Genomic DNA, 144,179 nt, shown 5'->3' with positions numbered 1-144,179 from the left:
GGGCACTATGGCTCATGCCTGTAATCCCAGCACTTTGGGAGGCTGAGGCAGGCGGATCACTTGAGGTCAGGAGTTTGAGACCAGCCTGGCCAACATGGTGAAATCCCGTCTCTACTAAAAATATAAAATCAGCCAGGCGTGATGGTGGGTGCTTGTAATTCCAGTTACTTGGGAGGCTGAGGCAGGAGAATCGATTGAAACTGGGAGACAGAGGTTGCACTGAGCCAAGGTCGCGCCATTGCACTCCAGCCTGGGCAAAAAGACCGAAACTCTGTCTCAAAATAAAAAATAAAAAAAAAAGATTAGTAACAATACCTACATGCTAAACTTTTGGTTTAGTAGCAATTTGAATTTACTATTTAAGGTAAACTAATTTTTGTTCCTGTCATTCTTGACCTAATTGTTTAATATCAAGGTAGAATGCCATGGTCTTGCATTTCTATCAAACTACTTCTTACAGGGTCCTAAATTTCCATTAAACTTAAGTTGAAGGAAATTGTAGGAAAAAAAATTAGGCTAAAGGAATTTTAAATTTTTTAACATTTACACCTCTTTAAGAGGATCTGTCTCACAAATTCTTATCCTCTAAGTCTAGGGCAAATAAACAACACTAACCAACATACTTTCAATGGACTAATTACAAGTTACCATTCCATGGAAAGGAAAACATTTTGATTTTTCATTTTCTAGGTGTAAAAATTGCTTAGGCTGCATTATCTTTAAAGGAGTATTTATATTGTAACCCCCAGTACTATTGCATAACTCTTCAATTTTTTGTACAACAGAGAATGAGACACAATTCGAATTCTATATTCCCCATTTAAAAGACTACCTTGCCGGGCGTGGTGGCTCATGCCTGTAATCCCAGAACTTTGGGAGGCCGAGGCAGGCAGATCACGAGGTCAGGAGATCAAGACCATCCTGGCTAACACGGTGAAACCCTGTCTCTACTCAAAATACAAAAATTAGCTGAGCGTGGTAGCAGGCACCTGTAGTCCCAGCTACCCGGGAGGCTGAGGCAGGAAAATCCCTTGAACCCAGGAGGCGGAAGTTGTAGTGAGCCGAGATTGCATCACTGCACCCCAGCCTGAGCGACAGAGTGAGACTCCATTCAAAAAGAAAAAAACAAAAACAAAAAAACAACTAGCTTAGGCCCAGAAGAGTGGCTCATGCCTGTAATCCCAGCACTCTGGGAGGCTGAGGTGGGCAGATCACCTGCGGTCAGGAGTTCGAGACCAGTCTGGCCTTGTCAGGCTTGGTGAAATAGGGCGAAACCACATCTCTACTAAAAATACAAAAAATTAGCTGGGCGTGGTGGCAGGTGCCTGTACTCCCAGCTACTTGGGAGGCTGAGGCAGGAGAATTGTTTGAACCCAGGAGACAGAGGTTACAGTGAGCCGAGATCACACCACTACACTCCAGGCTGGGTGAGAGAGTGAGACTCTGTCTCAAAAAGAAAAAAAAAAGAACAGTGCAAGATTGGAAAGTTTGAGTAATAATTACAATTATTATTTAATATGATACAATTATTTTAAAGAAATTTAGCCTAATGAATGTTAGGGTTGGCTGGAACTTGAATTGATTTTTAACCACTGACAAGGTCACATAATGTGATATGTTTTACGGACAATACTTATGCTTCGTTGAATATTTCTTCCCTTATCCACAATAAAGCCTGTTTCATAGCATGTCACACCATTTGTTAGCTTATCTCCAGAATTTAAAACCTATTTGGATAATAAGGAGCATTACAGTCATTCAAAACTTAACTAAAATGAAACACTCAAATATATCAAGAGATTTTCTCAATGCCAGCTCACTTCTTTTTTCTTTTTGAGACGGAGTCTTGCTTTGTCGCCCAGGCTGGAGTGCAGTGGCGCGATCTTGGCTCACTGCAATCTCTGCCTCCCGGGTTCATGCCATTCTCCTGCCTCAGCCTCCCGAGCAGCTGGGACTATAGGCGCCCGCCACCAGGACCGGCTAATGTTTTGTATTTTTAGTGGAGACGGGGTGTCACCGTATTAGCCAGGATGGTCTCGATCTCCTGACCTCGTGATCCACCCACCTCGGCCTCCCAAAGTACTGGGCTGCCAGCTCACTTCTTTTCTGAGCCTCTAAAGCATTTTATAGATCTGTTTATGAATTTTGAATTTTCAGTATGATAGATGTTTGACTGTGTTTAAATCATATATAGCCAGAAATGTACAATTCTCTAAAGTACATCACAGGCTGGTGGTGTTGAAGATGTGCTAGGTTAACATTGTGACAACATGAAAGGCTGCTGTGAACTTATTCTGGTCATAGCACAAGAGTAGTGCATACAAGCACAACCATAGGAGATTGTGTGGGTCAAGGATACTTTTGCTGAATTCATAGAAAATAGAGGAAACATCTAGGTGTTCTGGGTTATGCTAATGGTTGAAAACAGCAGCAGGGGGCTTTGTAACCCCCGCGCTTAACAGAGCTGGGCCTGAGATTCCTCACAACTGAATGAGGTTGAACTAAATGGTTGATTCTCACCTAGCTACCCTGCCCTTCTCTCTTGTCCTCACGAGGCTATCGTAAAAATTTGATAAGATCAAGGACTTCGCATGGTAGCTGGCATCTACTTACTGCTGAACAGGTAACAGGAATCACTACTATAATTATTAACCCTGTTTATAAAACCAAATTATTCTACCTTAGGTGTCAGTCAGGTCCCTACACTAGGGCTGTTTAGCAACAAGCTGGATGATCCTTTGCTGACAAGGATTTAGTAACTGGTTAGAACTAGGACTAGGATCCAGGGAGCAGAGGAGATGAGTCTAGATACCTCTGTTAGTTCTATTCATGTGAAACAAATTGCCGGAAACCTCAAATTACCAATTGATTTATGTTGAATGTTAGGAACGTCTCTCAGACTTCCTTCATTTCTCACCCATAGACTCTCTTCAAAAGGACTCTTCTAATTAGATAAAACTAGCTCTTGATTATATCACTGTGAGAATACTATGCACCTTAAATACATCTGCAAACCCTGCCCCCCAGCATTGCCATGTAAGGTTATCTAATTAGGGAAATGGCATCCCAATATATTCAGAAGTCCAGGCCCCCCTCAAAGGGAGGAGATTATACAGGGTGGACTCCAGGAGACAGAATCTCAGGAGCCATCTTAGAATTGTGTCTACCAAAATAGCCTTTCAGTCGGCTACCAACTTGGAAAGTTGGAAGTTCTAATTTACAAGGAGGAGCAGCTCAAGGTTTATCAGAAAGAACTGGGAGAGATGAGAGTGAAACAACAGGAACTGAGCTCCCCCTGTTCAGCAGAGAGAGTGCTCTGTGTGCTTCAGCTGATCTGATTCTCGGAAGAACTGGTAGCACCCTCATGAGGAAGCGTGAGCTTCCCAGGACAACGCACCCACATCTTCATTGCATTTCCTCTCCTTTGTGGCTGTGATGCTCTAGATACTAAACCTCACCGCCTCATTTACCCCATCAGTGCCTTGCCTGTCCAGCCCTCTTCCTTCCTTCTGCTCCTACTGCCCTTCATCCCCCGCCACCAGTCCATCCTTGCCCCAATACAGCCGGGAACACTAACCCGCATACTGCATGCTCCTGTGGCGTCTCCGGCCTGTTTCCTCCCTCCCAGCCTCCTCTCCCTGCCCTCTCCTCCTGCCTGTCAAGGTGAGGAATAACCATGGCAGTGTAGGTGGGAAAATATGGACAGATTTGACATTTTAAAGGGAGAATTATATTAACATCAGACTTCAGTCATAAATTATGTGTTATTTATTCATGTTCATATAAATATTTGCCATGTGTATGTACACGTAATACTAATATAATGGTTAAGATGCATAATTTTGTGTCCTGTTTCTCAGCTCATATTCAAAGTTATTTTCTGATGGAGCCAAATTTCTACTAATAAAATTATGTTAAGAGCTGCATAAAAAGCTAGAAACTGACCAACATATGGTATTTTTTCAGCAACTTTGGCTGTGTGTGTATTGAAAAGTATTAATCTATTGGAAAGTATTTAACCTTTAACCTCATCACTTATTACTTGTCACAAAATTTTGTATTCAACAACCCAAATCATATCACAGTCGTATTTTTATCTTACTTTTAAAAATTGAGTCACATGGCAAAATTCTGAGTTCTTAAATGAATTGTGGGCTAAAGGGTTCTTTTTATAATTTTTTTATTTTGATTTTTGTGGGTACACAGTAGGTACATATTCATGGAGTACATGAGATGTTTTGATTCAGGCATGCAATGCATAATAATCACATCAGAGTAAATGGGGTATCCGTCCCCTCAAGCATTTATACTTTATTTACATTACAAACAACCCAATTACACTTTTTTAGTTATTTTAAAATGTACAATAAATCATTGTTGACTGTAGTCACCCTGTTGTGCTATCAAATGTTAGATATTATTCATTCTACCTAAGTATATTTTTGTACCATTAATCATCCCTACTTTCCCTCACCCTCCACTACCCTTCCCAGCCTCTGGTCACCATCCTTCTTTCTCCATGAATTCAATTGTTTTGATTTTTAGCTCCCACAAATAAGTGAGAACATGGGAAATTAGTTTTTTTGTGCCTGGCTTATTTAACTTAACACTATGGCCTCCAGTTCCATCCATGTTGTTACAAATGACAGGATCCTATTCTTTTTTTACAGCTGAATAGTATTCCATTGGGTATATGCACCACATTTTCTTGATGCATTTGTCTGTTGATGGACACTTGGGTTGCTTCCAAATCTTGGCGATTGTGAATAGTGCTGCAGTAAACATGGGAGTGCAGATATCCCTTCAATACACTGATTTTCTTTCTTTTAGGTATATACATACCTAGCAGTGGGGTTGCTGGATCATTCGGTAGTTCTATTTTTCATTTTCTGAGAAACCCCCAAACTGTTCTCCATAGTGGTTGAACTAATTTACATTCCCACCAACGGTGAACATGGGTTCTCTTTTCTCCATATTGTTGCCAGTATTTGTTATTGCTTGTCTTTCGCATAAAAGCCATTCCAACTAAGGTGGGATGATATCTCATTGTAGTTTTGATTTGCATTTCTCTGCTGACTGATGATGTTGAGCACCTTTTTATATGCCTGTTTGCCATTTATATGTCTTCTTTGGAGAAATGTCTACTCAGAATTTTTGCCCATTTTTTAATCACATTATTCAATTTTTTTCCTATAGAGTTGTTTGAGCTCCTTATATATTCTAGTTATTAATCCATTGTCAGATGAGCAGTTTGCAAATATTTTCTCCCATTCTGTGGGTTGTCTCTTTACTTTGTTGATTGTTTCCTTTGCTGTGTATAAGCTTTTTAACAAGTGACCCATTTGTCCATTTTTGCTTTGGTTGCCCATGCCTGTCGGGTATTACTCAAAAAATCTTTATCTAGGTCAATGTCCTGGAGAGTTTCCCCAATGTTTTTGTGGAGTAGTTTCATAGTTTGAGGACTTGGATTTAAGTCTTTAACCCATTTTGATTTGATTTTTGTATGTGGCAAGAGACAGGGGTCTAGTTTCATTCTTCTGCCTTTGCATACCCAGTTTTCCCACCACCATTTATTGAAGAGCCCATCCTTTCCCCAATGTCTGTTCTCGGCACTTTGTTAAAACTGAGTTCACTGCAGGAGTATGGGTTTGTTTCTGGATCCTCTGTTCTGTTCCGTTGGTCTATGTGTCTGTTTTTATGTCAGTACAATGCTGTTTTGATTACTATAGCTCTGTAGTATAATTTGAAGTCAGGTAATGTGATTCTTCCAGTTTTGTTCTTTTTGTTTAGGATAGCTTTGGCTATTCTGGGTCTTGTGTGGTTCCATGAAAATTTTAGGATTTTTTTTCTATTTCTGTGAAGAATGTCTTTGGTATTTTGATAGGGATTGCATTGAACCTGTAGATTGCTTTGAGTAGTATGGACATTTTAACAATATTGATTCTTCCAATCCATGAACACGGAATACCTTTTCATTTTTTTGTGTCCTCTTCAATTCTTTCATCAGTGTTTCACAGTTTTCATTGTAGAGATCATTCATTTCTTTGGTTAAGTTTATTTCTAGGTATTTTATTTTATTTGTAGCTATATTGTAAATGGGATTACTTCCTTGATTTCTTTTTCAGATTGTTTACTGTTGGCATATAGAAATGCTAGTGATTTTTGTGTTGATTTTGTATTCTGCAACTTTACTGAATTTATCAGTTCTAATAGTTTTTTGTTGGAGTCTTTAGTTTTTTCCAAATTTAAGATCATGTCAAGTATAAGAATAATTTGACTTCTTCTTTTCCAATTTGGATGACCTTTATTTCTTTCTCTTGTCTGATTGCTATAGCTAGGACTTCCTAAAGGGTTCTGGATAGAGTTTTTTCCTGGTTTGAGTTTTCTGATGAATTCCTGCAGATGGTTTTTCTACTCTGACTTTAGGATTAGTATCGCCCTGCTGTGAGAACTGTAATACTGACTGAGGAATGAGTGATCACTGGGCCCGTCCCTCATTGGTTACACTGAAATTATTCTATACCATGTGAATCCTTGCATGTCCTACAAGAGTTGCTGTGTGAATAAAGGGTTTCCTACGTTTATTTCACTTCCTTCTCCAGCATAAATTTTCTGATATTCCCCTATTCCATTTGAACTACACTAGGGGTATATGGATATTCAATTCTGACACTATCCAGAGTTAGCATCAGACTTCACATGTTTAAAGCCTCATTCCCATCGAGCTTCTCTTAAGATTTCAAATACCAGGCACACTTTGGGGGGGCCCCAAGCCACTTGCACTTCTACACAACTGGCTATAAAATCAGAGGTTTTCATTTCCCCTCAGATTCAATAATTCACTAAAATGACTCACAGAGCTCAAAAGTAAGCAATAATTATGTTTACAGGTTTATTATAAAACATACAACTTGGTAACAACTAAATGAAGGGATGTATAGGGTGAGGTCTGGAGGGAATGTAGAGCTGTGTGCCCTCTCCCCATGGAGTCGCTGCTGGTTACCCTCCCGATCAGCAAGGTGTTCACCAACCTAGAAGCTCCCCTGAGCATCAGTGTCTAGAGATCTTACTGCGGTTTCATTATGTAGGCTTGGTTGATTAAATTTTTGAAGCTCTGTGCTAAGAACTAAAGACAATGTCAGATGTATTCTTTACTATACCACGTCCTCCAGTACTCCCCTAAAACACACAGGAAGCTTCCTCTTCCTGATTCAAAATTCTATCCAATTTCTTGTGTTTTTTTTTTGTTTTTTTTGTTTTGTTTTTGCAGTTGCAAGATTTAATAGAGTGAAAACAGAGCTCCCATAAAATGGGAGGGGACCCAAAGGGGGTTGCTGTTGCCAGCTTGAATACCTGGGTTTATATCCCGATCATTGTCCCTCCCCCTGTGCGATAGATGATTGGCTATTTCTTTACCTCCTGTTTTAGCCTAATTAGCATTTTAGTGAGCTCTCTTTACTACCTGATTGGTCGGGTGTGAGCTAAGTTGCAAGCCCCGTGTTTAAAGGTGGATGCGGTCACCTTCCAGCTAGGCTTAGGGATTCTTAGTCAGCCTAAAATCCAGATAGTCCTGTCTCTCAGTCCCCCTCTCAACAGCAAAACCGAAGTGCTGTTGGGGAGCTTGGCTGACAACCGCTCTGTTTCCTGCTGAATTGGGCATAGTAGGGGTCGTGCAGTTGAGATTTCCTCAGGAGGGGTGCCTTCGATGTCATTAACATCAGAGCATGGGCTAGCAGGCAGGTCCAGGGGTCTGCAGTAGATCTTAGGCATGGACTGCCTCTGGGGCTCCATTTGAAGAATGATTTGTAGTTTTACAGCTTCGATTCTGGAAGAGACAAACTTAACAAGGAGGTTAAAGATACAGGAATTGAAATGTATGGCCTGCAGTGCAGGGGATTATTTCTTTGACACACTCCACAGGCTCTGACTATCTGCTTGATAGTTTTGAAAAGGCCTGGTCCAGTAAATAATAATTTGGCCATCTGATGGTTGCTATCAATGACTAAGTGAAAGGTTTGGTGAAGGGTTTTAAGTAATTTCCATTGGTTAGCTGCAGGTAAAAGTATTTTTCCTTCTTCAGTGGCTAGCCATCCTGAGGGGAGGAAACTATGTCCCTGTGAGTTTCCTCGTTCTATTTCTCCTGCTGAGTACTGGGGCTTGGTTTCCTGGAGGGGATTACCCCATACTAGGGGTCCTTCTATAAGCATTTATTTTTGTTGTTGTTGTTGTTTTGAGATGGAGTCTCACACTGTCCCCCAGGCTGGAGTGCAGTGGCACGATCTCAGCTCACTGCAAGCTCTACCTCCCGGGTTCACACCATTCTCCTGCCTCAGCCTCCCAAGTAGTTGGGACTACAGGCGCCCGCCACCATGCCCAGCTAAATTTTTTGTATTTTTAGTAGAGACGGGGTTTCATCGTGTTAGCCAGGATGGTCTTGATCTCCTGATCTCACGATCCACCTCTTGGCCTCCCAAAGTGCTGGGATTACAGGTATGAGCCACCACACCCGGCCTCTATAAGCATTTCTAGTGAAGGGTCCTGCCTTGCAGCTCTTTTGTCTTCAATATCCGCTTGGCAGTTCCTTTCTATTTCCCTTTCCTTTCCTTTCTGATGACCCCAGCAGTGTAAGACTGCCACCTCTTTAGATTTCTGTATAGCCAATAATAATCTCCTAATGGCTTCCTGATGTTTGATAGGTGTTTCCTTGGAAGTTAGGAATTCCCTTTCTCTCCATATTGCTGTGTGGGCATGGAGGACTAGGTAAGCATACATAGAGTCTGTATATATATTTACCCTTTTTTCTTTTCCTAACTCTAGTCCCCAAGTGAGGGCTATTAGTTCTGCCAGCTGAGCACTAGTTCCTGGAGTGAGGGGATTGCTTTCAAGTATTCCATTATCACTGACCACTGCATACCCTGCTTTTCGAAGTCCTTTTTCTACAAAGGAACTTCCATCAGTATACAAGTTGAGGTCGGGATCAGTCAAGGGAACCTCTAGAAGGTCCCCTTGAGCGGTGTAGGTTTGAGCAATTACTTGTTGACAGTTATGTTCTATTTTTTCTTCATTGTCTGGAAGAAATGTGGCGGGATTGAGTTGCACAAGTGCACAGTCGCAGCACTGGCCCTTCAAGTAATAGAGCCTGATATTTAAGCAAACGGTTGTCTGACAGCCACAAGTCTCCTTTAGCAATAAGTATGATGTTCACATCATGAGATGTCCACACAGTAAGATCTCTTCCCTATATCATTTTAACTGCTTCAGGTACTAAGACTGCTACTGCTGCCACTACCCATAAACAATGAGGCCAACCCTTTGCCACTACATCAATTTCCTTACTCAGGTATGCCACAGTTGCAAGCTGGTCCCTTGGACCTGTGTAAGGACTCCTAGAGCTATTCCTGTTTTTTCTGTGACATATAAAGAAAAGTCTTGCACCATTGGCAAGCTTAACACTGGAGCTTGGGTTAGGGCCTTCTTTAGGGCCTGGAAAGCCTCTTCTGCTTCAGGTGTCCATCTTATTAAATGGGTATTGGCTTCTGAGTTTCCTTAATTAGTGTATATAACGGCCTGGCTATTTCACCGTACCTGGGAATCCACATTTGGCAGAAGCCTGTTATGCCAAGAACCCTCTTAGTTGCTTTAGGGTTTTGGGATGAGGATAAGCCAGTATAGGCTGGATGTGTTCCTCACTGAGGGCTCTGGTGCCTTTGGATAATTTTAGTCCTAAGTATTTAACCTGCTGTGAGCAGAGCTGAGCCTTTGGTTTGGAAACCTTTAGCCACAGGTGGCGAGGAAATTTAAGAGTGCCTGGGTGGCTTGATGGCACAAGGTTTCTGAACGGGCGGCTAAAAGTAAATCTCCATGTACCGAAGGACAAGAGTGTCCAGGTATGAGAACTGGCTCAAGTCTTGGGCTAATGCCTGGCCAAATAGACGGGGGCTATCCCTGAACCCTTAGGGTAAAACAGTCCAGGTGAGTTGAGACGCTGGGTTCGAAGGATCTTCAAAGGCAAACAAGAATTGAGAGTCAGGATGTACAGGGATGCAGAAAAAGGCATCCTTAAGGTCCAGGACTTTAAACCACTCTGTTTCCTCTGGTATTTGGGAAAGCAGATCATAAGGGTTAGGTACAGCTGGGTATAGAGGGACAATGGCCTCATTGATAATCCTGAGATCTTGCACTAACCTCCACTGTCCGTTGGGTTTCTGTACTCCTAAAGTTGGAGTATTGCAGGGGATATTGCATGGTTTTACTAGGCCTTGGGCTTTTAGGTCCTTAATCTTTTGGAGTCCTTGTTGGGCCTTGGGTCTAAGGGGGTACTGCCTCTGGTAGGGAAAGAAGGCGGAATCCTTCAGTTTAACTTGAACAGGACGGGCATTCTTTGCTCATCCATACTGTCCTTCTGTTGTCCAGACTTCAGGATTAATTTCTTCCTCAAGCAGGGGACAACAAACAGGTATTCCTTCTTCTATGTTCACGTGTATAATCACCCCTGCTTTTGCTAGAATGTCTCTCCCTAACAAGGGAGTGGGGCTTTCAGGCGTAATTGGAAAAGCATGTGAAAAGAGTAAAGTTCCCCAGTCACAACTTAGTGGCTGGGAGAAGTATCTAGTGACTGGCTGTTCTAGGACCCCTCGGATAGTGACAGATCTGGAGGACAGTTGTCTGGGACAGGAGAGTAAGACTAAGAAGGCCAAGTGAGTGTCCAGGAGACAGTTAACCTCCTGGCCCTCAATGGTCAAGCATACCCGGGGCTCTGTGAGGGTGATGGCATGGGCTGGCACTTGCCCTGGGCACCCTCAGTCCTGCTGCTGGATCATCTGGTTAGTGGCTTCTGACTCAGAGGACCTTCATTCCCTGGGCCAGTGGGCCTCCAGTGATTCCCTTGACATAAGGGGCATGGACGAGGGGGTGGCTTATTTCTATATGGACAATCTTTTTTAAAGTGTCCTTGTAGACCACACTGGAAGCAAGCCCTTATTAGGCATTTCATTTGCCCAGCCTTTCCGTGTTCCAGAGTCTCCAAAGTCCGCTTGCCTAAGGGCCATGACTAAAGTGGTGGCCTTTTACTTATCTCATTTGTCCCGTTCCGCCTGCTCCTCCTGATCTTTATTATAAAAAACCAAGGTTGCCAAGTTCAATAGGGTATCTAAGTTTTGTTCCAGGCCTAAGGCAGACTTTTGAAGTTTTTTTTCTAATGTCTGCAGCTGACGGAGTGATAAACTTATCCTTTAAGATTTGTTGGCCTTCAATAGAGTCAGGTGACAGAGAAGTATGCTTCCTCAATGCCTCCCTTAGTCTCTCCAGAAAGGCAGTAGGATTTTCTTCCTTTTCCTGTGTTATAGTGGACATCATTGAATAATTTATAGGCTTCTTCCTAGTTTTCCTTAGTCCTTCTAGCATGCAAGTTAGCAAATGTCTGCAGCACTAATCTCCATTCTGATTCTGTGTCCCAGTGTGAGTCTACACTGGGAACTGCCTGCTGGCCTGTGGGGAATTGTTCTCTTTCCTTTGTTGTCATCCTATCATTGACCTGACTGAGATACCAGAGACTGCCAAACTCTCAGGCTGCAGTTACGGAGCACTTCTCTCATTTGGGGTTAGTGTCTGATCTAGCAGTAACATTATATCTCTCCATGTCAGATCAAAGGATTGTCCTAACCCTTGTAAAACATGAATATAGCCATCAGGGTTATCTGAGAATTTACCTAGGTCTATCTTCTACAAGAGTTTCCCTCAGTTATTCACTCCCCATTGTGTTTTTTTCTCAATCACCTGGGAGGAACCATCTACTGTCCTGTCCTGGAGGGAGTTCCTCCTAGGTCTGGTCGGACTTTTGTATGGTAATTAAGATTTAAATTGCCTGTTAGGAAATCTGCTGGGTTAAGGGAATTTAATGTTAAATTATCTTTTTCTAACAGAATAGCCCCATACTTTAAGATTTTTGAGTTAGTAAGCTACCCTTTTTGCTTTTTTGACTTGGGATAGTTCTGAACTGGAGAGGTGTGCTCACAATGAGGTTTCCTCTAAAGGCTAATTTTCTACTTTCTTCTGTTAGCAAAGCAGTTGCCACTACAGATTGAATGCACTTGGGCCATCTGCAGGTTCCTGGGTTAAGGATTTTTTATAGGAAGGCTACTGGTTGTCAGTGGCCTCAGTGCTTTCGGGCTACGCCCTTGTTTACACTGACAACAAAGGGGTACTGGAGTGTTACAGAGTCATGGAGAAAAGCTTCAATTATCAATTATAGGTTTTAAATTTACCCTGGCTTTTAAAGAAATAGGGCACACTTTTTTCTTTACTACTTCTTTCTCTTTCTTTTTCTTTTTCCTTGCTGTCTTTGTAGATGGATTTTGGAAACACAGTGGAAGGATGTTCACTTGTTGCCCCCATTTGCCACTATAGGAATATGTGCCTCCCTTTTGTTTACTCAATTTGCTTTCATCCTGATCTATTATGTTGTTGTAGACCCAGTTCCTGTTGTTAAAGTACTGGGTTATCAGTTCTAAGGCCCTGGTAAGGGTGGTGGGGAATGGGTCCCACATAACTGCTCATGTCGAGAGCTGTATGCTTAAATTGGGAGGGACACCAGGGAAAAGACTCCGTGGGTTCATAGCCTAGGGGCCTAAGGAGGCAGCATAGAGCTTCCTTCAATCCCTTTGGAGATACAACCTGTTCTAATACTTGGGAGAGGAAGTGAAAGTCTGAAGCATTAGAATCTAGGAGGCACGGATTGGAGGACGTAGATTCAGAGGCAAGGAGAATTTTAGGGCTACACTTTCAAGAAAGTCATGGTCAGGACCCAGGAGGTATGGGTCAGAAGGAAAGGTAGGGGCGCACGCATGGGCAACTGTTGAGTAGAGACTTCTGGCTGTGCCATGATCTCAACCAGCTAATGCCGTAGTTTGGGACAACAGCTCTCTGCCTCTAGTCGGCCCTCGGCTTCCCCAGGAAAATTGAAAGCGGAAGCTGGTTCCAGGCAGACTAACGCTCCCAACCCAGAAGGGTTGGGGTTGTTAGCCCTTTCCCAGAGAGTCTCACACCTGAGTCTTAAGTCCAACGGCCACACTAATGGTTTTTAACCGGCCGACAGGTGCCCAGTATTTTCCTCCAATTCTAAGGAAGGATAGGATAGAATAGCAAGCGAAAGTGGTCCAGTATTACTCACCACTTTGGGGGTCCCTTCGTGGTTGCCAAAATGTTACTGGGGGGGGGGTCCTTGTTCTTAGAGTTCCCAAGATGGTGGCAGGCTGCTTCCAAGATGGCAGCAAGACTCTTGTTCTCTGACCTGGGGTTCTTGGCCTCATGGATTCCAAGGAATGGAATCTTGGGCCATGCAGTGAGTGTTATAGCTCTATTAGAAGCCATGAGTAATGGAAGAGAACCGTGGAACCCAGCGACTAGTGTTCAGCTCGATTAGGATGAACCCGGGCACTTAGCCATGCAGGAACAATGGCAAGCCTTTAGCCTGATCGGGAGCAGCAATGGGCACCTCACTGAATCAGGATTGCAACGGACACCCTGCTGGATCCGGAGGGGTGGAAGTCAGTAGCAGGTCTGCGATGGCAGCAAACAGCAGTGGTGGATGGCAAGTGAAAGCTCAGCTAGAGCCATAACAAACATGGACCAGAAGAGTGTGCACTTGCAAGATTTAATAGAGTGAAAACAGAGCTCCCATAAAATGGACCCAAAGGGGGTTGCCCCCAATTTCTTGTTAAGAGGCTATTCCTCCTCTGGGTTTTCTTGTGCACACTGGAGCTGGACCTCTGCCGAATGCTTGTTAAAGGTGATTACAGACCAAGGGCTTATCTACAGTATAGTTCACTCTTGTTGTTTAAAGGATAAGTTAGATATGAAGGCATTTCCACATTGATGACAGGCATAAAGTTTCTCCTCCATGTAAGTTCTCTGGTGTTTATAAAGTTTACAGCTACTGCTGAAGGCTCTTATGCATTTATTACATTTCTAATGCAGGTTCTCCCAGGTTGTCCATAGTCAGAGAATTGACTGAAGGCTTTCCCACATATCTGACATTCATACGATTTTTCTCCCCTATAATTCTTATTTTTGGTGTGTGTGTAAATCAAGTGAGAGCTCTTGATACAGGAGATAGAAAGAAATTATTTAGGCAGATAGTGAGGGCAAAAGAGTCCTCCACAGAACTTCCCTTCTAACAAAAAGCAGCCCAAGAAATCATTTCTTTTTTAACAAAGAGAAGCCTGAAAAATTGAGCTGCAAGCATTGATAAGGAAGCTGGAAGCTTGCACTGGGGGAGGCCTATAGCTACACCCATAGAAAAGGGCTACCTGGGGCCAGGCATGTCCACCATGGGGCTCCACCTTCCCTTTTTTGTTACCATGTATACAGTCCGAAAGAAATAAGCAACATGGAGTAGCTACCCACCCGCATAATAAAAGATTGGGGTGGGGGCTGCCAGACATTCATGCCCTGTGCAAATGGCACAATTGGTCCTAACCAGATTTTCATGCCCTATGTAGATCAGACACCATCTTTCCATTAGCTCATCTGTAAAAACCCCCTGCATTTCACCACAGATTGGCAACCCATTTTCCTGGGACCCCTCTCTGTAGGAGAGAGCTATCCTCTTTCTTTCACCTATTACAGTTCTGCTCTAGACCTCACCCTCGTGTGTGTCCGGGTCCTTAATCTCCGTGGCCATGAGACCAAGAAGCTCCCCCCAGACAACAAGGCCACTTCACTGTGATCTAAAATCCTGGTCACAGTTACTTTATTTCTTTAGTGCAAATTCTCTTATGTTTACTAACCAGAAATTTGACCACACTCTTCCACATAAATGACATTCATATCATTTCTCTCCAGTGTGAATTTGCTTGTGTTGACTGAGGGATAAAGGATAACTGATGGCTCTTCCACCGTCATTACACTTACAGGATTTCTCTGCAGTGTGAATTATGTGGTGTGAATAAAGCTGAATGCTCAGGTGGAATTCTTTCCCACATTTACTATATTTACAGAGTTTCTCTGTCATGCAAGTTCTTTGGTGTGAATAAAGGTTACACTTTGTCTGAGATGCTTCCCAAATTTATTGCATTTATAAGGTTTCTCTCCTGTGTGAGTTCCATGGTGTGAATAAATTTGGTGTTCTGACCAAAGTGTTTCTCACAGTAATTCCATTTAGATGGTTTATCTCCAGTGTGGATCTTCTTGTGTTGTCTAAGGCCAGAGTATGTACTAAAGACTTTTCTACATAGATGACATTCATATAATTTCTCTCCAGTGCGAGTGGGCTCCTGTTGTCTAATGTGAGATCAATGATTAAAGACTTTCCTGCATAGATGACATTTATAAGGTTTAACTCCAATGTGAGTTGATTTATGTCAACGAAAGGACTAGCAGTCACTGAGAATCTTTCCACGTTGATTGCAGGCATGGGGTTTTTCCATGTGGGTTATCACATGCTGAGTCAATGTGGAGCTGGGATGGAGATTTTCCCACACTCACTGTATTCAAGGGCTCCTCTCCAGTGTGAGTTCTCTGTTGTTGGGAAGGTGACAGGCTTCTGAAGGACTGATTACCCTCATACTTTCATTAATTTCTCTACAGATAGATTCTGGAATGATCATTTCGTGATAGTCTCCAGTCAAAATCACTTCCATATTGCTATACGCAAATGTATGTTAGTTACACACAGACTCCCTTGCTTGCACAGAGATTTTTTCTTCTGTAGCATCTCAACGGTATAACTATCTGATGTATTTTCAAGGCTTCATTATGTTTCAAAGATGAGGTATGAGCCATGTCTATGCAATTGTCCTTTTATAAAGAATTCAGGTTATAATTTTGAGCTCAGGTTAATTTCTTTCCTAAATTCAAATATCCAAAACTATATGAAGGGACACACTCCCAGCTCTAATTAAAGCCATGTGACTGTGCTGTGTTCCTAACTCAGCCCATCCCCAGGTCTCTAATCTGGAGGAACAGGGTTCACCCCCATGAAGCTTATCATTGACAAGAAGGTAGAGGGACTCCTTCCTCCAGAGAAAGTGTATGGATACCATTTCTTGTTTTTAAAGGCCACCCTGCCTGCCTAAAATAATTGAAAAAATTAAATTGCTAGACTGGCATTAGGAGAATGAACACACTGAAAAGGATACAAGGCTCACGTGGGTAGGTTTCAAATACTGGCTCTCACATGGGAGAGACGTGAAATGGAGGAATACACCAGTGACTAGGAAGACATTTGGGGAAATTAAAAATTTTAAAGTATTTTCAAGAATGAAGAGAAAAAATAAAGATGTAATATTGGAGAGGTCATGAAAAGGAAAATCATCAAAGGGAAAGGACCAGGGCAAAAGTCACAATGTGAAAATTTACCTCTAAAGAAGACATGAATATATGTGAATGAAACTGGTACATATATGAGAAATAATAACATTATATATGGAATTTTTCTCCCAATGGCTTCTCATAGTTTTCTAAAAATATTATTCATTCAAGGTAATCTGCATTCGACATTATCAAAGTTCTGTCCCTCACTGACCAGTCACCTCCTGCACTGAGCTTATCTGTCTGCAGCTCACCTGGATTTGGGCTCTGGGGAAATCCTTCCTTCCCTCCACAGCACTGCTCCTTGCTTCAACTGGGAAATCATGAATGATGTGCAGAGCTGAATGAAGCTCTGTGGGCAAAGTTGCATGGATTTTGAATTCTGTGTGAGAACTGTGTGTGATCTTCAGATCTAAGGCAGGCTCCCAACAAGACAAGGCAAGCATGGAAGGGCACCTGGGGAAGAGCACCTTGAACACCAAGGACATTGAGGGCCCTTCCCTGGAGCAGGAAGGAAAACCCCTGACACCAAGCCCCTGAGTCTCAGCAGCAGTGAAGATTTAAATGTTTCCACAGTGGGTTGTGGAATTTATTCTCATAATTAATCCAATAAAATTAAGATCCATTGAAACAATCTAGGTTCTATTTGGAAAAGAAAATGGCTATATTTTTATTACTATGGTCTCAAACCCTAGCTTAGTGCTTAAAACAGTATTGTCACTTAGTAAAAAATTTAATCCATTTATTTATTCAAAAAAATAGTCATTGAGTTCCCAGCACTGTTCTCAATGTTGGAGATGGAGTAGTAATAAAGACACAAAACTGTGGTCAGGAAGACGTGTTCTAGTGGTTGATAAACTAGATTTAAGTAAACAATGTTCAGGCAGTTGTAAGTGCTGTGAAAGAAAACAGATGAGGATAGAGACAAAGTAGCGTATGTGGAAGCTGCCTGGCCTGACAGGCTGAGCACCTGATGAAACCCTACCTCCATACCCGACCTTCAGCACCTGCTGTCACACATCCCTGTCCCCTGTGGTCACCACACACCTAAGACCCCTGCAGCCACTGACATGGTTAACTGAGTGAGTCATTTCCCTATCACGGCATTGGATGGATGAGAAAATGACAACCCTTCACTTATGTTCCCTGAAAGGACATCCTCAATGGAGAATGAAAAAATTAATATACATGTTGGGAAGGACATGCTCTCATGATCAGTTCTTGACCTGCTATGAGCATTCCAGAGTTCTGGAGAAAGAGAACTTGCATGAACACTTCCCGGATGCACTTACTAATAGAAGATCCAGGCCAAGAGGAGAAATGTGCCTGTCTGCTGGCAAAGGGTAATCAACTCAGGAGAAAGAGCAAGTCCCCACGCACCCGTGGGTTCCTTGTCAGGAACTCGGCTGCCACCTGTCTTCCTCCACATTCTCCCTCAGGATAGTCTGAAAACTAGGCAGACAAAGCTGAAGAAGGATAAAGAAACCATGAGACCCTGGTCTTATTCACCCCTTCGTGGACCTCCAAGCCTTCATTTGGGAGTGAGTGGCACCAGCTCCAACCCACATGTACCTGCAGGGTGATCTAAGACAAACAGGAAGAACCCTTTTTTCCCAGATCACAAGGAAGAAGGCTTTGGCTACAGCAACTCATAAGGAACATGTGAATATCCTCATTTTATAGAAAAATAAGAGGACAATTATAGTGTTGTATGCTTTGCTTAGACCTGGTTTTCAGGGATATCATATAATTCCCTCCCTGATGGCAACTCCTAGGAGGACCTGACTCATGTCACATGGTGATTCTTCTTTGCACAACCAAGAACAAAACTTTGTGACTTAATACTTCTTGGTTAGGTGCATTAGCATTCTTTCCCTAACACTCACCCAGCCCTGCAGAACAACAACCTCCCTGCTGTGCCCTGCCCTCACCCTCCCTGTCCTGTCCCACCCTACCCCCTTCCTCTCCATCCTGCGCTGTCCCCCACCCCCATGCTCCCCCTGCCCCCACCCTCCAATGCACTTGCCCTCAATCATCTTGACTCTGCAATGTGTGGGTTCAGGCAGCACCAGAGCCTCAATCCTAGCTCCATGCCCCAAGGCCTGAACGTGCAGCCAAGCACCTTTGGAATCTGTTTAACAGTGGACAAAACTCATCCCCTGTTCAAAGCCTCGTCGCCTGTTGGAGGGTTCAGTGGCTCACTATGTTAGTTTAGCAACAAAATCTCTTTTACCAAAAAGAAGCGGGAGTGAGCCCTTTCTAATGCTACTGCTGTGTCTCACAGTCACCCTAGGGCAGTGGATCTCATAGAACACAGAAGGAAGGAGCTTAGTTTTGGGGGACATTTGACTCCTTTGGAAATCTTAGTGAAATGGTAGCTGGAGTTTTGCCTTAGTAATTAGCATTGGCAGGAACATCTCAGCATTTCATAATTTATGTATTTGAAAGCATTTGTCAATAGTAGACTATTTTCTAGAACAATGTTAATAATTGGATGTATTGCATGGATGGATAGTGATAATGAGTCATGAACAGGGTAAGAAGACAACTCCTTGAGTGAGGTCCCCAAAAGAGAAAAAAATTCCCATAGCATTAGCTGAGAGTCTGAGAATCACTCACTTGCATTTGCTTATTTAATCCTCACAATAATTGTGCTATTTATGGATCAGCTGTCCATATAACAAATGATGTGAAGTTAAGTTCTAAAAGCTTAATGAATGTGACCAAGTCACATGCTACAAAATGACAGAGCTAGAATTTAAACCAAGCTCTGCCTATCTCTGTCTCAGATTTCTACATGTGTTTGTCTTGAGAGAGGTGGACACCAGAGCCAGGTTTTACTGGGACATGTCTCCTGTCTGACCAGTGAGGAGAGGCTTTTCCTTGTTATCACAGCCTTGTCTTTTCAGTGTGTACACACAGTCACTACCCTACCCCATGCCCAGGTTGTACTCCATGCCCCAAACATCAGCTCCCACGTCTTCTCATTTTTACTGTAAACCAAAAAGTGCCTGAGACAGATCTTCGTTGATTAGAGGTTTATTTTGCCCAGATTGAGGATGTACCCAGGAAAAAGAAATGCAAGTTACAATAGGATCTGTGACCTGTGCTTTTTCCAAATTGAAACACCATGCCCATTAAACAACAGCTCTCTATTTCCCCCTCTCCCCACCCCCTAAAAGCCACCATTCTACTTTCTGTTGCTATGAATTTGACAACTCCAGGTACCTCATATAAGTAGAATCACACAATATTTGTCATTTGGTGACTGGCTTATTTCACTTAGTATAATGTCCTCAAGGCTTATCCAATTGTACTATGTGCCAGAATTTTAAGGCCAAATAATATTCCATTGTATGTTTATACTACATTTTGTTTATCCACTCAACCATTGAATGGATACTTTATTTTATTTAGAAATCCACCTAGGGATATCTCTTTTGAAATTCTTTTTTTTTCCAGTGCAGATTTCCCTCTAGCAAATTCAGCATTGGGGACTAACTTCTTCTGGCTTGTGAAGGGAGAAAGGCCTTTGGCTTTTTGACCTGCTGTTTTATCAGTGTTTCTTGTCCCCTTGAACCTGTATGTTAAACTAGGCTTACCTGACTTTAAAATGAACAAATTGACATCCACTTAACACTGCATCTTCTGTCCTTTCTCTCCCCCCCACACTGTATGTTTTATTCTGATAAAATGCTTTAGTTTTGTCCTATTAACATTTAAAATTTTTTGCATCTCAGCCTTGACACCTGCACATTACCTTATGACGGAAATTTGCTACCATCACAAGAGCTCTGCTTTTCCCTTATATTGGTAATGTAAAAGCAATTATAAGGCTGCATATGAAGTATGATAGTAAAGGAACTGACTTTTGCACATATATCTAAATGAATGTTGTCCTTCAGAATGATCACTTTCTTATAATGTCAGTGGAATTGTCTTCCCATCTATTTTATGAGTTTTATTACTTTACAGTCTCAGGGTGCTTTCATGGTTGATTACCTCCTCTGCTTTTTGACTCAATTTGGGCACCTTCCACCTTCCCTGATGCTGTCCTTGACTGTAGGACCAGACAGTTAAGTGGAGGTGGAGGACATGAAGAAGAGGACTATTTCATGTCAGTTTTTTTCATGTACCAGCTGCTTGTCTGCTCAAAGTACCTTTGAGCAGTTAGAACTTTAAGTTAGAATTGGTTAAGTTAGAATTGATTGTGCACCAGAAATCCCAAATCTAATTGCTGTAACTCCATAGCCCCAGATGCATATAGGGAAGCCATTTCTTTCTATCTTTTCCCCTACCTTCTCATTGCATCACTACATCCTACCTTCACTGCTGACTACATATACCATGTTTAGTTGTACAGGTTGTGCACTGACTGAAGGCACAATATCACAGAAATATATATATATATACATATATATAAATATATGCACACACATACATGCATGTGTATGTATACAGATCTATATCATAACAATTTCCAGAAAGAAGTAAAGAAGGTACATTGAGGAAAGGGAGCCTTTTCCTGCTCCCTATCAAAATATCATAATGGCCTAGCAGTAGCTCTGCCTTTCAAGATCCCATGCTTGCATACCTTAAGATATCATAAGGTCTGAAAAGTATGACTTAGTAGTGGCTGATACCTAATTCACAATTAACTGGTTAATTCACTATTGCCTTATCATACAGTGGTTTGCGCAAAGCCCTAGGTCAGTTTTTAGGAACTCATTATGACTGGGCTCTCACACAGCTCATTGGTTATTTTAGTCTAGAATACAAAACCAGCCTTAGACTAGACAAGGAAGGAATTGCCTACATTATATGATATGGAGGCTTTTTTCAAAATTATCTCCTCCATTGGCAGTTTTAGTACATAAAAATTCATGATGAAATTATTGAACTGGAGGGAACTTGCCGATAGAACCATGAAAACCATGAATCATAGGTTCCCCCCAGTCCCTGTCCCACCCTGTCTAAACCACACAGGCATTACCAATATCACAGCACTTTCCTGTTGTGTCTGGATGCCCTTCCTAATCCAGAGCTTCAGGCAACCCCACGTTTCTACTGGAGTGGGCATGCATATAAGACCTATTTGTCAACTTTGAATTCTAGTCCAGGAGAATCATTAAAATACAAACACCTGGGAGGAAAAAAACTTTCAGTCTTCACTAACACCTCAGGAGGACTTGTCACCCCAGCATATGACATGAGAGTCTCATTTGATTACTCTTTCTCCCTGTTGATCTATACAATCAACCAGAATATCTGTCATTCAACTTCTAAAATAACCCTCAAAGTTATTCCTATGCCCTTTCCACCACAACTACTAGCTTTTCTTGCTCTTGTCCACTTGAATTGCTGCATCAGCCTTCTATGCATGAGCTTCTCCTGAGACTGCTCCCACTCCAGCCGATGCTGCTGGAAAACCTGCCTGGATGATGGGAGCTACTGCTTGAGACAGACAGTCACACCCCACTGTCTGTAGACAAAAGGCCAGACTCTTATCCTGGTCAGATTTAAGAAGATATTTCAAGGGTCTTTGGTACGTCTTAGGGAGGGAACTGGATTTTCTTAGAAAACACTTTTATTAGCAGGTATAGATGAGGAAGGTAAGTCCTTCATGGGTATGGACAAAACAAGGGAAGACAAACTGCACAGCACAGGAATGAATAGGAGTTCCAGAGTTGGGGTGGGATGCAAGGTTGTGGGGAGAGCAGAGGAGAGGAAAGGGGTGTGTGTGTGTGTGTGTGTGTGTGTGTGTAAAGGGAAAGGATAGAAATCTGCATAGATGCCATCCCGTGGTCAAAGAAACAAATGACACTGCTATACGTGTGTACTGGAATCGAATGATTTAGTAAATGGATGGCAGATGATGGGAGCCAGGTTTAGGGAGATGATCCTAAAATGATCCATGTGGCAATGTATTAGAGTTGGAGACCTCAGTAGGAACTCCTGTTTATAGATATAGATTATCTATAGATATATTTGTTGCTATGTGTATATAAAAAGGTTAGTGCACATACACATATTTCTTTGCTCTATGAGCTAAGAACACCTAGAAGCAACAACACTCCAGTAGCACTAGCACACCTAGTACCCAAATCTTGGTTTCCAATACTATTCTCCAATAAAAGAAAACAGGGATCTTGGAGAAATGGCCGATTCTAGGACTGGGGCAGGAAATATACAAGACGAGTCTGGAGTTTCTTGTGAGTGCCAGGAAGTAAGAAAATGCTAAGACAAAAACAATAACCTAGAAACTCCACAATGATGGGAGTATGTCAAAGGGGCACAGAAGCCAACCAAAAGAGCTCCCTATAACATACACTGGCAGAATTTGAGTGATAAAATTAATAAAGTAGTACTGTATTATAACTCCAAGTATAAAATAAATATCCATGAGTCTATACTGATATAAATGAATGACGGAATAAATTAACAAAGGGAGAGAAGAGACAAACTCCTGTGCGGTAGAATTCCAAAGAATTTATGCAGATTCTCCACCTTTAAGGAAGGAAAGCATGATGCCCCACTCCCTGAGTGTGGGCTGCATATAGTGACTTCCTTCCAAAGAGTACAGTATGGAAAGGGGTTAAAAAAAAAAGAATAATTTTCCAGTGGAGAAACTTGATAAATACTACCTCAGTTGGCATTGATCTGATCAAGGTCCACATCAGCAGTCACAAATCATGTTGATAGTGTGAACTGTTGGTATGAAGTGATAAAAATCCCATACAGATGCAAGATATTAATAATATGGGAAAAATGGTATGGGGTATGTGGGAACTCTTTGCACCATCTTCTCAATTTTTCTATAATCTAAAGCCTTCTAAAAAATGAAGTATATTTTTAAAAAAGACTCAAGAATGGGAATGTTAGATAAGCAATTTTAAGTTATTTATGATGGTATATTAAACCCATCTGTCTGCCTAAACCAGTAAGAAGATCTAGCATACTCACTCATCCTGGGGTGATGGTATGTTGGGAAATAAAGCAACAGGGCAGCAAGGCCTTGCATCTATCCTTCTCCTGAGACCCTAGGAAAGAGAAACATATGCTCCAGAAAGGGACTCCAATACACGCAGGGTTGTCACTACCAACAGGAAAACTTATGTGGCCATGGCACAGCTGGCATGGCAGGGAGGAGCAGCTTCATGGCAGGCACCTCAGGAGGAGGTCTGAGACCAAGCCTTCTTTCTCACCTTCATCAGAGGAGGATGTGAGGATGTATCAATTGAGATCTAGCCAGGAAAACTATTGTTAAGTATTTCAAACAGAAGAAATTTAATATAGGGGTTTGGTTCCAAAGATGTTGGCAGGGTTAAGAAGCACCAAAGGGAGAAGAGAGATTCTGAAGAAGCAAAAATGAAAGAAGTGATGCCCAGAGATCAGAAGCTGTCAGCTGCAGATCAGCTGAGAAGAGAGGCCTTGATAACAGGGGTCAACTTCTGAAAAGATGTTGCCTCCCTGGGGCTGCTGAGTCCAGAATCACCCCATCCTCACTGCAGCAAGTGCCAGCAACTATCAGCAGCCACTAGCCATGGCCACGCTAGAAGAACTGACACAGAAGCATCTCTCCTCTGCCCACTGATCTTCCTCCGGGGCCCTCTCTTGGCAGAGCATAATGGGAAGCCTGGAAGATGCAGTGAGCACACACTAGGCCCAGCAGTGTTCAGAGTAGAGTGCAAAGATGAAGATGGAGGCTGACACTGCTAGTGAGTAGCCAGGAAAGAAAGTAACCCTTGATGAGGGTGTGATTGATGCCCAGTTTATACTAACCCTTATGGCCTTCCTTTCCAACATTATTTACACCTTCACTTCTTTTTTTTTTTTTTTTGTGATGGAGTCTCACTCTACCAACAAGGCTGGAGTGCAGTGATGCGATCTCGGCTCACTGCAACCTCTGCCTCCCAGATTCAAGTGATTCTCCTGCCTCAGCCCCCCGAGCAACTGGGATTACAGGTGCCCACCACCATGCCCAGCTAATTTTTGTATTTTTAGTAGAGATGGGGTTTCACCATGTTGGCCAGGCTGGTCTCGAACTCCTGACCTCAGATGATCCACCTGCCTCAGCCTCCCAAAGTGTTGGGATTGCAGGTGTGAGCCACCACGCCTGGCCAATATACCTTCGCTTCTTGTTCTCTGCTCCTCCCGCCAGAGATCCCCACTATTTCCTATGGCAACCTTTCACTCCCCAGCATCCTTGACTTTGCTATTTCCTGAGGGATGCCCCTGCCCAAGATGTATGAGTCCAAATCCTATACTACATCCTTTCAAATTCAGCTCACGTAGGTCCTGCTCTGCAAAGCTTTCTCTCTCACACTGTTCTCATCTGCAAGCAGAAGTATGCTAGTTAAAAGAAAAAAAAAAAAAAGAATCCCTGGTATGTAGCAACTGCGTATTTCCATGGTGCAAATAATCCCAGAGGAACAGTTGCTAACTGTCAGCTCTTGTGAGCCTGTCAGCTGGTCCCGGCATGGCAAACCACAGTCCATGACCTGGAAGCATACCTTCCTGTTGTGAAATTCCTTAGCCATTCATGCGACCCTGTCCCACAGTGACCACTCACCACATTTTGCTATGAGTGATAGTCATTTCTGTGCAAGTCTGCACTCAACTCCAGAAAAGCATCCTCACACAGGGAAAATCATGGCTTAAAATTCCAGCCCTACACTCCCAGCTCTGTGACTGGTAACCCTGTTACTTACCAAGCCAAGTAACTGGTAACCCTGCCACCTACCAAGTGTTGGGACACTTATCAAATGTTCAAAGCCTCAGTTTCCTCATCTATTAATGACAGCAGCAATGTAAATCAGTACAGCCCTTAAGTAAGACAGCATAGAGGTTCCCAAAAAAATTAAACATACAACTACCTTATGAGCCAGCAATTCCACTTCTGGGTAATGTACCCAAAAGAACTGAAAGTGGGGTCTTAAAGAGATATTTGTACACCTGTGTTCACAGCAGCATTATTCACAATACCCAAAAGGTGGAAGCAAACTAGTTTTAGCTATTCCACCATCTATACATATATTAAAACATCATATGATACATCATAAATATATACAATTTTTGTTGATTTAAAAATTAATTAAAAAAAAATTTTTTTTTTTAAAGAGCAGCAACAGTGGCAACCCTGCCCCACAGGGCTGTTGCAAGAATTAAATGAGTGTGTTAGTAGTTTTCACACTGCTATAAAGAACTGCTGGAGACTAGCTAATTTATAAAGGAAAGAGGTTTAACGGACTCACAGTTCCGCATGGCTGGTGAGGCCTCAGGAAACTTACAATCATGGCAGAGGGTGAAGGGGAAGCAAGGACCTTCTTCATATGGTGGCAGGGGAGAGGGGAGAAATGCCGTGAAGGAGAAAATTCCAAACACTTTTAAAACCGGCCGGGTGTGGTGGCTCACACCTGTAATCCCAGCACATTGGGAGGCCAAGGCGGGTGGATTACCTGAGGTCAGGAGTTCAAGACCAGCCTGACCAACATGGTGAAACCCCATCTCTACTAAAAATACAAAAATCAGCCAGGCGTGGTGGCAGGCGCCTGTAATCCCAGCTACTTGGGAGGCTGAGGCAGGATGATCACTTGAACCCGGGAGGCAGAGGTTGCAGTAAGCTGAGATTGTGCCATTGCACTCCAGCCTGGGCAACAGAGTGAGACCCCGTCTCAAAAAAAAAACACCATTGGCTGTCATGAGAACTCCCTTACTATCACGAGAGCAGCATAGGGAAAACCACCTCCATGATCCAATCACCCCTCATCAGGTCCTTCCCTTGACATGTGGGGATTACAATTTGAGATGAGATTTGGGTGGGGACATAGAGCCAAACTGTATCAATGAGATAACAATGAAAGTGCATTGCATAACAGTTCCTGGCACGTTGTAGAGGTTTAATAAATGTTAATTTTCTCCACTCCTTAGGCTTTAAACACTTTAGAAGTCATATTACAATTCATTTTTTAATTACCCTGAGTATCAAAAACACTACCTTTGTAACTTGTTCAAAAATGTAATCGCTCAAAAATACTGTTGTTAACCTATCCACTGGAAATATGAGGGGGTTGACAGTAAGGGGAGGGGGCAGGGAAGGATGAGCCCAGAACCTGCGGGGGAAGTGGGGATGGGCTGGGAAGAAACAAGGGGGTCTGGGAAGAAACAAGGGAGGCAAGGAGCACAGGGAAATGGTGCTGCCTACGCCCAAGATCCCCGGAGAAGCTTGGAGGGTCTCTTTGGCATCTCCCTCCCTCAGGCCTTCTTACCTCCACTGGGTGCACACTTACTATTGCTTACTTTTTAATTTTGGCTGCGGCTGAGCTGGACACCAGCGTCCTGGGACACCAACCGCCTTCTGGGTGGCAATAATGACAGCAGCAGCTATTTCAACTGCAGCTGCTAATGGTATTTCCATATACTTAATCCCACAGGGCAGAAGTTGGCAATAGTGTCCAGCAGCAGAAAAAAATGCTAACTGGGAATGCTGGGCTTAAGGAGTTTAGTACAGAAATGGCAAATACCCCACAATTTCTGACCTTTATCGTCTAATAGGATACCTATCAACTAAACCCTACCTAAAACCTAAAATGCTTGAAATCCGCCTAGAAGCTTCAGTCTGATTTTGCCCATAGGTCAAATGTTAATTAACTATTATTTTCTTCCATTTCTGCTCCTCATCTTTAATCTAAAAACCACGGAGTCATGGAATGGGAAAGGCCTAGAGCTCCACTTGCTCTAGTTCTCTTTTCAAAAACCATAGATCTAAGGCAAACCCAGAAAGCCACGAGGAAATGCAGACTTACAAACAAAATCGATTTGTTCCAAACTGGTGTGCTCTGGGGGCCTGGCCCCTCTGGGAACCCAGGACTCAGGCTCCCATGCCAGGTGTTTTGTCACTTGGCAGCCTCCTTGGACACATCAGAGTCAGGGAGCTGGGCTTCTCGAAAGAAGTCCACTCCATCTATGGGCAGCATGCATAGCAGGGGCAATCCGCCTTAGCAAACCGCTCAGTGTTTCCTCCTAGTCAGGGATTCTCAATAGGTTTAGGGGAGGGGTAGGACGGAGGTAGGTTTTATCAGAATCACAGCATTTGCACTATAGTTTGAAAGATGTAACATAAAGCTGCTGCTTTAGTACCAGCTGCCATATTTCCTTTTCTTGGAGGTTTCTAATAAATCTAAAGGAGGGTGATCTATTAAGTTTTGCAAAATGGCCTGAGGTTCCAAGAGGTAGGAGAGCCGCTGCTGACTTCAATTTCTCCGTATAGCTGAAGATGACCTCTTGAAGCCTGCAGATCCCAAATCCGGGATCTCTCTTAATGTGGCATCACACACATCTGTGTGTACCTGTCTTTTTTTCCTCCATGGGACCAGCTCTCTCCAGATCCAACGACAAGCTTCCGAGTATCTGTGGGTCTTCTGATACATCTCCTCGCTTGTAATCATCATTCAATAAATGCTTTTTAAACACAGGTACCTCCTATGCAATCAGTACAGCACTCATAAAACAGATATACTCAACAAAAAGATTGAATGAAACACACACGACAACATGTTCAGGGTTTTTCTCTAGGCAGAGACAGCGCAATTTCATCTTTTCTTTTCCAAGTCTATCCTAAATTAATATACTTAGCACTGCTTTTTAAAATAATAATAAAAGACTATTATTAAAACAAAGGCACCCCAGTTGATCATAGCCAAGGAAAAAAAACGCAGCCAGTTTTTACTTCGGCAAGGTTTAGGGGATTTATCATTTTCGCTGCCGATATTCTAACTAAAAAAAGCCAACTCAACAGCCCAGAGAACGAGGCAACTTTCTGAGGCAGGCATTCAACTTCTAAGGCTCGGCCAAGTTTAGCAAATAAGTTTCGTTTCACTGCAACACCGGAATGCCCACCGCGTGCCCCCCGCCGGGCGGGGCTCAGAAACTGACCACTGCGGTCGTGCCCTCGGGTTGGGGACGCACCTCAGCGAAACAAACCCAACCGCACCTCCCGGCTCGCACCCGCGCGCTTTAACTCAGGGAAAACAGACCGGAACGCGCATGCGCCGCGGCGCGCCGCGCCGCCCACCAGCCCTCCAGGTCACATTCTTCGAAAACCAAGGCAAGAAAGGCGGCAACTGCGCCTGCGGGTAGAGAAGCCGGAGGGGCGGGGGCGGAGCCGGAGGAAGGGGGTGGAGGCGCGCGTGCGCCGTGATCCCGCCAGCAGGAAGCCGGCGCGCAGGGGCGGGGTCGCGGGGCGGCAGGAGGCGGGGCTCTCGGGGCCGCTGCCGCCGCCGCCGCCGCGCATTGTGCAGCAGGCGGGCCCCCGCGCGGCAGGGCCCTGGACCCGCGCGGCTCCCGGGGATGGTGAGCAAGGCGCTGCTGCGCCTCGTGTCTGCCGTCAACCGCAGGAGGATGAAGCTACTGCTGGGCATCGCCTTGCTGGCCTACGTCGCCTGTGAGTGCGCGCCCGCTGCCAGCTGGGGAGCCCCATTCATTCCCCGGCGCCGCGGTGGGCCGGGCGGCGGTGGTTCGGGGCCCCGAGGCGGCCCTGCAGCCCCGCGTTGCTCCCCGCCCCGGGCGGGGCCGGCGCTTTCTGCTCCCACCCCTTTCCACTCTTGCAGCAAAGCGGGCCAACTTGGGCGCACACCCCCTACCGCTTAGGCCCGGGCGCGGACCCCGGGCGGAGGGGCCCCTAGCAGTCCTCGGGCGGCCCCAGGTCTCTGCCTCCTGCCCGGGCGCGGGGGACTCGGCGGCGGCGCTGTCGTCCATGTCGCGCTGGGAGCCGGCGAGGGTCCCGGTCGGCGACTCCGGAGCGTGCCGCGTGGGGATACCCTTGGGGACACCCGAGGTCGCGCCGCGGTGTTGGTTAAGTCGGATAAAAATACTGTGGCCGTTGGCAGAGCCCCTGCTCCGACTGTTTGCTCCTCAGGAAAATTACTCAGCGTTTAACTCTTGGGGAGCCAAGTGTGGGCGGCTTCCCGGCCCGCGGCCGTGCCCAGGTGTCGGGGCGCACGGGCACCCCCATTCTAGGTTTTCCCCCGGGGTTCGGCGGCCGGGCGAAGCAGGCAGGCAGCTCGGTGGCCGGGCAGGGCGTGCCTGCAGCTTCTCTGTGCGCGGGTCTAGTTTCTGTCATCGCTCACAGCATGCTGCCTGGAGACAGGGCAGGAGGGGCACTTCGCAGGCAGGTGGTCGGCCCTCTGCTTGTTAGGGAAGTCAGAAACCGCCCTTTTAAAGATCTATTCGTTGGGAATGTTTTAATTGATGCTATTAATACGTTACCAAGTAGCAAAATTGGACTAGAAATAGCTCCCAGTGTGAGCTGCGTTTGAATGCTAGCCACCCAGACACACACTGAAATGAAATCACCTGCTAACCTGTTGCGTTACCAAGATCTAATTCCAGAGGTTAGTGGGTACTTCACTTGTCTGAAGTGACTTCAGTTGAGCCCTAGGAAGGCAAGTATGAGTAGATCCAGCCTGTGTGCTACAGCCCAGCTGTTCAGGAGGTGGAGCTGGAAAACCCCAGAAGGACTCCGGGTTGCTAGGGGAGGTTTCAGGCCTCGGATGGGTGTTAGATGTGTGTAGTTTTGCAAGGGAGGAAGAACTAGTCTGAAGTGTGTGTGTGGTCAATCTTGAGTAAGAAAGCTGAGACCCAAGAGGAAAGACCATTTAAAGTTGAATAACTATTATTATGGCAGTAATACTACCTACATATGTTGAGTGCTTAACTGTGTGAGTCATGATTCTTAGTGCCATTGTCTCAATCATTGAGCAACCCTGGGAAATCGGTACTATAATGATTCCTATTTTAGAGGTGAGGAAGTTAAGGCCAAGAGAGATTAGGAAATTTATGGATGATCACACAGATAGTAAGAGAAGGAGGGCCAAAATTTGAACCCAGAAAGGCCTGGGAGCAGGAGCGAGAACCCAGGTCTTCGAACAGCAGTTTCAATGTTTATTTTGGGGGTATTCTATAGTTGCTGCAAGGGTTTAGAATTAATAAAGTAGGGGATTTATGGAGCCATGGGAAGTTTTTTTTTTTTTTTTTTGAGACGGAGTCTCGCTCTGTTGCCCAGGCTGGAGTGCAGGGGCGCGATCTCGGCTCACTGCAAGCTCCGCCTCCCGGGTTCACGCCATTCTCCTGCCTCAGCCTCCCAAGTAACTGGGACTACAGGCACCCGCCACCACGCCCGGCTAATTTTTTGTATTTTTAGTAGAGACGGGGTTTCACCATGTTAGCCAGGATGGTCTCGATCTCCTGACCTCGTGATCCGCCTGCCTCGGCCTCCCAAAGTGCTGGGATTGCAGGCGTGAGCCACTGCGCCCAGCAGGAAAGTTTTTTAACCAATCATTCATCTGACCAGGAAATCTTACCAAGTCCTTACTGTTGTCGCTGAACTTGGCACCAGGAGACACCATGGGGTGCTAAAACTTACCTGGTCTGTGCTGTGATGGTACAGACCCTATACCACATAGTGTAGCACATTGATTCTCAGACTTAAGCATGCATCAGAATCAGTAGGGTTTTTTTTTTTTTTTAAAACACAGACTGCTTGTCTCCTACCTCAAGTTTCTGATTCAGTTGGTCTGGGATGTGGCCTGAGAATCTGCATCACTAATAGGTTGTTCTGTATGCTGTTGCTGTGACCTGACCCCACTTTGAGACCCACTGGCCAAGATGGTGAGGTGGGCATGAATTGGAAATGAAGGTTAAATTACAAACTGGTGTGAGGAAAAGGAATGCATGAGAACTATGGCAGGAACTCCTGAGTGAGAGCAATCAGGTACGTTTGTTTTCTTGAGGAATCAAAAGTGAGCTGAGAATGGACGGCTTATGTAGGAGTTAACAGGGAAGTCATAGGAGAGAGTGTGTTCTAGGAGGAGCAGTGTGTGTAGAGGTCCTGCGGCAGCCAAGAGCAGGTAGTATTCTAGGAATGCAAAGAAGGATGGTATTGTTGGAGTGTGAAAACAAAATTACAGCCATGAGGCTGCCCAGGCAGACAGGGGCCAGAGCAGGCAAGCAGGCAGGCAGGCCTGGGGTGCAGCCCACGACATGGGTGATTTTAGCTATGAGGGGTTTAACACAGGGTGGAGGCAGTGTTAATAAGGAGCAGGTATGCTAAGTCTGAGCCACTCTGCAGGGAAAAATGTTACAGGGCTTGTGATTGATAACACCCAAGGACACTGAAAATGTAGTCCCTCAACCGTGATGTCTGTGTTTTCTAATCTCTGCTTTTCCTAATTAGTAATCTTGCCCTCCCTGTTACAAGTAAAATCTCACCACTGTTTGAAAAAACTGTCCATACTTCCCAATTATATACACCCTCACTGTTAGCCAGCCTCCGTTGCAGAAATGCCCTCCCTGTTTCGGGAACAGAACTCAAGTTCTGTTAGCCTTTCTCCTTCTCCTCCTTACATCTTTCCCAAAGTCTTTGTTACCTACTCTGGCCCTGAGTTTCCTCCTTGATACCACATAACTCTTCTTCATGTCTTGGGGTTGACCACCTGCCAACTTGCATTGTACTTGAGTTCTTTCCCATTCATATGTTGGCTTTTTTTTCTCAATGAAATCCCGATTCTGAGGACAGGGATTGTGTCTTATGTGTTTCAGCCCTTGAAGCATTTGGGATTGTGTCTTATGTGTTTCAGCCCTTGAAGCATTTATAGCAGTGCTAATGGCTCATTGAAAGAACTCAGTTTCTGCCCTTTGTGCTGAATCAAAAATCAGGCCAACCTACTAGGTAGCTCCTGGGCAGACGGCTTGAATTACCTTTAACGTATTATTTTTTTAACAGGCATATAGTGTAAAAGGTTAAATAGCCTCTGCAGGGCCAAACAGTATCCCCTGCCACCATTTCCCTCTCCCCAGAAGCAGGCACTTCATTTCTTTTTTTTTTTTTTTTTGATACAGAGTTTCGCTTTTGTTGCCCAGGCTGGAGTGCAGTGGCGTGATTTCGGCTCACTGCAACCTTGGCCTCCTGGGTTCAAGCGATTCTCCTGCCTCAGCCTCCTGAGTAGCTGGGATTACAGGCATGCACCACCATGCCCGGCTAATTTTGTATTTTTAGTAGAGACGGTTTCTCCATGTTGGTCAGGCTGGTCTCAAACTCCTGACCTCAGGTGATCTGCCCATCTCAGCCTCCCAAAGTGCTAGGATTGCAGGCGTGAGCCACCGCGCCCAACCCCTAGGCATTTCACTTCTTTTAGTTGATTATTTTGGTATTTATCATTGTGCTATTGAATCACCTGGCTTCCTGATTTTTCAGTTGTAGATATTACCTAGTGACTTTGTTCTTTGGGGGATGATTTTTTTCTTCTCTTTGCCCCTGTACATGCTCTCCACCCTCCTATATAGATGTGGTATAATCTCATGGAGCTCATCGTGCAGTGTTTACAAGCATGACTATGTAAATGCTGTTCCTAGTGAGTCATGTTGTAGGTTACTTTTTGTTTTCTCCAGCGAATAATTGGCTGGTGTTCTAATTTGCTTGCTTTCTATGTAGTATGACAGATCCAACTCCAAACTCTTTGCCAGTTGTCTGTCGCGTCTTCCCCCATGATGTTCACGAGCATCAGGATGCCCCTTGGTCAGCACCCCTTCCTGAAGAAGGGCCCCGGGGCCTTCTACTGCAACTTGTGGATACATCTGAGGGTCAGCTGCCAGCCTCACCACCTGCACCCACATCAGCCTGGACCTGCCCCCTGCAGGACTTCTGTTTCCTGACTTCCTCTTCCTGACTCCCTCTTGTTTCACTCCCTGGTTTGGATGTGATGGGAAGTGAATTCTGAGACTTTACCCATAAGTATATTTTCTGCCTTCATGTCTGATAGATTGATAGTGTAGAATTATAGAAAAAAAGTTCCTTTAGAATTTTTGAAGCATTGGTCCAATCCTTTTTGGCCTCCAGTATTGTTGAAGAATTTCAAGCCAGTCCTTCTCTTTCTGAAGATTGTAGCATCTTCCTTTCGGGTCTAGTTGTCAGTGCTCGCCACACATGTCCAGCCCTCTGTCCCCCAGGCTCTTGGTAGGATTGCCCTCCCTTCCTCACTCCCTGAGCTTGATGGCCTCACATGGTTGTTGTGCCAGTGGCCTGCCCAGGAGCTGAGCGGAAGTGCTACTTCCACTTCTGGGCCTGCACTTCGCTGCGAGTGTAAGTTGCTGCCAGAGTTTTCCTTCCCTTTAGTTTGGTTCTGAACTCAGCTTGACAGTGATGATACTCAGCTTGCAGAACCCCCTCCCACCCATGCTATGACCCTGTTCGATTGAAATAAACTTGAAGAATAAATCTTGGTTGTTGTAGGCCTCTGAGGGCTTTTGGGCTGCTCATTGCTGTAGCTTAACAATGCCTGCCCTGACTGATAAATCCATGGTGTTCCAAGATCCACAGTGCTAGGCCTTGGTGTATTTTATCCAGCATGTTGGGCATTTTTTGTGCCCTGGCAATCCAGAAACACTTATTCTTCAGTTATGGGAATTTTCTTGAATTATTCTTTGGTGATTTTCTCCCCTCCCATTTTCTATTTCATCTCTTTCTGGGACTACTACTGTTCTGATATAGGATTGCCGGACCAGTCCTCTTATTTCCTATTTTCTACCATTTTAAGGTTGTTGCACTTTTGGGACGCCTCCTCATTTTTGTATTTAGACTCTTCTAGTGATTTTTTTACATTTTATTTTTGCCATACTTTTTCATGTATAAGAGTTCTTTTTCTGTGAACTTTTTTAAAAAACTAAAACATGGTCTTCATTTCATGGTATATTCTCTGGATTTTTAAAAAATTTGTTTTCTTTTCTCCTTACTGAAGGATCTCTTTCCTCTAGGCTGCCTTCCCGTTTCTGTGTGAGGCTCTCCTCAGATGGCCTGCCCATGTTTAAGAGTGGGGGACTCTGTAGGGATGGGCACTGCCTTCTGTGAGCTGAACCTTTCCTTGTTGGGGCCTTCTGACCTTAGTGCTGCGGGTTGGTCCTCCCGGGCTGTTGTCACAAGATTCTCCCTGGTCCCTGCGGGAAGGGGAGGCTTGGCTGCCTGCATTCTGGAGCCCAGTGAGCGAGGGCTATAGCCTAATCAGTAACCTGATTGTCCCAGGGGGATCCGGGCTCCTCTGTCAGAGACCCTGATTCCACCCTCTCCAGAGATGGAGCCACCTGTCTTCTGCCAGGGTGGGACAGGAGCTGGAACTTGTCCTGCTTCTTAGATGTCTTTGAAAATCAGACTTCCTGTCTCTGCTGCCTCCACACCCATTGCAGATGCTCCAGGCCTGGCCAGTTCTTGACCCTAAGTATAAATGGGCCATTCCACTGCCTGCCTACGTCCGTGCCCTCTCCATGTCCCCATATTCACCTATCTTCTTTTTCCCATCCAGTAGCATTTTGGTGCCTGTTCTCCCTTCCCCTTCTCCCTGTCCAAGTGGATTGATTCCTTAAACAAGAACAAAAAAGAAGTCAGGGAGGAGGGATATGGAGAGAGGGGCAGGGAGGAAAATAGATTGCCTATATTCAAAAAAAGAAAAGAAATCAAAGACAAAAGACATTTTCTGATATTTTAGTCGGGTTTAGGAGCCATTATCTTTTCACCTTTAGCCTTTGAAAGTTAGAGTTAAGGCTGGTCGCGGTGGCTCATGCCTGTAATCCCAGCATTTTGGGAGGCCAAGGCAGGTGGATCACCTGAGATCGGGAGTTTGAGACCAGCCTGGCCAACATGGTGAAACCCCGTCTCTACTAAAAATACAAAAAACTAGCTGGGCGTGTTGGCGGGCGCCTGTAATCCCAGCAACTCGGGAGGCTGAGGCAGGAGAATCTCATGAACCCGGAGGCGGAAGTTGCAGTGGGCCAAGATCGTGCCATTGCACTCCAGCCTGGGCAACAAAAGCAAAACTCCATCTCAAAAAAAAAAAAACAAAAAAACAAAAAAAAAAACGGAAATTACAGTTGTGACATCTAGTAACATTTATGTAATTTTTGGTGTATCGTGGATTTTGTTGTAGTGACATTTTAGTTGTGGTACCTTTCTTTCCTGTCAGTGTTACTTAACAAGAAAAGAGATAAAACCTGAAAACCATATGAAAGAGTGTTTTATGTGTCTTAGTTTTGTGTTTATGGTAACAGACTTCAAACTTCTCTGAGGTTGGGACTTCGGTTACGGTACAGTTTTGCCCTTAATATAATCAGCTCCCGCATGATCGGCAATTGCCCTCATAAATTCACTCGGGACACAATTGTTAGCCTCTGCCTTGGAGGATGTGCAGCAAGTTAGATATCGCTGTGACACCAGAGGACCCTGGGGGACAGCAGACGGCTAAAATCCAACAACCTAGTACCGGTGGCATTCCCAGGCTGACCCGAGCGTGAGATCAGCTTGGGCTTGTCAAATGCAGGTTCCTAGGATCCTCCTAGGCCTGTAGGAGCCTGAGGGTTGGAGGCACAAGCTGGAAATTGTGAATTTTCAACATTTTCAAAATTTCCTTTCAGATTTTCTATCTTTTCTACTAAAAGAATATTTTAGTGAACACCCAAATACTCTCTGCCCAGATTCACCAGATGCCTACATTTTTTTCCACATTTGTCTTTTTCTTACTTTTTTTGTATGTATTTTATATATACTTTTTTGTTGAAATATTTGAAAGGTGCAGACGTAACAGTACTTCACCTTCAAGTACTTTACATATATCTCCTAAGAATAAAGGTATTCTTCTATATAATCTCATTACCATTATCACACCCTAAAAATTAACAAAATAATATCTAAGATATAGTCTATATTTAAATTTCCCCCCATTGTACCATAAATGACTTTGATAGCCTTTCTGAGATTTTTTTTTTGCTTCTGTTTTTTTGAGACAGGGTTTCAATCTGTTGTCCATGCTGGAATGCAGTGGCACGATCTTAGCTCACTGCAGCCTCAAAATCCTGGACTCAGGTGATCCTCCTGCCTCAGGCTCCTGAGTAGCTGGGACTACAGGTGTGTGCCACCACAGCCAGCTAATTAAAAAAAATTTTTTTTGTTTAGTTTAAAATCTAGGACCCAGTCAAGATTTACATGTTGCATTTGGTTTTATGCCTCTAAATTTCTGGAGCCATAGTAGCCTGATTTTTTTTTGTTTGTTTGATTGTTTCTCATAACATTTACCTATATATGTGTGTGTGTGTATATATACATATTTATGTATATTCATGTATGTGTGTGTGTGTATATATGTATATATATAAAAGCCCAGAGCAGTTTTCCTATAAATGTCCCACATTCTGGATTTGTCTGATTGTTTCCTTATGATTAAGTTCAGTTAAACATTTTTATAACAATGCTTGCTAATTGGTGTCGTTGGGAACATGTAGTGTCTGGGCTGGTCCCACTTGACAGTGTTCAGTGTGACCCCTGGAAGGAATGGCCTCTATGCTGCTTCATTTTGAAGGTACATTTTTGCAGTATGCAATCTGTGGAGTGATTCTTGCCACCTGTGCGAATATCTTGTTCTCCAGCCAGTGCATTTCATGTCCATTGACGATCCTTGCCTGGACCGATTTTTCTGTTGGGGATTGCAGTTAGTGATTTTCTAATTTTGTAAATCTTTTGATAGTTATTAACTGGTGGTGTTTTGAAAAGAACTTTCCCTCCCTTTTTCTTCTCTCACTGTATTAGTTTCCCGTGGCTGCTGTAACAAATTACTCCAAATTAGGTGCCTTTGAAACAACAGATATTTATTATTTCTAAATCTGGTGGCCAGAAGTCTGAAATCAAGGTGTTGGCAGGGCTGAGCTCCCTCGGAAGGCTCCTCTGTGGCTCCAGGGTTTCTTGTCTTTTGCCTGCACTGCTCCAGCCTCTGCGGTGTCATGGCCTCCTCCTTTTCTGTCTGCTAAATCTCTCCTGGGTGTTTCTTATAAGAACATTTGTCACTAGATTTAGAGCCCAACTGGATAATCCGGGATGATCTTTTTGTCTTGATATCTTTAATTACAGCTGAAAAGACCTTTTTTCCAAGTAAGATAACAATCACAAATTCTAGGAATTGGAATGTGGACATATTTTAGGGGGCACCGTTAAACTCATGGTGATCTTTCTTTAATCACTGTGGACCCGTAGCTTCTTTTAGTCTTTGAGCACTTCCTTAATGTCTAGATGTTTCAGGCTCATTTGGTTCTTTTTCTGCCCCAAACCTGGAATCAGCCTTCTCTCCAAGGAGCCAGAATTGAATGGAATCATTGGCCACTTGCTTGGTGTCTAGAGAGTGGGAGAATTGGTTGGTAGTGTGGGAAAAGCACACACACGTGGTATCAGAAGTGTTCTGTAGGTAGAAACAGGGTTTAAGACTTGGGCATCTTTATTTTCAACAATTTTCCCATTTTCCACCATAGTTCCTAAGAAAACGGACAAGGTAAAGTAGTCAAGGTAAAGTGCTGAGTACCATGAGAGAAATGAGATCTGGGACTTGGAGAGAATGGGATGCCCTTAAGACCTGGGGCATTGAGTTGGCATTTAGCAGAAGGATACAATTTGGGCAGTGGAGTTGAAGGTGAAAGTGATGGAATGAGCAGAGGCTGGAGTGACACATGCCAGGAGCAGGAGTCTTTGTGGCCCATAAAGGCAGAACGTGGAAGTCTGACCTGACATAAACTTGATTTAATGAAATGAGTAAGCCCTCCATAAGAATTTGTGCAGCATGAGAGAGATTTTGATGAACATGCCTGAAGTGTTCAGACATTAGGGCAGGGCAAAGTATAATCAGTTTTGCATTTTGGGGTTGGCCAGTGTGGCCTGAAATGTGCTTTGTGGTGTGCATGTCTCCTGAGCTGCCTACCTTTTGTAGATATGTGACTGGATTCTAGTCCTGGTATATGATATGTATGGTACTTCTGTACAGGCCAGTGCTGTGATCTGAATGTTTGTGTCCCCTGGAATTCACATGTTGGAACCTAATCCATGAAGTGATGGCATTAAGAGGTGGGGTATTTGGGAGGTGATTAGGTCAGGAGGCAGAGCCCTCATGCATGGGATTAGTGTCTTTGTAACAGAGGCCCAAAGGAGTTCATTCCTCCCTTCCACCATGTGAGGATACAGCAAGAAGGCGCCGTCTGTGAATAGGAAGTGAGCCCTCACCGCCAGTGTCTTGATCTTGCATTTCCCAACCTTCAGAACTGTGAGAAACAAATTTCTGTTTATTAGCCACCCACTGTGTAGTATATTTGTGATAGCAGCCTGAACATGGACTAAGACAGCTGAGAAGTCAAGAACATGTCTGATGTGAAGTTGGAGAGCTTTCACAAATAGATATGTTGAATAGGTGAGGCCAGTTACCAGATTCTTCATGTGTACTGAACCCACATTAATGTCTACTGCAAATTTCTTTTCTTGCTTTTTGTCTTACAAATATGACAAGTCCTAGGAATTACCTGAAGGGTAAATGTGGGGAGGATTAATTCAGGGTCAGCCCTTTTCTTTTTCTTTTTATACTTTTTTTTTTTTCTGAGATGGAGTTTTGCTCTGTTGCCCAGGCTGGAATGCAGTGGTGCGATTTTGCCTCACTGCAACTTCTGCCTCCCAGGTTCCAGCGTTTCTCCTGCCTCAGCCTCCTGAGTAGCTGGGATCACAAGCGTGCGCCACCACGCCCGGCTAATTTTTGTATTTTTAGTAGAGATGAGGTTTCACCATGTTGGCCAGGCTGGTCTTGAACTCCCGACCTCAGGTGATCCACCCACCTCGGCCTCCCAAACTGCTGGGATTAGAGGCATGAGCCACTGTGCCTGGCCAGATCATCCCTTTTCTGAATAAAGCGGTCTCACCCTATCACGTGGTGCAAGCTTTCTAACCTTCTGTTTCAATTTTTTTTTTCCACTTGTAAAATGAAAATACTCTGGTCTCTTTTGCCTTGCAGGTAAAAATAATTTGTTTTAAATACTGTGAGGAATTGAAGGGATTTCTCTAAAGAGATGATAGCTTCACTTGATGAGCTTCAAGGGAAAAAAGGTGTGGGTGTGTGTGTGTTGTAAAGTAACCTGCAACATGGAGGGCAACATGGAGGGACTCCTTCCAGGCAGGAAGGGCAGTGACGGCCAGCAAGTGGGAACTTCTCCTCTGAGGGGGGCTGAGGGTTTCCTCATCGCCCTGCATTTAGAAGGGCCAAGAGTGAATTTGGAGTTAATCCATCAGTTTCTTTTTGGTTAAGCTTTTTAGAGTTGCTGTAACCAAAATAAATAAGTGAAGTAAAGCAACAGCAGAAAACGTTTGAACTTCAAAGCAGTCTTTTTCAGAGGGAGTCTGGATGTGCTAGAAAAGGAAAACAATTTTGTTAGGGTGGTGAGATCTTGGAATGTTATTCTTAGTATCTTTGAATATTTTTATAGTATTTTTAGAAATTGAAAGCAAAGCATGCTGGTTCTAAGTTAGAATTTGGTTGACATATATACTGGGGGTGACCTTGCTTTTTTTTTTTTTTTTAAAAAAAAAAAAAGACTTGAGCAGGCAGCTGGGTTTTATCAGCAACAGAACATTGGTGGTGTAGGATGGCTTGGTTGTAACCAAGGGAAAGAACCAAGTTATTCTGACACTCATCAAAGGGGCTAGTGATGGCTCTGGTGGAAATGGCCATTAGCTGTGAATCATAAACAGGGCTTCTCAGCAAAACTCATACATTGCCAAATCAGGATCTTTTTCTTTTTTTCTTTTGGTTTATTTTGCTGTTCTGTGGAATTTAATTCTGATTCCCTGCTCCCTTACCCCAGTGCATCCTAATTATTTAAAAAACAGAATTTCTATCCTAGGTTCTTAATTCAATGAGAGGACCCCACTATCCCAACGGAAGCGCTCTCTGCCCTCCTTAGGCTTCACCTTGCCTGCGTTCCCACCCCACCCCCACCCACCAGTGTAGATGCCGAAATGCAGCCCTCACTTTGGGCAGGAGAAGCAGCACCCGACTATCCTGCAGTGAGGCGTGCAGAGGGGAGATGTTCTCTCCATTTCATAGATGGGGAAACTGAGGCATGGAGAATGAGCCCAGAGCACTGACAGCCCTCTGGGTTGGGGCACAGCTGTGGTGGCTGAGGATCGTGCCCATGGGTGCTGTGGTTTGGAGATGGTCCTCCTAGATCCCTCTCTCACCTTCTTTCCCTCTCTGCCCTTTTTGAACACAAAATGAAAAGGCTAGCTTAAAACCATTATTAAAACTTTTTAAACTCCCATTTGAAAATTACAAAATACAGGAGAAATGAGAAAACAAGGTGCTCAATGTGGAAAAGCTAGAGAATGAAGTGCAAAGAAGAGAAAAATCCCAGACCTGATAATTTCTGCATATTAAATTGCCTTCCCATCCAGAAATAGTGCCTAGCTTTTCTTTACCAAGCTTGTTCAAGCCACTGCCTGCGGGCTGCATGTGGCCCAGGACAAATTCATAAACTTTCTTAAAACATTATGAGTTTTGTTTTGCTTTTTTTGCTCTTCAGCTATTGTTAGCGTTATATGTGGCCCAAGACAATTATTTTTCCACTGTGGCCTAGGGATTCCAAAAGATTGGACACCCATACTTTAGACAGACCTTTCTTTTGGCCCTCAGCAAAGTTTTGTAATTTCTTTCTTTTGTGAAGTGTATTTCCATCAAGTTTCTCTTTAGCATTCATTCTACATCAAGATCAAGTATCAAATATATTACTAACAAATCTTCTTAACAGTAAGCAATAAAATGAGCCCTGAAGTCATAATCCATCTTTTAAAAAAATTTCCCCTTTGCCTTTTGCATTAATCCTTAAGTTGTGTACTTTTTTCCCCATCTTCTTCTTAACTTTTAGAAAGTGCCCTACTTTCAGAAAGAAATAATAGAGCTTTACATGTTACGTCGGATCCCAGCATTAGCACTCCTGGGTTTCTTAGATCATAGTAGTTCCTCCTAAAAGTCATGGTGAGAAGTCTGAATTTACTTTTTCTTCTTAACTAGTATGGATTTTTTAAAAAAATTATTTTTTTTTTTTGAGACGGAGTCTCACTCTGTAGCCCAAGCTGGAGTGCAGTGGCGCCATATCGGCTCACTGCAACCTGCCCTCCTAAGCTCAAGTGATTCTGGTGCCTCAGTCTCCTGAGTAGGAGACTACAGGTGCACGCCACCATGCCTGGCTAGTTTTTTGTATTTTAGTTGAGACAGGGTTTCACCATGTTGCCCAGGGTCGTCTCGAACTCCTGAGCTCAGGTGATCTGCCCGTCTTGACCTCCCAAAGTGCTGGGATTACAGGTGTGAGCCACCACGCCCTGCTTGCCCCAGCTTTCTTTGCCTTAGGCATTCTAAAAATAGATTCATTAACGGTTATTCTCGAACCTAATCAGTGGTGCTCGCTGGAGCCTGCTGAGAAGGGAGCATGCGCCGGGAGCTGGGGCCTGTTAGCAGTTTTCAGAGAGGCAGCCGCACTCGGTGATGAGGTTCCAGAGCCCCGCCCTGAGCCAGGGATGTGATTGGCAGCGGGGAAGAAGAGTACAGGGCTGCTGAGGGATGTGCCTGTAAGGATGAGGGATGCTTAGCCTCACTGGTGACAGGCGTGGGAGGGATGAAACTCTAGTGACCTCTCCGCAGCCCACCCTGTGGGATGCCCCCATGAACTAGGAGGGATTCCCTCCCCTTGGTTTCCCTCTTTTTCTTTAATGTATCTGTTCGTTCCATCAGAAAACTAAGGAGATTCATTCATTTGGTAACCTTAGGGGAAGTATATTTCATTTTCCATTGTTATTGTTTGAGGTAAAATATTGTCACATATCCTTAGGTGGAGGCTACATCTCTTTAAGTAGAAAAAGGCAAAAGAAGTAGCATGGTAACATTTTCTACCATGCCACACCAGGCATCATTGATATTTGTGAAGTTGGGAGGAGAGGAGGAAGGAGAGTCCACTTCTTTGTTGTCTGTAGTAATTGGCAGGATCAAAGTCCATTTTTGCTTTCTGGAGTTCAGAAGTGGTCTGGAATTTTTCTATTTCTTTCTCCCTATTCTCCCCAAATTTGATGGTATCCTCTGGTAATTCAGATGAAGAGATGTTTTGTGCTTGTTAAATGGTGACGCTGGACTAGAACCTCGAGTGAAATGTGTGAGTGCAACGTGTTTCCAAGTTTATTGGTGTCCTGCTTCCAATGACAGAAAGTACTTGATTTTCTCAGGTGGAGATGTGCAGATAGTGTATCTTATTTCCAGCTCTAAGAATTAGTCACATAATTGTTACTGAAATACTTACTGCAGAGCTTTCTCTCTGTAGTGTTTTTGCGGCCAAATCCTAAGTTGAGGTGGAGAACCTGGGAAGGTACTTGGTGGTTAAGGGTGGTTTATAATTTGGATAGTGAGATGCAAGGGTTATTGATATTTTACATATCTTTCTGGGGCTTAGTTTTAATTCATAATTTTAACAATCAAACAGTCTGGAAGTATATGGAAAGCATCGCTCCCTTCCAGCTAATCCTGTTCACCTTCCCGTGGGTTACTGGTTGTTTCCTTTGCATTGTACCATTTGTAGAATGTCTTAGGTGCTTTTAAAATGTAAATGGTTTTATGCCCTTGATTTTTCTGTGCTTTGCTTTTTTACTTTATATGTGGAGGAAATCTTTCTTTTTTGAGACGGAGTCTCGCTCTGTCGCCTAGGCTGGAGTGCAGTGGTGTGATCTCGGCTCACTGCAAGCTCTGCCTCCTGGGTTCAAGTGATTCTCCTGCCTCAGCCTCCGGAGTAGCTGGGATTACAGGTGCACACCACCATGCCCGGCTAATTTTGTTATTTTTTTTAGTAGAGATGGGGTTTCACCATGTTGGCCAGGCTGGTCTGGAACTCCTGACCTTGTGATCTGCCTGCCTCAGCCTCCCAAAGTGCTGGGATTACAGGCATGAGCCACCGCACCTGGCCGTGGAGGAGATCTTTCAACACAGAGATCTACCTCATGAATCTGTGGTTGCACAGAACTCATTGGTAGATTTATATCATAGTGTCTTCTCATGTAAACAAAAAGAAGGCTTTGTATGAGTGGGGACTTCTAGTGGGAAATCCTGTTCCTTCAAACTGTTGTTCTTATAGCCTTCTTGAATAAGAGTGAAACCCCTTAAGGATAGAATGCAATATTGAGAACTTTAAAGCTTTACCTTCAAGCCTGTCTTGGGATTTGAAGGTCAGTCATGTTAAAGTTCTCATTGTAATCTTCATTTCCTCTGTAATGTTGAACTTGCAGAGTAAAATAGAGAATGAATCAGACAGGGACCTTGTCCTCATCGTGAAGGTGGAGACAGGAGCAGGCGGAAGACTCCATGGTGATACAAAGAAAGGGTCTGGGCAGGCATCTGAGAGGGGGTGAGGCCGCACAGGGTTGGGAAAGATGACAGAGCCAGAGAGCGGAGAGCAGGAGAAGTGCAGGGCAGGGCCTTTGTGGAGAGGGTCAGGGGAAGAGCCAGGGTTTGAAGTCAGAGCAAGAGCGGGGGTTCAGGGTGGGGTGGGGGAGACCGTGGAGGCCTCATCACAAAGGGTCCTTTGGGCATCCTGTCCAGGAACATGGGCAGGGAGCCTTGGGATTGGCCTTGATTTGGAGAGGGTGCCTCGCCTGTGCCTGATGCATGATGGAGCCACAGAGGGAGACTGGGCACCCTCAGGAGGAGGAGAGAGCCAGACACCAGTGACCATGCAGGGCTTTGCTGCACAGAGCAAAGGTGACATGAAGCCCTGCTCCCAAGCTGTGCCCCGTCCAGCCCACAGGGACCTGGTGCTGAGCGAGCTTTATCAACACCGCCCTGCTGTCCGTTAGAGAAAAGGCCCATTAATGATCAGACGCTGATTATTTCTTGGTCAGGAAGTACGAATGTGATAGAAGAAGCTGGAAGGCATTCTGTGGTTCAGGAAGGCTGGGGGGCACTGGGTGTGCTCAGAACTACACTGCCCAGCTTGCCGCAGGTGATGGAGGAGTAGACATAGGGCGAGGGAAAGGGGGCTGGGGGTGGGGGCCAGTGCCAGTGCCAGGCATCCACTAGGTTGGGGCAGGGTTTTGCCTCATGGGCCCTACTCCATGTGGAATGTTGTAAAAGATTGTGGAGCTGCTATATATACACACACACACTCTAACATATGTACACACACACACATATATACACACACGTACATGTACATATACACATATATACACACACACACACACTCGTATATATTTACAGACACATACATATACACAGACTTGTATATGTATACATACACATACTTGTATATATATACACACACTTGTATCTATATACACACACATACATATATACATACACATACTTTTTGCCTTGTCCTTTTACATTATTTCTGTTGTTATAAAAAACATAATATAGTGGTACATATACATATATGTGGGGTGCATGCTCAACACTGATAATTGGAAGCGGGTGACCAGATTGTTCTGGAGAACTCAGAAATCTTGAGCAGGAAAAGGACAAAGACTTTTTGGACAAACCCTGTAAAGAAGGGAGAAGTGCCACGTGGGGATGGCATAGACAGAAGGGCCCGGAAGGAGGTGGCCTGGTGATGCAGTGGCCAGGGCCCCCACACGGCGGGCACAGAGATGGGGGACACATGGAAGAACACATTGTCAGCATCTGCCAACCACAATGGAAGAGCAGTGAAGAGGGAGAAGGGGTGTCTAGAATTTAGTAGCGCCTGTGATGGAGGAGGTGTGTGCAGAGGAGTTCTTCTGGCATTTGACTCTGTTCTTTGTCTTACTAAAATGTGGAATGTCTTCAGAGGAACTGAGCAAGTGAGAACACAGGTGGGTGCCCAGAGCAGAGGGTCTCAGATTTGGGTCACGTCAGCAACACCTGGAACCTTGCTAAGGCCAGATGGCCAGGCCACACCCCAGAGTTTCTGCTTTGGGAGCTGTCCTACCCCAGGCTGCAGTAACAAAATACCACAGACAGGGTGGCTTATGAGCAACAGAAATTTATTTCCCACAGTTCTGGAGGCTGGGAAGTCGAAGATGAAGGCCCCAGCAGATTCAGTATCTGGTGAGGGCCCAATTCCTGTTCATAGATGGCGCCTTCTCGCAGTGTCCTCACATGGCAAAGGGGTGAGGGAGCTCTTTGGGGTCCCTCTTAAGAGGGCACTGACCCCATTCATGAGAGCTCTGCTTTCCCAACCCAGTTACCACCCACAGTCCTCACCTCCGAGTGCCAATATGTTGGGGGTTAGGATTTCAACATGTGAATTTTAAGGAGACACAAATATTCAGACAGGAGCCCTGCATGGGACCTGAGAATCCATATTACCAGCAAGTTCTCAGATGAGGCTGCTGGTACAGTTCAGGAACACACTTTGCATAGCTCTGGTCTAAAGAAGCATTTGTGCTGTTCTTCATTAGAGGGTTCCCTGTGGAAGTGTTTCTTTTATCCAGGCTTTTAAAACAGAGTAGTAAATTTCCTTGAGATACTTAAGTAAATGGTTTTGAATTTCTGGCTCTTTTGACTTACAAGTTCATAGGCTTTTAATTTATCATTTAATTTACAATTTGGGGAATTTTGCATTATACTTTGAAAACCATGATATTGCCCTACCTGGACTAGACAGACCAACTTAGCATCCTCTACAGACTTAAAAAAGGTGTTCAAAAGTTTCTTCTTGTGATTTGCGGAAATTAAAGTAATACAAAAGTATAGGAAGGTCGTATTACCTGGTGTCCCCAGACTTCTAAAATAAACAAATACATGAATAGCTTTAAAAATGCATGTAGCTAGGCCGGGCTTGGTGGCTCACGCCTATAATCCCATCACTTTGGGAGGCCGAAAAAGGTGGTTCACCTGAGGTCTGGAATTCAAGACCAGCCTGGCCAACATGCTGAAACCCCATCTCTACTAAAAGTACAAAAATTAGCCAGGTGTGGTAGCACGCAACTGTAATCCTAGCTACTCAGGAGGCTGAGACAGGAGAATCGCTTGAACCCGGGCGGCGAAGGTTACAGTGAGCCAAGATCATGCCACTTCATTCCAGCCTGGGTGACAGAGCGAGACTCCATCTCAAAAAAAAAAAAAAAAAGAAAAAAGAAAAAAAAATGCATGTAGCTTTAAAAAGCAAAAACATTGACCCTGCTGTATGTATTATCCTCTAAGTTGTCCTTTTTACTTAACATTGGCATTTTATGTGCAAAAAGTTGTAAAAGGTGCAGATATCATCTACAAAACCCATACTTTTAACCACCCTTTAAAAAAAGTGACATCTTGGGGCAAAATTTTTTCCCCTGGGCATATTGGTAGGATTTTATTAGGTAAGCCTATGGGAAGGTGTGCATCACAAGGGTTTTATAGCCAGATTTCAGAGCCTGCCAGCTGGGGTTGCAGAGAGCTGCTCTTTTGCCTGCTTCTGGAGGCAACAAATTGGAGTTCTGGCTTCCTGGAGGGCTCAGAGCAGGGCGAGGACCACAGGGAGGTCTGATAAGCAAGCGCCCTCTGCTTTAGGCTTGGAGCATGCTGGTTGCTAGAGCCTGCTCAGGCACCCCAGATTGACTTTTTATTTGGGCCACTTTTCATCCTGTGTAACCGCTTAGAATGAGCACAGGCCTGGAAGGCTGAGGGCGGCGGCAGAGTGCTTCTCTAGTCTGGGGTGCTCCAAGGTTTAGGGCTAAGGCTCCTTCAGGTTCAGGAGTAGGCACGGCTTCCCGTTCAGCAACTGCCACTCTGGTCTATCATGATGCCTGACCTTTGAGCACCTCATTCTTTTGGTGGGAACTAGCAACTGCGAAGCCCCCTCACCCCAGGGACACATCCCCCTTTCTTATTTGGAGAATTAAACACAGAGCAGTATCTTCTAATTCAAACCTTCTGGTCAGCTTAAGCAAAACTTTGAATGCTTTTCTTCTTAGAAGAATGATGCATATTCTTATCTGCTTTAAGCAAACATTTCAGTTGTGCCACCTCAGGGTTTGTCCAAGGAAAGTCGAAGATTTGCCCTTTTCCAGAGTGCTAGGATGATTGGGGTTCTTCAGAGGTGAGTAAGGATGCATCTTTCCTATGTACACTTGTTTTCTTCAGATGGGAGGTGGGAGGACTACAGCCAGGTAGGGAGCAGCCTGGGGTGGGGGGGATAGGGATCAGAATTTTCCGAGGACTTCAGACTTGGCCCTTGCCTTCTACCCAGGCGGGCCAGTCTCTATGCAAAGCAGTGCCTTTGACTGGAGGAGGGCACAGATATACTTGGTAGGGCATGCTGTGGGTGAGGAGGGATTTAGCCCTATATTTGGCTTGATTTGAGGGCTGTGACCTGGGCATATGAGCATCAATAGATTAAAGGTGGTGACAGGTCTGGCACTGTTTTGGTTGTGGTTATGTTTCACTGCTTAACCAACCACTTTAAAACATAGTGGCAGAAAACAGTTACCGTTGTATTTATACCCATGGGTTTGGTGGGTCAGGAATTTGAGATGGGGATGGCTCTTCTTTGTTTCGTGATGCCTGGGACCACACCCAGGTTAGAGCATCCACTTGCAGGCGGCTTCTTCACTGGCAGGTCTGGACCTTGAGGACAGACTCAGGCTTGGCTGTTAGAGTGCCCACAGGTAACCTGTCCGGCCTCGGGTGGTCAGACTTCACACATGGTGGTTCAGGGCTCTGAGACCAAGTGTCTCAGCAAATGTGGCAGAAGCACTGGCCATCTGTGACCATCTAAAGGCATCATATAGTGTATCTTTTGCTCTTCCCTGTGGTCCAAGCAGCTCAAGACCCCCAGACTTAAAAGAAGGACACAGAGACACTTCTCCTGTCCCCCCATGCAAGGTGTGCCAGATAATTTTTGGACAGGTTTTAAAAGTGTCACTTTGGAGTCTCCCTTTGGGTATAAAGGCTCCATGTAGCTTTGCTGCAAGCACTTGGCAGAGAAACTGTTTTTCAACTTAGATGAAGCTTTTCGATACAGCTCACATGTTCAGAAAAGCTTGAGAGGAACAGCAAACAGTCCAGCATTGGAATGCATGCAGCAGCAGCATTCTGGAACTTTCTCTGCCAATAATACTTTCAGTGTGCTCAAGGTGCCCTCTGTTTGTACAAGATTTCCATTTTGAATGTCTCTCTAAATTAAGGTGTTCCTGCTCTGAGCACTGGAAGGTTGGAAATCGCTATTCATTCTCCTGAAATGGGGGGCATCTTTCACATTCCAGGAGGCTTCGCTGCCCCACTGAGGATTTCATGGAGGTTGATGTCACTCAGTTTTTGTTTGAGCATGTGCCACGTGGCATTGAGGATGGGGGATTAGCTTAGAGGATGTGTTTGGAAATGAACAAGATGCGTTTCTTCCATGCAGATGGGAAGGAATCTGGAGCCCTTGACAGGTCATGCAGGCCTTGGACTGAGGCCTCACTTTTGGAAGGGTGGCCCAGGGATGGGTGGGCGCTAGCTGTGTGTCCTCAAGCAAGTCACTGGCTACCTCTTGGGGCCTGTCTTCCGCTGTGGGATGGTGGTGATACCATGACGTTGTGATTAGAACCAACATAAAAGGCCCACTTGGAGTAGGTGCTCAGTAAGCAGCAGTGATGCTGGCATTGCCACTCTTACTGGGCATGTGCCTTTGTTCTGTTGCTAGGCCCTCCCCAGGGCTGTGGCCTTTCACTACGTGCACCCCACACAGGCCCTGGGTTGCACCTCTGGCTGGTGCGGACCTTCAAGCCCCAGCCCTCAGGTTCTGTTTGCCTGTGAGACATCTTCATGTGGGTTGCTACAGGATGCCCTGAGCTAAGCATGTGCTTATCTCAGACCATCCTCCCCTACCCCACCTATCTGCCTCTGGTGCTCTTATCTTGTGACATTACTGTCCTCACCCTCAGGACCAGTGGGCTCTGCCCTCTGCATTATTTACTCTCTGTTCACCTCCTCCCTCGCCCATTTGTCTCTCACACCGCTGCTTCCAGATTTGCTCAGACTACAGCACCTCACTGTCTCTTCATGCTCTGAACAGCTGTTCATTGCCTGCTGTCCGGAGCCCAGCTTTCTTGGAATAATATAAAAGGGAACACAGTGGTGCCCATATTTGGTTCATGAACAGAATCTCCTGGGGCTTGTTATGAAAACAACCATCCTGCCCATCTTGACCTTGCTGCTGCATCTTCACCTCCCCAGGGGCCTCTGCTGGCATTGCCATCCCGCCCCTGCCCCCCCAATCCTCTTCCTCCACCAGAATCTCTTTCTCTGTCCGGAAGTCGTCCCACTTATGAGTATGTGGCCCACAGGCATCTTCACGCTACTCCCCAGGACGCAGGTGACTGCAGCCTTTACTTCTCCAGGGTGCATTATATATAGGTGGCTGCTGACCATTTTCCTTCAAGGACAAGAACTCCTTGGACTGGAATCACCTTAGTCATTCTGGTATCGCTTAGAGCAGAGGTCAGCAAACTGTGGCCCATGGGCCATATCCAGCCCAGTGCTAGTTTTTGTAAGATCCAAGAGCTAGAAAGTTTTAACAATTTTTAAATGGTTGAAAAAAGTCAAAAAGAATACTAGTTCACAGCACCTGAAAATTGTGTAAAATGCACATTTCTGTGTCCTTCAGTGAAGTTGTGTGGGAGCACAGCCATGCTTTTACAAATTATCTTCAGCTGTGTTCACTCTCCAGTGGTAGAGTTGAATAGCTGGGACAGAGATGTCCCACAAAACTGCAATATTTGCTATTCTGGCTCTTTTAATAGAGTTTTGTGGGTTTTTAATTTTTTTTTTTGAGACAGAGTCTCACTTTGTTTCCTGGGCTGGGGTGCAGCGGTGTGATTATGGCTCACTGCAGCCTCAACCTCCTAGGCTCAAGCGATTCTCCCACCTCAGCTTCCTGAGTAGCTGGGACCACAGGTGTGTGCCACCATGCCCAGCTAATTTTTATATTTTTTTGTAGAGGCAGGATTTCACCATGTTACTCATGCTGGTCTCAAACTCCTGGGCTAAAGCAGTCCACACTCCCAAAGTGCTGGGATTACAGGCATCAGCCACCACACCCAGCCTACAGTTTTCTGACTTCTGCCCTAGAGTAGCAATTCCCAGTCATTTGGGGGAGCTTTTTAGTCAGGCTTTCAGCAAATATTTAGGGAGCACATACTATGTTCGTCTGTCTCAGTACCCTAGATAACAGCACTGAACAAAACAAAATTGTTGCTGCTGTGGAGCTTACATTTTTTTATTGGGCGCAAACAGGCAATAAACATAGATATAAATAGGTGTATTAGCTGGTGATAAGTGCTGTGAAGAAAAAGAAAGGCTAAGTGGGCTGTTGGGGGGTGGGTGCTCTCACAGATAGATTGGTCAGAAGACCTCTTTTATAAGGTAACTTTTGAGCTGAGACCTTGGATGAACTGAGGGAGGGGGAAAGGTGAAGAGGCAGTTGGGAGAAGTGTAAGTGCAAAGGCCCTGAGGCAGGCAGGTGTGGCAAGTCTGAGGAATGACGAGGCAGATGGCCTGAGCCTGGACTCTGAACATTCAGAGAGATGGGCAATAGGTGGTGGCAGCAGGTCCCCAGATCCCTTAGGGTAGAGGTCCTCCTCCCTCGCCAGGGGTCACAGTCACCTGGGGTACTTAAAAAATACAGCTGCTGGGAGGCCTCTGTAGAGATTCTGACTCAGCGGAAGGTCCTAGATTTTATCGGTTGAGATGGGAGAATCAGATCCACACTGCTCCACCCCCAGCCCCATCTCCGTCAGTGTTGGGGCCTGCAGAGCCCTTGCAATGCTAAAAGGCAGTGTGAATTAGGAACCTTGGCTACCGGACCTCACACATTGCTTGGCTCCTAGAAGATACTCAAATAAATGTTTAAATAATTTTTAAAAAGAGACCTGCATTTTCCCTGTGACTGATGGCCTCTGTTACTGTTATTTTGGGGCATGCCTTTTCTTTCTCTGTGCATGGTTCGGTCTAGAGGCCTAGGTCTCAATAAAGGGGTAAGTCCTCCAGCATCTAGCCAGTGGTGGCTGCTCCACCTTTTATTGCAGGAATGGGGGCACACTGTTTCCCGTAGTCTGAGGTGGACCCACCCCGCCGCCCACTGCTTGTCACCCAGCCAGGCCTTTGGGAAGGGTTCTCCACTCCCTCTCAGGGGATCCTCCCCATACATGCTGCATTTCCATCACAGACCCCATGTCGCCTCTGGACAGTAAAGCAATGTGTGCAGGGTCTTAACTTGTGCATCCGCAAGCGCTGAGTTTGTTGAATGAATGGGGGATGGATGAGCAAGGAAGGATTTTAGGAAACATTGGAAGGAAGGCAAAGCCTGCATGAGGACCCCGCAGCCAGGGGCTGCCTGATTTCACTGAGCATCCAGCAGGCTGCTTTATAGGATGTCATACTATAAAGAAGGGCGTGCCTTACATACAGTGTTACATAGATAACGTAGGGTAGGAGAGCAGTCTCCCTAAATCACACTTTCTTCCTGTGACTTAGTGTAAAAGTACATATGCTTTCCAGTTTGAAATAGTGATCGGAATGACTGAGAAAAACATGCTAAAGCATACTGTAGCTATTTAAAATGGACAGGTATAAAACGGAAATGGTGATTTTGCCTGATCCAGCCTTGTAGCATTACTTGAAATAGGGCCATTGAAATTGCTACCCAGATCTGGATTCCTGATGAAGAATCTGTACTTTCTGTGTGGCCTGGCATTCAGGGACTCAGGCTATATCCCTATTCTAAAACAAATGTGCCTCTTAAAATCCCGGGCTTTTATGGATTCTGAATTGATGGTTTTTCATTTGTTCGGGGTCTTGAATTCATTGGAGGACCTTTTGAGACCTGTGAACACACAATTTCACATGTGCTTTCACATGAGACTCCCCTCTAGTCTTCCTGAAACCCATTCAGGGATCCATGGAGATCCACAGACTTCAGATTGGAAGACTGTAGTCTAAAAGGATTGATCTCATGATAGCTGATGACTATTTAAGAAATCAAGTTAGACTCAGAGAGATTATGAAAGCGTTGGGTTAGCGTTTGAATTTTTTCTTTGTTGGAAAAGGACACTCATTTTAATCATATCCTTTAAAAAACTCAATTTTTCACTCTAAATGAAAATTTATGAGTTAGATTTTCTTGAACTGGGTTCCCTGCATAGCTTGAAGTCTGGATACCAACATAATGAGAACTATGAAGCTGATATGCCTCAGTTTACATACAAAGTATTTTTTAAATTTATATTAAAAATTAAAATATCTTGAAAGCTGTGTAAGAGCATTCAGTTATAAGCCCTTTGTCAATAACTGAATAATTATCTTTCTTAAAATACTTACTTTACTTAATATTGATTCCTGGTACTATATAAATGGGTTTAATTCAGTTCAAATATTTGTAGAGTGCATCTATTAGTAATGCCCAGCTATCTGTTTGAAGCACCGTAAGGTGGGTCAAAATAACTCAAGCAGGTTGCAAAAACTTAAAAGCAATATTAATTTAAAGTAATGTTTAACTTTTAAGGTCTATGCCCTGCAACCTTCCAGGCTACTCTACACAAAACTAAAGCTTCATAATTGTTGGAAGTTGCTTGTGCCTTTCCCTTTGGAATCTGTGCAGCAACGTGGGGGTTTGTCCTGCTTTGCTGTGTGTGTGTGTCTGTTCTTTGGTCTGGGCTGGGTATTGAATTCTGTCTCAAGCAAAGCAGGTAGAGCTTTTGATAATTTGAAGGGAGTCCACCACACTTGACATAAAAACATTGTAAAGATTAATTGGTTATAGTGCGTCTGAAGATAAAAAGTAATAAGCAAGGGATAAATGTAAGAAAAGGGAAAAATTACTTGGCATGCATTCAACGAATTTTAGTGCTTGGACCATGTATGCCTGGTGTAACAAATGTAAATATGAAAACACCTCATCTTGCAGTGAGACCCACCTGTAAGGTACCAATTAGAACAAAACATGTAGCAGGCCTTGGCCGCACAGGAGGGCCACCAGTGTCTCCTGGAGCAGGAGGGAAGGTTGAAGATGCTTTCTGGAGAATCAGATGCTCAGATGAGTCTTGGAGGTGCAGGTGCCCAGGACACTACCTGTAGATGAGCTGAAGGGTTGGGGACAGCAAGTGGTTGAGGGAGGGTGGAGAGTCACATGCAGGGGGCTGCTTGCAGGGGCCTGCTCTGGAGGTCTGAGTGGCGAAGCGTGGAGGTCTGAGTGGGGAAGGAAGGGATTCATGAAGCCTCCTTTGCAGCATGAATCAGGAGGTGCAGCTGGGGAGGAGAGGGCACGTCTCCAGGTGCATCTCCAGCCTCCAGGGGCAGTGGAAGAGGTCTGAGACACAGAAGTGGATCTGGTCCATATCTGCTTACATCCATTCTTATCCATTTATGAAGGGTGGTAAAGCTTTGGCTGTGGCTTGGACATCATTCCCCAGGGCTGATCCTGGGAAGCGTGGGCGTCACCTGCTTCCCCAGGAAGAGATGATTAAGGAGAACCAGTGGGCAAGGGGAAAGGGCTCAGGACATCATGGTCAAGGAAACAGAAGGTGTCTGGGATGGGTGGCAGCCTTCACTGCTGTGAAATGGACTGAGGATAGAAGGATTGAGAGATTTTTGTGAAATCAACTTTTTTTTCTTTTTTCTGAGGCAGGGTCTCACTTTTGTTATCCAGGCTGGAGTAGTGGCGCTATCTCAGCTCAGTGCAGCCTCAACCTCCTGGGCTCAAGCGATCTTTCTGCTTCTGCCCCCGCCATGTAGCTGGGACTGAAGGCACAGGCCACCACCCCTGGCTAATTTTTTGAGATGGGATTTTCACCAGTTTGCACAGGCTGGCCTCAAACTCCAGAGCTCGAGCGATTTGCCTGCCTTGGCCTCCCAAAGTATTAGGATTACAGGCACAAGCCACCACACCAGCCTGAAATCAACATTTTAAAGTGAGTTGAAAAAAGGTTTGAAAGAAAAAACTGAAAAAGCAAATAACCATGGAATGATTTGAAAAGTCTGCCAAAAGGTGCTACCCACCCAGAAGGCAATAAGAGAATGGATGCTTCCATAGCATGGAATACTTATTCTCAGTAAAGCAGCTTAATCCTGTAGCCAAAATGAGACAGTATACTTATTTGAGATATATAGCACAGTAAAGAAAAGCGCACATGGGTTGGGCAACTGGTGGCTCACAGGTGATCTTTGTGGACTCTGGTGGCAGCAGTGCGTGGTGTCCGAGCTGAGGACTGACCCAGGTGTTCACCAGGTGTCTAGAAAAAGGCAAGAACAGGACAACAAGGACATACAGTTTAGTAAGGGTTAAAATCCCTTCCCTCCTTTTTTAAAAGTAAGTAGACACTTAACCACAAGGAAAATTAAACAGTTACTCATGTCACCATTTAAACTCAGTATTTTGGAAATTTCACAGTCTTTTTTTCCCAATGCATTTTACAGAAGTGAGAGTCACACTGTATATATATTTTTTTGTCTGGTACTGTCATAACTGCATCATGTTACAGTGTAGTTCCGTGGTCATATTTAATGGCTTTCTGATTTCATCAAATGGCTGTATGACAATTTATACAGCAATTCTCTAATTATGGGATATTTTGGCTTGTTCCTTTTTTGTGTGTGTGATTATAAATAAGGCCATGACATTGGTGAGGGCACTTTTCCTGTATGTTTACTGATTTCCTGAGAGTAAGATAAAAGCAAAATCACATGGTTCAAAGGTATAAGTGTTACAGGAAAGGGGTCTCGATCCGGACCCCAAGAGAGGGTTCTTGGATCTTGCACAAGAAAGAATTCAAGGCGAGTCCTTAAAGTGAAAGCAAGTTTGTTAAGAAAATGAAGGATTAAAAGAATGGCTACTCTATAGAGAGGTCAGTTCTGAGGGCTGCTGATTGCCCATTTTTATGGTTATTTCTTGATGATATGCTAAGCAAGGGGTGGATTATTCACACCTCCTCTTTTTAGACCATATAGGTAACTTCCTGACGTTGCCATGGCATTTGTAAACTGTCATGGCACTGGTAAGAGTGTAGCAGCGAGGAGGGCCAGAGGTCACTCTTGTGGCCATCTTGGTTTTGGTGGGTTTTAGTCAGCTTCTTTACTGCAACCTATTTTATCAGCAAGGTCTTTATGACCTGTATCTTTTTTTTCCTTGAGACGGAGTTTTGTTCTTGTTGCCCAGGCTGGAGTGCAATGGTGCGGTCTCAGCCCACTGTAACCTCCATTTCCAGGGCTCAAGTGATTCTCCTGCCTCAGCCTCCCAAGTAGCTGGGATTACAGGCATGCGCCACCATGCCCAGCTAATTTTGTATTTTTAGTAGAGATGGGGTTTCACCATGTTGGTTAGGCTGGTCTTGAACTCTTGACCTCAGGTGATCTGCCTACCTCTGCCTCCCAAAGTGCTGGGATTACAGGTGTGAGCCACAGTGCCCGGCCCATGACCTGTATCTTATGGTGACTTCCTATCTCATCCTGTGACTTATAATGCCTTAACAGTCTGGGAATGCAGCCCAGTAGGTCTCAGCCTCATTTTACCCAGCTACTGTTCAAGATGGAGTTACTCTGGTTCCAGTGCCTCTGACATAAGCAGTTTTTATTTTTTTTTAGTGAATAATGAATCTAGTTAATAGCTTTATTTTAATTTCTCCCATTTCCCTGCTTTCTTGCCACTTTTATTTATTTGGTCATATATTGCTGTCTTTTTTTTAAACCAAGTTTCCTCCTCTGTTTGAAGAGAGATGTGCTTCTATGGAATTAGCAACATTCCCCTTCTTGAGAGTGGGAATTTCATGTGGGGGTGTAGTTTGGATACTGAATCCTATTTGATGAGTAGCTATTAAACTCCTACTACACACAAGAGGATGGCAATGGGAAGATGCCTGGGGTTATGAGATCCTAACCTCAGGGCCTTCCCAAGCTCACAAAATTAACAGCCCCAGACAGGGAGGACGTTTGTGTTTAATCTTTCTGTTCTTCCTCGGCACCTGGAAGCACCTAAATGCACCTGGCACTTAGAAGGCCTTCAGTATCTGCTGAGTGGCGTGGCCAAATGAGGACCAAATAGGAGTGTGTACAAAATATTAGGACTACCTATGCTCAGGAAAGGCTTCCGTAGAAAGAATCCTGCTCAGTAACTTAAAGTGAGTGCTCATGGTCCAGTATTACATTTTAAAGTCATCTGCTGTTGATTCAGGGCTGACTTATACACATTTACTGAAGGCCAGCTGTATACAGGCACAGGAGAGCCTGCCCACCAGGTGCCTAGAGTATAGAAGGGAGATGTGGTAAGTGCTGAAAAAGGATGGCACTCCCGTTGGAGTTAAGCCGCACTGCAGGCCACTGTTTAACCTCTCTGGGTTTGCTTTCATCATCATTACAAGGGAGAGGTTAGACTGAACCTTAGGACTTCTTTCAGACATGTGATTATTTGATTTTTGTGACTAGCTCTTCCTCAAACAAAGGTTGAGAACATACTGTTTATCAAAACACATGCATCCTTAGCTAGGTGTGATGGCGTACGCCTGCAGTCCCACTTACTCAGGAGGCGGAGGCGAGAGGATCACTAGAGACCAGACTGGGTAATAAAGGGAGATCTGTCACTTGGAAAAAAAAAAAAAAAAAAGCTTCACCTGCACTGTCCAACTGTAGACCCCAAAAGAGGTATTCCAAAACTGCGGGGATAGATAGAAAAGAAAAACAGCTCAGAGCAGTGTGAGCCATGTGAGGTATGCAAAATTTATCAGGCCGGAGAGTCATGAGCACGGAACTAAAGTCACGCCCTGCCATGCCCAGGGCCGGTTCTTTAAAGGCATTTTGTTTCTGCCCAGCTGCCTCAACCAATTATCTTTTTCCTGGGATTTTTGATACAAAAAACAATATATGGCCTATCAGTAGCTTATGTTATTTTAATGTAAATTCTTGATAACTTAGAAACTGCCTTTTCCTTTAAAAGCCCACTTGTCACTGCTGCTGATGGGAGCATATATTCAGGGCAACTTGAATCGATGTTCCTGGTTTGCAGTTCTCAAACTTGGCCTGAATAAACTCTACAATCCTGTTTTTACTTATTTTGTAGTAAGATTTAATTGTTTTGAAAACAAAGTATGCATTTTGTTGTCTTCTTAAGTTAATTTTCTTTGTAAAATTTAAAATATTGGTTAAAATTTAAGATTCCATCCATTGGAATCCCTGAAAGTTGTGGACTTAAACATTGACTTCTTTTTTTCTTTCTCTTACAGCTGTTTGGGGCAACTTCGTTAATATGAGGTAATTGTTTTTAATTACTTGGGTACTGTGGTTGGATTTTATAGACACATTTCAGTTGGTACATATATACCATGGATTTCATGGGTTAATTGAAAAATATTTTTAAAACAAAACTGAGTTCTTGCTATTCACGTATCTGAGCTGTTTCTTTTCTCCTATGGGTATTCTCAAGGAATGCAGCTGATTTTAACAATTACCAAGTAAGGCCCACAAGTAAAACAATGGTCGGCCACACCCCCTTCCCTCCTTGTGTAGATAATAAAGGGTTGACCCTAGCTTATGTAAATTGTATTTCTGGGTGGATTGAGCAAGAACACTGAGGAGCTTTTGCAAAGCCTTCTGAGAAGGGAGCTGTCTTCGGGAAGCCCTGGCAGGCCCATGACGTCAGGGGGCCAGCTAGTGGGTATCGATGCAGAGACCACCTGTTTAGTCCAGCGTTAGGCCTGTATGCATCGTGTGTGCTTCTTCATAGGGCAGGAGGCACTCTTGTAAAAACAAAACTCTTGTGTTATCTCTTTACCAAATAAAAAAAAAATAGCCTTTAAAAAAATCAGCAAAAAGAAATAAGCACTTATTGTAAAAACAATTTGGTACTGTTAATAGTTTTCCATGTAAAGGAAAATTTGCTCCACTTGGTTATGTTGTGAGAATCACTATTGTGATGATTAAGTTGGTATTGTAATGTAATGCGGCTGCGCATGTCTACCAGGGTAAAAGGTTACTATGCCCTCAGGAGGCTTTTCATGTGGAGTTGGGTTTTGCAAGCTGGGTGGGATGGTGTCGATTTGATTCCTACCACCAGGGCATGTGTGTGTCTCCTGACAAAGGCTGCTGTGTATGACTAGGTGGGGTGCTCAGATCCCATTTAAAGGAGCTCTGTGGTTTTACTTAAAAGACTCCATTTTTATATTAAATCCCCAGGAAAGCCCAGCAGGCACAAACACATACTCCTACAGACGCACTTCCTGCTTCAAATTCAAAATCCTGTGTTGGATGTAGCATAGCAGTGAGATTATTTTAGTTTAGTGGAAATAATCCATTAGGTAATACTGCGCATGTTCATAGATGGATTTAAGGGGATTCCTTCCCTTTGGTTGTCTTCTTTTCCTCTGGTGCATCCCTTCTGGAGGGAATTGTACACATGACTGATACTTGAGCAGGAGACAGAGGTGGTCTGCATCCTTTGGGTTATGTTAGGGTAATTTATTCAGAAACAGTCTTAAAGTCACAAAGCCTTTCAGTTGATCTCAGTTTTATAGCTTTCTACTCAACAGGTCTATCCAGGAAAATGGTGAACTAAAAATTGAAAGCAAGATTGAAGAGGTTAGTCTCTTTTCTATTTTTGTATCTATTTCATCTGTGTACTTGTCAATTTTACTTCCTTTGCTCGTGCTGTCATTCTTATTGTGGCAGCTTGATGCTGTTCTGTGATTTTGCAACCGTGTCTCAAAAAATTACTCCCTTATTTAAGAGGACATGCAGTCTGTTACTGTTGGTCCATTTTTGACGTATTAAAACAAATTCTACCTCAAAGGCAAAATGGATTTAGACTTTTACATGACTTTTCAGGTAAGCGTTTTTTAGAGAAAGGGAAGTGATTGCCTTTGGGAGATAGAGATGAGTACCAACATCCTCTCACTGGCACAGGTGCTGAAAAGAAAAATGGCCGCCAATCGGATGCTAGGCCACAAATATAAAGAGCATCCACGTGCACAGATGGAGACGTCGCACACCCACCCAGCTGAAGGCTAGCACCTATGCTCAGTTATGCACCTCCTATTTAAATACATGTAGATACAGCCAGACCGTTGTAACATGGGCTGTTGGGGAGGGGATGGGAGGTTACTTACTTTGGATTTGAAGCCAACTTAGGGAGTCCTGGGAAGCCCTTGAGTTGCTGTCTTTCTGCCTGAGTCCACAGTGTCTACAGACGTGGATGTAGGTTGACTCACAGCCTGCAATTTATGTGCTGCAGCTGATAACATGAGTATACACAGTAATTGCAGAAACAAGATGTTAAGCTTTTGTGGGCCACACTTAGGGGATTGTTCCTAAAAAGAGATGGATAGTGTTGATCTGTTTTTATGAGCCTGAAACACCTTTTACATTCTTCCTAGTAGGATGGGTGAGCAAAAACATTAATTGTCTCAGAAACTGAGGCATTTATGGAGTAAGAGTTCAAATGGACAGTTTATCTGTTCAATTCTAGCATTGTGACGCAAGTGGTGTATCTTAATTTCAAACTGGAAGTTAATTTGTAGAAGAAATTAAAACCTGTTTTGCCTTATCTGAAACATCAGAATGGGGTGAAAGGGGTTGAGAACTGTGTTTTTGCTTTAAAACTGATTTTTGTTATTATTGTTCTAGATGGTTGAACCACTAAGAGAGAAAATCAGAGATTTAGAAAAAAGGTATGTGTACTTTTTGTCTTAAAGTCAATAGTTAAAATAAGTTTGTCTCAATTGAGTAATTAATTCTCAGTTTGTTTGCTCCAAACTCTGCCAACCTAAATAAATGTCTATATACGCATTTCCCCCACTTTGAGTGTAATACCCAGATAGAACATGGGGAGAAGAATCAATCTAGATGTGTTAAGATCTTCCTTCTTCAAACTCTGAACGTCTGAATTTCTGCAAATTTATTACATAGAAGTTGAGGCCCGGCCTCACATTTTCCTTGAACTTCTGCATATATTGATCAGTTGGATAGAATTCCAAAATAGGAGGACAATCCAGTGGGCCTGAAATGTAGTACCATATGCAAACACCACAAAATAAGGATGTGGAGCCTACGGTGTGTCATGTGTAGTCATTTAGCTGCTTTTGTCACCAGAGTTCATGAGGAGGTTTCCAGAATTTAGTCCAGGTGAAGTGAGAGGGAAGAAGAATTATGTAATATGATAGAAATGTTTATTTGAGTCAGATTCCAGAGAGAACCCCTCCTCACCCTTTGGGACACTATTGCCCTCAGGTTCTCTCTCAGGCACTCCCGACGCCGCTGAGCCTCAGCCTCCAGGACTTTCCTCTTGCACATACTGTATGCGGAAAACTATCTAGAGTAGCAGTTGAATCTTTAGAAATTTTAGAAAGAAAAATGACAGCATTTATTAAAGTTGATGTGATTTTTTTCCCCTTATTGGGATGAGTTTGGACGATGTGTGTCAGCATTGAATGAGCCTTTTATCAAGTCCAGAACAAAAATGAAAAAATGAAGAGCAGTTTTTCTTTGATTTTCATTAAATGATCGAAGGGAAATACGACTGGAGAAGAGTCATTAAACAAAATGTGTCATTCACTTGATTCTTATCCTCAACTGAGCAGTCAAGCAAACTGTTAATTTCAGCACTTATCAGAACAAAAGTTGTCAGTAATTTTTAACAGATTCCCTTAGTAATATAAGGTTGTTACTTGTGCTTTAAATTTTTTTTGCCATGATTCTGTGCTTCAGTTATGCAGCTTGTAATATTTCCTTGGATGGGAGCCGGAAAATCTGCCTTTGATAAGACAGCAGAATTGAGAGATCTTAATTGAAGCTTTTTTTTTCTTTTTAGAAAAATTGGAACAATAAGAAATAACCCACCACACGTTTTCTATATTGGTCTAAAAACTTATCCACCAGTGATTATTTTCTTTAGACAATAGAATTTATTTATGAAAAGAAAAATGTCTCAATTCGATAACTTCCCTAAGGCAATAGCTTACAAGCAAGAGCTCTCAACATGTGAGAATTATGCAATCTCTTTGATACTTTTGTGATATCTTTGAGTGTGTGCTTTTAAACTGGACGGAGAAGCACAAATAAGAATTCGATCCTAAGAATTTACTAATAATTTAGTCTTGTCAACCTGTGAGACCGCCTTGAAAATAGTGGCAGAGGGCAAACATTTGCCTCTTGGGCTGCTTGCAGGTGACTCATTCTGGAATGGTTCCGTCCTTCAGGTTGGTCAGCAAGTCAGGTGATCCACGTGCCTGCATTACTGTGTCAGAAGGTCATGTGTAGGCCTGGCTAAAAAAGCGTGACGGTGGAAATTGATGGAACTCCATCTAGCTTACTTTTCCTGACTCAGTGTGTGATAAAGATGATCAAACAACCATCTTGACACTGACAAGATAAGAATGTAACTGGAAATAGGTTTACTTGATGTGCTTGTCACTTTGAGCAAAGTGGCCCCCAAGAACTAAAGATATTTTTGGAAGTTACAGGTTATATTTATACAGGGAAAGAAAGAAGACAGTGTCATTCTAGAATCCTGAGTAAATGGATTGTATGTGGGCTTTTTCTCTTTTACCACACTCCCATTGCTTAATACTTTGATTATATGCCATTTGTTTAATTTTAACTCTGTATCTTTAAATGTTCTTTGAATAGATGGCAAATGATGATAATTTAAATTCTAAGTGAGAATACTGCTTACTGGCTAAACAGTAAGTTTAATCTGGAATGGCATAAAATATTAATGATTAGTAAAGGACTAATTTGGGGTTGTAAGGAAAGATTTGTTACCTCATTCTGCCTCTGCTTGCTGGTTTCTCTCTCGCTTAGGAATGCAGGCCTCATGCCTCTGCTGCATTTTGCTGCTTAACCCCCAGTGCCTAGTGTAGAACGGTGCTTAATGGAAAGTTCCTGAATAAGTGGATGAGCCAGTAACGCTGGGTAGGATTTTCACCTGCTACAGGTCTTTAAAAAGCCTTGTGGGCCAGGCACGGTGTAATACCAGCACTTTGGGAAGCCTCGGCAGGCTGATGGCTTGAGCCCAGGAGTTCGAGCCCAGCCTGGGCAACATAATGAAACCTCATCTCTACAAAAAATACAAGGCTGCAGTGAGCTGTGATTATGCCGCTACACTCCATCTGGGGTGACAGAGTGTAAGACCTTGTCTCAAAAAAGGAAAAAAAAAAAAGGCCTTGTGCTCCTGCCCAGCTCTGGGTCAGTCCAGCAGGTGCTTTGGAGCACCAGGCAGCTGGCTCAGCATGTGGCCCAGCCAATGGCACCCACATGGTCACTGCACTCTATCAGTCACTGCGCTCCATCACCCATTACTGCAAGGAGGAAAACAAGATGACATGCATACTGAGGAGGACCCCACAGGCACTCTCCCCTTCCTGTTTTTCAGCTTTGTGTGTGGGCTTCTCGAAAAAGTGAGGAGTATAAGATAGTTTTTTAAAAGTTTAATTACTTGAGCGTATACATATGAAATCTAAAACTTGGCTGCTACATATTGAAGAAGAACAAAGCAAGAAACTCAACCTATTTTTCGTTTTTTAAATTAAAGGTTTCAGCACGCTGCATTTGAAGTATTTTTTAGTCCATCTTATGCCCGTCACTGTGTATGTCGGGCAACCATGCCTTTGCTTCAGTTCAATTTCTTTGAAGTACATTTCCTGTAATAAAACGGTTTGGCCGTTTCCTCTTGGTATAAGTAGCACACCACATTTCATTTTAAGCTTTCAGATAGGGACTATTCTAAGCTGACAGCTTGGATTAACATTTGTTTCCATGGCCCCGGATGCACACTCCACAGTCCTGCGCCTCCGCTCCTCACTGAATTGGTTTTCTCCCTGCACCGTGTTTTCCCATATGTAGCTATATTCCCATTCCCGAGCAGTCTTGACTCTAAAATCATACACACGGTAGAGAAGGAGCCCTGAAGGTGAGTGAGCGGAAGTTATGAGTCAGAGACGGCTCCAGCGTTTTCACGACAGACAGTTCGGAGGAGCCATGGTGCTTATGAGCAGTCGTGGGAAGCAAAGAGTCTCAGCTGTGCCATGGCACTGGGTGTGCCACTTGGGGACTGAGGCTGAAGACCTGGATATCGTGAGCTCAGAGAAATGAGGACAATTGGAGCGGTGTGAGAGGTGCACACAAATAACTCTGAGATTTACAGTGCCGTCCCCTAGCTGAGTTGGTGAGGGAAGAGGCGGAATGACAAGAAGTGTTACTTGGCAAACAAGACATCTGTGCTGCTCCCGCCCGTCTAACAGCATCGCTCCTGACTGAAGGCAGAACTTGCTCCTGCTCCCCAGCTGCATGGATGACATTCCTGAGGCACTTCCTATGGGCGGCAAGTACTAAAGACGGTCGGTGAGCTCACACGGGGGAGCCCCAGGGTTCCCACCCTTGCCCTCAGACTCTCCCATCTGATTTTGTAGTCTGCAAGGGGAACTTGAGCTTTTGAGACCCTGGAAGTTCTTAATGGGGTAATTCGCCTGCATTGTAGTAGAAAGCCCTTTCACTCCAATTTAAGCACGCTCGGGGCTTTCTGGAGATGAGAAACCCCTGCTTCAGGGGCTTCTTTCTAATGACCCTTCATATTCCCTTCAGTTCAGCGACCATTAAGGAAGTGCATTCTGTATCCTAGTGCTGTGTCTGTGCTGGGGACAGGGCAGGGATGGAGACGGTGCCACCTGGCACAACACCTTTCCAATTAGTATAATGACCATAAAACTGATGTCTCAGATTTTATTTAAAGCACTTTTGTTCCTAACTGAATAACTTTTAAAATGAATATTTCAGTTCTGTGTTTATTACCTCTCACTGGACGTTTTATATTCAGATCACACTACCCTGCTCCTGGGACATCAGTGTGGGCTGGGGACCCATGGCACCTTAGGGCAGCAAGAGGGTATCAAAAGATAAGTGAGACTTAGGGTCAGAGCAGACCCACAGAGACAGAAGATGCTGATGCTCAATCGTTTTACCAGGGACGCTGGTCACGAAGAGGATGCCGTGATTGTGAAAATTCCTGGAGCAGGAGACAAAGTTTCATTAATATCTCTTCTCGCTCTTGTGGGGCGGTCCTCATGCGTTGGGCCTGTGACTTCACGAAGCTGCTTTCTTCCACCTGGACCCTGATACAGTACCCAGAGAATGCCATGATTATAGCCCGGTGGGCTCTTCTTGCCGACTGCCCTGAGAAAACCAAGGCACTGAGAACAACAGGTGTTACAGCGAAGAGAGCGTTTAATCACAGGGCCAGCCACGTGTGAGAATGGGCGAGGTTTCTCAAATCTGCCTCCCTGAGAACTCGGAGGCTTCAGTTTTTAAGGGTAGTTTGGTGGGTGGGGGCCTGGGGAGCTGAAACGATTGGCTGGGTGTGAAATCATGGGGGTGTCTAAACTGTCTTCAGGCAGCTGAATCAATTCATGGAAGCCAAGTCTGAGGACCGGGTGACATCTCTTAGTCTGTCTGCCAAAATGCTGAATCTGAAAGATACCTCAAATACCGTTTCTTTAGGATTCACAATAGTGATGTTATCTGTAGAAGTTGTTGGAGAAGTTACAAATCTTGCGACCTCTGTTTGAGTGACCCTGGGGCAGTAAGCAACATATAGAAAAGCCAGCTAAGCTAAGCAGTGGCAGGTCATTGTTTATGCTTATTCTTTAGCAAAGTTCAGACCCTACCGTAACTCTAACCTTGGCTTAGGAATGTGGCTTCAATCTCGAAACAAGGAGGGGGGTCAGTTTTCCTTGCCTCATTGTTTAACTATAAATTCCTCTCCTAGTTGTCTTGGCCTCTGCACTAAAGCAAAAACAATAAAAACAAAAATTGAGCCTGTGAGGTTAGATGGAGTCAGTCATATTAGATTTCTCTCATTATTACAATTCTGCAAAGGCAGTTTCACGGCCATCTCCCTCATGGTGTGGTTTTATCTGGACTAATAGAGGTAGTGCCTGCCCTGCTTTAGCAGCTGCTGGAAGCCGGTAGCTCCTTGCACTTTCGCTTCTCAGAGATAGAATCTCAAGTCACGTCTTTAGCTTGATTCTAAACAAGGAGCAGGTTATATAGCTCTTGACCTCAAGTTAACTAGTGACTCCTTGGTTTCTCCAGCACTCATTCAAGAGTAGAGAGAAGAGCAAACAATAACAGTCCCAAAACCTGGCACATGCTTTGATGGTAGACAGAGAAAATATTCAAATGAGATGTTTGACTTTTTCCTTTTGAATCTCTTTATATTATACAGCTTTACCCAGAAATACCCACCAGTAAAGTTTTTATCAGAAAAGGATCGGAAAAGAATTTTGGTAAGTTTGCACACCTGAATAGTATTTGTAATATTAAGAAACTTTCTTTTTTCATTGAGAGATAATTCACATATCATAGAATTCACGCTTCTCAAAGATACGATTCAGTGGCTTATAGTATGTCCACAGAGTTAGCACCACATTCTGATTACAGTTTTTTCATCACCCCAAAAAAGAGTCCTGTACTCATTAGTAGTCACTTCCAATTCCCAGCCCCCTCCCGCCAGCTCTGGGAAACCACTAAAACTACTCTCTATCTCTGTGAATCTGCCTTTTTTGAACATTTCGTCTGAAAGAAATAATGTGATATTTGATCTGTCTTCAAGGCTCAGCTGTAGCATGAATCAGTACACTTCATTCCTTTTCATGGCTGAACAATGCTCCATTGTGTGGGTGTACCACATACTGTTTCCCTGTTTCTCAATTGATGGGTATTTGGAGTTGTTTCCACCTTGAGGCTATCGTGAATAATGCTATGAATGCATGTGTGTAAGTTTTCGTGTGGACACAGGATTTTCATTCTTTTAGGTATACTTAGGAGTGGAATTACTGGATTGTATGGAAACCCTGTGTTTAACTTTTTGAAGAAGTATGAAATTTGAGAGCAGTGGTTTTTAACCTTTTCTAGCTCACAGACCACTTTGAAGAATACCCAGGGGTATCCTTGGCTAATAGTGCTCTTGTTAAACATCAGTATAAACTCACCAATGAAAGAAACCCTTTTAACTATTAGGTAACAAATTATGTCCAAAAAGATTTCATGTTGCATTTTTTTTTAAAGTAACAGCTTTATTGAGATATAATTCACATACCATACAGTTCACCCTTAAAATGTATAATTCAGTAGTTTTTAATGTATTCACAGAGTTGTGCAACCATTACCACATCCAATTGTAGGACCCCCCCCAAGGAAAGCCTATACCCATTAGCAGTCACTCTCCATTTTCCCCTTAGGCCTTCCACACCCCAATCTCTAGGCAACCACTAATCTGTTTTTTGTCCATGTAGATTTGCCAGTTCTGGGTATTTTATATAGATGGGATAATGCAACATTTGACCTTTTGTGACTAGCTTTTCTCACTTAGTATGTTTTCAGGTTTTGTTCGTGTTGTAGCTTGTATCAGTATTTCATATATTTTTATTACCAAATAATCTGTTATATGAATATACCACAGTTTATTTATACAGTAGGCCCTCCATATCCGTGGTTTCCTTATCCGTGGATTCAGCTAACCACGAATCGAAAATGTAGTTAGGCGCACAATGGTTATGTCTGTACTGAACATGTGCAGACTTTTTTTCAGGTTATTATTCCCTAAACAATACAGTATAACATTTTTACATAACATTTACATTGTATTAGGTATTATAATTATCTAGAGATGATTTAAAGTATACAGGCAGATGTGTATGGGTTATATGCAAATACTACACCATTTTATATGCGGAACCTGAGCATCTTTGCATTTAGGTATGGGGGTAGGGTGTGGTCCTGGAACCAATTCCTTGTGGATACTGAGGGACGACTGTACGTTTGTTACATGTGTCATAGGGTGATTCTCTTTAACCTTTTGAGGAACTGCTGTTTGCCAGAGCAGCTGCACCGTTGTACATTTCCACCAGCAGCATATGAGGGTTCCAGTTTCTCTACATCCTCAACGCCACTTCTTATTGTCTGTCTTTTTGATTGTAGCCTTTCTACTGGGTGTGAAGTGATATCTTTTTGTGGTTTGGATTTGCATTTCTCTGATAGCTCATGGTGTTGAGCATCTTTTTGTGTGCTTATTGGTCATTTCTATATCTTCTTTGGAGAAATTTCTATTAGATACTTACCCTATTCTTTAATTGGGTTATTTTTCTTTTCATCATTGAATTAAGTTCTTTATATATTCTTAATTCAAATTTCTTATCAGGTATATTATTTGTAAATATTTTATCTCATTCTGTGGGTTGTCTTTTTACTTTCTTGATGACATTCTTTGAAGCACAAATGCTTTAAATACGGATAAAGTCTGTTTTTTTTCTCTTACTCCTTGTACTTGGATGTCATATTTAGGAAATCTTGCCTAAACTAAGGGCATAAAGATTTACCATGTTTTTTTCCTAAGAGTTTTATAGATTTTGTTCTTAAATTTAGGCCTGTGATCCATTTTGAGCTAATTTTTGAATAGGGTATTAGGTCATCATTCTTTTGGATATGGCTGTCCGGTTGTCCAGCACAATTTGTTGAAAAGACTATTCATTGCCCATTGAGTTTTCCTGGCACCCTTGTTGAAAATAATTTTACTGTAAATGTACAGTCAAGCATCACTTAACAGTGGGGATACATTCTGAGAAATGCATTGTTAAGTGTTTTTGTTGTTGTTCTGTGAGCATCATAGAGTGGACTTACACAAACCTCTGTGGTACAGCCTGCTACACACTTAGGCTACATGGTATGACCTATTGCTCCTAGGCTACAAATCTGTACAGCATGTTGCTATACTGAATACTGTAGGTAGTTATAACAAAGATACGTGTTTGTGTTCATCTGTGTAGGCCACTTACCACAAATGGAGCTTGCAGGACTAGAAGTTGCTCTAGGTGAGTCATTGAGTGAATGCCTTGTAATTAACTAATTTCGTATTTGGTACCTTTCCCTTCTTTTTCCTTGTGGAATCCAGTTACTATCTGGGGTCACTTGCTTTCAGCCTAAAGAACATCCTTTAGTATTTCTTGTGTGGTAGGTCTGCTAGCAATGAACTCTCTCATTTTTTGTTTATCTAGGGATATCTTATTTTTGGAAGTTATTTTTGGTTGTATATAAGATTCTTGACTGCCAGTTTATTTTTACACTTTAAATATGTTGATAGAGTTCGGATGTTTGTTCTAGCCTCCCAATCCCATGTTGAAATTTGATCTCCAGTGTTGGAGGTGGGGCCTAGTGGGAATTATTTGGGTCATGGGGACAGATCCTTCATGAATGGCTTGGTGCACACCCCACTGTAATGAGTTCACAGGAGACCTGATTGTTAAAAAAGAGTATGGGACCCCCTTCTTCTCCCTGTCTTGCCACGTGACATGCCTGCTCCCCCTTAGCCTTCTACTATGATTGAAAGCTCTCCGAAGCCCTCAGCAGAAGCAGATGCTGGAGCCATGCTTCATGTACAGCCTGCAGGACCGTGTGCCAAATAAACCTCTTTGCTTTATAAATCACCCAGCTTCAGGTATTCCTTTATGGCAGCACAAAATGAACTAATACGTATGCCATCCACTGCTTTCTCCATTGTTTGTTGTAATGAGCCAGCAGGTAATCATACTGGGGTTCCCTTACTTGTGACAAGTCATTTTTCTTTTTCTGCCGTATGAATTTCCTAGGACTTGCAGTTACCACCATCTGAGTGGTTTAAAACAACAGAAATTTAATCCCTCGCAGTTCTAGAAGCTAGAAGTCTGAAATCAAGATGTCAGCAGGGCCATGCCTATGCCCCTCTGAAGGCTCTGAGGGGAGTTTTTCCATGCTTTTCTCCCAGCTTCTCGTATTGCCAGCAGTCCTTGGTGTTCTTTGGCTTGTAGAGGCATCACTCTAGTCTCTGCCTCCAGCAGCACATGGGTCTTTGCATGCCTTTAGTATTGGATTAAAGTCCCACCCTAATCCAGTATAACCTTATCTTAACTAAATATGTCTGTAGGGGCTCTATTTTCAAATAAGGTCACATTCTGAAGCTCTGGGACAGACATAAACTTCGTAGGACAGTATCCAACCTAGTACAGCTGTTTTCAAATTTTTATCTTGTCTTTGGTTTGCGGGATTTCTAGAATGATGTGTCTGTGTGCATCTATTTTTGTTTGTGTTTATCCTAATTGCAGTTCATTGAACTTCTTGAATATGTACATTCATATGTTCATCAATTCTGGGGAGTTTTCAGCCATTATTTCTTTGAATATATTTTGTATTCCTTTCTCTTTTCTGATACTCCCAGTGCAGCATGCATGTTGATGCACTTATTGGTGTCCTGTATTTGTCTGAGGCGCTGTTTAGTTTCCTGCATTTCCTCTGATCTTTGGGTTGCATAAGCCCTTTCAGTCCAAGTTTGCTGATTCTTTAGCCTAGTTCCAACTGACTGTTGAATCCCTCTGTTGAATTTTTAGTTTCAATTGTGGTATTTTTCAACTCCAGAATTCAATTTGTTTCTATTTTGTAATCTCTCTTTATTATCTATGTACTTCTTTAAGCATGGTTTTCTTTCGTTCTTTGAACAGTTGCCATAACTTTTAATGGCAAAAACTGCAATTACTTTTGCACTAACCTAATATTTACAGTGGTTGCTTTGGTGTCTTTGTTATATCCAACACCTGGGACTTCACACAGACAGTTTTTATTGCTTTGTTGTTTTTTCTGTTTATGGGTCACCCATTTCTGTTTCTTTGCATGTCTTGTAATTTGTTGTAGAAAACTGGGCATTTTAGGTAGTATATTGTAGCACTTCTGGATACTGTGCCCTCATCCCACCCCCCACCTTCCCCAACTTGTTTAATTTTATTTACTTATTTATTTGTTTAGTGACTTGTCTGGTCTACTTTAGTGAAGTGTTTCCTATTCCGTCCCCGCCACTCCAGTGTGAAGCTTTAACTGTTGTTCCTTGGAGGATGTAGCCTTGGCCAAACCCCCTGGGATGATGGTGGGTCTAACAGGCTCATGTTGACAGTCTCTTTCCCTGATTTCTCTATTAAGCCTGTGCAGTATCTCACCCAGCTGTTAGGCTGCAGTGGTTGCTAGCTAATTGCTTTATTTTTCAACAATGCTGTGGGTTTTAAATTGCTCTTCAGCCTGATCCAGTTAAATTCTGTCCCCTTGGCAGGGGTAGATTTTGAGACCAGTCTTTGAGATTTGTTCTGACCCCAGGAGGTTTCTTAAGTGTCCTCTCCCTGGTTCTCTCAGTTAAACAAGCTGGCCTCAGATTTAGCTTTTTATTCTCATAGATCTATTGCCTTCTATTTATTGCTTACCATCTGCATCTCCCTTGTTCTTGAGAGCACCCTTATATTTGACTTTCCCTTTCAAATAAAGTCAACTCCCTTTAGGGAGAGCTTTTGAGTGCACTGTTTTCAGTACCTCTGTTCCCCAGGAAAACCTCTGAACCACTGCCCTGGTGCTGGGGTGGGAGCAACACCTCTGTTTTATAATCAGGGTGCTGTAGCCCCTGATTTTTTTTCCTTGCCCCTCTTGGCATGGAACTTCTCCCTTCTAAGCAAGTTGGGGCAACCGTGACTGGAATCCTATTATTCTCAGCCTTCCCTGTCTGGGAAGTACTGCTAAGTGGCCCTTCCTGGTGAGATACCATATCTTTTGAGTGGGGTTCTCATTTTCTTGGCCACACCCAGCACATTCCCCACTCTAAACTGTGGGGATGGACTCAAGTGTTGCAGACTCTTGCTGTTCTTACTTAATTTTATATTTTCTTTCTTTCTTCTTTTCTTTTCTGTCTTTCCTTTCCTTCCTTTCTTTCTCCCTTTCTCCCTTTCTCTCTCTTTCTCTCTCTCTTTTCTTTCTTTTCTTTTCCCTCCCTCCCTCCCTTCCTTCCTTCCTTCCTTTTCTTTCTTTTCTTTCCTTGTCACCCAGGCTGGAGTGCAGTGGCATGATCTTGGGTCACTGCAACCTCCGCCTCCTGATTTCAAGCGATTCTCCTGTCTCACCCTCCCAAGTAGCTGGGATTACAGGTGTGCTCCACCACGCCCAGCTAATTTTTGTATTTTTAGTAGAGATGGGGTTTCACCATGTTGGCCAGGCTGGTCTTGAACTCCTGACCTCAGGCTATCTGCCCACCTCAGCCTCCCAAAGTGAATTTTATATTTTCTTGAATACATGTTACTTCATTTGCTGTACATGCTTAGCACAATTTCCAGAGACTTTTAATGGTTATTTAAAAAAATAATTTGGACCACTTATGGTTGTTTCCTTGGGGAACAGGTCTGTGGAGCACTTTACACTGCAATTCTACAAGAAATGATTTATATATGTTGAAATGACTAGTACACAGGTTGTTTTGTTCTTTTACCCATCACCTAGGCTGTAGTACTGTGCATCCCTAAAATATTATTGTCACTCCTGAATCGATATTAGACTATTACCCCATATAATCTCTCTGTTCTTCTGGAAGTTGTAGAAGTCTCTTGCCTTTTTGAGATGGCTTACATAACTCTCGCTGTGAGCAGACTCTGAAGTCTGTTAATACTTGTATGTCCCTCTTTTGAGGTTATTTCTATTGCACCAAAAAGGTATATGCATTTGAGCATGAATTTGGAAATAAGTGTCTCAAGTAGCATAGAAAAGTTAATTTTTTTAATGTTTTGTTGCCATGTTGTCAGATTGATCACAAATCTGATAGTCTACTTTTCTTAGTTTGTTTTGTGCCGCTGTAACAGATTACCACAGACTAGGTAATTTATAAGTAGAAAGGTATTGGTTTATGGTTTGGAGGCTGGCAAGTGCAATATCAAGGGGCATTCTTGCTGCGTCATCCCGTGGCAGAAGGGCAGAGAGTGGATGAGAGAGACAAAGGGGACCTAACTCATTCTTTTACACATAACCCACTGCCACAATAATGACGTAAATTCATTCATGAGGGTGGGGCCCTCATAGCCCAATAACTTCTCATTAGGCCTCACCTCCCAATACTGTTTCATTGGGAATTAAGTTTCCAGCACATGCTTTTGGGGGTACACATTCAAACCCATAGCATTCTGGCTGCGGTCTCTAGAATTTATGTCCTTCTTACATGCAAAATGTATTTATTTCATCCCAATAGCCCAGCATTTTAACTTGTTCCAGCACCAACTCGAAAGTCCAAAGTCTCATCTAAACATCATTTGGGAAAAATTCAAGACATGATTCATCCTAAGGCAAATTCCCCTTCAGCAATGGGCCTGTGAAATCAAAACAAGTTATCTACTTGTAAAATACAATGGTGGAACAGGCATGGCATAAACATTCCCATTCCAAAAGAGAGAAATAGGAAAGAACAGGGTAACTGGTCCCAAGTAAGTCCAAAACCCAACAGGGCAAACAAGATCAAATTGTAATGCTCCAGATAATCTTTCTTGACTCCATGGCCTGAGTCCTGGGTACACTGGGGTGGGGGTTGGACCTCCAAGGCCTCTGGGAGCCCCAACCTTGTGGCTTTGTTGGTCTCAGTCCACCTGGCTGCTCTCGCGAGTTGGAGTTCTGTGCCTGTAACTTCCTTAGGCTGGTGTTACATGCTGGTAGCTTTGCAGTTCTGGAGTCTGTGGCAACTGTATCACCGCAATGAGTCTCTGCCTACCCCCCGCCACCTCCCACCCTGTCCCGGGCTATTTGTGACATCCTTTGAAATCTAGTTGGAAGAAGCCATGTTCTCATGGCTCTTGCATTCTGCACACTTGCAGAATTAGAGCACCACGTGGACACCACCAAGGTTTACAGCCTATATCTTCCAGAGCGGTAGCTTGAGCTGCACCTGGACTGGCCGGAGCCGCAGCTGTGCTGGCTGAGGAATGCTAAGGGGAGCAGAGACTTGTGGCAGCACAGGGCAATGAATGGTGACCTCCAGCACCTCTCTGGAAACGTTGGCCTCAAGGTCTCAGCTTGCCTGGAGGATTTCTGAAATGCCTTCAGGGTCATTCTCCCATTGTCTTAAGGGACACAACCTGGCTTCCTTCTAACCATGCTACTCTGTGTAGCAAAGGGTCAATTGTCTGCACTCTTGCACACTTTTTCATTCTTTATATGGTAAGGCTGGGGACTTAAAAAATTTTTTTTTGTTCTGTTTCCCTTTTAGTTATACAATCTGTCTTTAAATCATTTTTCTCTTCCCTTGTTTTACTCTATGTAGTTAAAAGAAGCCATGCAATTCTTTTAATATTTTGCTTAGAAATTTCTTCCACCAGATGTCCTAGCTCATGGCTTGTAAATTTTGCCTTCATAAAGCCAGAGGACACAGACACATTTCAGCCAAGTTCTTTGCCACTTTGTAACAAGGATAGCCTTCACTCCAGTTTCCAGTGGTATGTTCCTCATTTCCATCTGAGGCCTCATCAGAATGGCCTTTACTGTCCATATTTCCACAATTGTTCTGATCACAACCATATTACAGGTAATCTCTAAGAAGTTCTAGACTTCCCCCACAGCTCTTCTCTTCTGAGGCCTCACCACTGTTTCTTTAACACTCCATTCACAGAAGTCTAGGCTTTTTCTAGCATGCACCTCCAGATTCTTCCAGCCTCTACTCATTACCTAGTTCCAAAGCTTTTTCCACATTTTCAGGTGTTTGTATAAGCATCATCCCACTTCTCTGGTACCCATTTTCTGTCCTAGTCCTTTTTGTGCTGCTATGACAGAGTACCTAAGACTGGGTAATTTATAACAAATTTATTGGCTCATGGTTCTGGAGGCTGGGGAGTCTGAGATCAAGGGGTTATGACCTGGTGAGGGTCTTCTTGCTATGTCATCACGTAGTGGATGGGTAAAGAGAGGGCAAGAGAGAGACCAAAGGGACTGAACTCGTGCTTCTATGTGGAACACGCTTCCACGATAACAAACTCACTCCTCTGATAATGGCATTAATCCATTTACTTCACCTCATGGCCTAATCACCCCACCTTTTAACACTGTTGCAGTGGGGATTAAATTACCAAAATGTGGTTTTGGTGGACACATTAAAAGCACAGCAGCACTGTTACAGGAATGCTGCAAAATCTTGCCATGAATTTTATTATGTGCACATGGAATGATCTTCCTGTCGATGCTGAGTATTATAGAATTTATTTTGCTTTACACATCACCACAGCAAACAGACTTAGTTTTTTTTTTCCCCTCGTCTGCCATCTCATAGGTTAAGCACATTTCTGAGGCATTTGGCATGTGAGTCTGGTATATTGTTGCTATAACTTAAAGCCTTTTCAGTAAATTGGTAAGCCTTAGGACAGCTTCAACAGAAAGAGGAGACTTGCTTTGAAATACATTTTGTGATTTTTTGCTAATTTGCTAAGCATCATGAGTTTGACTGCTGACCTTGAACTAGACCGCTTTAGCTGCCTATTGGCACCCACAAGAGCGAGCAAGAAAGCACACTGAGACAAACCCCTATACTGGAAAGCCATGCAAAGCCGTGTAAGTTCTAATCCATCTCAGTGTAAGAGGTCTTACTTCTTTTCTCCTGTTCTCTTTTGGGTATTAGCTCCTTGTTATTCAAAGAGTATCCTTGGGTTTGGTGATTAGTGTTCCTGATAGAGCTTTGTAAGTGCTAAGCTTTCACCAAATTTGTTTCTATTTGAAACACTTTCCTAATGGGCTAACATTGATTAGGATAAAAAATTGCATAACCATCCAGCTATATTATATAAATCTTAAGTATTTTAGGTAGAAGGAAATTACTTCAGAAAAAAAAATTCCAGTGCATTTTAGTCAAGCTAAGGTGCTTCCAACAATTTTATGTCAGTACTAAGACTAGTGAGATGTTGGAGATGATCATGTATAATTTAATACGCTGCATCTCTGATATCTCAGAACTGTCTGCCAGGTATTTTGGGTGCAGAGATAATGTTAGAGTGCCACTGAACATTTTGTTTTCAGAAATATTTGCATATAGAGAAACAGTTATGTTAAAAGGGGTTACATTTCTTTTTAAAAGTTGCAAGTTTTTAAATGTAAAAATCATGGAAAACTTGGAGAAATGCAATAACGTGAAGATAAAATGAAATCTCATCCCGTGAGTTAAGCTCTAGTGGTGAGTCAACTTTGAATTTCAATTATTTTTCTGGAAAATCGTTTTTCATAGTCATTGTTCAGGTATAGCAGTAGAATGTGGGAGCTCTTAAGATGAAACACGAACCAGACAAATTGACAGGCAGTAGAGAGCATGTAATTAGAAAGACTAGCTTTAGTCTGTCCCCGCTAGTGATCTCTGAGGATTTTAGTCAAAGACGTAACTTCTCTGGGTGTCAGTTTCTTATCTCAAAGGCAAAGGGGATTTGGAAAATGGTGCTGTTGGTAAAGCCAAATGAAAGCTATCGAGCATGAGGATGCCTGGTCTCACCCATCCTGTCTTAACCATTTGATTTGCATTTCATCAGAGCATATGTAATATCTATGTGGTGGTTAAGGGAGGTTATTCTTGAGGTTGGCCTTGTTAACTGAAAAACCAAACTCTAAAATATTATGATCCAGTATGAGTAACTGCAGCCCCGGGAAACGCAAAACCCAGAAGCCTTGAGTAAGTGTGCCCGAGGCAGGCGGATTACAGTTTAGTTTTATACATTTTAGAGAGGCAGAAGTTACAAGGAGGTGTAAATCAATATATAGGGCTTTTACATTGGTTTGGCCCAAAAAGACAGGCTATTTTGAAGTGGAGGCTCACAGGTATAGGCGGGTTAAGAGATTCTGTATTTTATTTTATTTTATTTATTTTGAGACAGGGTCTCTCTCTGTCACACAGGCTGGAGTGCAGTGGCACAATTGCCACTCACTGCAGCCTTGACCTCCCTGGCTCAGAGATTTTTTACTTTGTAATTGGTTAAAGGAGTAAATCTTTGTGTAAAACTTTGGAGTCAGCAGAAAGGAATCTAAGTTATGACAAGGAAGTCTGTTCACCAATACACTGGGTCAGAATGACCTGGAGGGATGTGACTTAGCTTCTGTCTGGCACGACCATAGGTCCTGTTTATGATCTCTGTTTTAATATTAATGTTGGTCAGTTGTGTCTAAACTCCAAAAGAGAAAGTATAGTGAGGCATATCCAATCTCCTTTCACATCACGGCCAGGAACTCAGCTTTTCAGGTTTCTCTGGGGTTCCCTTTGGCCAAGAAGGGGCCCACTCAGTTGGGGGACTTAGGATATTTATTTATTTATGAGACAGAGTCTCACTCTGTCACCCAGGCTGGAGTGCAGTGGTGTGATCTCAACTCACTGTAACCTCCACCTCCTAGGTTCAAGTGATTCTTGTGCTTCAGCCACCATAGTAGCTGGGATTACAGGCGTGTAGCTAATTTTTGTATTTTTAGTAGAGACGGGGTTTCACCATGCTGCGCAGGCTAGTCTTGAACGCCTGGCGTCAAATGATCCAGCCACCTTGGCTTCCCAAAGTGTTGGGTACAGGCATGAGCCACTGCACCCAACCCAGATTTCATTTTTAGTTTATAGCCTCCCCTTACTTCTCCTCTGCCATTTTTGATCTTTTTCATCCAGATGGCTTTTTTTTTTTTTTTTTTTTTTTTTTTTTTTGAGATGGAGTCTTCTCTGTCACCCAGGCTGGAGTGCAGTGGTACGATCCACTGCAACTTCCGCCTCCTGGGTTCAAGTGAGTCTTCTGCCTTAGCCTCCCAACTAGCTGGGATTACAGGAGTGTGCCACCACGCCCAGCTAATTTTTTGTATTTTTAGTAGAGACAGGGTTTCACCATGTAGGCCCGACTGGTCTTGAACTCCTGATCTCAAGTGATCCACCTGTCTCGGCCTCCCAAAGTGCTGGGATTACAGGCATGAGCTACCACTCCACTCAAATCCAGGTGGCTTTACTCTCTCACCCGTGGTGAATACTTCATCGTGTGTGAGATTTCGTTTATTTTAAACAGGAGTTTCATGGAGAATTACATGTTTTAAAACCATAGACCTAGGAGTTTGTATACCTTTTATTTTAGGTAGAAAGGATTGCTGTCTTCCTATTAATTCTTTCCGTTTGAAACAGAAGGGTGAAATGAATGAGAATTTTGGTGAAGAGAAGGCAGAGTGGAGAACAGGACACAGCAGGCTAGAGAATTGAGTTGTGCATGGCAAGTCTGTTTTCTGAGCCTATTCTTTTCACTCCCACCGCCTATAACCTTCCCCCAGATGAAATTCCCTTTATCCTCCTCCAGTTACACCATTTAATTTGAATAAAATACCTGTGTTCAACTTAAAAGTATTTTTCAAGCGCAGTTGACTTTTCACCTTTGCAGGGGTCTAGGTTTTGTTATTACTGAGTTACTGTCAAGACCCCTCACAGCTGCCTCATCGCGCTCTGTGGCTGGGAGTGTATACCACACTGTGTTCACATCACCACTCAGAAATTAACCACACAGTGGATTTAGGCGTTTAGGGCTTTAGTCTACAAACGGCGTGTATTGCTTATTAATTTGTTCTCATAAACAATTTAAAAGATACTTGTTTTTCCTGCAGTTTTTGAATCTAACTTAAATATTAAGTTTTTTTTCTTGGTAGTTCACCAAATCTCTGCATTTTGCTAATCGTTTTTTCTATAAAGTAATTTTTAAAGTTCTCAGCAGTAATATTAAAGCCACGTGAGCTATGTCCAGCATCCCATTTGTTATAAAACAAGAACCTTTGACTAATGGGAAATTCTCAGTCATCTAAGACATTTTGAAATTTGTAACTATGATTTTTCTGTATTCTTCCAAGAGTGGTAGTTTGAAATTTTAGGCTGCTTAGGAGTTTACAGGTAGTATGACCTCTTTGTTCTGCAGTAAGAGTCAAGATGCTACCTTAAAACCTTTGCTGTCTTCCTTCCCCGCCTTGCTCCTGAGTTTTAAGTCGTGGCTGCACCAGAGATGTCTCTCCGTGGAGCTGGTCCTCACTGTGTTCTCATGTGCTTTTTCTGGGAATGCTCTGCACACGCTGTCCGGATGCAGATAACAGGAGGCGCAGGGTTCGTGGGCTCCCATCTAACTGACAAACTCATGATGGACGGCCACGAGGTGACCGTGGTGGACAATTTCTTCACGGGCAGGAAGAGAAACGTGGAGCACTGGATCGGACATGAGAACTTCGAGTTGATTAACCACGACGTGGTGGAGCCCCTCTACATCGAGGGTGAGTGAAAACTGCACATTGTTATTATTCAGAGCTCCGCAGGTGGCCTTGCCAGAGCTGCGGGATTCCTGAGGGTAAGCTGTTTGACTCAGCACATTGAAAGCTATGTTGGGTTTTATTTTTGAAATGTCTCAATGTGTATGAGGTGCCGTCCTAGTCTGTGTGGTAACGAGTGGTTATAACAGTGTGAATAGCCGTCTTCTGTCCTACGTGGCACTCCTGGTCCTGAACTTCATGGACCTGTTAAAGTAACTTTCCTGTAGTACACATCTGCTGTGGTCTGAATGTTGGTGTCGCCCCAAATTCATATGTTGGCATCCCAAGCCCCACAGTGATGGTATTAGGAGGTGGGGCCTTTGGAGGTGATGAATTCATGGAGACAGAGTCGTCGCAAATGGGATTAGTGTTTTTATAAAAGAGGCCTGGGAAAACCCCATTGGCCTTTCCACTGTGTGAGGACGTGGCGAGAAGATGCATATATGAACCAGGAAGCAGGTCCTCACCAGCACCCAATCTGCCAACCCCTTGATCTTGCTAATTTGATAGAAAACCATTGGTTCAATGTACATTTCTTTGGTTACTAAATATGGTTAGACTTTAACATGTTAATTCACCAGAGAAATACCAATGGTTTTGTTAGTCCATTTTAAAAATATTCTTTTAGTATGAGTTCTTTGTAATAGGAATGTTAACTGTTGGGCTTGTATTTAGCATTTTTCCCACAAAGGCAAAAAGTTTTTGCCTTTTCGTTTGATTGAAATTTTATAACATAGTTTCATCTGTTCATATTCTTCTTGCTGTTTCTTCTGTTCTCTTTCTGCTCTAACCGTTCCAAGATCAGATGAATATTTAATCTAATATTTAGAAAGCAGCCATGGTGTTATTTTGTTGGTTGGTTTTTTGCTTCATTTTTAAACATTTAATTATGTAAACTATTTAGGATTCATTTTGGAGTGAAGCTGTAATTTTTGTAAAGTATAACAGGCTATGTAGATTATAGCTCAATGGGCTCACTTTCCTCTTGGATTTCCTCCTGGGATTGCTGTGGGATTAACTGAGGTCATGCATGTGACAGGGCTGGCAGGCAGATTCTCACAGTTCCCTGCTAAGATGCCCTTTCCCATTGTTGAACCCAAGATGCTAGGTGGTGCTGTCACAGGACTTTGCTGATAGAATCAAGGTTATGAACCAGCTGGCTTTAAAATGAGGATGATCCTGGATTATCTGGGTGTGCCCCCACATAGTCACATGAACTGTCAAAGGCAGCAACAGAGAATGGAAGAGTCAGGTAGAGAGACTGGGTAGAAGAGATACCACGGGGAGACCAGGCAGAAGGGAAGCTGGAGAGGTTTGCAGTGTGCAAGGGACCTGACCTACCCTGGCTGGCTTTGAAGGAGCCATGTGCAGGAGAGTGTTGGCAGCCTCTGAAAGCTGAGAATGGCTACCTGCTGAGAGCCTGTAAGGAGACCTCAGTCCTGCAGCCTCAGGGAACTGAATTTTGCTGTCATCCTGAATCATCCTCTGAAGAAAGGAACACAGCCCTGCTGACACCTTGATTTCTGCCTGGGGGGAGGCAGAGCTGAGAACCAGCTGAGCCATACTGTGCCTGGTCCTGTAGACCTGTCAGATCGGATCGTGAATGGATATTTTTTGAGCCTCTAAATTTGATTAGGCAGCAATAGAAAACTACTGTGAGGACTTAGCACAGCACTGGGCCCTCATTTCACTAAGTGCTGCCCAAATTATACCTTTTTTTTTTTTTTTTTTTTTTTTTTTGAGACGGAGTCTCACTCTGTTGCCCAGGCTGGAGTGCAGTGGCACGATCTCAGCTCATTGCAAGCTCCGCCTCCCGGGTTCACGCCATTCTCCTGCCTCAGCCTTCTGAGTAGCTGGGACTACAGGCACCTGCCACCATGCTGGGCTAATTTTTTGTATTTTTTAGTAGAGACGGGGTTTCACCTTGTTAGCCAGGATGGTCTCCATCTCCTGACCTCATGATCCGCCCACCTCGACCTCCCCCAAATGATACCTATTAATATTACTACTCTCTTCTCTTTTTTAGCACATGGCAAGAAACATTTATTTTATGACACTATTGTTTATATAATTTCAGTACCACTGAGAAGCCAGAACTTAGTAAAAGTGGTGTTTTAATAAGTAAATTATCTTCTTTAATTGCGAGCTTTGATACCAAAGCTGCTCTAGGCCATTTCTGCCAATTCTGTGACTGTGTGTAGGACACACACACACACACATACACATACATGCAAACACACACACACACACACACCCACACATTGAATGAAGTCATACAATAAATGACTGGTGCTTTGTCCTTTGCTCAGAGTATTGCATTCCCTCAGTTGGCATTTATGTTGGGAGAGCATAAGATGCTTCTCTGCCTCTGTAGTTTGAAGCCTGTTTTTCACTTTCTCCTTCAGTGGGTCCTCAACCTTAGCATCAGGTCTTCTGTGCCCTTGATAATTTCCCCCTTGCTGCCCCTCCATCTCTTCACTCTTTCTGCCCTCACAATGCCCACTTCATCCAACAATGCCAGAATGCACCTTCCTTTGAAGCCTGTATGGAACATTCTCCAAGACTGATCATATTCTCAGCCATAAAAGACACCTCAGCCAACCTGAAAGAATAGAGTCCTATAAAGTGTCCTCTCAGACCGGAGTGGAATTACACTAGAAATTAGTAACAGAAAGATACCTGGAAAATTACAAAAATATTTAGTGATGAAACAACAAACTTCTACATAACATATGGGACAAAGGAAAAATCTCAAGAGAGATTAAACATACTTTGAACTAAATGAAAGAATTAGGTTTCTTGTTTATATATTTGATAAAGAATGAGATGGAAGAGAATCTGAAATATTTTTCTCTTTTCAAAAGAAACTTTTTTCCTGATGATGAAAATAATACATACATGTTAAAGAAAATATAGAAAGGTATTTTACAAAGCAAATAGAAAATTATTTTTAATCTTTCTATAAACTGTTGAGGAAGTTGGCTGGGCACGGTGGCTCACACCTATAATCCCAGCACTTTGGGAGGCCAAGGAGGGTGGATCATTTGAGCTCAGGAGTTTCAGTCCAACCTGGGCAACATGGTGAAACCCAGTCTCTACCAAAAATACAAAAAGTTAGCTGGGCATGCTTGTGCATGCCTGTGGTCGCAGCTATTCAGGAGGCTGAGGCATGAGAATCGCTAGAACCCAGAATGCGGAGGTTGCAGTGAGCCAAGATAGTGCCGTTGCACTCCAGCCTGGGTGATAGAATAATACCTCATCTCAAGAAAAAAACCAAAAAAACCGTTGAAGCTAACATCCAGTTGTTTTCCTAAATGTGATTTTTTTCCCAAGTAAAAACATGCTTAATAGGTAATATGGTTATATGGTTCAATTATTTTAAAAAATAAATGGAAAAGATGGCCGGGCACAGTGGATCATGTCTGTAATCCCAGTACTTTGGGAGGCTGAGGCAGGCAGATCACTTGAGCCTAGGAATTTCATACCAGCCTGGACAACATGGCAAAACTCTGTCTCTACAAAAATTACCCAGGCATGGTGGCATGCACCTGTGGTCCCAGCTACCCAGGGGGCTGAGGTGGGAGGATTACTTGAGCCCAGGAAGTTGAGGCTGCAGTGAGCCATGACTGCACCGCACTCCAGCCTGGGTGACAGAGTAAGACCCTGTCTCAAAAATAAATAAATAAACATAAAAATGGAAAAGATAAAACTATAAAGTTAAAGTCTTCCTCTTGCCAGTTCTCAGCTCTCCTCAGGAAACAGCTGTTGATCCTTTCTTTGTATTCATCTGCAGTGTTTGCATGTGACCCAGCTAACACAAATAGGTATTTATAGTTCTCCCTTTTTATATAACCTATTATGTATTGTCCTGAATCTTATTTTCTTCCACTTACTGTGTCCTGGTGATCTTTCTATATCATATATAGAGACCTTTTTTGGCAGCTGCTTAGTGTTCTATTTTGTGGCTATACTAGCTAGATCTCTTTACCAAGACACGGATTTTTTTCCCCTCAACATTACTTGTTAGCAAGTTGCCTTCTTATGAATATATTGTAATTTCCTTAGTCCTGTGTTGTTGGATCTTTAGGTTGATTGCAGTTTGGGGCCATCATAAACCATGCTTCAGAAAGCCACACGTCTGTGTCTCTGTCATCATTTTCATAGTACACTGGCTTTCCCAGGGTCCTGCTACAGAGCACCTGTGCTTCCCTGAAATGCTGTCCCAATTTACTTTTCCACCGTCTGTATAAACAGGGATCTTGAGACCAGCATTTCCATGGGGAACAGGAAAAGGCAGAAATGTGCATTGTGTCATGGGAAGACCAGTACCGGGAACTTGTAGTATCTCTGTTGAAGAGGTCCAGGAAAATAAAAGAAGAAAGTGACCATAGCTAACACTTAACTATATTCCAAATGCTATTCTAATCGCTGTTTACAGTTGGCAAGTTTAATTATGTCAATACCCGTGCGAAGTAGGCAGCTATTTTCTTCATTTTATAAGTGAGGAAACCAAGGCATGGAGCCCTTTCCATTACCTGCCTTTTACCTGGATGCTCAGTTGCTATGGAGGGCCGGGGGTGGAGGCACCAGGAGAGGGAAGATGGGAGAGCCAAGCCATCAACCCTGGGCACCCACCCTAAAGAGGAGGGGTGGAAACAGTGTTTGCCAAGGGGATTGAGTCCATGTTTATGTAGACATTTAAAGCATGCAGCTCTGATTAGAATATTTTTGTTGAAGTATCATTTAGAAATTTTTTTTCTCAGCTTTCAGTTTATATTGCAAATGTAAATAAAACTGCAGTGGTGGCTCTTAGAGATCGCCCTCTGTTTAATTTGGAGCTGTGGAGGCTTCCTATGGAGCAGCCTAGGACACTGGAAATTCTTTCCCCTGTGGTGGCTTCACAGGGAAGGTGAGCCCCTCGCTCAGAACAGTCGACAGCACTGGCAGTCAACCCCAGCTCCCAGGGGCTGAGCCAGTCTCTAGTGTGTGCAGCCTTTGCCCTAAGTAAATACATTTGACATGAAATGAAGGGAAAATCTTGCTGTTCTGCTTCTTTGTGCGGAGAGAAATTTGGTCTTTATACTTTGAGAAGTTCTGTATCTTCTTCATTCCTGTTTTCCATCCTAAATACTGGTTCTAGAGACAAAGACTAGGGCCATGCTGTGAGACTTCACATCGCAGAGAGGGACATCTCGTTGGGGAGTATTTCTGTAAGACCTCTGATTCAAGTGTAGAAAAAGAGAATTCTACTGTAAGTATCTTTTATGATGGGAATTTAGTATGTGCTAAATAATCACGTGAGTTATCACAGAAAGAACTGACCCACTGTTTTGCGTTTTAGTGTTTCTATAGTCTTCAGTTTCATGGTACAAATCCTGACCTGGTCCTTGGCAGTTTCATACAGCGTGGGTGTGGCACAGAATGAGGCTTGACACAGACTATGTCACTAACTTAAGACAAAATTAAAAAAGAAAATCAACAAAGGAGTGGAAGCTACAGTCAGTTTTTATGTGGATTTCCCCTTTGGTAGAAGAAAATGTCGATTTCTCCGACGTGTTCTGAACAGTGGTTTCAGGTTATCCCGAGTTGTTCTCCTCCTACGGTGATTTTTTTCTTCCCTATTTATGTGTCATTTATGTGGGTTTTGGGCACAGTGAAATTCAATCTAAGACCCTTTAGGGAGTTCATTTGTGGTTTGACTGGTTGAGTTTCCCCAGTCAGAATTCATAGAAGGGCCGAGTAAGTCGCAGCTGTGCCCTCACCCAGCCACTTCCCAACATAAGATTACCCTGCGTGCTTTCTGGTAGGAATGCTGCTGATCATTAATTGGAGCTCTTTTAGGCTCATTTCTTGAGACTTCTATTTTTCTACCTGAGCTCCCAGCACGTGGCCTTGTAAATGTGAAAGGTCATGGCAGGGTCTCTAGCGGTCTCTGGAGCAACTGTGGGCACCCATGAATGGGCTGCCTTTCTGTCCCCATTTGACTTCCTCTCCCCACCTCAGCTTGGGTTTTGGAACGTCAGGCTCATGCTTGGTATACTCTGAACTGTGCAGTTGACATGTTCCCAGGGCCTTTGTCCTGGGCTGTGAGGGTTAACCTTGCTGCTTTATTTATATTCCGAAGCCGGTTGTTATTAATGTTACTTACTGTTTACCTAGCACCTCTCATTGCTGGTTATTTGTCCCTGCTCTGAATTTCACCTCTTCTCTCCCCTTCAGAATTTCTCACCAGATTATTTAACCAACAGACTCTGCTGCAGTGCCATTTTTAGGATAGGAACTGGAGTTATTGTTAATGTTACAGGAAGAACACATTCTCAAAGGAGAGGGGGGTGGTGGGAAACTTTGATTTTCATAGGGTTTTCAGTTTCGTCTCAAATGGGAGGATGCAGCAGTGCCGCTACTTAACTGAACGTCTCGACAGTGTGATGGGGCAGCCCTCAGCCTTCCGGAGCAGCAGTGAGACTGACCTGTCCAATGAGGAAGAAACACTGAACCAGATGGAATGGCCTTTGGGGATGGAAAAACCCCAGTTTACGCTCATCTCTTCTCTCAGCTAACTTTTGTGGAGCCCTGTTCCCAAACTGGCCTGGGCCAGAGCACCGTGGAGGGGTATTTGTTGTAAATGGAAGGTTTCCAGGCCCGCCTGGAAATCCTGAAGGGTGAGACCTGCAGTGAGCTCAGGAGTCTGCATTTGTGGGTGACCGAGGGGGCCTCCCCTCCCTGTAGAGTCCACATTGTGGAGAGCATCAGGAAGGGAAAGTTCTGCATCTTGTGCTCAGTGAGCTCATCGTCTAGTGAGGAAGGCATGTGTGAATCTCTGGACAAGGCAGCGCTGAGCTGTTGTGGACTAGTGGTGCAGGCAAGGGATTATTTCTGACCAAGGATGGTGAGAAGGTTTCCCATACAGACTGACGTCTGGATTGAGCTTTGAAGAAGAAAGCCAGGACTGGAGCAGATGAGGAGGAGGGAAGAGTGCGAGGTTAATGATAGTGGCTTTCTGTTTGATGTCGGAGAGGCTTCCTGTACTCTCAAGGCACACTTCTTCCCTCTTAGCCTTTAATGCAGTTTCCTGTCTTTCCCTGCGTACCTTGTCACCTCAAGAGTAAAGATAATGATGAATAATTTGTTGTGTAAGATCACAGCCCATACAGAGTTGTTTATACTCTCTTTGAGGAACGTAGAGTGACCCTGTCTGTGTAAGCAGAAATGCCCATGAGTATGAGTCAGGTGGCAGCAGGCTCCAGGTCTAGCACACCTGAGCGGGCTCTGTGGTGTCGTACTCAGCTCTGAAGTTCTGGCCAGGTTCATTTTTTTTATTTTAATTTTAATTTTTAAATTTTATTTATTTTTTTGAGACGGAGTTTTGCTCTTGTTGCCCATGCTGCGGTGCAATGGTGCCATCTTGGCTCACTGCAACCTCTGCCTCCCAGGTTCAAGTGATTCTCCTGCCTCACCTTCCCGAGTAGCTGGGATTACAGGTGCCTGCCACCACACCTAGCTATTTTTTTTTTATATTTTTGGTAGAGACGGGTTTCACCATGTTGGCCAGGCTGGTTTCGAACTCCTGACCTCAAGTGATCCACCCACCTCGGCCTCCCAAAGTGCTAGGATTACAGGTGTGAGCCATTGTGCCTGGCCCTCATTTGGTTTGGAACTTGGCACAGTCCTGCTCCAAAGTGGCAGTGGGTATGAGGAGGCATCTTCAGAGGAGGCAGCACAGTGCCTGTTTCTGGGGCTAATGGTCTGCTGCTTCTACCTGCAGCTCTGGAGCTTGGAAGTAGGTGTGCAGGAACTGACCCGGTCTGTGCTGATCCTAGCTGGAAACTGCAAAAGAGAGCTTGGCCTTAGAATTATGGGACTTTGTGAGAACTGATTTTTAAAAGGTATCTTGTTAAATTACAATTTGTATAATACAATATTAGTTTTTCTTTTATTTTTAGCTGTTTTCCAGCTCAGAATAACTTGTGGGGGTGGGAACAGCAGTCACAGGATTTCCTTTTACTTGGACAGATCCTCTCAGAGAACTTGCATCTTGACAGACCATCAATAATTTTAAAGATTTTGTGTTTTGTTAGTTCTCTTTACAAAAAGATTATTCTTCCCATAAGCATTGGTTCTATTTCTAAATTAACTCACTGGTTTTCAGACTTGGCTTTCAAATGTTAAAAAAATATATATATATGAATGAAGGTCTAGAGTCTCCCAGCCTGCTTCAGGGTGTTGGGGACCCAGGCATCACCTCACTGGGTGACTAGTGCACAGTCAGGATTGATTGAGAACCTCCAGACTGACCTGCTGTGGCTCAAAGGCTTGATCTTCAGCTCTTCCATTCCCAGCACTGGGAAAGGAAAGACAGCAGCAGTTCCCTGGTCAGGGGAGCCCGGAAGGCCCGGGCAGAGGGGCCCCTGCAGGTATTCTTACACATCCATGTGCAAGGGAGGACTCATTTTGGCAGCAGAGCTTTCAGATCCCTGTTCCTCACTCCTGTGGATGGTGGATGTGTTTCCTCACCATTGGCTAAAAGTAGAATGGCATGACATGGACTTTGTCTGGAAGGATGGCATTCCTCCTGTGTGTGTGTGTCTGTTGCTGCCATTCCACAGGGGGAGGTTGGTCCCCGAGGACTTCTCTGCTATGTGCAGATGTTACCTGACTTGGTTCTGTGCTGGAATGCTGTGGGTAGTGACGTTAAAGTGAATGCCTTTCCAGGAGGGGCAGGGGTTGCATGGAATCTGAATTGCTTTGCCATTCATGGCTTTAAAAACCTCCCTGCCTCCCTCCCCATGGTCTCAGGGTCTGGTTTTATGTATACAGGATGCATAAAAACAAAGGAGAGGCTGCTTTCTCCCATAGTTCTGTGTCTTTGGTTTTAAGTCATATTTGCCTCACAAACTAAAAAAAAAAAAAAAAAAATTCATGATTAATTCTGTGTCTGAAAAAAATCAGTCTTCCTTCTGATTTGAATGCTTTATCTGGGACAAATATTTCAGAAAACAATCAACTCAGTAATCGAATTGACTCTGGTTACACGAGAATAGACTCAGCTGACCCAGCACATGTTTTTGTTTCCAGATAATTAGACTTTCTATTTTTGTTTAACATTTTTCTAATTACAAATGTAAATTAGTTTATATGAAGAATAAAATAACTTGATTTCAGTGAAAGATATACTAATATGTTTATTATACAGTATATATCCTAGGAGGTCAGTATTTTTTTAGTGCTTTTTTGAAGTAATAGGCTTCTGTTTTGTCTCCTTTAGTTGACCAGATATACCATCTGGCATCTCCAGCCTCCCCTCCAAACTACATGTATAATCCTATCAAGACATTAAAGACCAATACGATTGGGACATTAAACATGTTGGGTAAGTTGTCATTTTCTTGTTTTTTTGGCTGTTGCTGGGAATATTTTAGATGATTACAAGCATAGGTCATTGAATCTTCTACTAGAGTTTGATCTGAGTGTGTTCCCTCGTCCCTTATCGCCCTGCCTGTGGTATTTGGCAGTTTTGCAGTGTTATTTCAGTGTGACTTTATTTGTCATCAGAGTATGTCATGGAGAAGATGGTCTAACTTTTCATGCATTGTAGTAATCAGGCTGCAGCACCCTGGTGCAGATCCCCTGGGAGTGACCACAGGAGCTTCATGTGACCAACCACCCAGCCTGCCCCCCTCCCCTCTTCTGAAACCAGTTGATGAATGCTGAGGATAAGTGGCATGCCTCATGCTGGAAAGAGGCAGTGGTGGCTCTGATCCCCAGGTTGGGTTGGCATGTCCTTACACACAGGGGTCATTCAGTAGCACTCCTTGAAGGAATGGATGGAGACATCTGTATGGGGTGTTATCAAGACTGAGTACCTGCCCTAGATTGGACTTCAGGGTTCGCATTCGTAAAAGATGGAAGAGAGAGCATTGTTAATGGTGGTCATATGTGTATATTCACAAATGACATGCCTTAGATTTATAGCAGTGGGTAATGTGCACATATTAATGTTTAAAATTAGAGGCATGCTTAAATTTGGCACAGTTTTTTCAAAAAACTCCAGGGGTTTTGATTATTTGCAAAGTGGAAGAAAGGAACCACTTTTTAAGATTGCAAGTAAATGATGGATTTAAGTATAGGAACATTTAATACAGGTTCTGCAAATAGACTTGGGACATACAGCACTAAATTTTAATTTGAACAAAGCATGGAGTCAGGAGAATGAAAGGACAGCCAGAGATTGGTTTATCTCTTAGATGCAATATTTTAGGGGGTGGTACTAGTCAAGGTTCTACAGAAGAACAGAACCAATAGGATGTGTAGAGATTTAGAGAAAGAGATTTGTTATGAGAGATTGGCTCACATGATTATGGAGGTCAGGAAGTCCCACCGTCTGCCTTCTGCAAGCAAGAAAGAGAACCAAGAAAGCCAGGGGTGTAGTTCCAAGGCCTGAGAACCAGAGAGCCGAGGGCAGATCGATGTTCCGTGGAAGCAGTCGACCTTCCTCCATCTTTGTGTTCTAGTCAAGCCTATAAGGGACTGGATGATTCATCCACATTGGGGAGGGCCATGTGTTCTACGCAGTCTACAGATTCAAATGCTCCTCTCTTCCGGAAACACCTTCACAGATACCCCCGGACATAATGTTCAGCCAGATACCTGGGCATCCTGTGGCCTAAGTTGACACATAAAATGAACCATCACAGGGGTCAGGTTGTTTGGAGTAAGATGATTCATTCTTCCTATCTGGAAAGAGCTTTATCTTCTTTGTTACCGTCTCCTGCTCTGGTCACCAGACAGAACAGGGTGCTGCTGCTTCTGCTTAGAGGTGTGCGTGATGCCCTCTTCTTGCCATCACAAGCGCCTACCCCTCCCTACACTCTCTCTGTCCCGCCCCCCTCCATCATACCAGAACTAGACCATAGAGGAAAAGATCATGCACTTGGTGTTTAGAGAGATTCCGTTTATTCTTCCTACTCGGGGGATGCAGTCACTCTGCCCGTGGGTCCTGTCACTGGGGCAGATTCAGATGGGGTTACCCTCAGGCTCTTCTGCACTTGGTGCCCCATGGGGGTTGGGGGCTGCTGAATGGGCACAAGCGTCGATGACACCTAGTAGGAAAGGAAAGGCTCCCAAAGAGAGGCCTCAGCAAAGTGCTGTTAGAGTTAAAGGCAAAAGTGACTCAAGCTAGGGCTTGAGCTATGACTGAGATTGAATGTGGAGGCCTTGCAGGAATGGTAAAGAGTCTTCCAGGAGAGATACAAAAGGCAAAGGGAGACCATTGGTAGGCTAGAAAGAAACCCAAATTGGACTTTGTATTCTGAACCGAGAGGAGCTGTCATTAGCCATCTTGCACTTGAGACAAGATGCCATGAACTTTGCCTGGCTTTTTCCTGGTGAGGCCCTTTCCTCTATGTAACTTGCCCACCTCCCAGACCCTGTGCTAGAGTTCTTTCTCTGATGAAAGTTTTTCATAACCCCCAGACACTACAGCAGCAGGATAGCTCCCTTGGCTTCACTCCCTGACAGTTGTCTCTGTAGATCCTGCGTGAGTCATTCCATGAAAGTGATACAGAAATAGTCTTAGTTTCAAAATCTTTAAACTCAGTTGTTTTTGAAATATAACACATTGCATTTGTGATGTGTGTTTCTGACCAAAGTTCAGAGAAGACTATAAACTAGAAAGAACTCAGGTAGGGAGGAATATAAAATGTATAGTTACTCTGGAAAACAGTTTGACGCTTTCTTAAAAAACTAAGTATGCACCTACCGTAAGACTCAGTAATTGTATTCTTGGGCATTTCTCCCAGAGAAATGAAAATTTATGTTCACATGAAAACCTGTGTGAATGTTCGTAGCAGCTTTACTTGTAGAGGTCAAAAATGAGAAGCAACCAGAATGTCCTATCATAGGTGAATGATTAACGGCAGTGCATACATATATCCCCTGGAATTCTACACAGCAATAGATTAGGAAGGAACTTTGATACACACTGCAGCTTGGATAGATTTTGAGGGAAGTATGCTCCATGAAAAAATTCAGTCCTAAGAGGCCATGTTCCATTTGTGTATCATCCTTGAAATGACACAATTATAGACATGGAGAGTTCGTTAGTGGTTGCCAGGGGTCAGCAGGTAGGAGGGAGCGAGGAGAGGCTGTAGAAGGGCCGTGTGAGGGATCCTGGTGGAGATGGAAATGCTCTATCACTTTTATCAATGGAATGTCCGTTTCAGTGGAAATAGTCACTGATCATATCAATGTCAATGTCCTGATTGTGGCACAATCTAGTTTTGCAAATTTTAGCATTGGGGGAATCTGGGTAAAAGATACATAAGGTCCCTATACTACTTTTTACAATTGAATTTGAATGTATAAATATCTCAAAACATTTAATCAGGAAGAAAAAGATCTCAGAGTCCTTCATTTTGAAGCTACTACGTTGTCTGACACACTGATACCCCTGGCTGCTGCACGCTAGAATCCTACCACCCCACCCAGCCTCACCCAGAAGCGCACATAGGTTGCATGTGCCTGGCTCGTCTCACCCTCCTAGCAGTGCTTTGTGGGCATGTGTTGGCCCCTGCTGTTGGTGGGGGGGCAGAGCTGAGGGATGTCCAGCACAGCCCCCCTCTAGTGTAGTGGCGATTGGGGGTGGGGTATGTCGCCTGTCTTAAGTACAGGGTTAGTGAAGGTCAGGGGGGTTCTTGGATCCTGTAGTGAACCACTGTACACTGGGACTCTGTGAATGAGTTTGGAAGACTTTCCATACTTACTTGACCACCATAGATAATGATGTTCTGGTCAGTTACATGTGAGTGGTCAGTCCAGGAAAGGGGTTCAGAGCAGAATTGAGGAATGTGACAGTTGCTTTGGAAAAGGTGCTGTGTAAGCTGAACCGCATAGGAGGAAGAAGATGAGTGGAGAGTTACGCAGACAGGGTGGCATGGGCAGTTAGAAGAGCCCAGGAGATGTTCAGGAAGTGGCAGGCTGACCATTGTGGAAGTTAAGGAGAGAAGGGCCTTGCCTTCTGCCAACCAAGGGAAAGTTACCCAGTAAAATATGGGGTAATATTTGGGGGCAGAGGAGTCTTCACGAAACTCCTCAAATCACACTTTATCAAACTAACAGATTCTGCGTTTGGCCCTGCTTATGACAAGTATTCAACAAAATACTGACCTTCTGAGAATCCATTTATGTTTTTCTTACTGTATTTGTTTTGTTTATTTTGGTGCCAAAGCAGACGCAGTAAGGGTAGATAATTGGATAGATAATTAAATGTCTTTAATACTAAAACATTGCTTAAATTGGCCAGCAAAAAATGTGCCTGCACATGTAAATTCAGTCTCTTTTATCATGTCTTTGCTTTCTATAGGGCTGGCAAAACGAGTCGGCGCCCGTCTGCTCCTGGCCTCCACATCGGAGGTGTATGGAGGTGAGTAGGAGACTCTCTCAGGAGATGTTCACTCCAGCCCTTGGACTGTTTTCATCCTGTCTCAGAAGAGTCCAGTGTTCTTTTCTGAGGAGGCCCAGCCTGCCCATGCTCCTCTTGTGCACAAGAGGCTACCTGTCGGCCTCCCGGGTCACCAAGCTCCTCTTCCTTGTGGGACAACCTCTCTTCTTTGATCACACATCACTGGAGGTCTGCACCCTGTCACCTGGCCAATAAAGACCCACCATTTATGATTCCACAGAAGTGTTTCTGCCATTCTGCTCTGAAAACACCCCAAAAATCACACTATCTTTTTACCTGTTTGGCTAGCACATGTCATTCTTCTATGTGAGTCATGCATGCTGCATGCCTGACCTCCCAAGAGCTCATGGGCTGGCCTTTAAAGCTTGCTGGGAGAAGAGACATGCGCTGACTGCCTCCCCTGTTGTATAACGAGTTCTGGAAGAACCTTAAGCAGGTAGTGTCAGAACACCCATGAGCTTGTTTTACCAAGCTACAGCCTTCCTCTCCTTCACTGCCTGAGAAGGAGTTGAGGAGTGGGGACCAGGGGCTGTATTTTCAATGTGTGTTGATTTCTCTTCAGCCCCAAACCAGCTGGGTGTGCAAGGTTTAGGAGAACTGCTTAGCTGATACAGCGGAAGCCAGGTTTTAGTATGATGTAATTTTTCTATTTTACATTATTATTGTGGACAAGAGAAGGAAGTAAGAGGGTAAAATCGGAAGAGACTTTTTTTTTAATTAAGGAAACCAAATGAAAAAAATCATAGCAACAGAGAAATTCTTCTAAATGCAGTGATATTCTTTGTAATCTCTATGAAAAGGTAGTTCATTGTCTACTTTTTTGAAGTCCTGGGCAGTTATTAATAAAAGAGCAGTGTGTGTCCCTCCCTACCTATGGGGTATGGTATCTGTCCAGAGGGGAACAGTGACATCTTTCCCACAGCCATCCTGCTTCCCCTACTCATCTCATTTATTATCTGCATGTCTGACAGGAGCCTGTGTTCCTTAGGCTTCCTAAATAATTGGAGAGTGTAATTTATGGAAGTCACCAGGTGCTCTCCTCTGACCTTGAATAACTAAAGTAAACTTTTGTGGAGTATTTGCTTAGTGTCTTAGCCTCACAGAATGCTGGAAAGGGGAGATGATTGGAAATTATTTTTGACTCTAGGTCTTTACTTTTGTATTAACAATGTAAGTTGTCCCCGTTTTTTTCCACGGTGATTTTGTGAGGGGACTTATTTAGAAGCTTGGCGTCCTGGGCATTTCAGTCCAGACGGTGCCAGTCCAGGGACAGATGGGCGTACCCATCCTTTTCTTTCTTGTCCTTTGTCAAATTTATGACCATCTTTTTTGGAGTGTAGCTTGCCCAGCTCTTGTTAAAGATCCCCAGAAAAAGGTCTGAGATCAATCATCTGGTACATTCTGTGAATTTAAGTCAATGGTTCCTTTCTCTCAGGAAGTATTTTCCTTAGAACTTTTCTCTCACTGAGTAGTGAGAAGTTTGCTCTTTGAAAGGGAATTTTAAACCACAGCAGCAGATACATAGACCTTTCTTTGCAGCACACTTCTGCATTGCTGCGGAGGCTGTGCTGACCCACAGGGATCGGCTGAGCAGACAAGTGGCAGGATACCTGTCTGTTTACCTCCCTGCACCTGCTCAGGCCCACTGAGTCCCAAGTCAGACTTCAGGGGTAAGATAAACAAGATGGGAGTTTATAACAATGCATCTTTTTGTCCAGATTTCGTGGCAAAGACTTATACATTTTATGTCATAGTTGTACTCAAGTATGTATAAAATTCTTGGTGTACTAAATAAATTAGGTGTATATTCACATTCCAGAAATATACTTGTGTGAATAAAAGAATTTGTTACGTGTTTTCTTCCAATAGTCTCTTCCCCTGGTATGTCTTAAAGTGTGATTGATTTATACGCTAGAGAAACAGGAATTGGGAGTGTAAAATGAGGGCTAGAAGAACAGGCACCCATTTGCCAGGGGCACCCCGTCCCTCCACCTGCCCTACAGGAGCCTCCATGTTGTCTCGTCACGGGTCCCAGATTTGTTCTGCTGATGGCACATGTCAAAGTCATCATGTTCCAGAGATGCTGCGTTTTTCATTTTTTTCAATAAATACATGATTTGCTCCAGTTATCAATTTTATAAATATAAAACAAAACCATATATCTCTTCACATAGATTCTATTTAATTGTAATTTGTGTAGCACTCTAAAAGTTAAGAACAATTTAAGGAAGAGAGGGAAGACTTAAAATTGGGAGACCTGATCTTTTTCTTTTTTTTTTTCCCTGTAAGTAAAATATTGTCATTGCTTAATATCATATCCTACTGGAACTCAAGAGAATGGACTGGAAACCCTAGGTTGCCTCTTTAATACATCTCTCCATCTCTAAATGGGTCTTTCCGAAGTTCCCTTTTGCATCATAAATATGCATTATTGATATGAACTGGAAAAAGGAAAGATGAAAACAGTCTCACTTTTCTCCCATCGTAGATCCTGAAGTCCACCCTCAAAGTGAGGATTACTGGGGCCACGTGAATCCAATAGGACCTCGGGCCTGCTACGACGAAGGCAAACGTGTTGCAGAGACCATGTGCTATGCCTACATGAAGCAGGTATTTCACCAGGGTCTAGGCTTGCGGTTTAGGCGTGCTGAGCACCCTGACCTCAAATGTAAAGTGTTGTAAAGGAATGAATGCCATGACTGATTTTGTCTGGGGATAGGTGTTTGGGAAGCTCAGTTTCCCAGTATTATAAATTAATGGTATTATCAACAGCTTTTTCCATGTATCTCCTTATTTTAAAAATGATTTCCTAGAGATCAGTTCTTGGGTTTGGAATACTGTTTTATGGCTATGAACAGAATGCTTCTTCATTGCCAGTTGCTCACCAGCAGCTAAGAAGTACCTCTTTTCCTGAAGCCTCCAAATCAATGGATCTTCTTTTTTTACTTTTCTATCAATTAAGTATAAAAATGGATGCGTTACTGCTGTAATTTGAACCTCTTTATTGTTATTGATATTTATTTACTGTTATTTTGTGCTTTCTTCATTAGTCATTGTTGTGCTGATGATATTTTATGTGACAGATTTGGTCACCTGCATGTTATAGCAGAAATTGCTCACAGACCAAGAGGCCGAGGTTGCCACACTGGCTGTGCTGCCGTGTGACTCCAAGATTTAAGCCGTCATTCTCTCAGTTCTTATCTCTGACACAGGGTTTGTGAAGCCTGCCCTGCCCATCTCAGGGTGGTGCAGGAGCCAATGAACTGTGCAGAGAAGGTGGAGGCCTGGGCACAGGATATCCCATTCATGTTCTCACTGAGTGTGTCCTTGGGCTTGGGTCTGAATTTTCACATCCTCATGAAAATGCCCTCTGGTATAGTGGGACATGCAGGTAAATCAACGTGGCTGTGGAACATTGGTCCAGGACAGGCTGTTGGTAGATGCAGTGTCTGTTTCTGGGAGCAATGCTGTCAGGCCCAGGGCCCAGTCTGCAGGTGAGCTTGGGGAACTGTCAGCTGTATGCTCTGTAGGAGGGGAAAGTGTCATCAGCATGGCCAGCATCCAGGAGTTTTCCTGACTGTCTGTCTCAGGCCCCGGCAGAGCCCCAGTCAAGCATGTGCCAAGGGCCAGGTCACCTGTTCCTGACCTTGGGATGAGAGTTTAATCGACTTCCCTTCCCGTGGTACCACAGAGGACAGGGCAATGTAAAGCCAGGTAGGCTCTCTGAGGGGTAGGAGAGAATGTCGAGGACTCTCTTTCTCATCATGTGTTTAATGAAATGCCAGCATTACAGATGCATAAATTAACCTTATGCTATTGTTTATATTTAAACTTTTCTGCTTTATTTCTTGGCCAGAAGCAGAACTAATTGCCTTCTAAGCGACTTTAGTCTGTTGGCTTACATTATCCACTTCCTCTATGAAATGCCGATCAGTTTTAGTAGGAACATACTTTCATCATTTTGGGGCCCAGAATATCTTGACTCAAAAGTTTCAGATGACCTCCCAGACACACAGGACCACTCTGTGTGCATGGGTACTTAGGAGTACTGACTAGAGTGTCAGGGGTACATCATTGTGTTTTCTTCTAGAATGTGTTCCAGGAGTGATATGATTCTCAACTGTTTTCTTTTGCTTTCAGTCCTATGATTGTATTTCTTACCTAGTGAATTTTTATATAGGTAAAGCTGGTGGACAAATGGGACATTTTGATTGAGCTTTTAGTTTTAATTAAATGATTATTCGGCTAATGTAGTTGATAACTTTATGGGTATACATATTACCTTAAGTATATGCTTGCGATAATTATGGTATTTGGTAATAATAGAAGCAGCATTTCTTGAGCACCGACTGTATGCCAGGTACTGTTCTAGGGGCCTGGACTCCAGCCAGGGTCTGCATTTCACACAAATGCTAACGTTGGATCCGTTCCTGTCATCTGTGCCTGGGGGTTCAGGAAGGTAGCACCTAGTAACTCTGGAACATCAGCATTTAAATTCCTGCTCACATAGGTCTCGGGAGCTTAATGGTGTGGGCAGCGTTGCCCTGAAAACTGTGAGTAATATACCTGTTAGAAGCCCCCCGTGTGGTCAGCTGGTTCCTCCTGCTCAAGGTAGCATCCCTGACATTAACCCTGTCGGGAAGGTGTCCCTGTCACTCCATTGGCATGATACGCCTTCTATGGAGTCACCAGGCATGTGCCTCCCACCCTGGGGTCCCTAACAGACAGTTGCAGAATGGCTGCAAGAGTCACTTCTGTGGCCAGGTTCACAGTGTACTTCACACAGGGGTGCCGTGGGTTCTTCATGTGGGAACCACGCTTGCTGCTTTCCGTCACATTGGGAGGCTTGAGAATTGGCCCATGGAAGACAGGTGCAGCACTTTCTAGGAAGGAGAGTGTGGAACTTGGGCTCTTGGCCAACAGGTCAGTAAACTGTAGTTTCATTGGGGCTCACACTCTACTTAGCACATGTGCTGAGGGTTTGCATCTGCCCAGGTGAGAAATGGCACCGAGGAAGGCCCACCTCTGGGGGCACGTTGAGGGAGGCATGTAAGCAGGTGTGATATTGCCACCCTTTCCCACGGACCCTACCCGTTCCCACTGTGCAGTCATTACGTCAGGGAGGACCGTGCCCTTGACCCTAGGGGTCCTGGGGCCCTGTCCAATTCTGGTGGCTGCGAGGCAGACAGGAGGAGGTTGTAGTTTCCTGATGAGGAAGGAATGACGTGAGTAAGAGCAGTGAGCCTGTGAGGGTCACTGTGGTATTGCCTGAGCTCCAGGAGGCCTGTGAAGAAGGTGCAGTGTGTTCTTCCCACCTTCCATCCCGTTATTCATGTTGTAAATATTGTGCTCCCTTGTAGGAAGAGCCATGGGTCCAAGGCCACAAGCCCCTCTGGGCCCTAAAATTGGTACCTGAATACTCACTCCCACTTTTTTCTGAATGGGTGCTGAGGAGGGAGGAAAATGGTGCCTTTCCTCTCTGCGCAAAGGAGCAGACACCTCACAGCTGAGACAGGTTTCAGTTCCTGCTATGGCAGGATATTTTGCCAGGTATAGAAAAAGAAGAAAATACTGATTAAGCAAGAAAAAAGAAAAATTGCTCTGCGTAATCCCATCTAGAGACAAACATAAGGGGGAAAAATAAAATAAAACAAACACCACTATATAAAGATTGTGAGAGATATAAAACGTTGAAATGAAGACGTTGAGATGATTCTTTAACCCAGGATTTTGTGACAGCTGGCAGCAAGGGTGGGTCCAAGCACCTCCTGCCACATTGGGTCTGCCCTCTACCTGTGGCTTGATCTGGGGCAAATCACTGGACCTCTTTGGGGCAACAACTCCAAAGTGATTGTTATTTTCTGGGACTATGACTGTGTTCTGAGCACAGCGGCCTGCAGGATGTTGTGCCTTTCTGGATGTGTCACTGTCTGGAGGTGACATTGTTTGAGGATGCTCTGCATGCCTGCTGTGGGTGTTGCGAGAGAGCAGGAACTAGGGGCTGGAATGCCTGCTGCGTGCTCAGCCTCTGTTAGGGCTCAGTCCATTTAATCTCAGTTAATTCCCCGCAGCCCCCTCAGGTGGGAGTGGTCAGCCCATCTCACAGATGGGAGGATGGGCTCCAAAACTGGTTGCCAGGTCCCTAGCCCATAAGTGGGGTTGGAACCTTCAGCTGGCTACCTGTGGGGCCTGCTCCTCCCCACACTCCCTGGCTGTCCCTGCAGGCTGAAGCGGGTAAAGAAGCGTGAGTGAGTAAGAGGAGACCATGCAGCTCCAAGTCCAAAGGCGCCAAGGCTCCTTTGCAGCTCGCACAGTTGTGGGACAGTGCCCAGAACGAGTGGTTCACGTGCCTGCAGTAGCATCACCCCTGCATCTCTCAGCCGGGAGATTCAGCAACAGGAGCTGCACTGTGACCTTGTCAGTTTATAGTTCTAAACGTGTGATCTTTTGAGGTAGTTTGGGGAGAAAATTTAAAACTTTGTGTGTTAGGATTTATGCTATCTGGAGACAAATAAAATCAAGGAGGATGAACCAGGTGGAATAGTACGTCTGGCATATTTTTAATTCATTATTTTAACAACTTTAATTAATTTCTTATACATAATAACATATCCCCCGTAACTATAAATTGTGATTTTATTGTCAAGATCCTATGTAGTACGTGGATATGTCTTACTCTGAATAATATGTAAAGATTGAAAATATAAACAAGATAGAGGTAGGAATAATTTTTTTATAGAAAAATTTCTCTTTTCCTAAGGATTCTCTTCTGAGTTTCTTTTAATGAATGAAATGTCCTAATGTAGTCAAAATAGAACTTTACTTTCCAGAAAAATCTACCACACACCCCTTAGAAAAAGAGAAGCTCCCTGGAATTTTTTTTCATGGGATGGAGTGAGATGGAGGTTGAGATCAAAGGGCAGAGCCTCTCCCGAATAGTTAGAACTTGCCAGGGAGGAATTAAATTGCCGCCTCTGCGTGCATTTGGACTCAGTGGCTTGATAAATGTGGAGGCCTCCCCCGTAGGCTGCGGTCAGTGCTTAGTGTGCATTTGAGTTCGCCCCCTCATGAGTCTGACTCTGAGGTCTGTGGCCCACCCACTGGGCTGGATCTGCAAAACAGGCCGCCATTCATAAAACCAGCAAATGGCAGAGTGGAAAGAAAGCAAACTCAGAAATCACCTAGTCTAATAGCCCTGAAGGTATGGTTTTGTTTTAGTTCCTGGCATCAAAGTACTTTTGAAAAAGTCAGAGTTGGTATATATATTCTACCTGAGTTGGAAAAAAAAAAAAAAAAGTAAGCAGCCAAACCAGATGCAGTGTTCCATGGCTAGGACTCACACCCCAGGAGGCCTGTCCTGTCCTCTGGACCTGCCCAGTAGCAGCTTGGCTTCCTGGCCCTGTGACTCACTCACTGGGTGCCTGCTGGCCGCATCCCACGCGTCCCACCTAGACACTGGCAGAGTGATATCCACCCCTCCTGGCCTGCTGCAGAGCAAACCTCAGGATGGTCAGCTGATTGTTGATGCTGAAGCAGGAGTGCTGAGGAAGATGGCCAAACAGATGCAGACACACCCCTCCCGGGCCCCTTCCTCAGCCAACTCCTCAAGTCAACTTGAACCTTTTAGCACCTTTGAGAATCGTGCTTCAGCACAGTGAGCTGTGCATTCTGCAGTGGCCTTAGTTTTATCCACAGGTAGGGAGCAGAACCCATCGAGATGTATGCATGACAGGCCCTAGGGGAGTTAGGGGGTTCGGCCCTCACAGCCTGACTCTGTTGCTTTAGGGATGTGCATGTACTCCTCTGAGAGAAGCGTCAGAGAGAGCCTGGGCTGCTGTATCTCGGTGCACTTCCTTGCATTTCTCCATCCCATTCCCTACAGGTGAATATGCCCAGGCACCTCCTTCAGGACCTGCTCCCACTATGCAGGGCTCTGTTCCACCTTCTATCAATAGTACCTTCCGTCAGTGAATATAGTGATCATGTTACAGTGTTCAGTGGCTTGATATAGCACAGTAAGTCATCACTTAACAGCATCAGCAGGTTCTTGGAAACTGCTACTTTAAGCAGAAGGACATAGAACAAAATCAGCAGTACCACAGGCTAATTGCTATAACAAGAGTTAAGTTCCCGGGCATATTTCTGGTCACAAAAACATCACCAAAATTCTAAATAAAGACTAAAACACTTCTAATATTAAGGATTTGAAATAAATGTGAGCTATCCACCTAAGGAAGATTAATAAAAACAAGATAATTATTGACAGGCTCTCAGGTGGCCAGAGCCTATCGCAGCAGCTCCAGGTTCCAGGCAGGAGCCTGCCCTGGACAGTATGCCAACCTCTCACAGGGCGTACTCGGTCACACTGGGACCACTGGAACAGCCCACTTGTCTGACATGCACAGCTTTGGGATGTGAGAGGAAACCAGAATACCTGGAGAAAACCCATGCAGGCATGGGGAGAGGAGAACATGCCAGCTGCGTGCAGACAGTAGCCCCAGCCAGGAGGTGATTTTTTTTCTCATCAGTATTATCATGAAATGATATTATTTGGGGACCTGTTGTACTCTCCACTGAATGGTTGCATTTTAAAAGAAATTTTGAGGGAGAACTCATGTGTCGTGAGCAGGGCAAGGTCAGACATAACCAGGTCCATGAACGTTTGTGTCTTTCCACAAGGTCAGGCTTTTATTGATACTATTTCCATCATAAAATCCATGTGCTCCATGCAGTTTCCAAGAAGGAACTTCTTAGTGTTTTCCATTCACTCGGTAATCAGAGCTGTGGTCACACAGGCTCAAGCCACTCCACAGGTCAGTCAGTACTGCAAACCATACCTAGTAGTGTACTTAATATATAAATGTTTAGATTAAGCATTCCACATCAAACAGAGTAACATTTAACATCAAGAGATAAGGGGAGAGGAAAAGGGGTTAATGAACCAGTCCAAGGACAGTGATATGGACAAAGAGAGGGTCCTGGGCTTATCTGGACGGGCAGCATCATCTTGCATGGAAGAGCCCTTGATTTGGGCAGTCTTTGGCGGCAGATGCTGGGTGCTGATCATGAGTGACAGCAAGATGGAGTCTGTCAAGATGGCCATCTCAAGTTGTAGAAGTCCTGCTCATTACTGCCCTTGAGCCCTTTGGTGAGGACTGACAGTAAAGGGTTATGCCCTTAATCTGGTTGGGTGTTGTCTCTGTTGATTACGCAAATATCTGGACCGTGTTGGCTGGATGCCTTTTGAAATGTGAAATGGAGTCATTTTCTAAGATAAAATCACTTCTGTCAGAGGTGCTCTGTACACCATGTAATCCCTGCTGGTAACATTTCTGTCCTTGGGAGATATCTGGGGAGGGAGGAATCCCTGTACCTTCATTACTCCTCTTGGATCACCTCTTGCCTGTCAGGCCTGCTGTTAGTTGGCTCCACGTCTCAGGACCTGCATACCCAAGCCCTCACCCCTCTCTCAGCTGCTACGAATGAGGCAAGGAGGCGTTTGATGCCAGTTACATTGTTCCAGCCTAGTTCGTGTTTCCAAAGGGCCTTTGGGAGCCTCAGCCTGTTCCTTGCAATCCTAGTGTCCTGGTGGCAATGTTTGTGAGCTACTCCACACGTGGTCACCGTCACTTCAAAGTAAATTAGTGTCATCAGAAAACTGGGGACAGAGGTCAAGGGCAATTACTGGGTTGAGAACCATCCCTTGGAGGTAGATAATAATGATGGCAGTTTTCAAAATAGTTTCAGTGTTTTAACCCCTGTGTTGTAGGTGGAATGGATATTATTGTCCTCATCTCAAAGATTAGGATCTTAAGTCTTAGAAACTGAAGTGACTTCCTTGGGATAATGAATCCCAGGATGAGACGAGGCCATCCAGACATTCCAGCCTCCACCCTTTGCAGGTCCCTCAGCATCCATCCTGAGTTTCCATTGGTTCTATGTTGGTGCAGCTCAGGCTTGTAGGAGTTGTCTTGACCTTCCTGATGCTTGGAGCTGTCCATGACTCATGGGCCACCATAGGGGACGAAACCACAGAGCATAAAGTGAAATCCAGCCATGCCTAGGATGAATCAGCAGTTAGCTTTCTGACTGACAGCTTTGTCTATGCTCAAAGGCACCAGCTCAGTGTCAGCAGGGCCTGACCACTTGCAGGCAGAACATTGTGTGGGAGTCAGGGGTTCATGAATGTGTTTGCTTCTTGGTCCTTCAGAGGTGGACTCTTCCTTAAATGAGACAGCGTTGCCTGGTGTGTACTTCCTGGGTTTTCAGCCTGGTTCTTCCCTTCTTAGGAAGGTGGCTTTGGGTCAGACCCTGGACCTCTCCTCAGATCTGAGATGAGGAATACCTTTCTCCAATCCATGCATGTGGGTGGCAGCTAAACTGCCACCATCAACAGTGGTGTCAGCATCCATCGGCTGTCCCCCTGCCTGCCCACATGGTCCCACCGTGAGGACCAGTGAGAATGAGGATTCAGCAGCAAGTGGACTATACATATTGACTGGGGGGTCGCCTTTGTGTGAAGGCCAAGGGTTCCCTGATGCTACGTAGAAAGGGATAGATGGGCATACAAACTCCAGAAGACACCATCATCCCAGAGGAGAGCAGGTCTTAACTGGAGTGAGCCTCGGGTTCCTGTCTATTTCATGTAAGGAGTTTAGGCTTCATGAGTAGCTTGTCTTATTGGTGTAGACCAGCCTTGAGAGCTCGTGTTCTTGGAAGTGTTGTTGCACTCAACGGCTGTTGCACCCGTTTAGAAGGGCTGCCCTCTGTTGCTGAACCATTACAGGCCCAAATAGAAAAGCCACAGCAAGCAAGCCTGTTTATGGGTTGGACACTTAATATCTGCTGATCCTAATGAGGCCATGTTCCGGAATATTGTTTTGTGGAAAGGGAACGTCAAGAAGATAAAAGCACTTGATTTGCTGCAAATTTTGCCTAACCCATTGAGCTTTTCCCCTGCCAGGCACATTGTGTTGATTATTGTAAATTTGCTGAGGTTTTTCCAGTCTTTTCCTAGAATAAAGCCACATCCATTCACTTTCTTTCCTCATCTTAGCAATTAAATGCAAGTGGGTACTTCTGAGTTATTTTCTGTTGAGAGCAGCATCTCTGCTCCCCACCCTTTTTAATACACTCATTAGTTCGGTGGAGAAAAGGGTTGATTTATTCTTGGACTTAGCTCATATCTTTGTCCTGAGTATCTGAGTGGCTCACGTGAAGTATTACAGTGTATTGCTGGGAAGAATTAGCACAAATAAAGCACTCTGGCTTCTAAAAGTTAACTGTGTGCTTCCATGCCTCTCACCCTTTTTCACATCACAGCACACTTAAAAACCCGCCTGGGTTTGTGGAACACCCTAGGGAAATTGACAAGCCTGCTGTGGGCCGAGGTGGTGGCCGTGTCACTCCAGCCACAGAGGGCTGATGGGGCCTCTGGGGCTCGTGGTTCATGCCCTTTAACTTGCTATACTGGTGGAGAAATTCTGTGCTAAGTAAGCCTTGTTAGCTAAGGGTTCATTGGATTCCCATTCCCAACCCATGCCAGCCTAAGTTATTGGCCGAAATTGAAAAAAGAACTGTTTCAGCTGGTAGTGATAACTGGCACCAAATACAGCCACTGGGCCTGTGCTTCAGTCTTAGAACACTGAGGCGGTCAGGTGAGTACTGCTCCTTTCCCAGTCTTGCTGCGACCGAGTCAGTGGCAGGCCTGGGCAGTGAGCGGTGGAGCGGGAACGGCGGACACATGGGCGCAGTGAGAAGCAGGAGCCCAGGTCCTCACGCCCCAGGCTCCCTGCCCTCAGATGCCCAGAAAGTGCACGTTTGTTCTGCAATGGATCAAACATTAGATACGTATACACTGTAAAAGCCCACTAATTCAGAGTTTGTGATAAAAACATTTAATTTTTCCATCCACGGCAAAGCAGTCTGTGAAGTTAATAATTAACACGATCATTTAGAGCAGGCTTTTGTTATTCCAGTATGCACTTCCATGATTGCATATTTGAAAACAGGCTTTTCTAGATTACAAAAGTAATACATGTTCATTGTAGTAAAAATAGAAGCATTAAAAATACTTGAAAATGAACATAGAGATGAAAATGAACAGGAGGGATGACTATTTTAAACCGTGTCAGTATGTTTCTCTTTCCAGGCCATTAGCTAATAACCTATACTGGGCACTAAGTTGTATTTAGTTTTTCACTAAAACAGATGTTTTTTAGTAAAATAGATTGGGAGTGTAGATGCAAGCTCACTCAGTAAGAACGTTTCTATGTCCCCTTTTCTTAAGATAGAGAGCTTTCTTGTATTTCTCCCTAGCTATTAAATATTCATTGACATCTAAATCTCTATTGAGTGATTAATTTGTGCAATATATTATGTGAAAAAGATTAGAAAAGCATATTCATAACATGATCCCATTTTGGAAAATATATATTTAACTGGGAAAAAAATTTATATAAATACACGTTTTTCCTCCTTGTACTGTTTGGCTGGTTTTCTACCAAAATATTAATGCTGGTGGCCTTTCAGTGGCGAGATCTGGGACAGCTTTGACTCTCTTTGGTATAGCCCTGTGTAGTCTCCCGATTGGTCTATAATGAGCACATTATGGAATCAGAACAAAAAAGCCATTTCCATTTTGGAATGGAAAGCAGAACGTTTCCATTCTGCATTGCATGCAGGGCACTGGAAATGCAAAGTGGATGCATGGACCACACAGGGGAGCACACCTGACCTCCTCTTCTCTCTGTTCCAGGAAGGCGTGGAAGTGCGAGTGGCCAGAATCTTCAACACCTTTGGGCCACGCATGCACATGAACGATGGGCGGGTAGTCAGCAACTTCATCCTGCAGGCGCTCCAGGGGGAGCCACTCACGGTAGGTGCTGGCCTCGGCTCAGGGAGCACCTTGCAACCCAAATCGAAGTCAGCTCACAAAGGATGAGGGATGAGTGCATCTTGGTTCAGGGAGTGACACTTCTGAAGCTTCCATGTGTACTCGCTACCCTCCACTAAGGGGAAGGCAGGCACAGGGACATAACCCAGATGCATGGCTGCTCCACGAAACTAGAGTCACCTTGCCCTCCATGGCCACTGGGGTCCCTGCCCATGCCTCCCGGTCTGCCTGCCTGTACCAGCCGGCCTGTGAAGACCTTCTCCAACATACTTTTGGCCTGCCGGCTGTAGCCAGGGGTGTGCCTGTACTGGGTGTCCTCAGATGGCTGAGAAGCCTGGACAGGTAGGGTGGGGAGGTGAGCCACATCTGGTCAGGCTGGGCCGTCACCTTGACAATGCCGGCAGGCCCTCAGTACCATCCTTCACTGGCCACCCTCAACCCAGGGAAACTTCTGGAGCCAGCAGAGGTCCCAGTGATCTGTGGTCGGTGGTCCGAGTGTGTGGCAAAGATGTCTGTGCCGACACTGACTGCTTGGTACCTTCAGATACCATCTGGGGTCAGGGTGGGTTTGCTGATTCCACACCTGTCCCCACAGCCCTCCGGCCTCCCTTGGGAGGAGCACCCCAGGCCTGCCTGGTGAGAGGCTCTGCCGGCGTCTTTGGTTTTGCTAATCCTCCCTCCCACCCCCAGCTCCCCAGTCACTCCTCTTCGTGGTTGTCTGCCCAGGCTGCTTTGCTCTTCTGATCTGTAGCCTCCTAGAGCACTTTCCAGCATGGCATTTTGTGGGACTCGAGTCGATTTGCATCCTGTTACTCTGAAAATCCTGTGGCATGGTTTGTTATCAATTGAGTGTATTCCAGGGGGAAGAATTATAGCTCTGTGTAGTACATATGCATCTACCCATTGATTGGTTGATCACGTTAGCTCACTCTTCTGTCCTATGATCTGCAGGTCACGTTATTCCCCTCCTTTTTCAGGCAAGGATGCTGGAGCGCAGAGGTTATATGAGTTGCCCAAGCTTAGGTGGCCACACAGTGGTAGCCTGGGTTTTGAAGCCAGAGCCCCCGCTCTTCATGAGCATTCTCCGTGGTGTGTATGTCCCTTGTCTGTGTTGGCTGCTCCGCTACCAACGTAGAACCAAAAGCCTAGCCTGTTACACAGTGGGATGACTCTCCGAGGGCAACTGCATTGTATAGCTGAGTTTCGCTGAATGCATTCCCGGGGAGAGGTGAGTCCAAACTCAGCTTTAGGCTCCCAACAGCCCATGCCAGCTCTCCCACCTCCCCCTGTCACTAAGTGGTATCTTGGTGCCCCTAAATGGAGGCTCTGTGACTACACATGGCTCTTCTCCTTCCTTCACTGCACAGATCCACCAGCACATCCTGATGGCCGTGCCCTCCCTAGGTAGATCCAGACTCCAGTCCCTGGTCTACACTGCTGCCGCCCCACCCCTATTTATTGCCGTAGCCTTGGAGCCACTCTCATTCTCCCTGTCCTATGTACTCTCAACCCGTCCTGTGTACTCTCAACCCTGCAGCTGGAGGGAGCCTTGTAAAGAGGGGTCGGAAGCTCAAGTGGCTCTGCAGCTCCAGCAGAGCACGGGACACAGCCTTGTTGCCTCCGCACCTTCCCTCAGGCCGGGCTTCCTTGCTCCCTTGCTCCTGCCTGTCCCAGCAGCGTCTTGCTTTTCTTCCAGGCATTCTTGTTCATTCATCCTCTCCTTAAGGGAACCTTCTTGATGCTTCTCTGCATTATGGCACGAGGCTAGTTACCATAACCATGTTAGTTGTCTTCAGTGCCCTTGTAACCAACTGAAATACGAATTTTTCAGCCCCAATCTCTGTTAGTACAGTGTATGCTCTTCAAAACCAGGGACTTTGTCTCATTCATGGTTGCATCCCCAGCTTCCAGAAGACCACCAGGTACGTGGGCGCAGGAGAGAAATGTTGGGTGGACTAATTATTGGGTTTGTAGTGGCCGCTTTCCTTTATGGTAAGTGAAAGTGGTGAAACTTACTATCATCTCATGTAACCCTCTTGCTGCTACTTGGGGTTCCTAGGAGCTCGTGCCGTGACCTGTGAACCCCTTAGTCCACCTGCTCAGTTGAGAATTCCACATCTCGAGGACAGCCTGGTGCCTTTTTAGCAACTGTGTTCAGAAACTCCCTCATGCTGTGAGATGAGAGCTGCTTTGTTTGCAGAGGAAACCGTGAAAGCCTCCAAGAAGCAGCTTGCTTTAGTGCCTCCTTGGCCACAGCCAGGGCTCCCAGTGTCCCCTAGCCTCCCTAAGAATGCATGCATTGTTGGCAGAGGCGATAACTCATGTGTTGTCTTCACACCGAGCAAGCTTTTGTGCCAGAGACAGAAGGGAGAAGATCTCTGGAGCCGTCCATGACTGCAGTGAATCCAGAACGTGGCGGGCTTCAGTCTCTGTAGGCAGCTTCTGGTGGCAGGAGGCAGAAGTCCCGAGGGAGGCCTTTCAGAATGTGTTTTGTTTCCTTTGTCACACAGAATTCTATTTCCCAGCAAGAATTTGATGAAGTCACTGACTTCATTCTTTTCTGTCCAATTGAGATATCATGCCTTGCTCTTGTCAGATGGCTCTGTGGAGCAGTCTTGGGAGAGACTCGCAGGCCTGCCTGAGCCAGCCTGTCTTTAGAAACACTCAGCTTACTGAGGAAGGGAAATAAGGAGGCATGTCCACCTATTTCCTTTTCTGCTACATTTCCGACAAGTCACTTCTGAGGTGAAGACCTCTTTGAGGGTGGCCAGAAACAGCTCAGCGTCTCGTTCTCCCTTTCCAAGTTGGTTGGGTGTGATTGCTTACCTTGAAGCTGTGTTTTTGAGCAGATTCCTCATGCTTGTCTTAGCATCTCACTCGTTGCTGTACCAGATGCCTGTGATGAGGACTCAGGGAGTATGTCACTGGGTTAAGTGCATCATACATCAAAGCTATATTTTAAGTGGAATCATGTTCAGCAAATTTTGCATCTCAGATTAGAAAATAGTTGAGTATGGTTCAGGTAGAGCTATTGTCTTAAGTTTATTTTCGAAGAGACTTTGGCCCACAGTTCAGTTATGGCACTCACATTCACAGGAGGGGTCATTCTGCTTTCCACCTTACATGATTTATCCCAGGTTTGGATTTGCCCAGGACAGGTCAGATGTGGTAGAATTGGGGTTTGAATCCAGTTCTATATCATTTTAAAAGCCTTGCTATTCTTCCAAGGGGAAATTTTGGAAAAATCATACTTCTAAGACCAATTCAAAGCTGGTATGATGTTTAGCCTTTTTATTGATACTGTGGTATGTTAAGTGATTCTTACATTGGGCCTTCGTTTGTGGCGGAAAGCCATAGGATTTGTTAAACAGTTATTCAATGGTACTAAAGTATGGTGAGGAAGACTTTATTCAGGACCATCATGACAGGAATACGGATCACTGCAGTGGGATTTTTCGGGGGAGAAAGACTGGGATCAACTCCAAATACAGCACAGGCAAGCAGAATTTATAGCCAAGGAGCAGGGAGGAGGTGAGTGGATGGAAAATTATTAAGAGGAAGCATCAGAGGTAAGGAGGATTCTAGCTAAACCAACCTAACAGGATTCTTGCTGACGACAGGCCAGGGTGGTTGGACACACTCTAGGGGATATGGGGGGTGAGGAATGTCAGATGTCGAGGGTGATCAGATATCGAGGGTAAGGGTTTCTTGCTAAACTGACTTAGCAGGGTTCTTGTCAAAACTAGATTTTACAAGGAAGTGCACAAATGGGCCTAGGAGAAGGTACTCGAGGCTGAATGAAGTTTGGCCAAGCAAAGAATCTTTGTTACATCTTAAACACATAAAGCACAGCGGCTGGGGACATTGCTAAGTGATCATGAGAGCTCGTTGCTGCCCCTCACCCCTGGCCGGTCCTCTCCCCTGTTATTTACTCCTTGATCATCATGCTGCTTTGACCTGCACACAACCCTTCGTTCCCTGGCCCCCAGTAGCAGCCTTGACTCTTGCACGAATCTCCTTGCATCTCTCCTGTTCTGTGAAATGAAGCCAGAGGGACCGAATCTCACACTGTCTTCTGTTAGAAGAACAATGAGGAGGCTGAGGGAGCTCTGCTGACGTCAACTGTCCACACCAGATCCCTGTGATACTCATGCCCTGGATTTTGCTGCACACCCAATTTGTGCCAAGTCCCTGCGGGCCTTATCTTGAAGTGGGGGAGATGGAAGGCCTCAGACCATGCTGGGAGGGCTGTACACAGGGTCTGCAGTTGCATTCTAGAGCCCAGGGAAGACAGATATTTTGGATGGGGCATAATTGCATAGCATCTTCTCTCTTGCACATACACCCCTTTCTTTTACTTTACATTTTCACATTAGCGCACACAGTGAATATTTCACACATGAATTACAAATCCTCATGTTGCAAAGTACTGTGTTAGTGAAATAGGTAGGCTAATTTAAACCAAAGTACAGATGATGGATGTGATATGCTATAGAAACTGAAATCCAGCAGGACTCTTAAGGACACGAGGAAGGAAGTGTTCCAGGCTGCCACTGACATTGCATCTTAGCCTAATGCACACACTGGAGCATACAAACCTTCAGGACTGTGTCAGCAAGGTCTGTGGGGGTATGCAGTGGGTGTCCCACGGGATCCATGCCTTTCCACTGCAGCCCAGGCAGAACAGCCTCCTCTTGTACTAGGGACTATTTCCTTGAGGCCCAGTTGGGCCTCAGGTGGGACTTCAGAGGGAGTGCTGCTGAGCACCTTGTGTCACCGTACCTGAAGGGAGCATAGCTTACCCGGTGACCGTGGTGCCTACAGATGAACCTTGTGTCGGTGCTGGCTGGGTGGGGAGCTGCCCCTGGCGAGTCACGCAGGGAAATGCACCCACAGTCGTAACTCTCCTTCCAGTGCACTTTGAATGAGTCAACAGTGGGAAATACCCAGCAGACTGCAGGTTATTTTGGGAGCCTTTTGGACTTCCCAGGCTGCAGCCCTTTGGGATTAAGTGATATTCAAGCTGCTGAATGTCTCCACCACAAGTCACTTGTTGTTTGGTTGAGCAGGTACCTGGCGTGGTTCTTCACATCCTGACCCTGGCAGCCTGGTTAACCCATCCTGGTCGGGGGGCTTACCCAGCATGTATTGCCCTGGATTGTGTTCCTCCGGGGCTTGGGGTCAGCATGTTTGGGTGGAATGGAAAGCTGCCATTGTGCTCTTCCATGGCTCCTCTCTGAGAGACGGTGTGTGAGTGGACACCGCTGCTCTGATGAGTGAGCCTGGGCTTTAGATCAGACTGAAGACTGGCCTCGGCTGGCTTGTTGAAGGCCACTGCCACTCTGGACAAAGGTGGGCTTTCTGTGAATGTGGCTGGAATGCACTAGCAGACTGGTGAGCCCACCGTCACAGTGGCCCTTACTGAGTGTGGTGGGAGGGTGCAAAACAAGCAGCAGAGGTGCATCTGTGCGCTCAGCTTTGAGAGCAGAGCACCGGATGCAGGCAGAGGCAATGGGCAGGACAGCAGCACAGCCCCAAACCCACCTGTGGAGGAGCCTGTGACGCGGGAGTTGCCTAAATCCGATACTCACTACAGTGAGGTTGGAGAATGGCCTGGTGCCAGCCTGAGAGCCACAGTTTGAAAAAAGAAAAAAAATCTACAGGTAGTTCTGAAATTATGAACACAATAGGGCAGGAAAAAGAATTCTGAACTTGGAGTCAAGATAAATTTCACTCTGCTGAATGCAGGTCACTCCAGCGCTTTGACCTTCCATTACCTCATCTGCAAAATAAGGTTGTAAAAAACAAAAAGAGTTACACCTACGGCACTGGTGTAGAGGGGAGTTTCCAGGCTGAGGGAGCTGGCAGTGGGTGGACCTCCTGTCCTGCCAACTCAGGCCCACTGCTTCCTACCTTCCTCACATGTATCAGAAGTATCAGCCAGGCCAGAGAATCAGGTTCAGGCAGAACTGTCAAGGAATTCCCCTCTGCTTCCAAGAGGCCCATGCCCATCCTTCCCTCAGTGTTCCTTTACTGAGATTTGTTGCAGCTGTAGTTTCTGTGTTGACAGGAATCCCCATTCCTCAGTATCCCCAGCCTTTTCTCAGTGTAAGGCCTTCCCCCTAAGAACAGAACCTACATAGATAGAACTGATACACCTGTGGAATTGGCATATAAATGTTTATTAAGAAAACAGAGATAGCCTTTGAACCTGCTTTTTAAATAAATAAATAAGGCTTTCAGGGGGTTTGATGCATGTGCTTTTTTTTTTTTTTTTTTTTTTGAGACGGAGTTTCACTCTTGTTGCCCAGGCTGGAGTGCAGTGGCACGATCTTGGCTCACTGCAACCTCCGCCTCCCAGGTTCAAGCAATTCTCCTGCCTCAGCCTCCCTAGTAGCTGGGATTACAGGCGCCCACCACCACACCCAGCTAATTTTGTAATTTTAGTAGAGACAGGGTTTCTCCATGTTGGTCAGGCTGGTGTCGAACTCCCGACCTCAGGTGATCCACTCGCCTCGGCCTCCCAAGGTGCTGGGATTACAGGCATGAGCCACCGCGCCCGGCCATGCGTGTGCTTTTCTTCTCCACCTCCTCCTTCCCCTTTTACTTCTCAGAGCTGGAGCGGGGAGCTCCGGGAAAGCCAGGCTGAGTGTCTGGGGCCGAGGGGGCTGGTGCTGTTCACAGAGCTGCTGGCAGGGCCTCTTTTTTGCTGTCAGGCGGGAGGAGGCCCCAGGGTTGTTATAATCAAGCTTGTTCCCAAAGGCAGTCCCTTCTTCCCAGCTGCCTGCTTTCCACCACAGGGAGGTACACAAGCAAACAAAACCCCCGAGGGCACTCTTGTTCCTGTGATGCTGCGCTTAGGAGATCTCCCCAAGCACCTCTGTTGCCGTCTCCGCCTCAGTGAGTGGCGTGATCCATGGCACTCCGCAGGTCATTCAGCAGATGCTCATCCCATGCTGGTATCGCACCTCACATCGTGCTGGGCTCCAGCAGGGCAAAGGGGGTTCGGACACCAGTCCTTCTGGGGAGTTCACAGTTGGGGGCAGTTGGCAAAGGGCTTTCCCTGGGCAATGAGCCAGAGAAGCTTCTCCAGGAGATGGCATCAGAGCTTGTCCCTAAAGGATGAGTAGCACTCTGCCAGGTGGAAAGTAGACAAGAGGGTCTTAGCCGGCAGAGCAAAGAACACAAGCCAAGCTATGGAAGTGTGGAGCAAATGTGCAGTGGAAACAAAGGGGAATGTGACCCTCCCTCCTGCCACCTCCGCATCACTTTCAGAGTCTCCTGCATGCCTCTCCACCTTGGCCTTATATTAGAATCTCCTGGGGAGCTAGCTGTAACAATACCAGGAGATGCCGGCCTCATCCCAAACAGTCTGTGAACCAGCCTGGGCGGCATCCCCAGCTCTGCTGTTGGGCAGTCAGTGTGAGGAACCCCAGTTAAATGCATGTATTAATGTTTGTGTGTAGATCTGTCACCTAGCTGGACTCTGAGGTCACAGCCCCCCAGAGCCTCACATGATGCCTGACACATCGTAAGACTCCAGCAGAAGCGAATTCCTTCAGGCACTGTCTTTTGAGGGAAAACTTTACACAGCTATACCAGGTGCACACTTTAGGTATTGCTGCCACCATCTCACTGTCAAGGCATGGTCTCGAAGTAGAGTGCGGGATGTGATGCTAGATGCTTTGAGTCAGCATCACTGCCCCCTGGGATCAGTTTCGAGGTCGGACTGTGTCCCCTGGAGTTTCAGGGACACCTACGCAGGACTGATGTGGTTTTATCAGGAGGCCTAACTGTTGGTTTCCTTCCAGGTATACGGATCCGGGTCTCAGACAAGGGCGTTCCAGTACGTCAGGTAAGACTGTCGTGCCCTGCCCCAGCCTTAGCAGTGCTTTGGAGCAGGGGTCATGCCAACTTGACAAGACAGTTCAGTGTCTTGTATATGTTAACCATTTCCACAATGCTAACACTATATAGTAATTAAAAATTTTTAATTTTATGATGGGAAAACTTGCTGTTCTCTGTTTAAAAGTTAAAATTTGCATTCATCTCCATGACTATCGTGACTCATGTGCTAATCTTTTACTGCCACCTAGCGGTGTGTGGGTGAAGTTGCCCAGCTCTGAGGGTGACTTGGGTGATTTCAGCGCAGGTGGAGTTAAGAGATGGCCTTATGCATCCAGCAGACCTGTGAATGCCAGAATCTGACCCATTGCAAACATGGCTCGCGGGGTGGAGGAGATAGTCCTTGTGGAGGGCACAAGGTAGATAGTGTTCTTATGTTGAATTTCATGCTGAAACTAAATGCAGATAAAAATATATTTTTTGAATAGATTCACGTGGTGATTTTTATTGCTTTCTTGGCAACCCTTATAAATCCACTGTTCTGTTGTTCCATTCCGTTGATGATTAATTTTAGAAGGCAGTGTGGATTCTCAGAGTAGTTAGGATAGAAACAGTTGTGTATGCCAAAGTGCATCCACCAGTATGTGGCTGTTGTAAATTCTGTGAAAGTTTCTGGTATCCTGAATTGTTGTAAAACCCAGTTCTATATTTTGAACCCACATATTTTCACTCTTCATTGCAAATACCCCAGTATGCCTGTCAATCAGGAAGTGTTATTCCTGCTGTCTTGGGGCCATCCCAGGGGCACTAGGGTGAGATGGTGGCTGTTGTGCAGGTCGGGGCAGCCCCCAAGTCCCACCTTAGCCAAAGCAACCACATAAAATTCTACCTACCCAGGACCCTTAGGTAGGGGTCCTGGGTAGGAGTCCCTTGGAGAAATGGAACTGGTAATAAAATAAAATTTTAAAAAGAAATCAAAATAACCACTGTAGATTTTTGCTGAAAGTATTTGTGAATTTCCATTTACTCCAAAAGAAAGCTGTGAGTAAACATTTACACAGTCAGTAGTTTTTTCCTCCCCACCCATTAGTATCTTGCCTCAAGGGGCAAAAGCCCAGAAGTGTACTATAACCAACTTTGTTGCCCAAATAGGCATGCATATTCTAAAAAGCGATTTAACAGGGAAATGGCAGCTGCCCCCGCTTTGGGACTGTGTTCATTTCAAAGCACTTAACGTAGGCACTATGTCCCTGGAGGAAACTATCATGGCACACTTCTGTATGGGGACCAAATTGTGGGCCTCCCTTGGATTGAGTACCTTCTTTCCGTAGTGACGCGTTCTTATCCCATCCTCCTCCACTCACCCAGCTGTGCCCTTTTCTGAGGGAGTCTTGCTGTCCTCGGTTATGTGTGCCTGCCTCGGGCTGCCTCACCAGTGGCCCCCAGGCTTCTCCAGCCCCCACACCACATGGAATATCAATGAGATGTTGTGCGGTAAAAGGAAACCAGTCAGAACCCATTCTTCTTTCTGCTCTCATTATCTCAAGGGCATTGTGTGCAAAATTCATTTAAAATAGCCTCAGAGACTTTTCTTTTTGCTAGGACTAAAATATTTTGAGCATTCAGTGATGCCTGTGCTATGTGCTGTCCCAGCTCAGGACAAAATGCACCCTGGCCCGCTCAGGGTGCCTGGCCCGCTCCGATGGCCTGGTCACTGTCCTGTGCCTGCTTTGATGGTCGTGGCTCATGCTCCTAGCTGCCATCACATGCATCGTCCTCTCCCACACCACTTGACTGCTTGAAAAGAGGGCATGAGCAGTTTCCCTAGACACATGGTTGTTAACCCTTTTAGAAAACTCATTTCATAACACTTCAGTAGTATTTATTTACTCCCCACACTGGTGATCCTGTCTGGTTTCACGTTAGCAGAGTCTGAGATGATGAGGCTTCAGGGACTTTGCCATACTTGGGCAAGGGTTTCCTGACTTAAACTTTTTAGTTATTGAGGACTCAGCTGAGTTCATTAACTGACCAAAGTTTTGATGTTTTTCACAAGCAGTGTTTTTAGGAACTGAGCGTCTTTTAGTAATGCACGATGTCTGGGTCCATATAGTTACTGTACTAAATTAACCATTCCCCAAACCCATGATTGCCTCGAAACAACAGTGCAGGGAGTCTGAGGTCTAGGTGGCCATCCGCATCGGCATTTTGGCATGACTCTGTTTAATATTCTCATGGCTGGTTTTGTCCTCATTTACATAACAAAGGCATGCTATATTTTTTAAAAGTCACTTTGTCAAAATGACACTTGTAAAGAGCTTCAGGTTAAAGAGTGTGATCTATGCAATTTTGACCTTAAAAGTTGCCAGTTTGTCATGTAAAAGGCCCATGGCTCTCCCGTCTGCCCCACTGAGGATGACTGCCTGAGAGTCACCCTTCTTCCAACTCAAATAAACCCCACCCCCCAGTTTCAATATTAAATCATATTGTGGATGCAATGGAATGGCAGCTTTTAATGTCTTTTTATAAACGTGCACAGATGTATGTCATGAGTGCACTATTGTAATGTAGCAATACTGCCATAGTGATGAAGTGACTTTTTGCTAGTTTCTATAAAGGAGAAATCATCCAAGGTTAGCAGGGATTTGCATTTGTGCTTGATCCTTGAGAATAGAACATTTTAAGCATGTTCATATGAAATGCGCATTTGTCGTAAAGGAAAACGCAGAAATATCTGATTTACTAAATACCCCAATAGTTTTTTTCAATTGAAAGCAAAACCTGTCTGCGGTTTTCTTTTAGAAGTTTATCCTGACCCAGAGTGACCTGCTCCTCACTGGTAACGATGGAGGAGGAGGAGAAGGGTCAGAGCTTTAAAAGTCTTCTAAGAATTGTAGCTCATGGAAAATTGGCGTAGAAAAAGTGCTTGTGCTTAGCAGTGAGGTGTCATTTTTACGAAGTAACTTTTTTTTAACAGAGCCACACTTTAAAGCTTCTGAAAATAAGAACCAAACCTTGGTAAGCGAAAGTTTGCTTACTTATCTTCACCTTCATGGCCCAGTTGATCACAATCCATTTGAAACATCCAAATATCCCTGACCGTTTCATACGAGGTGTTTTGGGGGGTGGCGACTTTAAGGCTGGGGGAGTAGGGAGTGACGTTTCTGTTTATTTCAACCCTCAGTATTGTTTGCCTTTATCTGTGATTTGCCAGTATGGGGATCACATACTGGAGTTCGTTCATTTCCGTGGATCTTGTTTTTAAAAGTAATCATGTGCTTTCGTACAGGTCAACTACTGGGTTCACATTAAACATGAATTTTCTTTGGAAACTTACGTAAACTCCATCTTTTTTGAGTGTATGCCTGTTTTAACTTATGCTTAGTTTTTAATTGTTAAAGGACTTCAGAAATGCAGTGGCGAACTCAGCCCCATCACTCAGCTTCCATCCTATTTAACTATCTCCACCACACCCAAAAAAAGCAAATCCCAGACATCAAATATATCATTTCATCCATAAATACTTTCGCATTATAAACACCATCCTAGTTTGTAGGATTTTATTTTGATATTCAATTTTCCATTTGGGTTTTTGTTTTCTCCTGGGGGTGGTAATTTTTCTTCTGGGAGGGCTTCTATGTGGTGCGTGGCACTAGCATATTCCAGCAGGCAGAGCCTCACCTGCCTCCTCTTTTTTTCCAGTGATCTAGTGAATGGCCTCGTGGCTCTCATGAACAGCAACGTCAGCAGCCCGGTCAACCTGGTGAGTGCTCCTCTCCCTCCACTCTGCAGGACAGCTCAGACTTTCGTTCATCTGTGAAACCATGAGCAGCACCAGGCTTTGCTTCATTTGCCATCGGCACACTTAGGACATTTGTATTTGTTGCTTGCTAAATACTAGAGGAAAAACAAACAAACACAAAGTAAGAGTATACAAAGAAGTAAAATATCTGCAAGGCATGGGTGAGTGATGTAATCAGTCCCTCCACCTTCCGAAGGGCCCGGGTCTAAAATTGTGTGAAGCCTTTTGGTGGTAGTAGGTGGACATGTGTATGCATCTCATTCTCTATTTAACAGGCGGGTCATCATTATAAGACCTGATTGCATTTTTAGATGGAGGTTGTTCAGAGGGAAAGTTTTCCGGTTGTTGATGATGTCTGTCATTTAGCCGGACAGACCACCTTCGTGGCTTCTTCCCTTCCCTGCATGCCTGCCCACAGCCCCAGAACCTCCCTGTTGGAGGGATCATCCAGCCTTGAGCAGTTTCAGTGCTGGTGAACTTGCTTCTGCTCAGAGAAACTCACCCTGCCTTTGGACAGTTCTGGCCGGCAGAAAGCTCTTCCTTATATTGGACCAGAAATCTCACTTTCTGCACACCTGTCCACTGACCTCACTTCTCCACCTGGGGGCCATTCATGGCTAGTGTGATGCTCTACAGTGTGGTAACTCTCCAAGGATTTGAAGGACATGGTCCTACCCCCCAAGCCTCCTCCTCCTTGGTGCATCAGCCAAGGTCATGGTAGGACCTCTTACCCTTTCTATCACTGAGTGATTTTCTGAGCAGTTTTGTTCCATCTCATTTAAAATGCAAGGTTTCCAATGTGGACTGTCCAGCATTCAAGATGTTCTGCTTCTGTTGATGGCAGTGGACACAAGAACCTCTTAGCTCACAGAGACCTCCCCCTTAACCCTACCTTGGGGTCATTTCAGGTGCTTCTCCCAAATTACCTCTCCTGGTTCCTACACAACACTCTAAAGTTCAGGGAACTCTAAAATGTTGGCCATGTGACCTATTTCTTGCAAACCATGTCACCTTTGCTTATGCATGTCTTTGTAACCAGCCATCTCAAATACATTGCAGACCATGCATTTTTCCCTGAGGTGAAAGGGAATTCTCATTACGTAGGAAAGAATGTGCCCTGGGTGCTGACTCCATTCTGGGACTGTTGCTGATTCATGGGTACAGTGTGCCACTTTTGAAAAAACATTCACTTAAAACAGACCAGAACGTGCCTCACACTGTAAGCCTCATTTTGCTTGCAGCGTTTGCCTGTGTACACTGGAGAGGCCCGAGCCGCCCCTGCTCTGCGTTTTTGTTGCAGGTTCTTTAGCAAGGGTGTTGTCAGTGACTTCCCTGGGCAGCCAGGCTCTTCTCTGTAGATACCATGTTCCTCCTTCCCTCTTTGTGGAGGGCCTTTGCACAGGGACAATTCCTAAAATTGGAATCGTGTGTCTGCCAGGAGAAAGGCAGAATCACTTTCTTGCAAATTTCCGTCGCTCCACTTCACTAGTCATCCCCTCTGTGCTCCATTGAGGCCCAGGGTCTCTCCCTCCACATTTACCGTCTAGCTTCAGGCTAACCGAGGACCTGGGCATGAAGAGGCTTTAGGATATAGAATTATCAGACTTTATGGTGGTCTCTTATGATGAGGGCAGTGGTGGCAGAGTAAGAGTAACAGGTGCTCTGATGTGTGATGGGAGGGAGAAAAAGAGCAAGTGGTTTTCCTTAAAGCCCCCACAAGTATTCTCTCTTCATGAAATGCATGGAGTTTGTCCTCTGGCTTGCCGGGGACACTCGCCTGTGAGCGTACTCATTTCTGCCTTAGCTTTTGGGTGTGAGATTACAAGTCCTTCATCACTGACATGGTTAACACAGCTCACCCAGAGGGGAATAGATAGTGTTAGGAGAGCTAGTTTTGTAAACCCAAGCTTGTATAAAAGTGACATTGAAGTTATGTTAGATATGGAAATTGTCTGATACTCAGTGAGTGTGTGCCTTCATCAGAAACTCTTGACCTATCCAAAGCCCAGCCTTGTACACAGCAGCCTAGAGGCTGAAGGTATAGATGGTGCAGTTTAGCACTGCCAGGTGAGTAACTGTCATCTTGGAAGCGGAGTACCCTCTGGCACACGGAGCTCTGCTGAAGCAGTGCAGGGAGGTCAGACTCGGCCAGTAGACGTCTCTGCAGACACGCCTGTGGTCTGGGTGGTGGATTGCTGCTGTTGTCATGACGCTTATAACTGGAAACCGTTTCTTTCTTAGGGGAACCCAGAAGAACACACAATCCTAGAATTTGCTCAGTTAATTAAAAACCTTGTTGGTAAGTAGGATAAGTCATTTCCTGAGTAAAATCGACTGTGCCTGCCCTATCTGTTAATAACACCTTGACTAGAAAGTGGGTAATTAATACAAGCTAATTGAATTGGATCAAAGCAGAACTTTTTATCAGGAATACTTAAGTGTTTTCTAATTTTTAAGGAATAGAAAGATAAAGGAGGGCAGGATTGGTTTCTCCTCAGTTTTCATTGCAGGTTTGCATGAAGTGGGAGGGAGGAGGAGATTTGCTCCCAGTGTTTGAGGCACGATTGTATTAGATCATCCTACATGGGTGACAACTATTGCATTTCCGAACTGGTCATGTCAAGCATAGAATTTCAGACAGCAAGAGACAGCAACCACCAGCTGCGTGCTTCAGGCAGGTTTGAAATTCTGTTTGCAATTCTGGTCATCCTGGCCACCACCCACTGGGGGCAATGTAGCATTGGGAGCACCCCATCAAGGTGGACTCTTAGGCCATGAGAAGGTCAGGTCTTCCAGACCAGCCCTGGATTGCAGACATAGAGTGGATGAGCCCTTGGCCTCATCCTCAGACTTCCTGGAGCTCTGAGGAGTCAGACTCCTGGAGGGTGTCTGTTGTCTGGGGTTGATCCCGAAACTTGAGTGAAGTCACCACCAGACTAGACTGGCAGGTAGGCCAAGGAGGAGTATGCCACAGTGTGTCCTGAGGTGACCATTCAGACCCCGCTTGGCTGGGTTAATTCCTCCAGTGTGCCCTTCCTGGCATCAGGCTGCCATTCACCGGCATTGGTCTAATCGACCCGGATGGCTGGAATCCTCCCGTTGCTCGTGGCAGTAGAAGCAGCGGTCTTCCTCAGACATAGCCTGCATCATCTGTGGCTCCCACAGCTGCTCCAATGCACTTCCCAGCTTTTCCATCCTGAATCTGTGTGTTCCTCCTGCGTGAGGAAGGGGCAGGCTCAGATCACAGCTCTGTGCCATCCACTCCTTCACACCCTCACTGCACAGAGTGAGGCCCGTGGGCCAACGCAGCAGCAGCAGCATCAGATGCATGTCAGAAATTCAGACTCTCATGCCCTAGCCCAGGCCCCCAGATCAGGATCTGCCTGTTGACAGGCTCTTCAGGTGACCCGTGCGTGCTGACGCTTGAGAAACGCTATTTGAAACCTAAGGCTGGGGGGAGGGGCGCGCAGCTTCCCTGCTGCGCTTCTGTATATAGCTTTGTGACGGACCATCCTGAACCACCTGTGGTGGTGATTCGCTGCAGAGTCTGCAATGTGGCCTCCATGACACGGAGGCAGGGAAAGCCTCCACAGGCTTTCTTCTGCAGGTCTGGCTCACAGTCACTGGTGGGGCTGTATACTGCTGGCCAGTGGGTCCTGGGCCCAGCAAGAATGTGGAACAGGCCAGCCTTTGCCGTCCTCCGAGAGGTCCCTCCAGCTGGGTGGCTGCACATCTTGGGTCTCAGGGCTGTCTAGGCTCCGAGCACCCAGGTGTGGCCCACTTGGGGCATCCACCTCAGGGATGGCCCCACACCACGTTTGTGGTCTCACACCGGGGTCATGCTCGGTGGGCACGTCTGCACTTGTTACCTGGTGTGGGTGGTCTGCCTTGGAGCAACCCTCTTGTACTGGGCGGTAACTCAGGCCTGTTGAGACAGAATAACCTGCCCCCCACCGAGCTCTTGCTGGGCGCCTGCACACAGTCAGCTTGGCCACAGCAGTTGCAGAAGCACTCCCTGGACTTCCATGCAGAACAGTCCCTCGGGAGCTCTGGGGCTTCTCAGAGAACTGCATTTCCACCGCCTGCACCCTGTTCACACCGCATGTGGGGTTTGACTTTGATGTGGATGGTAAGGCTGTGCTTACCCATGCTTTGTGATTCTCTCCTACCTTTTTTTTCTTTAAACATCTCAGGTAGTGGAAGTGAAATTCAGTTTCTCTCCGAAGCCCAGGATGACCCACAGAAAAGAAAACCAGACATCAAAAAAGCGAAGCTGATGCTGGGGTGGGAGCCCGTGGTAAGTGCAGGGAGTTAATGCTGCCTTGTGGGGAGGGGCCTCCCGTGTCCTGTGTCTGCTGTCCTGTAGGCACTGACCCTTGTCAGACAGCCCCCGGAGGAGCAAGGTGGGCTCAGCATCCAGGCAGATAGAGGGTTTTCTCCAAGTGGTAAACAGCCTCTCCTGTATCAGGAGTCTCAGAGAATGTTACCTGGGAAGCGGCTGGAAGCCCCTGCTCTGGGCTCTGTTTTTGTAAAATCTCTCATGCACACACACATTCTTACATTCTCTCATACACATACACTGCCATACAAACACTTGTACACACATATACTCACACTGTCTCCCACACACTCACACTGTCATATATACACTGTCATACGAACACACTTAATACAAGTATACTCACACACACTCATTTTCACACATACATATACATTCACACTATCATACACATTCTCACATTCATACACTTACATGCGCACACTCACTGATCCACACTCACATTCACACATACACTCCTGCTCCCACATACATACACACACACACACACACACCCCTGACTGTGAACGCTGTGCCAAGGGCGCTGGCAGCACACGCTCAGAGCCCTGCGTAGCCCCAGTTGCCTGCCTATCGCGTGTGTGGGGCCAGGTCAGGGGCAAGTGGTCCCCATCAGCCCCGCAGTGGAGCCCCTGGTTGGAAGCGTGCGAGACTGAAGGGTGTGGAGGAAGGGGAACTGCATGCCTTCCTGTTGTCTTCAGTGTGTCTACTGAAGGGGGCAGGGTGGGGCGGCTGCCGCCTCCCTGGGGCTGAGCCTGAACCCCACCTGCTTCTGCTCTGCCGCCTGCTGTGCCCTTCCTGCCTTGGGTGACTGCAGGCTCCTCCCAGCCAGAGAACGCTCGCCCTCAGGGCTGCCTGTGTCCTTCAGAGACCACCTGTGTAGGGAGGTTGGTTGGGTTGGCCACATCTATAGAAGCAAGCCCACCTCATTTACTGTCACCTGTGCCTGGCCGTTCCCTCTTTGCCCACCCTCATGTGCCCCACTGAAATTTGGGCTCCCCTCGGGCAGAGGCGTGTAGCCTTGTGTCCAGCAGGAGCCCGGCACCTGTCAGACCTGACACACACTGGGTGCTCAACAAATGTAGGAGCATCTTGGCATGGCCCTTGGGTTGTGGCGCAGTCAGAGAGTCAGGGACGCAGTTGAGAGCTCAGTTTACCTTTTTAAAATGTTCATAGAGCTGAGTGAGTAGAATCCTAGAATATTGAACTTCAAAGTGACATGAGAGTTCCAGCCTGATCCTTATTTCATTCTGTGATGTACAAGTCTACGTAATCTGCTAAAAACTGCAGAAATTTGTTGGGTGAAATAAAAATACAATTACACCCAGACTTCACAAAATCGAATAATCCCAAGCTGTGCAAAACAGGTTATAGCAGCCTAGGTTTCTTGTTTTTTTGAAGCTTTTGTAAGGGGCCATTGGCCCCTTTGTAAGGAGAGCTTATATTTTTAAACAAAATATGTTTTGAAGATTTAAATATACACTCACTATGTATTAACTGTTGCTTTTTATGTGAGGTGTGTGTGTGCTCAGTATCTTTATCTTTCTGGAATTTAGACGTATAATATTCTAACATTCTTGGAATGTGAGCCATCTACCACTGGTTTCTCTTCTAGTAGTAGTTTTAATTTATAATAAATTTTTGAGGGATATGATCCAAAGAAACTTATAGGCATTATCCATCTTAATTGTCCCAAGTGTGTGTGTTTAACAGCTTGTTGAGATATAATTGGCAAACTGCACACTGCCCATATTTAGAAGATACAATTTGATAAGTTTTCATCTATTTTGACACCTGTGAAACCATCGCTACAGTCAAGCTGACAGACCTTCGCCCCCAGTGGTGCCCCAGCACCCCTTGGCAGTGCCTCCCTTCACCTTTTCTCTTTCTGCTGTTAATCAGCAGTTGATCTGGCTGGTTTCCTGTTGGCTGCAAAGCAGCTTCAGATGAAGGTTGCTTTCTGTGGTGTGGGCTGCCGTGGGTTCCCTCTCAAACTCAGCCTCTTAGTATGGTGGGGGTGCAAGTGGGCCATGATCCGCTAGGCAGTGCAAAGGGTTGATGTCACGTGGGAGAATCAGGCGTGTTGATCAGATGCAGATCACCTTCCCAAAGCATCTTCCCGCCACTCCAAGGTGGATTTCTTCTGAAAGAATGGGGCACATGGGCATTATCTGAAAAACAATCTTGCCAGCCGATTCAAACTGGAGTAGACATTATACCAGCAAGAGGTAGTTGGGGTCTTTTGTGAGGTGGAGCTCACTTTACGTCAGTAAGAGTGACATTTGTCAGCTCCACAGTACATTCTGAAAGCGGCCCTGAAGGACTTCTGGCTTCTCTCGGTGGGCTGTGATGCTGGATGCTGTCACAACCAAAGCATGGTTCTGTGAGTGTTCCTCTGAAGGAGGTCTGACTGGCTGTAAGGTGGCACTTCCTTCCTGCAATGCCCTTCTGTCAATGTGACCTTGTCTCCCTTTCTTGCTTTCCCTTTAAACAGGTCCCACTGGAGGAAGGTTTAAACAAAGCAATTCACTACTTCCGTAAAGAACTCGAGTACCAGGCAAATAATCAGTACATCCCCAAACCAAAGCCTGCCAGAATAAAGAAAGGACGGACTCGCCACAACTGAACTCCTCACTTTTAGGACACAAGACTACCATTGTACACTTGATGGGATGTATTTTTGGCTTTTTTTGTTGTTGTTTAAAGAAAGACTTTAACAGGTGTCATGAAGAACAAACTGGAATTTCATTCTGAAGCTTGCTTTAATGAAATGGATGTGCCTAAAAGCTCCCCTCAAAAAACTGCAGATTTTGCCTTGCACTTTTTGAATCTCTCTTTTTATGTAAAATAGCGTAGATGCATCTCTGCGTATTTTCAAGTTTTTTTATCTTGCTGTGAGAGCATATGTTGTGACTGTCGTTGACAGTTTTATTTACTGGTTTCTTTGTGAAGCTGAAAAGGAACATTAAGCGGGACAGAAAATGCCGATTTTATTTATAAAAGTGGGTACTTAATAAATGAGTCGTTATACTATGCATAAAGAAAAATCCTAGCAGTATTGTCAGGTGGTGGTGCACCAGCATTGATTTTAGGGCAGATAAAAGAATTCTGTGTGAGAGCTTTATGTTTCTCTTTTAATTCAGAGTTTTTCCAAGGTCTACTTTTGAGTTGCAAACTTGACTGAAATATTCCTGTTGGTCATGATCAAGGATATTTGAAATCACTACTGTGTTTTGCTGCGTATCTCGGGTGGGGGCAGTATGGGGGGGACAAAGTTAACATATTCTTGGTTAACCATGGTTAAATATGCTATTTTAATAAAATATCGGAACTCACCAGTCATGGACTTCCAGTTTTAAAGGTTGTCTTTCTGCTTCGGCATGGCACTTGTTGGAGTGCTAAGGAAAATATTGGAGAATTTAGTTTAAAAGAAAATTCTGAAAACATTCAGGTTTGTGCACTATATAATTTGATATGTAGCTATTGAAAGCATTTATATGCTACTTGGGCTGAGTGTATGCATATAATTTTGACTGCCATGTGAAGTTTTCAGATCTTAGCCAGGGTTAGAATCAGTTTTGTGCCCTTCCTTGGCAACACAGACCAGATGGAGAAAAAAAAAGGGTGCAAATTGTCGCCTCTGGAGAGATCTGTGAACTAGGCTTATTGAGTAAAAACTCTGAGAGCTTTTGTTTTCAATAAGAACCCTTTCAAGGTTTAGTGTTAGCATTTTGTTTTTCCTCTTAATAAATGGAAGAACAATGCGATAAGTTAAAGCTCCACATTTTCCAAGTAGATTGGCTCCGCGTGACAACAACACAAACCTGAGCAGGCGCTGAGAGGATAAAGATTTCTATGTATCAGAAGCATTTAAAAATGAGAGATCCTAAGATACCTAACCAGTGTAAGCTAGACTTGCCTGTGCTTTACAACCACCTTGGGATTCTTCTTAATTGGACATATTTTTGGAATCCCAGTCTTGGGCAGGGCAGAGGACGATGTGGTTTTGTTTCTTTGTCATGCTAAATTCTCCAGAAGATTCTGGAACTAGGGTCAGTGCTAGATTGGTTGTGGTGTGAGAGAGAAAGAGGAATCAAAGATGGTTTCTTATTTATAATTTTAATTATTTTGACCAGAAGTAAGTGATATACCATTTACCGAGATGGGATTAACAGAGCTGGAAGCTCATTTGGGAACTACTAATGTTAACCAAGACATTGAAAAAGGAGTGTAGACAGGGAAAGCTGAGAATTTGCGGGGACTAAGCTCTGCAGTGCAATTTGGGAGAACATAAAGGCCCCAGGGTCCAGAATTCTCTTACCTAGTTACTTGCTAGTTAGTATCTGGAATTCTTCCATGGGATTCATTCTTTGGTTTTCTTGTCTGTGATATTCATAAAATATTTTCAGGGGAGGGAGGAGGAAGGGAAAGAGGAGTTCTATCTAATCCTAAAGAAAGAAGTAATGCGTCAAGGATGTAGTGTAAGGTTAATTTCCATGAATGTCCTGGGAAGAGAGGGAAGTGGAGTTGAGGGGCTTGGAAAGGGATGAGTGGGTAGACAGAGCATGGTTACTGTGGTCTGAATGTTTGTGTCCCCCTGTAATGCATGAGTTAAAACCTAATCCCCAGTGCAATAGCATTAAGAGTTGGGGTGCTTAAGAGGATTAGGCCATGAGGGCAGAGCCCTTTAGTGCCTACAAAAGGGGCCCAAGGGAGCTTTTTTGCATCTTTGCCATGTTTTAAGGACACAGCAAGAAGGTGCCGTCTATGAGGAACAGCCCCTCACCAGACACTAAATCTGCCGGCACCTAGATCCTGGACTCCCCAGCTTCCAAAACTACCGGCAGTAAATTTCTATTGTTTATAAATTACCCAATCTGAAGTATTTTGTTCTAGTACCCTGAACCAACTAACGCAGTGGTGCTCCTGCATCTCAGGATTGGCTCCCGATTGAGGCATCACTGCTATTGCTTACAGGGACGACACTGGTACAGCTGCTCTTATTAACTTCAGTGACAGTCATAGTGGGCTTAAGCAAGGTGCAGATTAGAGAGTGAACACACTGGATTTCCACTACACCCTCTTAGATACTGAGCCCAGCCCACTGGCCCAGGTGGACTCTTGTGACTCTTGTGGCATTGCCTCTGCTCCATCCCTGACGGCATCTCTGATCACAACTCTGGTGCTGCATGGGCCACCATTCTGGTTCATGGTTCTTAGTTATGTATGAGCTTGACCTTGTTCTCAGTCTGAAAGGTGTGTTGAGTGAAATGCTGGTCTGGTGATAACTGAGCTACAGTTTGGTCTCTTAAGACTGGGAAATCTAGAAAATCCTCAGCAGTTTGCTAGGGCAGAAGAGTTGTGAGTTTTAATGTTTCAGTTCATCTGTTTAAAGTGGTTTGTTGACTTTATCCAGCTATTCTCAGTGGTTGGTTGTTACCTTTGATAGGGAGTTGAAAGGTTATATTACCCAGAGAACTGATGCCATAGTATCTGGGGTGTGAGGCACTGAGCTTCAGAGACAGCAGCAAGACTTGGTTCTAATCACCATGGTTAACCCGCGTGTTTTCTCTGTATTAAAAAGCCCTGATTGTGTCCTGCTTGTACCTTGGCCACTTTGGAGAACAAGAGTCACTTTTATCTACAACTGTGTTGTGGGAAGGAAAAAAGTAAAGATATTATTATCAAAAACATCAATGTTTTTAAAAAGTCCTGCTATTTTGGTGCTGCTGAATTTTAAGTTTCTGTATTTCATATACATTTTACTTGGAAGTAAAACTAATGTGATGTGGTACAGAATTCCAGGATGTAAGAGTCAATGTAGATGGCTCTACCATGTACTAATGAGGGGAGGTCAGTTTTTAAAGAAATGAAGATAAAGGAAAATGCAAGGAAGAGACTCTACCGTTTTTACAAAATGGAGTAGACATACTTTCCCTCATCTTCCTACTAAGTACAATTTAAAATTCTGGACATTATATGTAAAACAAGCATAATATGCTGAAAGTAGATAGAAAAAGGTAGACCAGCCAGGGACCTCAGGACCTGAGGAAGAATGCAGTGGTGATATGGGCTAAACCGTGTTGCCTTAAAATTTATGTTGAAGTCTTAACCCATAGGACCTCAGAATGTAACTATAGAGATTAGGCCTCTGAAGGTGATTACGTTAGAATAAGGTCTTTAGGGTGAGCCCTAATCCAGTCTGAATGGTGTCCTTGTAAGAACAGAAAATTTAGACACCAGAGATATGCATGCACAGAGAGAAGGCCACGTGAGAACACAGCAAGAAAGCAGCCATCTCAGCCCACGAGAGAGGCCTTTGGAGAAACCAAACCTGTCTACACCTATTGATCTTGGACTTCTAGCATCCAGAACTGTGAGAAAAATGAATTTCTGTTGTTTAAGCCACCCAGTCTCTGGTATTTTGTCATGGCTCTCCTAGCAAACTAATACAAGTAGTGAGTTCCCTGGGTTTTCTTAATTGCCTTCTGTGCCAGCCTTGGAGCTGGATAAGTTATTAACCAAAGAGTGCCAACAGACACTGTCAAAAACCCCAACAGAAACCTATTCACTGCTGCCAGTATACCAGGGAAAGGGCAACCTAGTAAAAAGGAAAACTTTTAAACAGAAATGGCTCTACTGTAGCCAAACACCACATGAAAAACACTACAGCCCCTCCCCATCCCTTCCAGCAAAGACCAAGTGGGGCCTGGAGCTCCACCCTCACCTAACTTTAAGAAGATGCCTCAACCTGCCCCTACCCCCACTCTTTGCTCTTGTGCTGTCAGCAAAGGCCTGTAGGGGCTTGGGACTAGGAGGCCTGAGCTGAGATTTGCATCTCCACTGGGTAGTAATGACCCCAACCCCATGGCATCAACTGCCTAGTGGAGAGTCAGGGCTTTCAGCACTTTCAATAATCAGCAATAATAAGGCAATCTCAGTGAAGGCCACATGGGGAGCAGTAACAAGCTCCCCACCCTGACAGCCTGAGTGTTACCAGTGGAGGCCTGGAGGGAAACCTGGGTTTCCACCTGCTACCTGGCAGTAAAAAGGCAGGTTCCCCACTTCACTCCCTGGAGCAGTCAGAGTAGGCCTGCTAAAATTCAAGATTTAAATCAGACCCAGAGTCTTACAGCACTCAGAACTGATGAGGTTTAAATCAAAAATTATTCACCACACCAGAAACCAAGAAGATCTCAAGGTAAATTAGAAAAGATAATCAACAGATACCAGCACCAAGATCACACAGACCTTAGAATTATCAGACAAATTAAGTTTTAAAACAGCCATTGTAAAAATGCTTCAATTAGCAATTATAAACATGGTTGAAATATGAATAGAAAATTTCAGCAAAGAGAAGATACGAAGAACTAAATGGAAATTTTAGAACTGAAAAAGTAACATAAAAAGCTCTGTGGATAAGTTCAACAGCAGAGTGGAGAGAACAGAAGATAGAACAATCAAAATTACCCGGTCTAAATAACAAATAGAAAACAGACTGACAAAAATGAACAGAGCCTTGGAGATATGTGGAACAAAGCATCTGTCATGTCATTGGGGTCATAGAAAGAAGAAAGAGGATGGAGTTGAAGAAAATTTAAGGAAGAAGGGCTGACAATTTCCCAAATTTGACCAAAAAAAAAAAAAAAAATCAAAATGCTGAGTAACCACCAAAGAAGATAAACCCAAAGAAATACATGCCAAGATTTATCATGGTTAAACTGAAAATTAAAGGCAAAGACATGGTCCCTGAGGCTGCCAGAGCAGAATGACACCTTACCCCTAGGGCCAAAGCAATTAGAGTGGTAGCAGGTTTCTCAGTGGAAACCACCGAGGCCAGAAATAAGTGACACAAGTGCTGAAAGAAAACTGTTAATTCAGAATTCTATATCCAGCAAAAATGTCCTTCAAGAATGAAGTGGAAATCAAGACATTCTCAGATGAAGGAAAATTATGAGAAATGTAAATGAGCAGACCTCTAACGACAGTTAACAGGAAACAAAGGAATCTTGTGGCATCAAGGAGGAAGAAAGAACATAGAATGAAAATATCAATAAATGCAATAGGCTTTCCTTTTCCTTGTAAGTTTTCTAAATTATGTTTGAAGTTTGAAGCAAAAATTGTAATATTCTCATGTGACTGTCTATGTAGAGGAAATAGTCAACTATATTATACATACCAGAAGGTAAAGGGAGGTAACATTTCTACCCTTCACCCAAATGGGCAAAAGTTGACACTAGTAGATTTTTGGTAAGTTTAATGTAATACCTAGAGCAACCAGCAAAAAAAGCTATACAAAGAAATGTACTCAAATGCACAAATAAAATAGAATGCTAAAAAAAAAAAGTACAACCTGCAGGAAGGCAGGGAAGAGAAAATGAAAATATAAAAGTAAAATGGCAGATTTAAACTTTAACATAACAATAATTGCATTAAATGTAAATGGTCTCAGCACCAATTAAGAGATTGGCAGAGTATATTTTTAAATGGCCCAACTATATGCTGTCTGTGAGAAACTTCAGTGAAAACAATATATGTGGGTTGAAAGTAAAAGGATAAAAAAATATATACTATGCAAAAATCAGAGGAAAGCAGGAGTGACTACATTCATATTAAATAAGATAAATTTCTGAGCAAAAAGAAAAAAAATTGCCAAAGTCAGAGAGGAACATGACATTATAATAAAAGGATCAGTCCAACCAAAAGACCCCAGCAATCATAAAGGTGCATGCAACAAGTAACACAGCTGCAAAATATGTGAGGCAAAAACTGGTAGACCTTAGAAGAGAAATAGGTAACCCAAAATTATAGTTGGAGAGTTAAGCACCATTGTCAACAATTTTTAGGGTAACTAGACAGGAAATCAGCAAGGATATTGAACTCAGTATTCACCAACAGGATCTAATTTGCATTTATACTACACTTCACAGAACAGTAGCAGAATACACATTCTTTTCAAGTGCCCACTGAACATATACCAAGGTAGACTATATCCTGGTCATAAAACAAACTTCAACACATTTAAAAGAACTGGAATAAAACTGAGAGACCACAATGGGGTCAAACTAGAAATAAGTGACAGAAAAATAACAGGAAAATCTCCTAACACTTGGAAACAGTGCAACGCACTTCTGAATAAGCCATGAGCCAAAGAGGGAGTCTCAATAATAATAATTGTTGAAAATATATTGAACTGAATAAAAATGTCAAAATTTGTGAGATGCAGCTAAAGTTGTGCTGAGAAAAAAATTTGTAGCACTAAAAATCTAATAACAGTAGAGGAAAAAGAAATCTCAATAATTTGAGCTTGTACTTCAAGAAATTTAAATGAAGAGACAAGTAAGCCCAAAGCAAGCAGAAGGAAGGAAATAAGAAGCGCAGAAATCAGTATTGAAAACAAAAAGCAATAGAGAATATCAGTGAAACAAATTACTGGCTCCTTAAATAATAAAAGCCACAAACCTCTAATAAGACTGACAAAACAGAAAACACCATTAATGGGAATGAAACAAGGGATGTCACTTAATAGACATTGAAAGGATAACTAGGGAATACCAGCTACAACTCTACATACATAAATTTGAAAACTCAGATGAAATGGGCAAATTCCTAGGAAACGTATCCTAGGAAATTCTCAGTATGAAATTTGTAATTTGAATAGCTTATTTAATGATTTAATTCATAGTTTAAAATCTGAAGAAAAAAAAAAACTCCAGGCTCTGAAAGATTGACTGGAGAATTCTGCCAAACATTTAAAGAATTCACACCAATCCTATACAATCTCTCCCAGAAACTAGAAGAGAAAGGAACATTACCCAACTCTTTGTATAAAGCCAATATTACCCTGATACTAAAACCAAAGAGCACAAGAGAATACAGACCAGTATTCCAAATTCGTACAGATGCAAAAAGTTTTAATAAAATGTTAGCAAATTGAATACAGGAGTATATAAAAGGAATTATTACCAAGTGGGTGCTATTCCAGGGATGCAAGGACTAGCTCAATATTTGAAAATCTTTATATAATCCATCATTTTAATAGGCTAAAGAAAAAAATCTCGTGATCATAGCAAATAATGCTGAAAAATCACCTGTATTATGGTCTCTGCTTTATGCCTGTTGTCTATCTGACAAAGCTTGAATCTGAAAGATTAGGTTTAAATAAAGGGAGGAAAACTTAAAAGGCATTGAAAAGGACTAAGGAATCGGTAATAATCACTAAAAATGGAATTTTGTTCATTAAGTGTTAAATAAAAGCTTGTCATTGAAAATGAAAATATATATGGGTAAAGGTGATAACACCTATTTTCCCCCTTTGAAAGGTGATAGGTTGCAGTGATGTAATATGCAAATGTGAGGCAGAAATGGTGATATGGTGTTTCTTCACTACTTCCCAGAACAACTGTGTCTGAGCATGCTGGGCAGCTGGAGAGGTCTCCCTGGACAGTTAACCATGCTCTTTATTCCCAAATTCATGATCAAATGGCAGGAGGCAAAATCCATCTGTTGTCAGTGCAGGAAGGACCCACTCAATGGGGTTCCTCTCTGCATTTGGGCTTCTTCGGTAATAGATGCTTACCATGTCCCAGTTTATTTTCACAAAATTTGTTTCTCAGCAAGGAGAGAAAGGGAACTCGAAATCAAAAAAGGGTAAGGTGAGAGAACCCAATTTAAAAACAACAGAAGCAGCAGCAAAGTGCCAAATCACATCAAAGGTACGACACATCATTTGCAGTGGAGTCTGACTCACACTTTCTTCACAGATGCTACATCTGCTGCTTGCGTGGGCTTCTTCTTGGTTCCATTTTAACCCTGATGGAGGTGCAATGACATAGTATTGTGCTTTTCTCTCTCCAGGTCATCTTATGTTAGGTGTGTTAGGCACAGGCAGAAAAAAAATGTACCTCACTGGAAAGACACCACTCTTTATAAATCCCAATTCCCAGCTGTACTTACCTGTTTCCCTTTTTGCTGCAGTAACCTGACAGGAGAAGCACGGTAGATCAGGAAACTACTAGAAAAGCATCGGCCTGGTTTATAGGCAAGTCAGCTGCCTTCCCAGAGCCTTCGTTTACTTGTCTGTAGCCTGAAGGGGGCGGTGGATCGTACTGTATCTAGCCTTGCCACCACTCCTTATGTTTGTACACTAGTTTTATTTTACTGAAAGTTTCAGAAGAATCGGGGACTAGATCTCTTCCTAAAGGCTCAGCAGGGATGGAGCAGTGAGTTGCTGTTGTACTTGAAAATCACCATTGGGTATCCCATGGCTCAGACTTTAAGAAACTTTCATCTTCAAACGCAGGAATTTCTATAAACAGTTTTTACAACTGTTCACTCGCCCTGCTGGAAGCACTTAGCTTTGTGAAGCTCACATTCCAGTATCAATTCTGAGCAAAAATTGGCTTCACTGAGCAGCTACTCATGGGGCCTGGTTGTGCCCTTGGGGCTTTCCAAGAACAAGACAAAGACTTTCCTCTTGACAGCCCTTCAGATGTTTGAAGACGAGCAGTCAGTCCAGTCCTTGGACTCTGCTCTTCTAGGCTTGACGTCCCCAGCATGGATTCCCTGGGACTCAGTCTTCGCTTTAAAAAGATGGCGGTAGGGATAGCAATGCCTGTTCACACGCCGTCTTTCTGTCTTTAATCTGTGGCTCTTGGTCAGTATATTACAGTAGGGGTTTTTGTCCTCTGTTGAAGAATCAGCTTTATATAAAATGTCTGGTTTACAAAATGCTGGCGAGTAATTCTGATCCACAGAAGAAGACAGTGCTGCTTGTTAAAAATGGGCCCTTAGGGGAGCAGGTGATATGATTTGAAAAGCTCACGGCCAAGGGTCTCTGGCCAAGCTTAAATGAACTACTGCCGGGCACTATGGCTCACACCTGTGATCCCAGTACTTTGGAGGTTGAGGCAGGAGGATTGCTTGAGACCAGGAGTTCAAGACCAGCCTGGTCAACATAGCGAGATCCTGTCTCTACAAACAAATAAATTATCTGGGCATGGTGGCACACACCTGTAGTCTCAGCTGCTCAGGAGGCTGAGGTGGGAGGATGGCTTGAGCCCAGGAGTTGGAGCCAGCAGTGAACCATGATCGCACCACTGCGCTTCAGCCTGTGTGACAGAATGAGACCCTGTCTCCAAAAACAAACAAGCTTCACACGTGACAGGATTGAACTCTCACCTGTAGTCACAGTGCACTCCTGTTCACAGGCAGCTAGCTGCAAGGGCAGTGGCTGAGTGGGAGAAAATGTTAGTTTGCTGTTGCCAAACCAAGTATAGGCTCAAGAAACTCCGGGCCCAAGAGGCATACTTTGGAGGGAGAAGGTGAGACCCTGCTGTGGTGGGGCATAAATAAGCTAACGGGTGGTGGGGACAAGGGAGAGGAATAATGTGGTGTGGGAAAGATGTCCACATCTGAGTCGTAATCCCTGCTCTGTTCCTAACTCACCTTGTATCCCAGGAGCTGATTGGCATTCAACCTCTCTGGCCATCATCTTCTTCATATGTAAAAATGAGACTAGATCCATATGTAAACATGAGACTAGATCCTTCCTTTGTGTAGTCAGGATCCATTCGACACGTATTAAAGCTCACTTACTCTGACAGGCTCTATACTATGCTCTGAAAGTTTTATAGTGAGCAGAAACAGGTGTGAGCTTTTCCTGGGGTTCACAGTCTAGCAGAGTTTGCTGAAGTGCAGAGCAAGGGAGATTGAAAACAGGAATATTAAGAGGTAGGGAGGGGGCCAGGTCTCATAAACACATCAAGGGTTTTCATCTTTATCCTAAGAATAACTGGAAACTTTCACTCTGGATATATTACAAGAACTGGAATGGAAATCCCTTTAAATAAGGGGTCTCATGAGCTTGAATGGGGAGAAAAATGAACCTTTTTGTTTCTACTAACCCCTAACTCAAATTTAGCCTTTTCTTCAATGATAAATGTAGACAACAAACTGTGATGGAAATAGCTCTTAGCTGGGATTCTGCCACATATAGAAATCAGATATATTATCACATTATAGTTGTTACAATTGTCTCAAAATGTCATTTACTTTCACTACTTTGAAATTACAATAGCTGTAGACCTACCAGTAAGTCTTGTTACTTACAGTGTGAAGAAACACATTTATTACTATCTCGTAAATTTGTCTTTTAAAAGGTTGTAAACTTTTTCAATATAATTGATTTCCTTTGTAATCCTGTGTACTTGGTTTTATGCATTTACAAATGTTATTCTTAAAGATTTCCAGAGACAAAAAAGGTAAAGAATGTTTGGTTTGAAATAAATGACCAAATAGGAGTTCTGTCTCCAGCAGTATGACAAATTAATGTGAATAAACCCCTCAATGGGAACAAATGAAATGCTGGATGTGATTTTATATACACTTTCCTTAGATGATAAATAAAGAATCTGCAGAGTCCCAAAAAGAAGGGAAAACCAGCTATTGCATGAAAATGTCTGCAGAATCATGTAGAGCTTGAGAATCTTTGAAAGCTGCAAAGGGCTCAGGACAGGAGATAAAGTTTAGGTCAGATTACCCTGCATCAGACTGAGCTCCCAAAAGGCTCTACCTTGGTGTACGGGCCAATGAGAAATAAATCCATCACACAAAAGGGGGCAGTGAGGATGCTTTCTTTCAAATTTCAGTTTGGTGGGAGTGGACTGAGAACAGTACGTACAAGGTGTCTCTATTTGGTCTGTAAATTCACAAGCACAGAATTTAAGGTGGTCCCAGTTTGGTAGACTCCATTGCACCCTAAGCCACTAGCAAAAGAAAATACAAGTGCTGTCTGGAGGACTTCAACTTAACTCAGCTTTCAAGTGTGTCTTAAAAACAACATTCCGAAAAGAATGAGCAGCTCGTGGTTAGAAATTACATAAAATCAAGGAGACAGTCACTATGAGTGAGAAACCGTAGATGGTAGGCAGAAAGAGATTCACAAAGACCCCAGATACTGGAAATGACAAAAATATAAAAGTGTTTTATACATTTAAAGAAAGAAAAGAGAAACTTGAAAATCTAAACAGGGAACAAGAGATATAACCAAGCATGTTTGAATAAGAAAGGAAAAATATAATTAAAATTTACATACTTGAATAAAACATTCCAGAAAGAACTACTAGAATGAGGGAGAGACACCATTCAAAGAAAAAAATGGAGAATTTTCCAAATTGTTCGAAAGACACCAATCCTCAGATTAAGCCCAACAAACTTCAAACATATTAATATTTATAGGCATAGATGTGGATATAGACAACAAAGAAGAAAAGTAGGTATCAAAACAATTTAAGACGACAGTATCACCTACAGAGGAATGGCTATTAGATGAATAATGAAATTCTTAACATCGGCAATGGAAACCAGAGACAGTAAAATAAATTCAAAGTATTGATTAAATAACCAAGAATTTTATGCCAAGTAAAACAAGGGAAAGTGCCAAATTTGAGAGTTTACCACCAAATGGCCCTTACTAAATAGATTCTGAAGGATATGATTCAAACTGAAGGAAAATGATCTCAGATGCATGGGCTGAGTTTTAAGGAGAAACAGTAGAGCTAAGATAATTATGTAACAATGTAAACAAACCACTGATTATGAAACAAAGATAATTTGCAGGGAAAATAAAGCAGACTAGATTTAAAATGTCAAGTTGCAGTCACATGTAAGTTGGAAGGGGGAATGCAAGGCCCATGTATTGTCCAGGAGAACACTATGGCTATTGAGTCCCTTTAACTTATTAATATGTATGAAATAAGGCAAACACCAATAGAATATATCAGTGTATACCTTCAGTAGAAGTAGAGAAAAAAAGAGTCCAAATGAAGGAAGAGAGGGGAAAGGAGCAAGTAAAATGGAGCAGATCAAATGTTCAAAATGTGATGTTAAAAATAAAACCAAATCACTAATCACAATAAGCATAAGTGGACTAAATTCTCCAGTTAACATTTTGTTATATTTTAGAAACAAAACAAAATTCAGCTATGTGCTTATTACAACAGAAACACCTAAAGCACAGAAAGATTAAAAGTCAAACAGTGGAAAAGATAGACCAGGAAAATATTAACCCAAAGCAGGCAAGTATAGTCATATTAATATCAAAGGAGAATTCAGGCAAAAAGTATTACTCAAAATAAGGAAATTTCTTACATAATGATAATTCCACTTACTGGGAAAAGGTACTGATTCTAAATTTATGTATGTATGTATATGAATAGTGTATAGCCTCATGATATACAAGGCCAGACTCACAAAATTAAAAGGAAAAAATTTTAAATCCATCATCATAGTAAAAGATTTTAACACACGTAGATCAAACAGACAAAAACAATCAGTAAGAAAGTAGAAAATGTGAACGTAAAACTATGGAGCTTGAATTAATGGGCTTTTACTGCATCTGACATTTGGAAAAGACACACTTCATTCAAGCACACATGGAACAGATGCTGGGATTGACACACCCCAAACATAAGGCACGACCAATACACTTCAAAGGATTGAGATCCGCCTGACCACATTTCTTACTGCAATGCAATTAAGTTGGAAAACAAAGCATGTAAGATAATTAGAAAAGTCCGCTCACTTGGAAATTTAGTAACACATCAATGTATGGGTCAAAGGAGAAATCGTAATTGAAATTAAAAGATTTCACCATGTAGTTTTTTACATCAGACACATGGGATACAATACTTGGAAGGAAACGTAGAGCATTAAGTGCTTGCCTTAAAAAAAAAAAGAGAAGGCTCAAAATAGAGCTAAGATCTAATTGAATCAAAGACCCACAGAAGAAGAAAGAAAGAAATTAAAAGGACAGAAACAAATGAAACAGAGAAACACACAAGAGATCAACAAAACAAAACACAAAAACTATGTATTTGAAAAGGCATGATTCATTTTTTTAAAAACACACAAATGGAATGAAAAAAGAACATAAATGCAGATGCTATAGAGAAATGCAAGAGGGAATAAGAACTGCTCTCAACACACTTCAGATCTTTAATATAGTGGATGACTTCCTAGAAAGACAGAACTTAGCAAAACCAACTCAAAGAGAAACACAAAATCAGAATCATCCTTTACCTGTAAGAGAAATACAACCAACAGTCAAAATTTTTTCCATAAAGAAACCAAGTCGAAATGGCTCAATCTGAATGCTACTAAACATTCAGGAAACAGCAATTTCATTCTCACCATTCTTACACAGACAATAGAAAACAAAACACTCTCAATTCATTTTATGAGGCCAATATAACCTTGATACCCAAACTGCAAGAACACAACCAGACAGAGAACTACAGGCCAATTCAATCTCACTTTATGAACATGGATGCAAAAATTCTGAACACATATCACCAAACCAGATCCAGCAATGAAAAATAAAAGATGATACAACATGATCAAGTTGGGTTTATTCCAGCAACTTGACTACTATTAGAATTGTTATTAATAAAATTCACCTTAGTAACAGATTTAAAAGGAAAACTTAGTAAAGAAAAAAATAGAATTAAACATCCATATGACATATGACATTTAAAAAGTCTTAGCATATTTTTAGAAGGAAATTTTTTTAATTTGAAAAAGGACATCTAGAAAAAAAAATCTAGCAAGTATAGTTAAGGAGGAACATAGAAAGCAGTCCCTTTAAGATAAGGAATGAAGCAAAGGTGTCCTCCATCACCCACTTCACTCCTCTTTAAGATTGCATTGGGATTTGAGCCAGCTCAGTATAGTCAAGAAAAATAAACAAAAGTGTTAAGGGTGGGAATGTAAAATGGTACGCTGCTGTAGAAAACAGCATGGAGGGTTCCTCAAATTTTTTTTTTTTTTTTTTTTTTGAGATGGAGTCTTGTTCTGTTGCCCAGGCTGGAGTGCAGTGGCGCAATGTTGGCTCACTACCACCTCTGCCTCCTGGGTTCAAGCGATTCTCCTGCTTCAGCCTCCCTGGTAGCTGGGATTAGAGGCGCCCACCACCATGCCCAGCTAATTTTTGTATTTCGGTCCACTTCAGCCTCCCAAAGTGCTGGGATTACAGGCATGAGCCACTGTGCCTGGCCTGGTTCCTCAAAAAATTAAACATGGAATGAATATATGATCCAGCAATTCCAAAGAGAATTGAAAGCAGGGACACAAAAAGATACTTGCACACCCACGTTCATAGCAGCATTATTCACAAAAGCCAAGAGACAGAAGCAGCCCGAGTATCCATCAATGGGTGAATGGATAAGCAAAAGTGGCCTATCCACACAATGGAATATTATTCTGCCTTAAAAAGGAATGAAATTCTGACACATGCTGCAACATGGATGAACCTTGAGGTCATTAAGCTAAGTGAAATAAGCCAGACACAAAAAGACAAATACTGTATTACACTACTTATATGAAGTCCCTAGAGTGGACATTCGTAGAGACTGAAAGTAGAATGGGGGTTGCCAGGGGTTGGGGGTAGAAATGGGGAGTTAGTGTTTAAAGGATACAGTATCAGTTTGGGAAGATGAAGAAGTTCCAGAGATGGACGGATGGTAGTGATGGTTGCACAACAATGTGAATATACTTAGCCACTGAATTGTACACCCGAAAATGCTTAAAAGGGTAACTTTCATGTATATTTTACTACAATTTTAATTTGTATGAATCCCCAAGAAGAAAAGAATGACCTTTGTTTATGATTGTCTGTAACACCGCTGCTCTGAATCCAGTGCTTCCTACTGGGCCTAGGGTTACTGATTACATAGGGTTTGTGAATGGGGGTGTGTTTCAGAGGCTATCTGCAAAATTGCATGTAATTTTTCTGGGGAAAAGAGCAAAAAGCTTTCATCAGACTGTCAAAGGAGTCTGTGACATGCAAAAGTCTAAGACCCATTCTGAGTTGCCCCCCTCATGCTGTTAATCTCCTCCCCCACCTCACCCCCTGCAGTTCTGCATAGTCTGGGACCAGACCCCTTCCTATCAGCAAAGGCTCAGATTCTTCACTCACTTTCCCCGTCTTCTTATCCTCCCTCTCCTCACCCAAATACCACCTTTTCTTTCATTCACTCAGGTTGTTTACAATGCAAAGAATATTCTTAAATATATCTTAGATTCATGGAACAAGGTTTTATTTTTTAGATAACTGTGGCTCTGAAATCAACCAAATTTCAGGTTTTTTTCTGTTGCCCTTCATTTCCTGGATGGTAACATTAAACAGGTCCAGCTGTAGCTCAGAACCAGAAGGGTTTTCTGTCAAATGATTGGAATCCTCCACGTTCTGTAACCACAGATTATTTTCAACTAGCTTTTCTTGCTGATCGTATGCCTTGCATTTCATGTAGACTGTGTTCTAACAAACTGAAGACGTCTCACTCAGTCCCGTGGTCTGCCTGGGTGGTGGTGAGGAAGCTCACGGTGATAACAGAGAGGTGCCTCTCAGATGCAACTTCAAAACATCAAGGGAACGAGAAATGTCACCAGCTTAATTTGCACCCAAATGAATTCTGAGACTTTTCTTTTTAACAAAATGCTTTATTTCTATTTTTTAAATGAGAGGCATTCCCATGACATATCAAAAGGCATTTACATGTGTTGTTTTAACTCTTCTTTTTTGATCACACAAAGTAGGTAGAAAAGATCTGCTGAAATAGAACAAATCAGAAACCAAGTAGTGTAAGGCATTAGGAGATACATGAAGAGAATCGCTATTTGCTTCTTGTACAGCGTGTGGCAAGTCATGGTTAGTAGTCATCGTAGTTGACGCTGGCTCCATGCCTAAAGCCATAGGGGCTCCGGGGACCAATTGCAGAGTCTTCGTCATAGTGACGTTGGTAGTAATCGCCATAGTATTCATGTCCATTTCGATCTCTGTTAAGCCAATAGGTGATGTCATCTTCAAATTTCTGGAGGAAAAGAGAGAGAGTGATAGAGAATGGATTTAAGGGCACACAGTCCCCTAAGACCTAATCTTACCTATGGCTTTTCTCCATGGTGGTTTTTCTTCAATGATTAACAATGCTTAGTAACTCCCTGTTACCGTATTCTTGTGCTCCGAGGCCAAAACGGTCAGCAGTATTCACTCTGATAAAAGCTATCTTTTCCCAAAGGAGTGCAGGCCCATACCTTTGCAAACTTTTGTAAAATATTTGCTAAGTGTACTCCAGACTTAAATGTTTTTCTCTCTCTTGGTAAATCAAATGGACAGGTGCCCAAATACCATAACAACTTGGCCTGACCCTCAGACCACATCTCACTGTGGCAAACACTGTCTTATCTTCCTACCCCATTCCTGTGCCTGGCCCTTTATATTGCATGTAGTAGATGCTTAATAAATGTTGCCTGAGTTAGATCAGCCACTGCATTGGCCTATTATAGTGCCAGGGCAGAGAACTGGGGGTACATTTGATGGTGACTCTTATACCTGTGTTGTTGGTTAGAGTGTACACAGATGCATTTATTTATTCTGCAAATGCTTTGAGATGGGCAGTGTGTGTCTTGCCCTGTGCTGGGCACTGGAGGGCTGCCAACAACAGAGTCTGTGCCTTCAAGAAGCCTACTGTTCCTGAGTGACAGATATGAGAAGAGACAGTTGCAGATAATAAAAGGGATAGAGAAGCTAAAGCTGAGTAGGTAGTGTAGAATGATGCTCAGGTTTTGGTTTGGGCAACTGATCTTGGCTATTAATACATTTTTTTAAAGGAGAGACTAATTTTTCTTTGGTGGTGGTGAAGGTGCAATATTAATTTAGACTAGGACTCACGTGTGTTGATGCTCAGGACATGGCAAGAGATTTAATGTGAGAGCAAAAAGGCAGGGAGATGACAGATGGGCTGGGTGAACAGGTCATGCCATTGGGGTGCAGGGCCAGTTTTTCTCCAAGCATGGCCCATGCACCCCAACATCCAAATCACAAATGCAGGTTCTCAGGCACCAGCCACTCCATGCCTCCTGCATGGAACTTTCTGATGTTTGGGACTCAGCAACCTGTTGTTATTTTAACAAGACTGCCAATGAACATTAATTAATATTGAGAACTTTGTGAGGCTGGAATCCCCAGCCTAGCCCGTGTCTGTGGTCTCTGGGGCTCAGTGGTCATCCACTCTTGGTGGGTACTGGGCCAGCTAGTGCTGGGCTAAAGAGTATGATTCCAATTTCTCACTGCCATTCTCCATACCTGGGGTCTGAATCATCTGAGCCCACCTCAGCCTCTGCCTTGGGAAGGACACCGACTTCTTTGGCTCCATCTCTAGTTTTGCTTCTCCCATAATACAACATTTTTGGCCATGGTGAAACAATCTTGCCTCTTGGGTTCTCTCATTTTATTTTATTCATTTATTTATTTTTTAAGAGGGAGTTTCACTCTTTCACCCAGGCTGGAGTGAAGTGGCATGATCTCAGCTCACTGCAACCTCTGCCCCCCACCAGGTTCAAGCGGTTCTCCTGACTCAGCCTCCCGAGTAGCTGGGATTATAGCCATCTGCCACCACACCTGGCTAATTTTTTTGTATTTTTAGTAGAGACAGGGTTTTGCCATGTTGGTCAGGCTGGTCTCCAAATCCTGACCTCAGGTGATCCACCCATCTTAGCCTCCCAAAGTGCTAGGATTACAGGCATGAGCCACTGTGCCCAGCCTCTCATTTTACAAGTTTGCGTGCAGTTTTAGCTTAAATATGTATTTTCAAAAATTTTTTAAAATGTTTGATGAATACAGAAATAATATAGACTAAGATTTTAAAGTCTGTATGTGAGAGAAGAGCATAGAAGAAGAAGATCATATTCCTTTGCCAGAGACCACTAGTGACACTTGGATGTAGTCATTGTACTCTTTTTAATGCATATTAAGTTACTGTAATCTTATTTGATCCTCATCTTTATGCTGGTTTTGTCACCCGACATTATTTGAGTAGTTTCTGCATGTTAAACTCTCTCTTTTTTTTTCTTTTTTGAGATGGAGTCTCATTCTGTCGCCCAGGCTGGAGTGCAGTGGTGTGATCTCAGCTCACAGCAACCTCCGCCTCCCGGGTTCGAGGGATTCTCCTGTCTCAGCCCCCTGAGTAGCTGAGACTACAGGCGTGAGCCACACACCTGGCTAATTTTTTGTATTTTTAGTAGAGACGGGGTTTTGCCCTGTTGGCCAGGCTGGTCTTGAACTCCTGACCTCAGGTGATCCACCTGCCTTGGCCTCCCAAAGTGCTGGGATTACAGGCATGAGCCACCATGCCTGTCCCTGCATGTTAAACTCCTAATGCCCATTTTAATGATGGTCATCAAAGAAATGCAAATTACTGAAAGAGGATATAGCATTTTCATCTATCAAGTAAGCAAACATATATTTTTAATTTTCAATGAGAACACCAGATGCTGCTGAAGATGCCAGAAAACTGTTGCTCTTACATGTGACTCACAGGAATATGCAGTTTGACAATACTCAGAGATACTTAAATGTGATTCCACCCTTGCCCCAGGAACCTCACTGGGAAGAATGTGGTCTAAGTAAAAGGCAAACTGTACAGAGATGCAAATAATAGCACCTGCCTTTTGGGTTGTTGTGAATATGAAGTAAGTTCGTACCTCTAAGTACTTAGAATCATGCTTGGCTCAGAGTTTGGCTATACATGTTTACCTATTTGCACAGAAAAAGAAAAAAAAAGCAAAAAGACACTTAGGGAACAAGTAATATGTCCAATGGTTGGAAATGTGAAGGAAATTTTGGTATAGCCCCATGATTTCATTTTATGTAGCCCTTAAAAATGATATGTCTAAGGGGTTTAGTTTTTTCTTCACCTACTGCAGTTTTGTGTATACACCGTCTACATGAATCATGTGCCCATTTTGAAAAACACATCCAACTGCCCATTTGGAGGTCCTGCCCATGAAAAGCCCATCTGCTCCCTGGTGGGGCAGCACAGGCCACAGGTCCTCCCTTTACGTCTCACACAGGGAGCTCAGCCTCCTCAGTCGCCATGGGTGGATGCCCATGCGGCCGCATCTGTGACTTCCATGGGCTGCCGTCTCACCTCCACGTGCACCCCAGCTGGGAGCCTAAGATTATAAACTCTTTGTCTTTCATTCAATGAATACGTCCACCAATGCCATCTAGGCGCATGAACTGTAAACCATCTTTTCCTATAAGCGCATTGACAAATTTTCCCCAAAACCTCTACAAAGACCCATCCTCTCTTCACAGGTCCTTTTTCATCTCTTTTCATTATCATCATAGATCCTGGCATCCCTGTTGTTTCTGACAGTCTTCAAGTTAAAAGTTAAAAGGTTTTGGGGGATTGTGAGTTATTTTAAGGATACCCTGGCAAAACTGTTCAGCCAAGTTAAAAGGGTTCCCGAGAAAGTCAGATTCTCGATGAATCTAGGTCCCCGCTGTTTTGGTTCATGACTGCCGTGGGTTCTGCCTCCTGAATGTACCCTGGTGGAAACTTCCAGCCATCGCCCTTACACCATAGGTAACATGATCCAGTGCCTGATAGCACTTGGCATATGATGGGGCTCTTACTCTAGGAATGAACAGCAAAGCTGAATTTTCTGCTTCCTATTTCCCCGAGCCAGGCCTCCTCCCTGCCACCCTGCCCTGTGGAAGCCAGGCCTGCAGCCGGAGGCAACACCTACCGCTTCGTCAAAGCCCATGTAGAGAAACTGCTGGTACCACTGCTGCACCTCGGGCCGAGTCCGGTCCCACAGCTGCCGCTTCTGGCGCTTCAGGCTGCCAAGGAATTCTTTGGCTTTATTCTCATCAACGGCCACTTTAGTCTTAGTTGGAACAGGTGCTGAAATCATCAATTCCCCATCCCCAAAGCACAAAGAATGATTTCCTTCCTCACTTGCGGTGAATCCCTGTTATATATCCCATCCCCAACCGCTATGTGTAGGAGGGTTTTGACTCTCAACTTCATTCTTACTTGCATGTGACAATGTGACACAGCCTCGTAGATTCTGTCACCATGCTTCCTGTTAGTAAGTGCTATTTGGTACAACCCTATAAAGGGGCATGGACTAAACTTCAACCTCTAGGTCCTCAGGGTAGAAATGAAATTCAGCTCATCCCCTGCAGCCCACTCGCGCCCAGGACCCAGGCTTTTCCCAGGGGCAAGTGGCCCACCCCCTCAGGCTCCGCATTCAGGAAACAGACTGGATATCTAGTGCCACACAGGTATACGGGCATGTCCATTGTATATGCCAACACAAGAGGGTTGTGCTTGGCTCAGGAGATTATGTAAGAAAAAGGAACTGGAATGATGAGCCCCGGGTGAGCAGGGACCAGACCCTGCCCAACAGTGGAGCTGATTCTCACACCAGGCTGCTGGGACACAGAATCCCCTTAAGCCAGTGCCTCTCTGCACCTCACAGTCTGACCATTGGTGCAGGATACTGACCCGCACCCTCACACTGCTGCTGCTAACGTCTTTCCATCACAGTCTCAATTGTTGAAATGGAACCACTTCCGCAGGATGTGCTCGAGGAAGCCACTGTGCCATTAGGCGTTTTTCTCCTGCTGTCACGTTTTCAGCCTCTGTCCCCGTATCTATAAAAGTGGGTGGACAGTCCCTCTCGATGACGTTAGGAAAAATGCACAG

At 44.1% G+C, this 144,179-nt stretch overlaps 2 protein-coding genes across 6 annotated transcripts in view; one reads left to right on the top strand and one right to left on the bottom strand.

Moving 5' to 3' along the window:
* Positions 1-28,534: 28,534 nt before the first annotated feature.
* UXS1 (UDP-glucuronate decarboxylase 1) lies at positions 28,535-123,973 on the top strand. 2 transcript variants are annotated; one of them, XM_019021353.4, is made up of 15 exons: positions 28,535-28,750; positions 57,386-57,413; positions 58,688-58,736; positions 59,781-59,824; positions 65,374-65,434; positions 78,074-78,254; positions 87,556-87,660; positions 91,651-91,710; positions 94,238-94,359; positions 104,507-104,626; positions 112,456-112,499; positions 116,192-116,252; positions 118,533-118,590; positions 120,485-120,588; positions 123,122-123,973. In XM_019021353.4, exons 1-15 carry the CDS (start codon positions 28,657-28,659, stop codon positions 123,251-123,253), a joined length of 1,263 nt encoding a protein of 420 aa, XP_018876898.1. In that variant the 5' UTR covers positions 28,535-28,656; the 3' UTR covers positions 123,254-123,973. The 2 variants fall into 2 exon arrangements, with proteins under 2 accessions (XP_018876898.1, XP_018876897.1); XM_019021352.4 differs by having other exon boundaries at positions 58,673-58,736.
* A 15,029-nt stretch (positions 123,974-139,002) lies between these two features.
* ECRG4 (ECRG4 augurin precursor) overlaps positions 139,003-144,179 on the bottom strand; it is a 12,936-nt gene continuing 7,759 nt past the window's right edge. For 3 of the 4 annotated variants that reach the window (XM_063695681.1, XM_019020622.3, XM_055378949.2), the window contains exons 4-5: positions 143,215-143,372; positions 139,003-139,496 (exon numbers count right to left, since the gene is read on the bottom strand). In XM_063695681.1, the coding sequence (XP_063551751.1) occupies positions 139,335-139,496; positions 143,215-143,372 (320 nt within the window). In that variant the 3' untranslated portion in view covers positions 139,003-139,334. The remainder of the gene's footprint in view (positions 139,497-143,214; positions 143,373-144,179) is intronic. The other variant, XM_004031551.5, reaches the window with a different exon arrangement.

This window comes from Gorilla gorilla, chromosome 12 (assembly GCF_029281585.2).
Source record: "Gorilla gorilla gorilla isolate KB3781 chromosome 12, NHGRI_mGorGor1-v2.1_pri, whole genome shotgun sequence".
NCBI lineage: Eukaryota > Metazoa > Chordata > Mammalia > Primates > Hominidae > Gorilla > Gorilla gorilla.
This window is presented reverse-complemented; position numbering and strand designations above follow the sequence as displayed.

Excerpts from the sequence above, each read along its gene's own strand:
- UXS1 (XM_019021352.4), top strand. The coding sequence starts at position 28,657 with ATGGTGAGCAAGGCGCTGCTGCGCCTCGTGTCTGCCGTCAACCGCAGG. Across the intron at positions 94,360-104,506 it reads GCTATGCCTACATGAAGCAG|GAAGGCGTGGAAGTGCGAGT; the intron begins GTATTTCACCAG and ends TCTCTGTTCCAG. Across the intron at positions 104,627-112,455 it reads TCCAGGGGGAGCCACTCACG|GTATACGGATCCGGGTCTCA; the intron begins GTAGGTGCTGGC and ends GTTTCCTTCCAG.